General features: G+C 40.8%; 6 protein-coding genes across 10 annotated transcripts; 4 read left to right on the forward strand and 2 right to left on the reverse strand.

Moving 5' to 3' along the window:
* The first annotated feature begins 12,338 nt into the window (after positions 1-12,338).
* On the forward strand, positions 12,339-19,986 carry slc1a5 (solute carrier family 1 member 5). Its single transcript, XM_026192014.2, has 8 exons — positions 12,339-13,343; positions 16,908-16,950; positions 17,117-17,185; positions 17,316-17,482; positions 17,949-18,182; positions 18,303-18,497; positions 18,682-18,816; positions 18,942-19,986. The coding sequence occupies exons 1-8, from the start codon at positions 12,808-12,810 to the stop codon at positions 19,144-19,146; spliced, it is 1,584 nt and encodes a 527-aa protein (XP_026047799.1). The 5' UTR covers positions 12,339-12,807; the 3' UTR covers positions 19,147-19,986.
* A 1,725-nt stretch (positions 19,987-21,711) lies between these two features.
* Positions 21,712-25,058, reverse strand: fkrp (fukutin related protein). The gene is made up of 2 exons (XM_026192013.2): positions 24,669-25,058; positions 21,712-24,431 (listed from the first exon to the last, which is right to left on the reverse strand). The coding sequence occupies exon 2, from the start codon at positions 24,316-24,318 to the stop codon at positions 22,729-22,731; it is 1,590 nt and encodes a 529-aa protein (XP_026047798.1). The 5' UTR covers positions 24,319-24,431; positions 24,669-25,058; the 3' UTR covers positions 21,712-22,728.
* An 869-nt stretch (positions 25,059-25,927) lies between these two features.
* On the forward strand, positions 25,928-39,444 carry strn4 (striatin, calmodulin binding protein 4). Its single transcript, XM_026191251.2, has 18 exons — positions 25,928-26,378; positions 32,764-32,867; positions 33,041-33,117; positions 33,297-33,375; positions 33,515-33,700; positions 35,136-35,313; positions 35,405-35,561; positions 36,086-36,181; positions 36,516-36,634; positions 36,741-36,916; positions 37,018-37,065; positions 37,258-37,379; positions 37,465-37,632; positions 37,771-37,911; positions 38,019-38,117; positions 38,194-38,280; positions 38,695-38,883; positions 39,150-39,444. The coding sequence occupies exons 1-17, from the start codon at positions 26,064-26,066 to the stop codon at positions 38,862-38,864; spliced, it is 2,322 nt and encodes a 773-aa protein (XP_026047036.2). The 5' UTR covers positions 25,928-26,063; the 3' UTR covers positions 38,865-38,883; positions 39,150-39,444.
* Positions 39,445-44,983: 5,539 nt separating this feature from the next.
* On the forward strand, positions 44,984-75,926 carry prkd2 (protein kinase D2). Of its 3 annotated transcripts, XM_026191250.2 has the most exons (20): positions 44,985-45,184; positions 45,302-46,040; positions 64,955-65,093; positions 65,468-65,599; positions 65,729-65,928; positions 67,328-67,511; positions 67,617-67,688; positions 67,875-67,892; positions 68,039-68,198; positions 68,303-68,414; positions 69,094-69,171; positions 69,262-69,580; positions 69,709-69,761; positions 69,852-69,924; positions 70,597-70,703; positions 72,187-72,348; positions 72,593-72,691; positions 73,053-73,320; positions 73,740-73,825; positions 74,353-75,926. In XM_026191250.2, exons 2-20 carry the CDS (start codon positions 45,690-45,692, stop codon positions 74,575-74,577), a joined length of 2,838 nt encoding a protein of 945 aa, XP_026047035.1. In that variant the 5' UTR covers positions 44,985-45,184; positions 45,302-45,689; the 3' UTR covers positions 74,578-75,926. The 3 variants fall into 3 exon arrangements, with proteins under 3 accessions (XP_080144474.1, XP_026047035.1, XP_080144473.1); XM_080288347.1 differs by having other exon boundaries at positions 44,985-46,040; XM_080288348.1 differs by lacking the exon at positions 67,875-67,892 and having other exon boundaries at positions 44,984-46,040.
* Positions 75,927-80,983: 5,057 nt separating this feature from the next.
* On the forward strand, positions 80,984-87,373 carry gpr184 (G protein-coupled receptor 184). Of its 3 annotated transcripts, none has more exons than XM_080288349.1 (4): positions 80,996-81,311; positions 81,497-81,536; positions 81,616-81,717; positions 85,762-87,373. In XM_080288349.1, exon 4 carries the CDS (start codon positions 85,805-85,807, stop codon positions 86,849-86,851), a length of 1,047 nt encoding a protein of 348 aa, XP_080144475.1. In that variant the 5' UTR covers positions 80,996-81,311; positions 81,497-81,536; positions 81,616-81,717; positions 85,762-85,804; the 3' UTR covers positions 86,852-87,373. The 3 variants fall into 3 exon arrangements, with proteins under 3 accessions (XP_026047037.1, XP_080144475.1, XP_080144476.1); XM_080288350.1 differs by having other exon boundaries at positions 81,497-81,531; XM_026191252.2 differs by lacking the exons at positions 81,497-81,536; positions 81,616-81,717 and having other exon boundaries at positions 80,984-81,311.
* A 1,781-nt stretch (positions 87,374-89,154) lies between these two features.
* Positions 89,155-109,713, reverse strand: LOC113036346 (prolactin-releasing peptide receptor). The gene is made up of 4 exons (XM_026192643.2): positions 108,084-109,713; positions 96,994-97,472; positions 96,317-96,714; positions 89,155-95,496 (listed from the first exon to the last, which is right to left on the reverse strand). The coding sequence occupies exons 2-4, from the start codon at positions 97,454-97,456 to the stop codon at positions 95,278-95,280; spliced, it is 1,080 nt and encodes a 359-aa protein (XP_026048428.1). The 5' UTR covers positions 97,457-97,472; positions 108,084-109,713; the 3' UTR covers positions 89,155-95,277.
* Between the last annotated feature and the right edge of the window lie 14,340 nt (positions 109,714-124,053).

The raw sequence follows: 124,053 nt of genomic DNA on the forward strand, positions 1-124,053 counted from the left end.
ATTGTTCATTGGGCGCAACATTTTCTAATTATGTTTGCACAGCCAAAAACTGCTGTGTTGTTAGATTTGGCTAATTGAGTAACAGTGCATCAGCCATCTTGGTTGTGCCTATTTTTATCTGACATTTGTCAGCGTAATCATGTTCTTCGGAAGAAAGGCTAATCCATACAGGAAATTGACAAAGAAACGCTAAAGATTTCATGCAGTTTGCAACAGTACAAACTGATCTAACAAGAATGGAAACACAAGTGGGAGGATTGGTGGACAATTGAGCAAGAGGACAGATGTATCAGAATGTGGTTTTAGATGTCTGACAGTTTCCTCATCTCTCAGCTTCAGTATCTGGGATACACAGAAACAACTCTCAGCAAGAGTGAAGAGCCAAGTTGTGAATAATGATCCAGTCCAATCCAATTTTATTTATAAAGCACTTTAAAATACCCAGCACAGGAACAAAGTGCTGTACAGAAAGTTAAAACAATAGAATAACAGAAAACAGCAAACATAAATAAATAAAACACATAATACATAAAATTAAAACAGCCCTATATTGAAACAAAAACAAGATAAAACAGCATCGAATCACCTAAAAACAACTGAAATAAAAATAAAAACCAACATCTCACGTGGTGTCAAAGGCCAGGGTAAAGAGGTGGGTTTTCAAGAGTGACTTAAAAACAGATAACGAACTGGCCTGATCTCCTCTAAGTTTACGCCCAGTCCTGGGTACATTCAGGAGCAGCTGATCAGCTGAGAGAGTGGGTGGGTGTGTCAGGCTGTAGCAGCTCAGAGAGATAAGATGGGGCTAGGCCACGGAGAGCTTTAAAAGCATTTTAAGAAGAAAGAATTTTAAAATGAATCCTAAAAGAAATGGGCAGCCAGTGAAGTGAAGCTAAAACAGGGGAAATGTGCTCAAACTTTCGAGTGCCAGTTAAAAGATGAGCTGCGGCATTTTGCAACCTCTGTAGATGACTAATATATAATGTGCTTACCCCAATATAGAGTGCATTAGAGTAATCCAGCTGAGTGCTAACAAAGGCGTGAATCACAGTCTCAAAGTGCCGTGAAAGAATAGGCTTTATTTTTTCCAGCTGCCTGAGGTGAAAGAAGCTAGATTTTACCACTGCTTGATTATTAAACTTCAGATCACAGTCCACTTTGACCCCCAGATTTGTGACAGTTGGCTTAACATACTGGGCCAGGGAATCTACATACACATTGGGGGTCTCAGTGGGGCTACCAAAAACCATCACTTCTGTCTTTTTATCATTGAATTTTAAAAAGTTAACAGACATCTAAGCCTTAATGTCATTGAGACCCTGAAGTAATGGCTGTGTAAGGTATCTGCCTTTTTTCTTTAGAGGGACATAGATCTGACAGTCATCAGCATAAAAGTGGAAAGCAATGCTGTGCTTTCTCAGTACAGAACCAAGAGGAAGCAGATATAAAGAGAAGAGGAGGGGGGCTAGAACTGAGCCCTGTGGGACACCACACAAAAGGGGAGCGGAGGACGACGCATAGTCACCGAGACTGACACAAAAAGTTCGCCCCGCCAAGTAGGACCTGAACCACTCCAGTGCTGTTCCCCTAATGCCCACCCAGTCCTCCAAACGAGAGAATAAAATGGCACAATCCACAGTATCAAGCACAAAAACAACACAGTCCCCAACATCAGTCGCTAAAAATATGTCATTAAAAACTTTTAAAAGGGCTGATTCAGTGCTATGAAATGGTTTAAAACCAGATTGGAAAACCTCTAACACATTTGTGTTAGATGATCTTCTAACCAGATGAAAGAAAAAGTAAATTAGTCAATGAAACACATGGTTTCTAAGACTTCTCTTTATTCTTGGATCTGTATGATGTCAGAGGGCAGATATCCTTAATTTGGTCATGTTACCTTCTATTCAAACCTACTATTTCTAAAGTGCAGCCAGTCAAAAGAAAGCCAGCTTAAAGCGAAAAATGGATTATGAGGGAGAGAAGCTGAAACAGTTTGTTTCAGACAGCTTGATAAACTGAGGGGGCTGCACCAAAGCCCAGTATAAGATTAAAAAAAGGGGGGAACAGTGTGTGCATACAAAAATGTATGTCTATAGAACGACAGATATAGTTAAGAATGGTTGGCTGACCAAGGCAATATACTCTGATGTGTTTGCATGTCCCAAGGGATCCATGCCGTGTGATTGTTCACACGGGATGGGGTGTGCCCAAGCACCTATCTCAGGAACATCTCCAACACTGAGGGAGATTTAGCCTGTCTGACCCCTCTGTCTGACCTCTGAATGGTCTTCCACCGGGCCCCACAAACCTCCTGTCTGCTGGCGTCTGGATATAAGCCCCTGAGCAAGATTCTTTCAGGTCTGGTTTATAAAAAAGCCGTGGGAGATAGTTATGTCACATGTACACAAACCTCTGTAAGATTGCAATATTAGCCAAACAATACAGTAAAGCTATCCGAATAGTCCAAGCTAAATCCAAATGGGTGTAGTCTAAGACAGATGTAAAACACGGCTCCGCACGTCATGACCTGTAAGCTCACAATAACTCTGGGCGTGCCACATAACTGATGTTCTACCTATGAAACAAAAAGACAAAATAAACATGGTAAACATGTCCAGCTTAGCATCTGCATGTTAGCACTGTCTACAAGCTAACATTAGCATGTAGCTCAAAGCTTGGTGGTGGATTACTAAAGTCTTGCTATCATGCCTTAGACCTTTTCTTTTTTTTGGACTGCACCCTACTCATTTACCAAATTTTCTTTTTTTTCTCAGGGGGGGGCAGCTTTTCAAATCAAGCAAAAATACATTTTGTGAGGCAAGACAAGGAAATCATGTTAGTGGTAGCAGGAGCAGTTTTATTAACCCTCATGGCAGTGATTTTCATCCAGTCTACTACTGCAGCTAATAGCTCAGGCCAAGAGGCATTATCGGCTACAGTAAGGGGATTAGGCCGCCATGTTGGTTCACACACACTGAGGGGGGAGAAGGGGTAAGGAAAAGCACGAAGGGGTGGGTGAATTGCTGGTGGATCTGGAGATTGGGATTGTAGAGATTAAGAGATTTTCTTTTTCATTCATGTTTTTACATTTTACGTGCTCACACCACACAGTGAACTGCCAGCGAAAACAAGCATGGAGTGACCTCCAGCTGTGTTTTAATTTAGAGCACAATCTTTTTAATAGTGCTGACTACTGAATTTATATTAAACTGACTCTACATTTGCCATCACGAATTTACAGCCCCCCCTTTTCAATTTTGTAGGATTAAGATAGCGTTGCTCTTTATGAGAAATGTATCTCTGTGGATATACTGAAGGGTTATGAAAGAAGCAGTCAAGGATACAAAAATATTCAATTTATTAGCGTTCAGGAGGAGAGGAGCTGACGAGCCTCTACCATACCTTACCCATAGACTGTGCATTAAAGACGGCGCTAGCTTCTGGGTCTAAAAAATTATGCCAGTGTTGAAGCCCCTTGAAACTTGGTTTCAAAAAGAGGTCAATTTGTATAGACGTTTTATTAGAACGTTAACATCTTGACCTGTAACCTTAGCCCTTCCCCGATGAAATTATGCCTTAATCATCAGTTTCAGTTGTCAGTGATTAGAACATGATGCTTATTTTGTATATAATGGCCCCCATTAGCGTCAGAAAGAGTAATAAGGCAGGCCCATCCCACAGATAATGATTTGGGATGGGCCTACTTTGTGACTCACCTAATGTGTTAGTCTCAATCCGATTAACCTCTCACTGGTCACATTAGGTTTCAGAACACGAGTTACAATGAGACTTCACTAATCAGTGAGAGATGTCACCATGGCTATGTCCATCTTTTATTGCCTATGTGTTTACCAGATGCAATCCAGTCAAAGAGAACAAAACAGATTTCCAGGTTAATGTAATCAACACACCTAGCAGCCTTAGTCTTTCTGACTGTATTGAACATCTTCCTTGCCACTAGCATTTTCCCATGAGTAGATGGCATCATTATCACTGTGGAAGCACTGCTACTATTGCCCTGGGGTTAGGCAGGTCTCCAAGCAAAGGTCTTCTTTTTACTTTGTTCGTGCATTGCTAATTACATTGATTAAATCTACTGGGCTTGCACTGTCGTCAGTGTTTTTGTCTGCGAAGTATTTGAACAGTCTGTTTTTCAAGGCCGTGTGAAGGACACATACCTAGCCAAACAAGGCAGCAATCCACCCCTTGAGAAGGGAACAATAAACAAGGTGGTCAAACCTCCAACTTCCTTTCATATCTAGTGTAAACTTACTTACAGGTCTGAGTGACCTCTGCTCTGGTGCAGAGCAGTTAGAGCCAGCATGTAAACAGGACTATTAATATACACATCTTGCTTACATAATGCACTTATATATAGATAGAGAGCTTTCATACAGCACACATACATACATGTATGTCCAACAGCTGTACATTTTGCATTGTGTTGTCTAGTTTTATGTTCCCATGTTTTCTGAGTAAACTATGTGGCAACAACCTCGACAAAACTGTGATTAGATAATCACTTACTATAATATTGTGCAGAACTATTTTCCTCTGACGCAGTTAACCCTGATCTTCAGATTGATATATGTGTGTGTGTGTGTGTGTGTGTGTGTGTGTGTGTGTGTGTGTGTGTGTGTGTGTGTGTGTGTGTGTGTGTGTGTGTGTGTGTATAAGAACTGAATAGCTGAATCCTTTGATTTTGGGACAAGGTTAACAAGTTTTTTAGGCCTGTGTGAGATTTAGTGCCTTTCTATATGCAGTCTATATGCAGACATTTAAAATTAAAGTTCACCAATGATGCTAAATAACAACCCAAATAAATGTGTAGTGGTGAGATTTTCTTCTAGAAGTACAATGCATTTGCCATTCTTTATTCTTATGTGAGATTATAAACATATTTTTACCATTACACTAATATAAAAACACTCCACTTAAAATACTCCACATGGTCAGTGGAGGCGGTCTTGGGTTTCCAGAGTGTATGCTGCACATAGCGAGTGCAGAGAGCAGATATATGTGTAATAATGAAAAGAAGATGGAGAAAGCGGGATTAGAAAACAGATCAGTCACACAGCTGTTTATTCTTTAGGCCCATGTCATTATCTACACAAAAGAGCTAGTGAACAAGCATGGAGTAGGAGGTAGAAAACGAGACATGGAGAGAGGGTGGGCTGGTGAAAGAGAAAATTCTGAACGCTGTGCCATACAGTATCATATGACTTCTAAAGCAAGACTGTGCAAAGGAGCTGGGAAAGGGAGGCGTTACAAGAAGGGAGTGTTGATCTCAGCAAATCAGACCTCTCACTTGTTCAGTCTGGTTTGTACTGCCCAGACCTGGATGTTCCCTGCAACTGTCCTGTGGGAAGATTGGATTCTGCCTATGTTTTTAGTCTACAGGTTGGCTGCCCTTCTAGGACCTCGTATCTCATCCAGCTCTCTAACTTGAACCCCACTGTGACATTCTGACCAATGGTTAGAGAGACTCTGTCCCCTAAATGGAGTGCTGCAGAGGAAAATCATCTATTTATACTTGTTCTTTTTAAAAATATAAGACACAACAGACCTATTAAAGCCCTGATTTTTTAAAATGTACATAAGAAAGAAATTTGCTTATAATGGTTACATTTTAATAAGCTGTACAAGGTCAGAAATATTCTATGACATCAACCTCCAGTCAGGACATTCTAACTGGCTGATCTAAATGACTTTGTATAACCTTATGTGTCTCTAAATGAATTAACTTGACTTATTCATTTACAGACTTAGCCTTGTTTATGTATAAGAAGAATGTTCCTTCAGAGCTTTCCTGCTCATGATGTCCGGCACAGGAAAAATGATACGGGAGCTCAACTTGATCTGCTGTTTTCTGTGCCTTATTCTGATATGTGTGAGGTCTGATCCCTGGGGGTGACCTTCAGTGCTGCCATCTGTAAGGGTAAGCATTGTGTAAATAGTCTTAATGTGTCTTCATTTCTCTTTTTTCCTGTTTGAAAACATCAGAATTGTCTCTAATGAGTTCTCAGAATGATTAAAGAGTGAAAAGACTACAAGCTGTCTTTGTTGCAGTAGAGAGTGGTTCTCAAACTTTTCACAGTGAGTACCACCTCATAAAATATATGGCTCATGAAGTACCACCCTTATGTGGTATAGTAGTATTTCTTATTTGAATGTTATTTATTTTAACTGTCATAAACAGGATGTAACAAGTGATAATAATAACAACTGTACTGGCATCCAGGCGACAGTTCCCGACTCACCGACGGCATCTCTCACACCTCCACCGATTCTCCCGGGGGCCTTCGACTCATCGATGGTGGCTGGGATCAGGGCACGGCGGCACCACGGAAAAGGGCTGTGTTTTTACCATCAGTGTGACAGTGCCGTGCCACCTTTGCAGTTTTAAGGCCCAGGGAAATGAGCCCGCCAGTGCTCTGTAGCGGCGATAAGGAAAGGCTGCTCTTCATAGAGGACTCACGCTCAGGGAGCCGTTTTCTGGTTGACTCCGGTTCCCAGAAGAGCCTCGGGAACTCTCGTGTCATCTTTGCATGCTTCCATGATAGTATATAGTATAGTAGTATATTATTTAATCTTAAAAAAAATTGGAGATTTCCTGCGTACCACCAGAGAGAGCCCAAGTACTACTAGTGGTACGCGTACCACAGTTTGAGAACCACTGCAGTAGAGGAGCACTGCTGCAGTGGCAAAAACAGCTGAACTGTTCTCTGTGCGATATTGATTGATCTCAGCTCAATGTGGGTCATTTATTTAAATACTCATGGTGAAACAAACTTAAATGGGCACATTTAAGTTTGTTTTGTCAGGTGAATAAGGTGTCTTATTCACCTGACAAAAAATTTGTCAGGTGAATACTATGTACGCACATGACCTATGTAGTATAATTTGTTCTTGAACATTGGCTAAAAGGAATGTTTGTGACTGTGGGTGTGAACAAACAGCTGTGACCTTCCTCAGGTAACTCAGTGCACCTAAAGCCAACTGACAGACGCAGGGAGAGAGACAGGGCATGCAGATAGATTAGATTACCAATCTGTGAAGAGAGACAGTGCCAGAAAGCGTGCTACTGTATTCTTATCAGACGATAAAAAAGCACGCAAGTTTGAAGAAGCACAGGTTGTCCAAAGGTATTTATGTAAGCAATGGTTAACAAGAACTTGCACTAGCACAGTGTTGAAATCTCCTTGTTGGCTGCCACAATCTACAGTTTTAAAAATACATCATCAATTAACTCAGCAAAACCTGTCAGACTCAGCTAAAATACCTCACTTGCTAACAGCAATTCAAAGTCTGCTTATTCTTCAAAACAAGTCTTAGTTTATCCTGAGACTAAGGCAGGCAAAAGGGGAAAAGAGCCCAGGGAAGAGGAGTATGTGGTTAAACACTTAAAGCTAAAACACATGGAGTAAGACAACAGCTTTCCAACACATGGTGCATTTAAGTACAGCCCATGTGTGGATGCACACACTGTGTGGGTAATTAACTCAGAATGTAGCTTTATCTTATATAGAGGAACAACAAAATACAAGCACGGCTATGTAATGAAATGCAGATGTGATGAAAGAGCACCTTGGCCATTCAGCTTTGTAAAAAAAGGAAAGGTTAAAGCGAAAATCTGGTGCAGCGTATTTATTTTACAGGTGACAGAAAGTCAGACATAGTTTACTCGCTGAGGACAAACTTGATCTCTGAAACTACTAATGTTAAAAGAAAGTGATTGGACTTCTACTGTTAGAAATATTTGTTGTCCCTTTAACATCAAAGATAAGCAACTTTTCATCAATGCATCTGTGAGGACCAAAGAACTTTTAAATCATAAAAATTCCTCAGAAATTCTCGTTGGTCTGTTCTCACATTCATTTTGCAGCAGCGACAACAAATGTCTGCAGTGACCAGCTGTCCACAGAACCCCGATCACGGTGAAAGTAGAAAAGCAGCAGATTTTAATCAAACACCTTTAAATCAAAAATTCTTTATTGATAAACCAGTTAATGTTAAAATGTTAAATTATTTAACAGCACAATATTTCCAAAATTACATCAAGATAATATTTTTATGAAAGATTATTTTTGTCCCTCAGGAAATGTCATAGACTAACTGTCGGTCTAGAGCGTGACACCACAAAAGGCTAAAAAAGGAAAAAGACGAGTTCTTTATTTGATGTTAAAGAGCTGATGAGCTCTTTGAGTTCTCTTTTCATTCGTAATGACTAACTGGGTCCCTTTGTCTATGTATTGTCCTGCTACCTTTTCTTTTCTTTTTCCTTTCCCCTCACCCCCCTACTGTTCACAGCAGATGGCTGCCCCCCTTGAGCCTGGTTCTGCCGTAGGCTTCTTCCTGTAAAAGTAAGCACTTTCCCACTGTTGCGAAGTGCTTGCTCACAGGGGTCGCTTGATTGCTGAGGTTTTCTCCAAAATATAATATGGTCTTTACCTACAGTATAAAGTCGAGGCACTTTAATGACTGTCATTGTGATTTGGCAATATCGAAATAAATCCTCTCTTATGCTGAATCCATTCAACCATTCATTCATTTTCTTCAACTTATCCAACCATCCAAAGCCGAGAGGTAGGATACACCCTGAACCGTTCACCGATCTACCGCAAGGCTTTTGTCCCGAATGCTTTTCAAGTATATCATTTAGGATTAAATGTTAAGCAGTACACTCTTGTTGAATAATTGAAAGTATTTCACATTCAAATGGAAGTTCATTTGTCATACATGGAGGATGGCTCTAGGCACGGCATGTGAGTCTGACTGCGCAGCGCAAATCTGTAAATAAGTTCGGGAGGCCCCTTCTGATCACAGAAGGCTTTAAGAGATCAGATAGGCTTTAGGGGGCCCTCTCATCACTTGTGGGCTGCAGGGACAGTAGTGACAGCGAATCTACACATGGCACATGCATAAGGAGCTTTTTTGTAATGAAGTTTGCTTTGCAGTACTGTGAGGCTGGGCTTTGTGAAAGCAGTGCTTTGAGCCAAAATCTAATGTAGAACATGCACGCTGTTGAAAGTGTACAATCCTGAGAGTGACGGTCGAGATAATGTTTCACTAAAAACCACAACTTCAGTTTACTTTGACATTTGCGTATAAAATGCACACTTCACTTTTTTTTCTCACATAATACTAAATGTAGAACTGTTCAGGAGTCAGGATCAAAGTGCCATTTCAAGAGTGTTTTGTATCGCTGAGCACACACAGTGTATGATTGAACAGCACACCTCACTTATCACAAAGCAAGAAGCGTAAATGTTTGCTTCATAAACATTATGTTCTAGCAAACAGAGTTCGAGCATAATGGCCTAATGGCATGGCTTTCCCCATCTCACTCTCTTCTTGGTTCCTTTTTTCAAGTTTACCATAGTTTGCATGAGTATTATTCCTCAGCCTCTTTGAATATTCAGTCATGAAATTTCCCCTCAAGGGGTCTTAGTGGGGGAAAAAAAGATATTATTTCCAGACTTTTCCTCTGTCCAACATTCCTTCCAGATAAACATCCTGGAATATATTTTCATCATGACTCTGCACCTTATCATAACTCAGTACCGCAGTACAGCACCATGAGTCAGCACTTTGTCGATTATTTAGTTTGTGGACGACTACTCTTAATTTTGTATTTTTTTATTTATCTTGTTTGAAAAACAGCGTGGAATGAGTGGAAGTGTTTTCATACTTCACCCTGATCCTGCGCGATGACCGCAGCAGACCAGGATAAAAGATAGGGCATTGCTGCACTGGCACATTCAGGTGGAGGGGTATCAAGTTTCCTTTCAGCCTTTCTCATTTCTTTTCTCCCAGTCTCTCACTTGCTCTTCTCACGATACTTGAGACAGCAACGTTTTGTTGTTCACGTCCCCATTTCATAGGTCACATGAATTGCCCCTGTTTGTGCGCCGTGTCCTTATTCATGCTTGATTATCAAGGATCAAACTGTAGAAAAAGAGGGAACTAAACCTCCGGCCAGATGCCACGTGATGATAAATGCTAATGTTTACAGCTGAGGTGGTGCTGAATTTGCCATGTTCTCTGCCTTGGTTTAACGTGTCAGTGTTAAAGACATTTAGATTCAGCTGAGGTTTTCTGGACATATCATAACATATTTCTTCCAATTTCTTTTAAAAAATGAATAAAACCTCATCTCCAAATTAAGTCAGTTACAACTACAAAAACATAAGGGCAAAGTAAACACTCTTGGGCTCAGTGAATATAAAAAAAACCCCACTTAGTGCAATTTTAAAATGCCAAAGGAAGCCTTATCCTTATCACAAGGCTGACCGAGATCCATAAAAAAACCCTCTCCAACAAATATTTACTAACTTAAGTGCTGCCTAATAAAAGTCTTATATAAGACTTATAACAACAAGCCAAGGACACCGGTGTTATTGAACCTGTTCGAAGAACAGTACAACTTTACTGACGCACAGATGTACGACAAAATGCTACATCCACCCACCAAATTTCGGTCTTCTTTGAAGACTTTCTCTACTTTCTTTATGCGGTCAGAGCGTAGTGAGTCAGTTAAAAACTCCAACCTTCACATTTAACTAAAGTTGAACTAATAACTCTCACCCATACATGTGTTATCATAGCATTGCTGTTGTTTTTGCTCTGAAATATGTGCATTTAGAAGTCAGACACTTCAGTTTTAATATATTAAATAACAGCAGAAACTCATCTTCACAGCGTGTGCATTGTGTGTTATTATAGATGGGGCCTTCTCAGCTCTTGTGCGCTAGCTGGCTTAGCCATTGAAGTTGTCCTTTCTCACAGGGTAATGCACTTTTCACAGAATCACGGTGATTCCTTCAATCATTCACACAGTCAGGGCGAACAGGGCCTAAGCTTTAGATAACAAACTTGGCTTGTAGAGCACAGCTTCCTGCCAGTCTGAGATCTGGTCCTGTGGGCATTATTTGGTGTTGAGGTGTTTTTCCCACAAATTTCAGCCAGTGGGAGTCTTTAAAAAAAGCACCTGAATTGTAGTTTGACTGTAAGCTATCCTCAGTATGTCCTGAACACTGACACATAAATTATAAACAATCGGACTGTAGGCCACTGTGGCCCAGACAATGAGTCTGTCTCTTATTACATCTTTGTGCACACCTAGCCAATGATTGGAAGTCAGGATACTAACATTTCATGGATGTTTTAAGCCTTTATTTTCATCTGAAAGTTGCTTTCTTACTCAACGCTGTATTACTCACTTTCATTCTTAACTACTGTCAACACATTTCCAAGAAAAACACACGGCCCGTTGCTTCACAGTCATTCACTCATCACTACAACTGGGTGAGAAACAGTTTCCAAAGAACATACTGCTCCTCAGTGGCCATTCTTTGCCATCCAGACATGCCAGATGTCAGATTAATGTTATTACTGCACTTGTCGTTCCACGTGCGTTACCCTTTCATGATCTAAGAGGTTTCTTCTTCGTTGATTTGTGACTTGGGGAGAAAGCAAATAAAGCCGCAGAGGAGGGAGGGCACGTCAAAGCCCCAGTGGCTTCCTCCACAGCTGTAGAGACGAACCCTGTACCTCTCCTCCGCTAATGTGCCCTAGTTCAACTGCTGTTCAAATGAAAAGAGGTAATCTGGGAAGGGATTAAAGCTGACAGATATTCCAGTGGATCTGCATCATTTTTAAATGTGCCACACCCTTATTTAAGAGCCCCAATACAAAGTAAATGTAAATAGTTGTATTCACTGAAAGTTGGAGACTTAAAACTGTATCATCACATGTGGTTGCCAATTTCAGCCCTCAATGGAAGTGTTGTGATGTCACTGCATGATGCAATATATGTTGCTTGTTTCAATCTAGTGAACACCACACATCATAAAAGCATCTCATTATATAATATGAAAGTACTGTTAATATCTACAGACTTTCTCTGTGCTGTAACTGATGTTAAATTAACCAACTTTCCCTTTTTTAAAAGGTAAAAGGTCTAAAACGTCTCCTTACAGAAACACTTGTTTTTTTCCCAATCATCCAGCCAGAGGCTCATTCATGAGGCCCTTACCATATTCTTTCTTTCTTTTATTAATGTCATGGAACATGTCCCTGTTAAAACATGCCAAAATCTACGTCAATATAAAAAAGCAAGAACATTTTCTTTGTTGATGTGTGACTTGATGAATGCAGTAGCAGGCTCCACACCCTGTACCTCTCGTCAACTCATGTGATCTAGTTGTTTAACTGATGAAAGGTAGTAATCTAGGAAGAGATTAGAGCTGGCAAATATTCCTGTAGCACTGCATCATTTTGAGTGTACCACACCTTTAATTAAGAAACCCATTATAAAGTTAATTTCGACCTTTTTTTATTTATTTGATAAAAGTTGGACACTTTTCAAAGACTTTTCAACGTCTTTTGCACGTGGTTGTAACTTTCAGTTCAGGTGGTTAGGGGAAATTTTTATGCTGTCTTGCTTTTAACAATGCGTGACGCAACGATCGCCTCTTGTTTCAGGGTAGTGAAGATATCAAGCATAAAAGGCGTTGCTGTTACATCAGCGACATTTTTTTTAATACGTTTCCGTCCAAAAACGCTGTTTTTTTTATAATAAATGTTGCAGCCTTGGTTAGACACGCCCAGATTACTAAGAGGTGGGCGTGGAATGCTTCCCGGTAGATAAGAACCCACGCGGTCCTCAAGCGACATTCACTAATCGCAGGAGGAAATTTGTATGCAGTTGCCTTAATTTTAGAAAGGTCTCCTGCCACGTTGCTGCTAGTTTTCAGACACGTTTTCCTTCGTTAAGTTTTAGGGGAAGTTTAAACGCGCGTCATGGCCTCGACGGTAGACATGATAGAGAGCAGCAAGGAATCCAACGGTGAGGCTCACCTCGACGAGCCCATGCCCAACGGGCTGGACAGCCCCAAGAAGAGCACCCCGGAGACGTTGTCTCAGCGCGTGCTGAGGATCGTCAAGGCCAACCTGCTGGTGATTCTCACCGTGGCCGGGGTTATCGTTGGTGTTTTTATTGGACTTGGTGTGCGTAATGTAACACTAACGAGAACCCAGGTGATTTACATCGGCTTCCCAGGTGAGATTCTCATCCGGTTGCTGAAGATGATCATCATTCCTCTGGTGGTCTGCAGCCTGGTGTCCGGAGCGGCCAGCATCGACCCCAAAGCCCTGGGCAAACTCGGCGGCTTGGCTATGCTCTTTTTCCTGATCACCACCTTGATTGCGTCCTCGATTGGGGTCGTGATGGCTTTCATCATATCGCCGGGGTCTGTGTCCGTCAGCAAGCCGGCCTACTTGGAAGAAGACGTGCCTGCGCATAAAGAAATTATAGACTCCTTCTTAGATTTGATAAGGTAAGCGAAACCTTAACTCTTGCTCACACACAGTCGGTCTACATACTCTCAAAAAAGTCGTTAAACCTTCACATGTAATTAGTCCTGTATGTAATGACGCGCGTAGGACGCTCCAAAGATCTAATAATAGTAGCCAAGTTACACAGAGTAACCTGTTGTACGTGTAGCAGTACTTGTAAGAACCAGATCGGGCACATGTCTTCTTAGTTGTCCACTACAGCCGGACAATGCAGTGCTGTAATGCCAACAAACGGTTGCATCAGCTGTGTCCTCGCTGAGGGTTAACTCCCCGGCACAGTCCTGTTGTCCCTTCTTGGGCGCTTTATAAAAAAATGAAAAGATTTTATTTTGTGTTAGTGTTTTGGGTTTTTTTTGTTTTTTTTCCAGGACCACTAAACCCATACACTGACTTATTTGGTAATATTCCACGTCTTGTCCAGTGTGACGTTTTCACGTGGAATCAGAAGACGTGCGTGAAACTTGTCCCTAATCGCAACTGTGGTTCAAACACTTCCTGCTGGGGGCTCACTTGTACTGCTGCTACACGTGTTTTATCTTTAGTCTGACTCGCTTTACGCTTACGCTCACAGGTTTTCTGTTCGCAACTTTTGTCAAAGTTTACTTTGAAACACATAACACGGAACATGGCGCAATGCCGTTTAAACTTGTTGAACTTGTTAAGTAAAAATGACTTCCGTCTGTAGGTGCCCATGCGCCCCCACCCGCCCGATATTTTTATTTTTTAAATCAATGCGTCATGTTCACAGGGCATTCATGAAGCATGTGTCACCTCTATGGTGTGGGAGAGGGGACACCCGGAAGCATCTATGACCATTGTACACAAACAACTGCGTCAGAAGGAAATGTTCCACGTCATCTAAATAACTATTACATGTTCCTATTGATGTTGGTCCACTGTGCACGCTTCCCCTGTACCTGCTGTGTTTTGGTCTAACACTAATTGGGGGGTGAGGGCTTTTCTTACATGTCAACAGCAATTCAGTGAAGCTTAGTTTTTCTATTTTTTGGAATTTTTTTTTTTTTATTCTAAAGACATAACTACACAGCATGATGCAACAGCATAGTCTGAAATAAAGTACAGTGTCAGTGTTTCCCACCACAGAGGTTAAAAACATGTTTAGAGTGTAAACAAGAAGACTTTGGGTTTACTGTTTGGATCTGTAATCTGAACCACGAATCACGTTAAGCTTATTTGGTTTGCCTCAAGTAGACGAGATGGAACACAGACAGTCTTAAAACACCTCTAAGAGTCTGTTTACATCCAGTCTTAATAATGCTTGCAACTATTGCATCATTATTCCTGGTTAGTTTGACTGGTCTGTTCATGGTTTGCTCAGTCTGGCGCTCGGTGAATCACGGACTTGTGCGCTATGAAAACCAGAATATTCCACTCGCCACCCACCCCTTGCATCGTGACTTACCCTTGGCAACACATCCATAAAACAGTCCTTGTGCCCTGATGGAGATTAACATTTTTACCTGACGTTAATTGGCACGTTACATAACGTGGGGTGGGAGGCAAAGACAAGAGATGATAAATATGAAACAAGGGTAATGTTTGTCTTGTATTGGACACATGCCACCGTTCCACATGCACGCACATTATCCCAATAGAAGACCCGTGCCTCTCATTAGCGTGAGCCTGGTCAGCCGGTGTCCTGGTTACCTTTGACAACAAAGGCAGCGTGGAACTTACTGGGTGGAACTGACTGAAGAGCTGCTCATTAAAGTGCAATAATGGCCTGGTCATTGTTTGCAGACGCACACTCATACGAAACAGAGCAGGGGAAAAAAAGACAACACACCACCCACACACCACTCCTACACATCCTTGTTGACATATCTTATCAGTTGCATTTTTTTTTTTTTCCCTTTTGATCTACAAAACCTGTGGGTGATTCCGCGAAGCTAGAACATGTTTTTGTTTTTTCTTAGTAAACTTAGTTATATGAAGATCTTCTATCTTTGTCATCCTGTCCTTAGCTGTCAGGAGCTCAACAGGCCTTTGAGATGCTGGGATTCATTCCCATTCTTTAGAACCATAATCTATTTTTCAGCTTAAGTGTTTCATCCGTTTGTCCACCTTATTAAGTGCCCGAAGTTTCTGTTGTTGGGTTTGATACTAAACGTGTACCATTTTCCCAAAGCAGCTGAGGGATGGTGTAACAGGATGGTGTCAAGACGTCAGAAGATCTGAGCACAAACAATTGTCCGTTTGACATAGGAGACCCACCCGCCTAATAGGCATGTGATGGCCCATTGTTTTCATACCAACATTCCAGTTAAACAATAAAATCAAGTTTATTTACATTCAAGTCGCAAGTTCACCTCAGAGTGAACAGTTTCGAAGGAGCATGGCATCCACATGTAGACTTGAGTAGGATAAGGCTGAAAAAACGAAACATTGTGTTCTTGTTTGTTTTAAATTTAATTAGCGCTGCGGTTTGTACCTGTGCCAAGAATAAGTAAACACAGCGGAGAACAAGGAAGTGGAAGTGTACGAGTGAGCCACGCTTGTACTCGGGATTGCCATCTCTGTGCAAATGTAGTGTACGTGTACCTATAGTCAGGAGTCCTGCCTCCCATTAATACTATACAAGGATGTGATGGCATGTGAATTCTAACAATGCTTGAAGTCTGGATTCTCTTTAGATTCTACACACAGATTATTATGCTGATCACTTTTGTGCTGATGAAACATTAAATATTTAAGCCTCTTTCCTCTCGTCATCTTACTACACTCAGACTATGCCAATCCATTTGAATATCCAAATGGTGTGAAAGCTTAGCAGCCGTTTAGTCCCCTTTCACGGCTGTTTGTGACGCAGCCGGTTTTCTAGTTCTGCCACGTCATGCAGTCACATGATCCTTAAGCTTGAAGCATTGCAGCGCCAGTGGAAGTGACTGAATGACGGGAAAGCGGTTGAGGAGTTAATGCCTTATTACTCTAGATCTGTTGCAGACAGCTGAGCACAGGGGTAACGGGTGCACTTTGGGTTTTTCGTGTGTTCTTGGGAAATTTAATACACAGCTGTACCTACTCTGTGGAAGCCAGTGTGTATGCATGCACTCGTTAGCAGGTGATGGATAAGGTCACGGCAACACGGGGGGGGGGGGGGGGGGACGACCGAGATTAACAGTTAAATTCTCTGAGCTGTTTTTTACATGGCGAGCCTTGGACTCCTCTCTGTTTGAGCTGTCACTGATCATTTGAAGAGATAGCATTTGTGCTTTCTATGTCACAGGATCAGTAGCAGTATTGCTCTATAGTTAGCTGAAACTCAGTAATGAGTCACAGCAGGTCAGCCTGTAGTTTTTAAATTAAATTTCCAAGCAGCACATGTGACATTACTCAGTGTTACTATTCTGTGCTTTTTAAAAAATAAGTAAAATGTATTTTGAGAACAAACCCAAACAACCAAACCTGTTTTCTGCACTTTAGTTCCCAAACCTGTCATTTCTCTGCTCTCTATCACAGCTAGTAATCCATTTCACACTGAGCACAAGAATTTGAATGTGTTGTATTTTTTTTTTTATCCACAGAAACATCTTTCCCTCCAACCTTGTGTCTGCTGCTTTTCAGTCTGTAAGTGTTGGATTTGAATTTTTTGGGTTGTTGTGGGTTTTTTTTTTTTTTTTTTTTTTTTTTTTAAACATAGTCATTCCACTGAATTGTGTAACAGAACTATGACGATAAGCTGATTGTGTGCTAATTAGTCTACTAAACTAGCAATTTCTTGCCTCCTGTACAGTATGCGACCTCCTATAAGCTGATGAAAAAGAATGGCACAGATGGAATCACCAATTTCACGGTGGAGAATGTGAGCAGAGTGACTGGCTGGAAAATGAACTATAAATACACTCAAACTACCTGACTGTATTTTTAAACTGAGGGCTGAATAAATGTGTTTTCTTACTCAGTGTTTTGTTTTTAACATGTGTGCTTTTCAGGTGCCTTTTGGAACAGACCAGGATGGCATGAATATTCTTGGTCTCGTAGTGTTTGCCATCGTGTTTGGGGTGGCTTTGCGGAAGCTGGGAGAGGAAGGAGAGATCCTGATCAAGTTCTTTAACGCCTTCAATGAGGCCACCATGGTGCTGGTGTCCTGGATCATGTGGTAAGGACACCTGGATGCTTTTTGGGTTGGGGAAGGAATAAAAGAACAAAATGTTCACGTGTGAAGAGCAAAATATTCAACTACAGCAAAGTGTTTTTTAAAGAGGACCAAGCTGCTGTTTTGAACCTGCTATTTGAATGAATAGAAGCGTCTGCATCCTGCCACTACTGTGCATGTGCAGTTGCATAACATTGTGGCTTTATTAAAGGCTTGATTCGCAGTGTCGACAAGATCCCCGTCTCTCCTAACATTAGAGCACTCAACAATATCTTTGCTAATTATTTTTATGGATGCAGTACACCAAGACAAAATATTAAAGTTTTGCTACATTTCTGGCTTGAGTTGTGTATTTAATGGACAGATATGAGAGGAATATTGTTGTTGTTTTGTTTTTGTTTTTTTATCTTTAAGTGTGCTCTGTATCAGAAACTTAAACTACATCACTGTCTCGTCTCTTCCCTTGCAGGTATGCCCCAATCGGTATCATGTTCCTTGTAGCTGGGAAGATTGTGGAAATGGAAGATGTTGCAAGCCTGTTTGCCAGTTTGGGAAAATATATAGCCTGCTGCCTCATTGGACATGCTATCCATGGAGCACTTGTGTTGCCAGGCATCTACTTTATCATTACAAGGAAGAACCCTTACACCTTCCTCTGGGGGATATTCACGGCTCTAGCCACAGCCTTTGGAACAAGCTCCAGGTAATAAACGTGACTCTCAGGTTGTTAAATACTGAATGACTTAGATTTCTGTCTTCTAAAGCAACAGTGTATCTCTACATCCTTTCTCCACGCTCACGGCCATCATTTCTTGCTTCTTAGCTCTGCCGCGCTGCCTCTCATGATAAAGTGCGTGGAGGAAAAGAACGGCGTATCCAAGCACATCAGCCGCTTCATCCTGCCCATTGGAGCGACGGTCAACATGGACGGTGCGGCTCTCTTTCAGTGCGTGGCCGCAGTTTTCATTGCACAGCTGAACCACGTTTCCCTTAACTTCATCCAAGTCATTACCATCCTGTAAGTCCCAAAGCCACCAAAACACACCTTTAGTTAGACAGTGACATGTAATACTAAATCAATTGTACCACTGGCTTACTTATCAAACAGTTACCTAATAATAGAGGCGATTTCACAGTGTCTTTTATAATCATGACAATAGATTTGTGTCTAACTGCTACTGTCCATGCTTTCTGTACTTTAGTGTTACAGCTACAGCATCCAGCGTTGGAGCAGCGGGAATTCCTTCAGGCGGTGTTCTGACTTTAGCTATTATCCTGGAGGCAATAGGACTCCCCACCAGCGACATCTCTCTTATCCTGGCTGTTGACTGGCTTGTGTGAGTATACAAACTTTGGACGATGTTGACCGTGATGCCCTAGATTTACAATAATGTAGGGCACACAGCTAGCTGTAAATACCCTGAGATTAAAATGGCGTGCCATCTGTTTTGTCTTCCTTCAGTGATCGTACCTGCACGGTGCTCAATGTGGAAGGTGACGCTTTCGGCGCGGGGATCTTGCAGTTCTTTGTGGACAGAGATGCCAAACGAAACGGAGCAGAGCTGAGCGAGGTCCGGCTGGAGGCCGCCCCCGAGAGCTCGCCGCTCATTAGTAAACGAAGCGATGCTCAGAAATCAGGGTCTGGTGAAAAAGAGTCAAGTATGTAATGTGACTGATGACATTTTCAAGGACTCCTGGCTCAGTTCTGATACTTGTTTGATATTGTGGGGGGAGAAAAAGAAAACTGAGCATCAAGCCCCTCATTTCCGTTGTCTGCTCTGAAGAAAAGAGTATAGAGAGAGACTAGACAATGTCTCTGACTTCAACACTTTTCTGGAGGGGTAGCTGAAAACACACATGGGGCGCATTTAGCGACCTTTTCAAGATTTTTTTTTTTTTTTTAATTTTTCATTGTGGGTGAGATTGTATTGTACACTAGACTGGCTGCTTTAACTCCAGTCTGATGTTGCACTCGAGTGTGTGTGTGTGTGTGTGTGTGTGTGTGTGTGTGTGTGTGTGTGTGTGTGTGTTACTAGAGAGTAAAAAATCTGATTGGTGAGTAAGTTTGTCATGTGACCAGTGCATCCACCCACAAAAGCTGGACCAATGAACTTCAACACGTAATAGGCGGAGCTTAAGTTACATGAATGCACTGGTCTGTCACTAACGTTTTGCCCCATTTCATTTGTATTATTGAACCTGCGTCTTAGTAAATTACCGGCAAACACTCCACGGGACAACGGAGAAAGCCTCTGACTTTATAAGTAGAGGACCTCCATACTGTTCACTGCACCCACTGTGTAATTATTGGAAGTTGTCAACTTTAAACATGTTTTGGCTACTTTCATGCAGAATTCATCCAGTGATGTTTTAAACTGCAAGTACTTCGTATTTGAGTTTAAGTGCATTCGCATCTGTTAGTCTTTTAGTGTGTTTACGGTTATTATGTGAAATGACCTTCTCACAGTGAGGGGATGAAAAGGCAATAAATCTGTCCTAGAGCCTCAGTTCGTCTTCTGAAACACACCAAATGAAAACACGTCCTCAGTAATCACCCAAAGTTCAATGAAGGCCTCTTTGCTCATGGACCTGCAATATGTAATAAAATGGGCGCATGTGGAGAAAAATGCTGCGATCACCAACACATCCTCAGGTTTTGACTTTGGCTACAAGGCTTTCCTCTGCATGCGCCTTAAAATACTCCAGGACCAAAAGTTAAATAGACTCTGCAACAGAATTCTAGTCACACTCTTTGGTCTGCTTTGCTCTTGTGCAGGTACAAGTGGTTTAACACACACTATGCAACAGTGACTGTTTGATGTTATATGTCATATATGAGCAACTAACTTCCTTACACTACAAGGATGTCTCTATTTTATGAGAATGAGAGGTGTACACACCTAAATAACTTTGGTAAAGGGAGAATCTCATAATCTGTCTTGGCTATCATGGGTGTAAATGTGGAGTAATAGCCGGGTGGCCTCCACCCAACCAAGAATTTCTGGTAGGCATTTGTAAATTTATTTCTTTAAGCTCCAAAGACATTTGTAGTATTTAATTTTGTAAATGCTAGTAATTCCAAACTTTATTTTTCCAGATTCAACTTTTGGCAAGTTGTTGGATTTGGATATTTTTATTTATCAGTCTCTTCTATTTGGTGTGAGCTACAGTTTTAAATATATCTTATGAGATGCTTCTTTAAAAAAAAAGTTTATATCAGTGGGGTAGACTTTAAGGCTCTGGAGAGAAGTTGTTAGATCATCGATACTAAAGAGATACTGTCTGGGGTTGGGGTATGGTGATGTATCCAAGAGAGCAATGCAAGTCCGGCTGGCCGGGAACTGAACCTCTTCCCTAATAAACGCTTGGCTATTGAAGTACCCAGACACTTTTTAAATGGATGAAAGTAATATAGCACAATAGTATATCTTTTGCATCCATATCAATTGTTAATTAACATCTTATATAGACATGAGTTGGGCAAATACTGTTAAATCCAAAACCAGATATTTTTTAAGCCTGCTTTCTTAGCCTTCTCATTACATTAGCTTTACAGAATTTCACATGACAATCATTTAACTGCAACCTTGAGGTCTTAGCATTTCTTATGTCATAAGAAAATTCTTTATTTTTTTTTCTGTTCCTTTTGTGGTGCAAGATTACTTCCTGAACTCTTCCATTATGTGGCTTGATCATGGTTTTGTTTGTTTAAAGTGGACTATGGTTGTAAAATAACTTATTGTCTGAATGTACTGTCAGCAACCTTTCAGCAATAAATGTTTTTTTTATACATATAAATAAGAGGATGTGGCTTTTTGTGGACAAACCCTGTTTTTAACTCTTACTGCAGAGACTAATCAGAAGCACACAGTAATACAAATCAGAAAAGACACAAAATACTTTGTCTTTATGTTTAGAGACTGTAAAGCAATGCAGCCTCCCACTGATACATAAGCCTGGGCACATTAACCAGGCCATATATGAATACTAGAAGCAAAAAAACAATATAAACACACCTCTAGGGACACAATATGTAGAGCAACAACATGGGAGAGGCTTGATTGTAATGCTAGTTTGCATGACACGTTGGGTTTGTGATGAACACGTGAGCCGTGTTCCTGTAGAGTTGTATTCCTGCCTACACTCCACCCCTTTGGTCGTCACAACAACAGCACTTGGCGTTAATTAGTTGCGTTGCGCCATCTAGTGGTAACAGCTATTTACAAAATACATGAAACTTATTCTTTTATTGTAGAAGTACATGAAATCATTTGACACCCTAGTACATTAGATACAGGAAAAACTACAGGAATCATGTGGCAACCAGGGGAACTGAGTAGAATACTGAATTTCCTTTTCATAATATTTATAAATATGTAATTATTTACTTGAATTCTAAGGCATGGTAGAGCAATCGTCCATAACAGCATGAATAACACAGGTGTGCTTCTCATTTCATTAGATGGAAGTCTGCTCAGCTGCAGTTACCAGCTGGCTCTACCACAAACTAACATTCACTCATAAACTGAGACGTGCAAAACAAGGCAACAGAGTTCAAAAATCATAAAATACCTGTTAGGCTAAAGCCACTTATTTAACACACATACGTCTGTATAATACCTTAAATCCTGCTTAAGATAAAATACATTTTAGTTTTTAAAAAATCGGTTTTTTTTTTCAATTATCTACCTTTTTTTTTTAAATTTTTTTTATTACAGCAGTAGTAGTTCAATGTTTCTGTACAACACATACACACCACAGCCTTATGTCAGTACACTAGTGTATGGATTTAAACTTTTCAAGTGTGCCTTTCAAACAAAACGCTACCACTCAGGCAAATAAATAACGTGTGTTCAACATTAGACTTTACATCCGAACCACAGGAAGAACAATCTAAGCATGCAATACACAGTCTTCTGATACACATGTGGTGAAGGTAACAGTAAATGCAGTCGTTTTGGCACCATATTAAATCTCTTTTTCACACATGACCTCCAGAAAATGTTGAGATGATTAGATGTGGATGTCACACAGACAAGAGGTACTCGACCATTTACGGTCAGATAAGAATGTCGGACATTTGTGCTCTCACGTGAATCTCAGTTTGGTAATGTCTCAAAGCATTCAGGGCTGCAGTGCACGTGTGTAAAAGGCTTTACTTTCCATTATCTTTCACAGACAATTATTTGAGGCAAGATTTTCTTTGTATGTATGTAAACCTAAATGGGTCTGTAGCCCTCCGGTATGACTCATAATTTGCTTCTGTCCAGTCTCTTTTTTGCAGGGTTGGGATACTGGGGGTTCTCAATCGCCCCCTCTCCAAATTTAAGTTCCAAAAAGGCTCTGTGGTTGTTAGGGCCATAGGCAGTGATGCCAGCAAAAGGCATGGGTACCAGTGGCTGCAGGAAGTGTTCTGGGAACTCGACATCTTGTTTATGTTCAGTCCACGTATCTTTGGTCATGACGCCATTACGTGGATAGAACGGCCACAGGTCAACGTGCAGGTGGTTAGCCTCACTGTACTGGACCCTGTAAAAGTCTCCTTCCACCGCACGCTCCCACACATAGCCATTAGCATCCACCAGAGAGCCCGAGTCCAGGTTCTTTAAATGATCGCAGTTGGGTACATCCTCCAGATAGATACCAAGGTCTACATCATAGTCCCATGGGATGATATCTTGATGGCGTACGGCGCCCAACAGAGTACCTCCCTCTAGCCAGTAGCGCACACCTGAGCGCTCCAAGATATTGACGACATACTTGGTGGTTTCCCTGAGTGCTCGCAGACAGCAGGGAGGTGTCCAGCGGTCCAGATAAAGATAGTCTGGAGTGTCATCCTGCACAGTGCCAAAGCAGCGTGGTGTCTCTTTGCTGCAGCCGTACCACTGTTCCCTCCCATCAGGCAGCAGAAGACGCTTCAGACCGAAGCTCCTCATTAGCTTCCCCGTGGCCTCCTTTAGTCGAGTGTCAGCCTTCCACTGGTTGTGAGCAGAGCTGAAGAGAGGCCGATGGTTTGCAGAGAAACAGGGGCCTTCCAGGAGTTTGACCTTCCAGCCTCTCAAAGAAGTCTGGATGAAGAGTGAAGAGAAGAGAGGCCTTCCAAGAGGGACAGAGAGGTTAAAAAGATCCTCAGTCCGAATGAGTACGACTGCATCTCCCTGTAAAGCTGTACATACACTCCCACTGCTCCCTGATGCAGCTGTTGAATAGATAGCTGTCCACTCTCTGAGGTTCACCCGCAAGTGGAGACACTGCACAGCAGATCGAGCCAATACGGGTGCAGCTACTAACCTCACAGGCCCTCCACCCTCTCCTTCCAACTCTCTAATTAACCTCTCAATAGCCCTTGGTTGCTCCAGCTCCACTCCATCAGGCACTAGCAGCACAAACTCTGTTTGCACATGAAACTCAGGCCTGTGAGCTTGTGGTGGTTGGTCTGGGCTGGGGGAGAGGATAAGAAGCCGAGCACCCTCCGGAAGCACCAGTGGAGGGTACGGTGATGTGTCAGCTACAGCCAGGAATGGAAGCTCTGGCCTCTGGTGAAGGAAGGAATTAGCCACATCCCCAACATAGTTTTCAAAATGTTCAAATTCCCGAAGTAGAACAGTTACACGTGGGCCTCGACTGTGTCCCTCCACTCCAACCACTCCAGGCTCACCTCCAGCTCCTGCAAGTAACCCTCCGAGACCAGAGGCTGGTAGGGCAGCCCTTCTTGTGCCCCTGCCAAGTTCTTTCCTCTTCTCCATCATTTGCTGCTGGGCTCGGGACACATAATAGAGAATGAGGAGGTTGAGGATGATGGCAATAGTTAACAAGCCCTGACAGAAACTGATCCGCATGGCAACTAATATTTCCTTTGCAGTTTATTTCAGGAGAATAACTTAAGTTTGAATCAAGAAATCCAGTGGCTGGTCTCGGACCCCCATTAGTGTAACAGAGAGTCGCATACAACCTGTAAATGACAGAAAAATGTTGTGCTTTGGTTCCAATACCACAGGCTTACGTATAAGTATAATGTATTGATCTGCATATGAACATCACAATTTGCACACAGGATATTTAATTTAAACAAAGTAGTCAGTGAATGACCCAAGCCATAATCACATTCTTGTGGAACTAGGACATGATTGTTCCATGACAGGTTCTAGTTGCATTAGAAATTAATGAAAATAGGATAGTAGCAACTCACCTTCATCTGAATGTATCGGTTTTATTTCATATAAGACAATCGTTTGTAGGGCCATAATATCATTCAGAAGTTAAAAGAGGCTTTACCAACGTTAAGCCAATTATGCCCGTTATGCTCGCTATATGTGGATTTCATGATGATCTTTTTGAGCTGGTAGCGTAGTAGCTACCGAGGTTGAATCGGCAGCAGCAAACACAGATATTAACTTGAGTTTAGCTCATATTTGTACGGCTGTGGAAGAAATAGTCTCCAATATTTTTTGGAAGAAACTCACACCTAATGATCAAAAGAATATATCAAAAGCGCAAGGCTTAACACAATCCCAAACAAGAAACCCAGCTGCACGACTTTAGCATTAAGCTATCACATTGTTGCCCGCAGCAACAGGACAACTTCCGGTTGAAATCCTTCAGAATAAAGCTATTGTAGGGGGTGTCCAAATCTGGACCAATCTATGAATCTATTTAATGAAAGGCACATATTTTACGCAATAACCGCTTCAGAGTTATCCCAGTTACCTGGCGTCTATACCTAATCTCTTACGTTTTAAAAGAATAGAAAAGCATATTGCTATAATATAAAATATGAGATATAACTGCAAATGTTATTGCAGAGGTTATAAGGATATAAGCAATACAAAAAAATATAAATATAAATATAAAGATGATATGGGGAAAAACTATAATTCACGTTAACATGTTATATATTACAAATGTGTCCCAAAGGCTTTTGTATTGCTGTTCTTGGCTATGGCTGTCTTCGTTTCACAATTTATTTTCCAAAAATCAAAATCAAAGATAAAATCTCGACCGGAAATAGCATTGTTGATCACTGCAGCTAACTTTTTCGTTCCCGAAACCATTCCTGCTCACAAAATGGCAGGAAATTCATTCCCCTAGCGACATGTTTATTGTCTATTATAGAAAACATGGCCCTTTATTTGTCACCCGCACTGGGCATTTCACGAGGAGGAAACTGATCTGGGATCCGGGATATACAAAATAAGAGCAGCAAAAAAAAAAAAAAGGTTAACGTTTATTTTCAGGTGCATTACATTTAATAAACGCTGCCTGGTGTTACTTTATTTTGATGTTAGTTTTAAGACTGCACGTAAGCCGTTTTGTGAAAAGGGATTTGTTACGAAATCAATGGGGCCACGATGTTACACTGCGGTTAGATTGTGTTTTGCGCTGAAGGCTTGGAAGCGGAAGTGTATTATTTTACCAACAGAATAGTAATTTTTCTCTGTGCGTGTGAGAAAGGAAGAAAGGAGGGTAGCTTATAGTGAAGTGGAGCTGGGTTTGGAAAAGGGCACGGGGTACTTTTTTTATATTTATATTCGTCCATTCTGCCCGTTCCCATCTCATTATCCTGGCGAAAGGTTGAACAGTTAAAATGGAGGCGGACAGAACCGGCGGAGGATCTAACCCGAACTCCGGAGGCGGCGACGGCAGCAGTGGAACGGGGCGCAACCCAAACGGGCCTAAAGCAGGACCGGGCCAGGCGACATCAGCTGGTGGGACCGGGGCAATGGCAGCGGCCGCAGCAGCAGCCGCCGGGGCCGTCCCCGGACCGTTGCAGCAGTCACGGGAGCCGCAGGACGGGGAGTCGGGGATGACGCTTCCTGGGATCCTGCACTTCATCCAGTACGAGTGGGGACGCTTCCAGGCCGAGAAATACCGCTGGGAGGCTGAGAGAGACGAACTCAGGGTAAACATATTCATCACTAACCCCGCGTTTGTGTAGCTGTAACGCCAAGGAAAGGCCTGGAAGGATGTCACCGGAGCTCCTCCGGTGTTGCTTCGCGGATGTACACATGCCCTGCTATCGGTCAGTTAGAGGATGACAAAATGCTAATAGGGCTAGCATTACAGTTGACCAGGATGCGTTATTACTATACAGTAGATGACAATGTGGGAGCTGTTTGACCTCCAGTTGGAAGAAGAAACAGCCACCAGCACTCTTTTAAACATAAAATATTTTTTGTGTCAATAATAATAATAACAATAATATATATATATATATATATATATATATATATATATATATATATATATATATATATATATATATATATATATATGCCTTAGAAGCCTTCTGGGCTTCTAAGTCGATACAGTCAATACAGATACACACCACAAGATTAGATAATAGACTTTTATGTCTGCCCGGAATAGCAAGCAGGCTGTGGTGCAAATAAAGAGGTAGGCAAACAGTTTAGGTGTGGCTACCTTGTCTTTCCATATTATTTCGTGCAGGTACACATGGAACTCACGCTTGGGTCACACGTTATTTTAAGATTTCTGGCATTTTACTAGGATGTGTAAATACACGTTAGTTTGTAAGGAGACACTTATCTGATTCTTTTGTACCCCACACAGACAACTCAAGTGATCTGTGAGTCTGTTGTTGTGGTTAAAAAATGATAACAGTGTTAACCAGCTTTGATTTCCCTTAGCAGTTGCTGCATTCAAAATAATAAATGTGTAAGCATTCCTAAACTGCCCTTACTTAAGACAAGTCTCCCTAAAAACAGTAATTTGATGGCTGTGATATGTATTTATAAAATAATTTGCACAATTGATCAGTTTGACCTTTGAACTTAGGCGCACAACACAGAGATGAAGTTCATGAAGGGATAATGCTTTGTGATCTGTAGTACCAATGCCTCCATACCCATGGCACACACACAAATCAGCATTTTGAGCTAGGACCAGTTACACACACACACACACACACACACACACACACACACACACACACACACACACACACAGTCAGTCAGTCAGTTGTGTGGTGTATCTGTGTCTATGTATGGACTAAAGTTGTATTTTCATTAGCAATGATTAATACATGAGTATTGATGAATAACAAGTGTTAGGATGAAAATTTGTAGTAGTCTATCTGCAGCCAAACTTGTGCTTGTACTTGTGTTTGTATATATTATCTTTACTATGAATAGTGTGTGATTAGTGTAGATTGACCTTAAAAACAATGCATCTGCCTATAGGCTAGAGAAGTTGACTTTCATTCTTAAAGGTAAATGGTTTAAAGCTGTAAAATACCCGCCCTCCAAGAAAACGAATGTGAGCTTGTGACTCGGTGCCATAGGAAACCCCATGAGCAATACCTGTCACAGTTATTCAGATGCCAACAGCAAAAGACAGACGTTGTACTATTCACCTCAGCTGTATGCATAAAATTAAAAGGCAGAGAGCATTACTGGACAGATTTTTCCAGGATTAAGAAAGGTTAGGAAAACATACAAACATATTTTACCTCTGCATTTGGACAGTTCATCTTTTGTGGTTATCCCTCAAGTAACTACAGTTCTTTTTTGTAATAAGAATGAACTCTGGAGTTCATGAGTTCGACAAAACCACAGAACCCGCCCCCCCCCCCCCCCCAAAAAAAAACAAAACAAAAACATATCATTTCCCACTCCTCTGTCACTGTGCTTCTCACATTGCCCCTAACTCAAACATACATAGTTATAAATAGTGGCTTGATAAAATATGAATGAACAATAACAAATGGGCAGTGCTTGCTGCTTTTATAAAAACGAGGGAAGAGCAGGGAATAGAAAGCAGAAACAGCCAATTGCTGTGTCCGACATGCCATTAAGTGCTTGTTATGGAACTTTGTATGTGCACATTGGCTGCACATGGTCTGGCTTCACGGGTACAATTAGCACCACGCTTGTGCTGAGAGAAAGAGAAGATAACTGGAGTGCCACGCTGAAAAACTGACCTAGCTTACAGTTTAACACCCACGGGCCAAAGGCCTCTGGCTTTTGTTGCCAACATGCTCTCCTCTCACTGAGCCAGTTAGTGTGCCCCCTGGTCATAACCTGCACAGTTAACATGCTGTAAATGTTTCCATAGTGTAGTTTGCTCACATGTTGTCTGCACATGGTATTTTCCACACTTTAATTTCAAAGGCTTTACTGAGTCACATGCAAAATTAACTCACAATCATTTGAGATCTGTGTGACTTTGTGTGCAACAGAGGAGATCTCTTCATGTGTGTCTTAGCATGTCTCTGCAAGATCACGACACGTGCGCCGCTAATGTGTTGGTGTGTAAAGCCACCTGTGGCGCTGTGTCTTCACTGACAGGTGGCTGTGGCTTTTGCCTGTCTATAATTCAATTACTTAAGAATCTGCTCTGTGAAAACACACACAGTAGCAGTCTTGTTTCTAACTAGGCATTGTTTTTGCATGAGAAGAATCCTAATTAAATCTACAGGGTATTCCTCAGATAGTCATTTATTCTACAGAGAAAAGGGATGACCTCAACCTGTTCCTCTTTAAAGTGTTCTCATTTTCAGCCATTTCATTTTATTAAGGATGTTAGTAGACATGTAGAATAGATTACTGGTGACCCAAATTACATCACGTCCTGTTTGGTGTGAGTCTTGCAGTCCCTGGGTACGTATCTCTAATTAATAGCTCTGTGTACTCAGCCGTGACACACATATGATGTCCATGTGTATTGTGTTGTTTCACAGCACTGCTCTTGCATTTGCAGTCTTCAACATGCAGCGTTCATCCTTTATTTTCCTTATTTAAAAATTTCCATTCCCTTTCTTTTAAAAAAAAAAAATTATATACTGTTTGTCAGTCAAGCATGTTGTAACCTTAGTCATAAAATCCCACTAATTGGGATGTCATTATCTATCTATCTAGCTACCACTCTTGGACTGCACACACAGTGTCACTAGCACACTCCAAGCACACTGTCCCAGAAAAGTTTTTTTGCCCTACTTGTTTGCTCATGGATTCTCTCACGGGGTGCGAAGGGATAAAAAGATGGAGAATAGCCAGTGGAGGAGGAAAGCTGCCCTTGACCCTATTCTGCAGCTAGTAGAGAAGGACTGACAGAATAGGCTAAATGTGGATGCGCTCCATGCAACAGCAAACTGTGGAAAGGTCAGCGGCAGCGGGCCTCATGAAGGAAAACCCACCCACAGGAAGGCTAGATCAGATGGCGCGACAGGTTTGCTTGCCCCGTAGGCCCTTTGTACTTTAGCCTTTGTTAGTTTACCAACATATTATGAAGAAAGTAACCACAGTGTCATTGTTAGCTGGGCTATGATAAATGACACCCTAGTGGTTTTATTACTCTTTGACCTGTTTATCAGATGGAAGCAGATAGTTCTTTTGCTTTTGATATTAAAAGCAGTGATAGGTTTCTATCTGCTGCTCCACATCTGTTGTGATTGTCTCAACAGCTTCTGTTCTGACGTTAAGTGACAGTCTTGCAATAAGAGCACCTTGACTAGTGGATGAATGGACGGCCTTGTCTTAAAGCTCCTGGCCTGGATCCCTCACATGAGTGAAAACAAGAATTTGAAGCAGGCAAAGGGCAGAATGACAGAGACAAATGAAAGTGAAAAACAGTGCGGTTATTACATCCCCTTGTGTAATTACACAGTCTGCTGTAGCAGTCCCATGGTACAGCTTTTTTTTTTCTTGTTCGTGTAGAAATTTTTAGTTTTAGGACCCTATTTTACTCACAAAGTCAGACATAGAAAGCAGCATTTGTTCTATTTTTAAAGTGAAACCGTAGAAAGGAAGAGCTGTTGGTAAGTCCTGCATAAACACTTCCATATAACAATAAACCCTTTGAACCTGTGTTTTGGTTACCTTTATGTATCAGAGAAAGGTTGCTCTTGCATTGTACTTGGGGTGTGTGTGCACAAATGCAGCCTTGTCTCCAACTTCGCCAACAAGACAGTGTCAAGGCTTTGAGGCATGAACCTGTCCTTCTAGGAGCACAGGGCGAGACTGGTACACAGGGGTGTGATGGTTATCCGTGTCCAAAGGCAAGCTGTAGCTTGTCTGTGTGTGAGTAAGAGTAGAAACGTGTGTCTTTGCCCCACGAGGGTGAAGTAAACACATTGATTTAATGCCTTATTCTTTTACACAACTGATCAAATTTACGCCATTAAAAGAGTTAAGTCATTATTCAAGAAGAGATTTACTGTTACTGTGTCTGTCTACAGGAGGCTGCTGCTGATTTAAGCACTTTTGTTCACTGAAGTACAAGTCTGGCTTATAATTAAGTTCACAAAAAGCACCTTTCTGCATCTGGTGTTATCTACATAACTTTTAGTCACAGTCTTTTAGTAAGCTTTTAAGCAGGACTTGTGTCAAGGCTGTCAGTACACTAAAAAATCTGTCTGAACAACTTGTTTACATACACAAAACCTCCCTGAAAATTCCTCAAATACTGACCTCTACTTAAATCATAGTACACAGAACTGCTGATGTAAAACAATTATAGCATTTAGATTTGAAGTAGGTTTTTTTCCAAGCTCTGTGCTCAGCCATTTATAGTACACAGTATACAGTGTACATGCTGTGCCCACACCATGACATCGCCCAGCTTTGCCTATGTGGTAGTTTAGTAAGTTTATGCACATTCACATCTGATTATGTCGCTCTAAAACAAGTGTTTTTGCTTGCATGTAATGTGCAAAATACATCTTCTGCATCGTCTATTACAGAACCCAACTGCACCATTACTGCATGCATGTGTGGGAATGCAAGCCACAGAAATAGAGCAAATGAGTGAGACTGTGTCTTATGGATGGCTAAGCTAAACTGGTTTTCATTTCATCTCAGTTAATGGCTTAGATGTTATTTCAGTTAATTCATTAGTTATTCTACTTGTGAAAAGACTTTAGATAATGTACATGTACTGACCTGCTCCTCTTAGTTTAGGCCAAGAATAACCCCACAAAATCTCTGTTTTTCATGCCCCTATTAGCCCATGTCTACAGTGTTAATGTACTAGCTTTGAGAGTTCTCTCCAAAACTCTCAGATAAGCATATAAATTCACGTTGCATTAATCAGGATTACTCAGCAGCAGTAGCAGCAGTAGGAAGGTTTGCTTGGCAGATTATCCTGTGTTCCACTAGCCCTCCTAGCTGGTTACATGACTGTGTGTGTATGTGTGTCTGTGTGTGTGTGTGTGTCTGGGTATATATGTGCGCTTTTTCTCAGAGATTGACTACCCTTCCGAGCAGACCAAGTGTCTGCCCCGTGAGACGGCATTTTTAGATTGTTCTAGTTTTATAGAATTGCGTATGTGTGTGGGAGCAGACTCGTGGACACAGACAGGGGCATGCAGAGGAGAAATGGGCTGTAAAACAAGCTGTATTAATGCTTCAGCACCACTTGGCACAGAGAGAGAAAATGCCTGTTGTGCTTGCAGTCACCATCCTGGGAGTAGAGACAGGGTTAGGGCTTTTTAACCTACTTCTGACAGGGATCACTGTTTAGTTAGTTAGTTTGTTAGTTGTTTGTTTGTATTGTTTCTCCTCACTTGGGCATTTTTTTTCTCCTTCTAAAAGCAGGCAGGATATTTGTTGCCTGATGTTAAATGGGTTTTGCACAAAAGTTGCATACTGTGAGCAGGCACAGCCGGGTTGAAACCTGCATTAGCAATCTTTGTCATTAAGTCTGGCAAATATTTCACATTTTTGTCAATTCTTGCATTATGATGGCTTACTCAAGGGAAACCCTGTCTCGGTGTAGTGCTTGGAAGCCGTGTCATCACTCTGTAGTCTCTTATTACCTTTCTATCTCTCAGAACTCACTGGGGAAAAGTCAGAACAGGCAGAACATTTCTTTCCTCAAGGTAAGAATTTTATCAGCAGTGAGGAAGGAAATGGACAGGAAATGAGAGAGGAAACACAGCAAAGGATGGGTCTTGAAAGAGGGTGTTTGAATTTGGCTGCTCCATGTCTTGTTTTTCCTCCTTTGCAGATGCGCAGTGAGGCCTCGGTTAGGAAAGTTAAAATAAGAGCCCTATTCCACAACCCTCTACTTATTGCTCTTGGCTTTCAGAAGTCTTTTTTTCTTTTCTTTTTTTTGCACAGCTAGTCACATCAAACCTTTTTGTTCAGTCTCTCATTGCGATGTTTTGTTGATGTTGAATGATTTACTTTTCACCCCAAACCGAGACGGTGCATGCATTTTGTAACTAATTCTTTTCCAGGTCCCAATTTATCTTACTTTTGTTTATGCTTATATGGACAGATGTGGTGTGCGCGTTCCTCACCATGCTGTGTATATGTGTGTTTCAGGCTCAGGTTGCGTTTCTTCAGGGTGAGAGGAAAGGGCAGGAGAATATGAAACAGGACCTGGTGAGGCGAATCAAAATGCTGGAGTACGCCCTCAAACAAGAGAGGTAAAACGAATGCCTGGAAAGCCCCCCCTTTCTGTCCTAGTCTCCTTATGTCTGTTACTCTTTCAGTCTGTCCTGGGAGTTTGCATGCTCCAGGCATAATGATTCTTCTAGTGAAAGATGTATTTGTGGAAGCTCAAAACGTTGCCCTCAAGTGTTCCTTTGTTGCATTACAGGGCTAAGCACCAAAAGCTGAAGACAGGAAATGACCAGAGTCCTGGGGACAAGAAACCAGAGACAGAGGCAGATCAACGTATGTTTGACCAAGTCCTTATGTGCTCTGTAACTTGGACCCATTATGTTGTCTGCTTCTGTTACATTTAGATTCCTGTTTAGCGTTGAGCGCAGTTCGAAGTTTCTGCTTCTCTCTTTTTCTTCTTTTCTTCTCATGCCCTGCTGTTGCATCACTATTGAACAATCTATTTTCTGTAGTTCCCAATGGGCCGGCTGAGTCAGATTCAGAGCCAGCCAATCAGATGTCCTGGAAGGAGGGACGTCAGCTACTACGCAAGTAAGGCTTCATCATCATCCGTTCCTTTTTATCTCAGTGCCATATTAATGTGTTCCATCACAACTTCATCGTAGACATTACAATTCTGATCTAGGCTTAAATGATTCATTTATATGACCATGTGTGTATGTGGATGTAGATATCTCGAGGAAGTGGGTTATTCAGACACCATTCTGGACATGCGTTCTAAGCGCGTGCGCTCCCTTCTTGGGCGGAGCAGCCCTGAAGCTAACGGGCCCCCACCCAGTGAAAGCTGTCCTGAGCCTGAGCCACGAGCAGGTGGAGAGTCCTTGTTGGTCAGACAAATAGAGGAACAGATAAAAAGGTGAGACAGTGGAAACACACGCCCCTCTTTGATCTTACACCACAGAAGAGCTCCAATGTGAACATTGATGACAGAGTAAACATTTGTTTTTTGCAGCACAAAAGCCTTTTTCTTTTCTTCTTCTTCTTCTTCTTCTCCTTTTTTTAAATAGATGTACTTGATGTAAAGCTACTCCTTAAAAACTGAACTTTTCACTGCTGCTTGTGAAAGGCTGCAACTTGTAAAAATTTGTCTTTCACAGAAAGCATTTACTTGCAGTCTCGTGCCAAACTTTACAGACAAGTGCGATTTTTACATCACTTCATAATCAAACTAGTTCACTAACATGGCAGACTTGCATATGAAGCCATCCCTTAACTTTCCGACAAACACTTCTTACATTAAGTGTATCTGCATTTGACCTCATATATCAGGATTTGACCTGTCTGACTATTTTCCAGTATGGTAGTAGTTCATGGTATCCTTTTATAAACAGTGGACAATATCCAAATTATAAATCCATTTGTGTCTTAAAAATTAATTAAGCGATGGGTTGTTGTATGAGATAACTGTCACTGTATCATGAGACTGCTTAGTGAACAAGATTCGTGTGGAATCTTTCTGCACAAGCAGAAATGTGAAGACGGTGAAACAAAAGCACAGTTTAAACTCCGAAACTGGCAAAATAACACATGACAGAAGAGGTCTAAAAGTGAGGGGATTCCTCATCATGCAAGTCAGGATTTCTAATGAGCACTGGAGGTAAAATTAAGATAGATGTCACTGAAGTGTGCAGAGAGGCTCAGAAGTAAATTTTATAGCTAAATGTGGCATGTTTCATTTTTAATTCATGATAAATAGGGAGTTAAAAGGTCTGGGGTTGATTCTAAGTATTAAATTTGCATTTGATAGCTATTCATGGGACTCTCAACCTTCACTTTGAGTTAAGGAGGCCACCATTCAGCTGAAAATAAACCATACCAAATAGCAGAGATTTTAGCACTAACCAAATTAACAAACTGGTACATTCTTAAGAAAGAATGCAGCATAAAATAGCCCACTGAAAACAACTAAAGTGGGTGATTGCAGAAATATTTCCAGCCAAGTCTGTGGAGAAGGTAGTTTTCAAATCTAGAAACACCACAAAAGGGTTTACCACAAGATGCAAAGCAGTGGGAACACACAAGCACAAAAGAGCAGGCTTTGAACAGAGAAAACCAACAGAAGGAAACAACAGATCAAACGGTCTTCCGTTGAAATACTCTGATGGTGTTGTCCAGAGGCTACTGTGCTACCCATAATTCACAGGTAGCTCACAGCTGTTACAACTATGGGTTTTGAAATAATTTAAAAACAGTAAAACAATGTAAACAATAAATATATAAATAAGCAGTCCTTCTGTTGATCTTTGAGTGAAACATGCAGTCAAGATACTCAGCTGTGCATCTCTTTGTAGGAATGCGGGCAAAGAAAGCTCTAAGGAACGTGTGGGGGGTTCAGTGCTGGATAAGATCCCCTTCCTTCATGGCTGTGAGGACGATGACGAAGACGACAGTGACGAGGAAGATGAATTCCAAGGCATGGCCACCGATTGCATCGATGGCCCGCGCAAGAACAAAAAGTCTCGCGTGAAGGTACGGCAGGCTAAATAAAGAATGACCAAGAAATGTTTTCACAAAAAAATGAATAAATAAACAACAACCTTGCTTTCTGCTGTGTTCTCAGATGGGTTCGGAACCTATGACCACAGATATGGACCCTGAAGACGAAGAGGACGAGGATGACTCGGAAGACGCCCTCAATGAGTTTGACTTCCTGGGCTCAGGGGAGGATGGGGAGGGGGCGGGAGAGGCCCGGATCTCAGGGGATGGACGGGAGTTAGGTACGCTGTTGCCTTAGCAACATCATGAGCACAAGCACTGCCAGGATCACTGCCATAAATGTATCTGTCTTTATTGCCCCTATCCTTGCTCACCTTTTTTTTCCTTTACTTCTCATTGTGTCTTGACATCTCTTCTTGTCAATAAAACCAACCTCTTTTCCCAACCACCTGTCTCTCTGTCCTGTTTCACAAGCTGTCGGTCTGTGACTCCTCAGAGCTGTGTAGCTGTCATCTTTGTCTCTAGATGTACTTTCTGTGGTCCAGGGCCATTTCAGAGGTTACCACGCATGCTGCCTTTTTTTTTTATGTGTTCACATTTCATATTTAGAATCATATTTGCACTGTAGATGTGCTTTTGTAAATAAAATTGTACAAGTTTATGTTGTCATTACACGTAAAGAATGAAGTTTGCCTTTTAGCTTCTTTCTGCCTTTGTCTCTTATCTGTCCAACTGCTGACCTCCCCGGCCTTCCTCGACCTCTCCGCATGACGGTATTGTGTCTCTCTCCTCTTGCTGGGTTCAGAAAACCGCAGGAACAAGTTACAAGGAATGATGTCAGATTTCCCCCCTAAACCTACCCCGCCCCCTTCTGTATCCGGACAGGCTCGCTCCGGGGAAGGTAAGACTTCCCTACAAAATATGCCAATAAAAACATCAATTATTCTCTGCCGAGCATTGCGTTTTTAGTCTTCCCCCGTGCAGTTGTAGCTTAGTTGCTGAATCTCAAATTTAGATGTTTGCGTAGGGGTATGCTTGCAAGGTTTCTCCTGCAACTATAAATATTTCCTGTGGTACACAGTGTGGGAGTAGGGAAGTGGAATAAATGACACTGTTCTACAACTCTCTAGGACTTATCACGATATTTCAAAGTGATCTCACCATCCTTTTCTAGATCCCTGACATTTGTCAAGATGAAATCATATCTCTTGTGCTTTTCCATTTACAACCTCCAGGTGGTGCCCTGGGTTTCTCCTCTGATGTCTTCATCATGGATGCTGTTGGCGGAGGTGACATGAACCTGGGAGAGCTGGCTGATCTCACTGTTGCCAATGACAATGATCTTTCCATGGATGTAATTGCATATTTTGTTCTGATCAATACAAACTATGCAATACAAGCTACATACGTACAATGAAAACATTTGAATGTTCCCTCTTTTCAAACATGTGTCCCGTCAGTTGCAGGATAACAGAGAAGAGTTTAAAAAGACATGGAACCCCCGATTCACACTACGCAGCCACTTTGACGCCATCCGCGCTTTGACCTTTCACCCGAGCCAAGCAGTGCTGCTCACAGCCTCTGAGGATGGCACACTAAAACTCTGGAACCTCAACAAGGCAATGCACTCTAAAAAGTAAGAACCCTACTGGTGACGATGTTTTTAAATGAAGACGTGTTATTCTCTGCCACACAAATATAAACTCCAGATCTCATTTTAACGGTGTCTCTCCACAGGAATGCGGCTTTGGACGTTGAACCCATCTATACATTTAGAGCACACAGGTGAGTTCAGCCTGAGAACAATAAAAATGCTGCAATTTTTTTCTAAAAATGAATGATTAATGCAATCATTTTCAAATTAAATGCTGTGAATACAAAAAAAAAAAGGGATGAACACGAGGTTTTTGTTTTTTGTTTTCTTGGGGGGAAAGGGTGATGTCATTTATACCTGCTTCTCTTTTGGTCTTGCTCTAGTGGAGCTGTTCTTTCACTGACGATGGGTGAAGATGGAGAGTCCTGCTACAGTGGAGGTCTAGATGGATCCATCAGGTGTTGGAAGATGCCGGACCTGAATGTAGATCCCTATGATAACTATGGTGAGTCATTCTTAACTGCTAATTATATAGCAGAATCACAAAGTTTAGTTTTTCTTTTTTTTAAATTATGTGATTCTTTATCCAGATCCTGGTATTGAAAGCAGTGTACTAGCAGGCCACGAGGACAGCGTGTGGGGTCTGACTTACTCTGCAGTTCACCATCGTCTTGCCTCATGTTCAGCAGATGGCACCATTCGTATCTGGGATCCTCAGAACTCATCCCCCTGCATGTCTGTCTTCAATAAGGAGAGAGGTAGACATTTGTCTTGACTTTGTGGGTTTGCTTTGGCGCTTTTTCTATTCAGATCCCACATCCTCATCACGTTCCATTGTTTGTTTGGTTTTTTGTGTGTGTGTGTATTTCATTTATTTATTTATTTATTTTTCCTAGAGCACGGAACACCCACCTCAGTGGCGTTTGTAGCCACTGATCCCAACCAGGTGGTGGTGTCATTTGATGGCGGTGAGACCCTCCTGTATGACCTCAACACAGAGCAGAGTGTCACTATGCTAGATACACAGACCAAAGATGGTATGTTCTGGACACAGTCTCCAACATAATGTGCAAATAATAATTTGGTGAAAAATCATTAAATTCTTCTATTAGACTGAATGTCTTCCTGATGTCTTCCTTTGCAGGCAGGGAACTGATCAACCGTGTTGTCAGTCACCCTTCTGAGCCCATCTCCATCACTGCACACGAGAACCGCACCATCCGCTTCCTAGACAACAAGACAGGTATGTGCAGGAGGTGTACTGATGATTACTGAAATGTGTTTTCTCACATGCATCTGAATAAAAAATTTTTGTGCAGGTAAAGTTGTCCACTCGATGGTTGCGCACTTGGATGCGGTCACCTGTCTTACTACAGACCCTAAAGGCACTTACCTCATCTCTGGCAGTGAGTACTCGGCTTTACTGTGTGCTTACTTAGCTAAGTATCCTAGGCTTAATTTTTAAAATGCTCCTCTGTACACCGAGAAACATCTGTTTAATATCACCTGCAATCTGTATACAAGTAGCTTTTTAAATCACAAATTAATTGATAGTAATAGCAAATTTTAAACAGGGAAATTAAATGAGTTTTTTGTTTAGTTCTTTTGAAGAAATAGGAGATTATTTATGGCTTATGAGCAAAAAGTACCTTAAGAAATCCTGTAAAATCTGTAGTAACCGCAAAATATAACATATCACACTGTAGAGGCGTGTGTTAAATCTAGGTTGTAAAAGGATTCCTTTACATTGTTCTCCGCAGTCATCCCTGCCCCTCGTAACACTGCTGTCTTTGCTTCCTCCCACTCCTCACCTCTTACAGGCCACGACTGCTCGGTGCGCTTATGGATGCTGGACAACAGGACGTGCGTGCAGGAGATCACTGCCCACAGGAAGAAGCATGATGAGGCCATTCATGACGTGGCCTTCCACTCTTCCCAGCCCTTCATTGCCAGCGCCGGCGCAGATGCACTTGCCAAAATCTTTGTCTGACATCACTGTCGTCGTTCTGGTGAGATGGAGGGTGCCAGGAAAGAAGCAGTATGGGGCGAACAGGGAGCGGGTTTTTTAGGAGTTTTTTTGTGAGGAGCCATAAATAGTGAAAAACAGATGGCAATGTCCTCTTTTTATTTACTAACAAGAAAACATCCCTTTATATATTGTTGGATTTTTAAAATCCCTTTAAATACCAAATTGTGCTTCTGTTGTCCCCTTTTTTTATTGGTGTTTCGAGTAGTTCTGAAAAGCTGCTTTCTTTCCCTCCCTTTCTACTTTTAGAGTCCTACATCAATAACTGGGCCAAAAAAGACTGAAGACTACAGTGGATACATTTCACCTGCTCATACATACACACACACAATTAGTCCTGCACCCCACTGGCTGGGTCATCGCCACAGGACGTCAACCATCAACTTCCTCCCCCTCCGCTCCGAAAACTCCTCACAGTTCTCTAATGCCTCAGTGACTTCTTGTAATACTAATCACATCTTGTAATGCTTTTTTATAACTTTCAAACTCTGGCTGCTCTGTTTTCAAGTAATCATATTTGGAGTAACACTTTTCTACACTACAATATTCTGTTCTTTTTTTTCCTTTCCTTTTCACAAAGTACTATGTGTGTACGCTTGTGCGCTTCAAGTGCTTGCACAATGCTTGCATTTCACTGAGAGCCGAGGGGGAAACACTTGATTTTAAATTGTTTATTTTTTTTTTTAACAGTTGAAACATTGCTTGTGGCTAACACACATACGTAGGCTTGACTTAAAGGAATAACAGTTCTCGGCATTGACGGAAAACACCTGACCTAACCTCTGCATTGGGAATCAATGTGTTGCATTCCAAAGACTCGGTGAGGAGGATGTGTGTGTGGTGTTGGAGGATGTTTGAGTTAGTCGTGTGTGCTGTGAGGAGGCACTAGAAAGCTGAATAGTGTTGATTGAACAACCTAGTTTCATTGTATGTCTGATTGCTATAGCGTCCCCATGATTCTGCCTCTACGTATGTGTGTGTGTGTGTGTGTGCGTGAGATTAGATGTCACTTAGATAACTCTCACAAACTTATTTCTACAGATGTACAGTGCGTATAGAGTCTCTCACACCGCATGAACCAGCTTAGGATGGATATGACTGAGCATAGTTAAAGTCTGTAGACTAGAGAGGTGCGAGGCTGGTCTGGTGCTTTTTACTGTACAGAGGAGTGTATGTGAGTGTGTGTGTATGTTTGTATATGCACTAGTTCAACCACGGTGCTATGAAAGACTTCATCAGTCTTGAGTCAGAATCAGGGACATGTTTTGTGAGTGTTTCTCTCTCACTGGTCCACACGTGTACGTTCAGTAAAATCATCATTCGTGTGACATTTCGCTGTTGGATCATTTCATTAATTGTGGTCAAATTTCAGAATTGACAGTCCATCCTAGTTATGTTTTTCATTAGAGGGATGTGCATATGGTCGGCTTTGAGTGTCTCCGGCTCGAGCAGTGCATCGAGCTGGTAATTATTTTACAGTGGAGGAGCTCGGATGAGAGATTGTCTCTTTGAAGTCGGTGCCAGTTTTTTTTTGCAGGCTGCTCGCGTCTCGTGATTGTTTTTATTTATTCGGGCTTTCACAAAAGGCTGACATCACCTTTACTCGAGTGATGAGGTGAGGATTTCTTCTTCTTGAATGATGAACACAGGGAGCACATTAGCCGCAGAACTAATCTAGTGAAGCGTGTGTCCTCTTCCTGAAGAGGGATGCTGGACGGGTTTAAAAAAAATAAACAAATACTCCATTTTAAATTCAGCCATACAAAAAAAGTGTTGATTTAAGACGTCTGACTCAGTTTAGGAGGTAAACTGTCAACTTTTGGCTCAGCTGGAAGCATCATTATTTTGAGACCCATGTTTGTTGATGTCCTGCATTTGTGCTGTTGACTACAGGACAGTTTGTTTGCTTTAAGTTGCCTCTTCACAGCTGACCTCGTCCCAGATTATTTTTTCATTACCTTTAGAAAACCTCTAAAATCTGCACTCGGTTAGGCGTCAGCTCTTCAAGATTACACACTGTGTGTCACACTGGTGGTCAGATGACAGCTTAACTCTTTACCCCTTGAAAGCCTACTAGAGGTAACCCTTGAAGCGCTTTCCTGACTGAGCGGCCTGCTTATAGAACAAAATGACTGAGTTTGCATCAGAAGTTTATGAGGGTGGTCTCTGCCTATTCAGCTACCCTTGGAAAAACCCAGAACTATTCTAAAGGTCATCAAACCACACCTGCATCCATATGTACTGAGGCGGCAAAGCTTCTTATTAAGAATACAGGGGAGGTCATCAGATGTTGTCTTTATGGGGGAAAGAGTTAAAGTTGGCTGGAGCTAAACACTTTTAATCACTGGTGACACTAGCATTCATAGTTCATTTATATATATATGTAGTGAGAGATTTTTTTTTCTCTCCAAACAGAGTGGAAGACTGTTGTGTGAAATTAGACAAGATGTCACACTGCTGTTCCTTTGACACAAGTCTGTCAAAGACAACAACACGGGGCAACTACATTATTATACTGCTGCTGGGCATGACGTCCTATTATCACGTATTAACTATTTGACCCCTTGTTGCACTATATCTAAAAGTGAATGCTTTACATTACAAGAGGATAGACAGGGTGCAGAAACGATGTATTCGATCTGAAGCGAATACTACAAACGTGGAACTGTTGCCGTTCACGGTTATATGACAGCGGGCGTTACTGACACTTTCTTCTCGCTCTGAGCTACTATGTCCCCTGTCTGAGGATGACGACAAATCAGTGTGACTCATCAATAAGAGGAAAACAAGAGGAACTCGAAGCAGAGGTTGTAAATGATGGTTAGAGTTGCCATTATGTGCTGTAAATGTCCATCATTTCTTTGTTTTCTTTCATTTTTTTCTCTCTCCTTTGGTTATGAATATGATTATTAAGATGTAAGAATACTGTAGTATCATAAGTGAATCATTCTTCCTTGCTAGGCATAGAACTTGCTTGTGATTGATAATGGCAATGTAAAACTTGTAAAAAAGCAAAACGATTAAAAAACACGAAAAACAGACGAAAAGAAGATTTAAAAAAAACAAAATCTGTTACCAGTCGGAGGCCAAGGTAAAGAACTCTCATTTCTTTGTGTTTTTTATTTTTTTATTAGCAATTTATCACTGTGTGATATTTTGTACATCATATTAAGCTGTATTCAAACAATTTCCTCCAACTACAAGGGATAAGAGACCTGCTTTTTATTAATTTTGTTTTATTATATATTTTTGAACTGCATTTTAGCTTGTATCAAATGACTTTTCTCTTTTTGTTTACGGGTCCCCTGTTGTATGTCATTAAGGAAGAAAAGACAAAAAAATGAAAATTTTGTACAGTGAATTGAGAGTTGAGTTTTTTCTTGTCTGTCTGTCTTTCTTTCTACTAAAGGATGCCGTACTTGGAAATACATGAAGATACATGAAGGTGTGATCACTTACACTGTAATCCTTACTTATGATGATCCGGTATAGAAGTAGGGTGATGAATTACTAGGAATTTATTTTCCAGCTTTCACACAGTAAAGTTAAAGATTGGTCTGAAGATTTACATCAGAGACTTTCCTGACTTTCAGGCCTTATGTATACAAACTCCACATGTCCTATAACATGGCTTGATGTCGTCTGTCATGGACTCTCTGTGTCTGGTAAATTTCATGACAGTCTTTTGATGTCAAACTCTGCATACATTGTTCATACAGTGTAACCTCATAATGACTTAACTATTCTTGAAACTAGTGTATAAAAGAAGTTAGGTTTTAGTCGTCAAATCTTGCAGTTACAAATGCACTAATTTTCACTGAGTGAGTGTGTTCATTATTACATGTTCAACTGCATAGTAACACAAATAGCTAAGCAGCCAATCACGTGGCAGCAATTTACAGCATTTAGGTATACAAACATGGTGAAGATGGCCTCGTGTCAGCAGAAGGGGGGAATAAAAGGGCTTTAAGTGACTTTGAACATTAAGTATTTCACAGATCACTGATCTGCTGGGACTTTCCAACATAACCACACAACAGGATATACACACTCACCACTTCATTAGATGCACCTCGCTAGCGCTGGGTTGGACCCCAGAACGACCTTAATTCATCATGACACAGATTCAACAAGGTGCTGGAAGTATTCCTCAGATATTTTGGTTCATATTGACATGATAGCAAAACACAGTTGCTGCACATCCATGATGTGGCTAGCAACAATACTCAGCTAGACTGTGGTGTTTAAAAGAATAATCATTTGATACTAAGGGGCCCAAGGTGTGCCAAGAAAATGTCCTCCACACAAGGCAGGATGGACCCAAGCTTTCATATTGTTCTCACTAAATCCTGACCCTACTATTTGAATGTTCTTTTGTCCAGTTTTAGTGAACCCCTGCACGTTGTAGGCTCAGTTGTCAGCTGACAGCAGCAATACCCAGTGTGCTGCTCTGCTGCTGTAGCCCATCTTCTTCAAGTTATGATCGCGTTTAGCATTCAGAGATGCTCTTCTGGTTGTTACAAGTGATTATTTGTGTCACTGCCTTCCTATCAGCTTGAAGCAGCCTGGCCATTGTCCTTTGACCTCTGGCAAAAGCTTTTTAACATAGGGAACTGCCACTCTCTGGATATTTTCTCTTTTTCTCTTTGGACCATTATCTGTAAACCATAGAGATGGTTGTGTGGAAAAATCCCAGCAATGATGCCACTTCAAAGTCACTTAAATCGCTTTTCTTCCCCAATCCGATGCTTAGATTGAACTTGTCTTGATGTTAACCATAACCCTAAGTGTACTGAGTTGTTGTCTTGTGATTTTGCTGGTTATTTGCTTAAAAGTATTTGAGCAGGTGTGTATGTATGTAATGAAGTGGATGGTGTGTATAAAATAAATAGTAAGTATTTATTGTTTGGCTAACATGCAAACATGCAAACATGCACATATGTATTTAACGCATACTCATTGTGGGCTATAGCATGTTCTGGTACATGGTGGTTTAGTTTCATGCCTTCATTCAGTGGTTCTAAAACTTCTTCTCGCAGTTCACACTTCCTGTCCCATATGTTTAAAAGAATCCTTTTAGAAAGTGAAAAAAAGAGGATTTAAACAACATCACAGTTCCCCCTCATCAGAGAGGAGGTGGCAATTCACTGGGGAGCAATTGCCTTTTAAGGAACATCCTTTAACATCATCAAACACCTGATTATCAATTTCCCACCATGTCCCCATGTCATTTATAACCTAAGATGTAACCTGCAGCTTAACTAATGCTTGGGAATCAAACATTTTATATCCAAATCACACAGGGTCTGTAAGATCCGATTTTATCCAACACTGCCCCCTTGTGGTGGCAAATCGAATCAATTCAAGCGTTTTGTTTTCTGTCTTGTTTCATTCAAGTCTAACTCGCCTTATTTAATTTGTATGAAATGAACATCGGGAGATGCCTTCACAGATATAAGCGCGACAGTGGCACTGAGATAAACTGCACACACTGTTTTTTTGCTTAACCAATCAGAGCGGTTTATTAGAACTTCAACTAGGAAACCACAAATTTCACAAGCATTCTTACTGTGTTAAATGATTAGATTACCAGTGAGGAGTCACAGTCACGCTGATGACTGCATTAACCAAACGTTTTTTTTCCTTTTAATCTGCTGCATACAGAGTGTCATTGTCCAAACCCACCCAAGTCACCACTCTCAGTCCATGAAACTTCTCAATTTTCATGAAACCTGGAGCATGGAAAGAACCTTCCATAGGTGCGGTCCTTTTTCTGCAGTTTATGAGAGGCGTGTCTCCCCCCCAAAAACAAAATACAGAGGAAAAATAAGGCAATTTTAGGAAAGACAGAAGGTGGCTTGTGAACTTAAAGGAAGGACGAGGAAGCGGTGGGAGGGGTTTTATGCGTGAAGCAGCGCCCTGGGCCATGTATCTATGCTGTCTCCGGCTACAGGAGGGACCAAACAAGACAAATGTCCCTAAACTAAGGAAGGGAGCCAGAAGAGGAAAGGGAGGAGGGGGAGGTTTGGGAGTCAGGACTTTCTGAATGCCTATTGGCTTCAAGATGTGTCCGTCATTTCACTTCCTCCTTGTTTAGCGTAAGATGCGAAGGCAGGAGGGAGGGTAGAGGGAGGTACCCTCAGACAGCGCTTTTCGCTCTCTTCTTTTTCACAAAAAAGACCGAACAGGGGTTGAAACTGAAACAGGGCAAGGTCTCGTAAAAAGGAGTGCGGTCTCTAGCTCCCCTTCATTCTCACTGTTTCCTGTTTAAAGGAGGCCATTTTGTAAGTGAGCCTGGAGAAGAGCACAACAAAGTTTGGGCATTGTTGTTGTTTTCTTTCTCTCTCTCTCTGCCCGCGGCGGAGAGTTTCACAACCAAGTTTGGACTTTCTCCTCTGCAGAGCAGCGCCTTTTGGATGCGAGAAGTGAAGGAGGGGTGGAGGAGAGAAGGCTGGAGGTGTCGTGTTCTCAGACTCTTTACTTTGTGAGTGTTTCTCTCTCTCACACACACACAGGCACACACCGCTCACGCCTGCCATGCCTGAACAATAAGCGAAGCCTGGAGAAAAGAAGTGCTCCTTCCTGGATAAAGATTTTCTTCCTTGAGCTGCTGGAAGGAAGCGGGTTTGACGCGGGACTCGGAGGAAAGCGGAGCCGTCCACTCAGCGTGCGTGCGCGTGTGTGTGTGTATCCATGTTTCAGCGTGTGTAGCCCTCCGCTTGAATGAGTGTTGCTTTTCCGAAAACTTCAGACTGCACCTGCGTGTTTGTGAGAGCCAGCGGACTCTGAATGGCTAATGCTAGCCCTTGTATGCCCTCGGGGGCGGCGATGGCTCAGGTCTTCTTCCCCCCAGGTGGCACCTTACCATCAAGCTCAGCTTTGATCCAGCAGGGGACCCCCATCGCCATACACTCTTTGCCCACACCGGGTGGCTTTCCTGTGATGGAGCTGACTCCAGGGCATGGTGGTGGTGCTGGGGCTGTGATGCCCGTGATCCCCGTAATGCCCACGATGCCCCAAACTCCAGCAGGGGTGTCCTTCATCATCCAGATTGGTCTGACCAGAGAATCTGTCCTCATGCCCCAGGCTGCTGACCTGGCCTATGTGAAACAAATGGCCTGCTCCATTGTTGACACCAAGGTAAGAAGCGGGTGGGTGTTTGTGTTTTCTCCAGATGGAAACCGTTTTAGGTGCAAGCCCTTCGTGGCATGTGTAGTTTTCATACCTGTCAGGTGAACAGTTTTTGTTACACCTTTCACTTTCAGCCTGTGTGTGTGCTGATCTTGCAACAAACTCTTTGCGCGCACTCCATTGTTATCAAATTGTAATGAAAGTGGCAGAAGTTTCTAGAATAAACAGGTCCGAGGACAGCGATTAGCATTTTTCCCTGTTTCCCTTTCCCTGTTTTCCCTGTTTAGTCTTCCCTTATTCAGCGTGTATGCGAATACAAAGAGGTTGATATTTGTCACTTTTATCAATTAGTTTCTTTCCCATTGCGTAAAAAGGCTGATTTAGTGCAGGTTAGTGGCATCTACATTTATACATATATAATTAGACGAGCTTCGCCCATTTACTGTGACCTAGGGTTGTAATGGTCAACGTTGCTTTCACTTCTCCATGGCGCAGCATCGGAAGTTTTGCATGTCATGGCATACGAACACATTTGGCCAATTTTAGTTCTGTGCCGTACGCTTCAGTGATCTTTTTTATCTTCTGCTGTCAGTGATCATCAACACTTGTTTTTGTCTTACTTTGCACGCACTGTTTTCACCTTAATGACCTTAATGTGTGTTTTTTTTTAAAGCACATCTTTTAAAGGACTTGTAGCCTTCTCAGGTTTTACATGTTCAGTAGGAAAATTGTAGATTTCTTGCACAAAACCCCCAAAACACCCTTTTAACTGAAAGAGAAAACCTCAAAAAACACACGTGCAGAGAAATGACTTTTTTTGGGGGGGAGGGCAGTGACATCCTCTTTATAACAGGAAGCAACAAGTGTTATGGGAGATATTACATCTTTTTTAAAAAATTGAGAACTGTGCTGAATTGTGCTGATTTATTCAACCGTATAGTGTAGTTCCAGAGAACGGTTTTCATTTTAGTGTGTATCCACACGCATACAGGAAATAACATTATCCATTCACTTAAGGTGGCAATTTGAGCAGTTTATGTGTTTTTTATTTGCCAGCTAGGCTGTTGGGTGATTAGCAGATTTCCACAGCCTGCTCAGAGCCGTTCTGTAAAACTCTCCATTACTGAAAATGTTCCAGGAAGCAGTGGTAACTCTCTCCAGCCAGTTTACCCTCTTTGCTAATCTGTTCCTGTGCACAACAGTCTTTGTTCTCCTTGGTCATATGAGTGGCTCACCGCCATGCTCTTGGTATAATTCGGAGACACAGATAATTCAGCAGTGCATCTGCATCTGATGCTTTATTTGTATCAGACACAGTGTTAGTCCAACTAAAGAGCCATTTGATGGCAAAAGATGTGTTGAGTAATGTAAAGAGAGGCTGTTTCCTTTACTCTGCTATTTGCTGTTTTCACACTCAGTGTAGCCCTCAGGTATTTCTTCTTCTTTGTCCTGCTTTTTCCAATTTCCAAACTGTTTCCAGGTTCCGTAATTTTAAAACCCCCCTGCAGCTGTTTCACGGTACATCTTTCCTTGGAGTCATTAACAGTTTTCTGTTGTTAAAACTGTTTAGTTGCTCCTCTAGCTAATTAGTCAGTTGCACAGATTATCTTGGTGTAGGACAGTTAAAATGAGTTCAGAACAGAATGCCAGTAAAAGAACGTACTGCAAGCAAACGATTATTTTGATAGTCGACTAGTCACCGATTATTTTTGCGATTAGTCGACTAATCAGATCATCATCCATTGGACGTACAGAGTACAGCTTATTGCACCAGCAGCATCTGGTCTTATATAACTATCATTAGCTTACAGCTTGAAGTGTTTGTGCTAACTAAAAATAAAGACAAGATGGTAGTTTATTAATTTTTAATGAAATTTGCAGATTGTTTCGGTGAAGTTTAATAAACTCCTTGCTTTCTAAAATATAACAGGACACTGGAGTATATTCTCCAGCGTCTCACACTTCTGATAATCAGCTGTCTGCTTGACAGTTTTAGCTGTGCAAAAACTATAACTTTAATCTCAGCCAAACCGATTTACTCAGGAACAAATAAAATACTAAAGAAAGCCAAACAATAACATTTTTAAGTTATCTAAGTGACTTATATATATGTTTAACCTGACTAGCGAAAGACGGAGGTGGGTTTGAAAACGATTTGCCGGGAGTCCGGTGTTCTCACGGCTCTAGTTAGCCTTGCCCCCGCCTAGCTAACGAGCTAGTGGGTAACAGACGTCTCCGAAAACGTCGGAGCGCTTTTGAAAATATGTGGTGTCTTGATAAACTGAGCAGATATTTGAGGTTTACACAGCTACATTCTCGCCTGAAAATATGTTAAACGTTTATTTTGTGACCCAGAAAGAATAATAAGAGTAAAGTTAAAACTAACTAGCTGCCGCCATTGTTGACAGCTGCGCTATGAATTCTGGGACACAGCTTCTTCTTCTTCGGGGTTTAACGGCAGCTAGCATCCTTGTACATGCAGTGCTGCCATCTTCTGTTTCAGTCCGTTATTACACTCTTAAATCCTACTACTCATTCCTGCGTCCTTTGTGATCTTACAAAGCTTCAAACGATGCGTCGACTATTAAATCAGTCGTCGACGATTTTAATAGTCGACATAATCGTGACTAGTCGACTAATCGTGGCAGCCCTACTGCAAGCTGAGAGTTTGTCATTTCAAGCGTGCTTGTAGCAAGGCTGAAACATCATTTATTTTTCTGTGTGAACTAGGTGGCACCTGTGTCCATTTCTATGGGATTCTTCATGCGTGTTTCCCCTTGCATGTACTTTTTCTCTAACTCCACAATGACAAGCTGGGGAAGCAGCCAGATGTGAGACAGGAAGTAGTGAGGTGGGAGTCACGAGCATAATTTGCTTATGTGGTATATTTGGTTGATTAAGTTAATTGCCCTTAACTGAGCCTGGTTCTGCTGGAGGTTTCTTCCTGTTAAAAGGGAGCTTTTTCCATCCCACTGTCACCCAGTCCTCGTTCCAAGGGGGTTTGATTGTTGGGCTTTTCTCCGTATTATTGTAGGGCCTTGACCTTACAATATAAAGCGCTTTGAGGTGACTGCTGTTGTGATTTGGTGCTACATAAATAAAATTGAATTACTGAAGAGGCTAGCAAGGCAGAGGAGCTGCAAATGAGGTGTTCTGCAGGGCCTGTGTGAAATAAATAAATTATGAAAATAATTTATCAGAGCTACATTTCCAGAGAGCTTTTCTAATATGGCGACTGGCAACAAGGAATCGTGTCTGCTTTTTCTGACAGAGAGAGGAATGTTGTTTCCACAGCAGAATGATAAATACACATTTTGGGTACCACTTTGTGGTTCTTGCGCCACAGCATAAACTTTAGAAAAAAAAAAAGAAACAGCTTGGCTTTATTTTTTGCTTTGCTTCAGTCTTGTTGTTTTCAACATCTTTGGTCAGGCTGTCTTGGCTGAAAGATGCCAAATGTTGGGAAGATGCATAAGCTTCCAAGCATCCTCCAAATGATTTGGTAAAAAGGTGCAGCCCTAGAAGGTGTTATACTTTAAATATTTTCCCTGCTGTAAATGGGACATATAATTCTTTCAGCAGGGCATTGGTTGATTTCGAGCTTATTACCCAAGCTTGATAAGCATGGTTTGCTTTATTTACATATGGTAGTGATGTGTCATGTCAATTGTAATATAACTGCACCTCTGCTTAGTTTGTCCTGCGTGGGGCTTTCCTGCGTTTCGGCTGGATTGTCCATTTCTTCCTCAGTTTACTCCTTAAAAGATAAAAGGTAATGCATGAGGATGTTCCCGCCTTTCTTTTTGACCAAGGCTCCAACCTCAGCAAGCTGCTCCTTTCTTGTAAAAGTTGTAAAGATGTAGTAGTCGTGAAAGAAACTCTGCTGTTCAAATGTCAGCGTAAGGGACAGCGTGTTGTACAGTAACTGCTGGTGTTTCAGCCTCAAGTTTATATGAAAATCAACACAAATCTCTGATCGAGGGGGATTAGATGGTGTGTGCATTGTAATGTGTTATTTCTCGTCTGTGCGTGATGTTTACTGTTTATTTTTATATAAAAGAGAGGGAAAAATGTGCAAATGTAACCGAAACAAAAGGGTCATGTAGCCTTGTCAGACCTTATTAGTTGAGTCTTTCTCTCTCTTACATGCACACGCACACGCATGCGCACACGATTAGAAATCCCTGAAATCCCCTAAGCAAAAAAATTCCTGTCCCGTTTGGAGCTGCAGCTTTAGGTGGGAAAGTTGGACAATGGGTGGTTTGTCTTGGCTTGGCCAACACCACCACTGCAAGACATGAGGTGGACTGCATGAATGCCTACAGTGGTGTGATTTGGGAGGTAGTGAAGGTAGTTTGGTATCCACACCGCCACCCCCACCTACGGTCATCTCTCCCATCCCAGAAAGGGTGAGTCATAGACTCTGTTTATTCACAGGATCCCTCCTTGTGTTCCATTGACACATTTTTCCATTCACTTCTGACTGGAGAAGCATGCTGCGCTTCCAACACAACACCCCATCTTAATTACAATTCTGTTGCTTTTTCGAGTCTCCAGATCGGAGCATTAACCTCAGCCAGCAACACAATGCTGCCTTTAGTCACAAGCACTATGTTGTTTCTAAACTTTTCCAAACAGTGCTATGAATCTAAGATCCTATGTAGTGCAACCCCTCTACTCCTGATGGAGGACGACCTGATAATGTGGCCTGGAAATCAGAAGTCTGTCTTCATTCAGCCATATGCTGTGGCGGCACTCATGCATTTGGTCTTGTTGGACAGGCCTCAACCACTTTCCTTTCTGATCTTTCATGATTTACTTTCCCTTTTCCGTGCAGGTTTCTGCCATCTTTTTAAAATTATAGACAGAACTCCTTTCCTTTTGTAACAACAGCTGTTTCTGCTAACTGTCTTCAGGGTACCAACCTCCTGGACTTCTTCCCTCTTTGCCTTTTGATCTTGTATTTCCTCTCTTATCCACTCATCTTCACTCCCTGCCTTATCTTCAGCCTCCTCCTTCCCACTGCATCCCATCCACCATTCATTCACTGTAATCTCTTTGGTTCTACCTTCTGCCACTACCTCTTCCTGCAGGCTGATCTTTGTATCAGCGTTTTTGTTTTGTCATGTTTTTTTGTTTTGTTTTTATTTGTTTTCTCTGTTGCAGACGAAACATTCTGCTTTGTCTGCAATAAGAGAATAGTGGTTTGAACATTAATACTTTCTAGGAAATAAGTCAAATGTCCTTGTTACCCCCCCCCCCCCCCCCCATGGCGGCCTCATTCAGCTAGTTTGACAAAAGGCGTGCCGCAGTAGTTAAACGTGTCTTTTCTTCCAACGAAGACAATCTGTTGAATTTCGTCATTAAGTAGATGCAGTACAATCTGGCTTGACGTCACTGGGTGTGTAACAGTGTGTGAGAGTCAGCATGCGAACACAAGCGAGAACCTGTCGAGCCCCGTCAGCGTCAACTGTGTCACATTACTGGATTGTTAAACACGTCTGTGATCTAATCCGCGGTGACACACTTAACACGCACTGAACAATGTGGGATCCAGCAGTGTTTGCAAGGAGTCGCGCTGCTGTGAAATCTTTTAGATTTGTTGGAATTACTGTTAAAGTGCTATATATAAAAGCAGTGCATGAATGTGTTTGAGATTGGTTGAACAAACCTTGTAGTAGAAATGGCTTTGAGTGCTTAAACTGAGTAGAAAACTGCCATTGAAGTACCAGTCCATTCCTTAAAAACAGAAGTATATGGAGCCACACACATGCACGCTTTGTGTGTCACACACAAAAAAATATACACGCATACAGCTGCGACTGAGAGCCCCAGCCCTGGCCATTGTTTCCATCTCCGTTTTGGAAGGGGCTGCTGCTTTATCTCCCTCCCTGGAGAAGAAGTTTGGCCCTGGGAATGGGATCGTACACACCACCTCCTGTTTACCTCACTTACTTATACAAGTATAACACACAGAGACGCACACACCAGTGTAAAGTAACTCAACAGCTGGCCCTGATTTTCCAGATAAAGGCCCAGTGTGACAAACAAGGCCATAATACTCATATGAAATGGCACAGTTCCTTGTTGAGCGTTGTTGAAGGTGAAAGCAGTGGCCACCCTACAGTTACACTTTCATTCACTGTAGTGATCTAATGTTGTGTGGGTTTTAGCTTGCTGCTTAGATTATTAAAAAGCCTCCCGTATGTGTCTGAGCTCCTGGGCAAATACACTCTGCTTATCAGAACAAACCTTTGTTGGTCTGTGAATAAATGCCTGTCAATTAGCAAGACACTGGCAGGTGGACGTGCAGGTGAAAGAACAAACCCTGCCTTACGACATTTAATGATTGAGTGAAAATAATGCAGCAGCTCACCAGTTTAAGCAGCCTTAGCCAAATGCTCTGATCTCACTGTGACCAACGTCAGCTAAACCTTTATTACTATAAAGGAGCTAGTGTTTTCAAAGGGGTTTACCTGCACATACACATGTGTATGTGTGTGTATATGTGTATGTATGTGTATATATATTCACCTTACCCAAACCCATCGCTCTCACCCCCCTTGATTTGCGTAATAGCGGAACAGCTTTGCATGACTGACTGTGCCTGGTGTCTCCTAGCTGTTGCTGGTGTAGGGGAAGCTTAGCCTGCACAGGAGCATTTGATTATTCAAAGCACACGCTTCTGCCTGCAGTGCAGTGAGGAGGATAGTTATCAGAGAGAGAAGATGAGAGGTGGGATGAAAGAAGGAGATTTTTTTTTTTTTCTTTCGTGTGTTTGAAACCTGATTTGCTGTTGAGATTGTTCACATGAAAGAATAGATAATGGCCAAATCAAATCCCTTGAATCTCTTGGACGGGGGGGAGGGGAAACTATTTCAGATGTGTTGGTGTGATTGTGAGTGCAAATGGTTTTCTGTCTCTCTGATGTTAGCCCTCGGTCAGATTAGGGACCTGTCCAGGGTGATGGACACCAGCACCCCTACAACCCTCTTAAGAATAAGGGAAACAATTTTCTGATTATTAGGAATATAGTTTCTTTTTGTTCTCAGTAATGAGCCCTGTCTCTAAAAGTAAATAAAATGCATTTGTATAAAAATCACAAAGTGCTTCACAATAAAACATAAGATGATATATAAAAGGTTAACATATCATGTCATTGTAAAGCAATAAAACACAACAAAGTTCTACTGCCAGTGCTGTTTCAAAAGAAAACTTCCTGTCTACTGGAACATGAATTTGTGAAGTTTCACAAACACATGTTCTTCCTTTTCTGTTGTAATTCAATTTCAGGTAATAAATCATATATTAAATGGCCTTCTGGTAACCCTGAAAATGAAAGAAGCCTTTAACATGGTTTACTTTATGGAAGAGTCTAAATTAACCCAACCATGATGTTTGGGTTAAGTCCTGCCTCAGTAGGTAAACACATGACATCAGTACTGACGGGAATTTGGGGTTAGTGTCAGTGTAAGAAGCACACAGCTCTCAACATGAGATATATAGAGAATATATACACCAAATGCTTTATCTGTGCCTTGTATAATGATCACACCTCAATCATTAAATGGATATTTTACCGATCGTAGCAAACATTAACGATCAGTTACAGGCCTTTGTCCTTTTCATGCACACACGAGTACTATAGTGGTATAAGAACTGTTTGAAATAATAATAATCAGGATAATCATAGATTTATGAATTTGTGTATCATAGATGTCATTGCAGTCGTGTAGGATGCAGAATAGCTCACTGACCCATTGCACGTGTCATGTGACAAGAGTGTGCATACAGGCATGTGGGCAGAGCAAATAAGGTTTACCGTATTTCCTGGACTACAAAGCGCACCTGAATATTAGCCGCACAAGCTAAAATCAGGGGAAGATCCTGTTTTGTACATACATTAGCCGCACCTGACCAAAAGCCGCAGGTGTTTCAATATTGACTTATCATATGTAAGAGAATATGCACAAAGCGAATTGTCAGGAAAGAGATGGCTGTTTGGAGACACACCCCTTTTATTAATATTTTGAAAAACAAGTTATGGGTACATATTTGCACATGTGCTGTGCTTCATAAATGAGTAACAAATGTAGTACATAACAGTAACCTACAGCACACCAGAAAAATAGATTCAGACTACCTTTTAGGCTCAGGTGCAGTGACACGGCTTTAACAACAAGAAAAGTCAGTCATTCACCACCATCTTCCTGCGCACTAAAACCACCAAACTCCTCTTCTCCAGTGTCGGAAACGAACAGGCTCAGGATGGCTACGTCATCCACTCTCAGCTTCTTTCCTTCGTTGTCACTTTCAAAACCAAAGAAATCCTCATTGTCAGTGTCGGAGTCGAACACCCTCTGAAGGGCCGTGGCGGTGTCCTCCTCTTCATCATGCAGCAGTCCAGCCCTTCGAAATCCGTTGGTGATCGTGGATGTTTTCACACTTTTCCACGCTGTCAGAATCCACTGGTGGTGTTGAGCATAACTTGCTTTTCACAAGTTTATTGCCGCTGGTCATCCACGACTCCCGCTGAACGCGTAGCGCTACTTTGAAGTTTGTTTTTCGCGCTACTTGTACGGCACTATGTTGCCTGGCGGATGGACATGTGACCAACATACCACTCTTGAACCCCGATCCTTCCACCAGGCAACGTAGTGCCGTACAACAGCGGAACAAACAAAACAAATCGTCTTACGATATCACAAAAATCATGGACAATCCATAGAAAAGCCGCACCTGACTAAAAGCCGCAGGGTTCAAAGCTTGTGCAAAAAGTAGCGGCTTATAGCCCGACAATTACGGTAGTATGTTTAAGCGGATTCTTGATTTGTTTTATTCATTTTCTATGAAAAACAGGCTTTGTAAGAGCAGAAGCAACATCAACTCATTTCTATAAATGTGTGGCCACACTTTTATCATATGACTGGAGTTCAGTGTTTAGCCCCTGGCTTTTTCTTTCTTCTGCTCTTTCACTTCAGTGCTAAAGCCAGGCAACACATGGGGAGAGGAAAATGGGGAAAAGAAGAGAGGAGAGGGGACAGACAAAAAAAGAGGAGGGGGATGACTCAGAGCGCAGTAATGTGGCCCATTGTGGCCCTCAGCATGCAGCTTTGTGTGTTTGTGTCCCCATGGCACTCTTGGCACATGGGGAATGTACAAACAGTCCTCACACGGGCCATTGCATGTGTGCTTTTTCTCTGGAGAACTTCTTATGGTGTATTCAGAGCAAGTTGAGTAATGATGATTAGGGAAACTGATTGTAAAGAGGAAAGAAAAGGAGAATAGAGAATCGCTGGTGTATCAAGGACAGGCACAAGGTGGTGTTCTGCATCAGTTCTGTGGGTCTCATTCCCGACATAGGGATGGTTGTAAAGGACCCCTAGCATATAGGGTTAGTGATGCAAAGGGGCTGGTTAAACCCAAACCACAATCTTTTTCTTAACCTAACCAAGTAGTTTTTGGTGCTTAAACCTAACGAGAAATGAAAGTAAAAAGGGTGACAGAAAAAAAAACAAGTCGGTGAGTGTAAAATAAATTAAACACAGGTCCAAGCATTGATTATGAAACTTATGACTTATTATACCGCTACGGCTATAATCTCCAAATGCGGACTTTGACCCACATTAAATATGAACTGTTACGTCTCGCTGTCCAGCGCTGCTACAGCCATTGTGACAAAGCAAAAAGCAAAAGAAACCCAACCCACCTTGTGCGTGTCTCAGTGACGGTTCTGTTTGACACACTGGAGGGAGAATGCATCGTTTCTGTCAATTATGAGTCGCACGTTTGCTGTTGGTGTCATGTTAGAGTTGGATTTAAAGGAGTTATCTTTTCCAGAACTTTGGGGGATTGTAGCACGCAGCGAGATCCTGGAACGTCACACTGTAATTCAGAAGCAGTCATGCAGAGAAATTCCCAGCTTTCCTCCTATTCCGACATGATCATCACTGTGAATGAGTCATTTCTGTCAGTTATGTGGAGACAATATGTTACTTAAGGTATATACAAGAGCTAGCTAAGCTAGTTTTTCATGATGCAATCAGAAAGGAATCTTCAGCTCCGTCTACTTTCAGTCCAGTGATCTTCATCAGCATGTAGTTAAAATACAAACAAACATTTGTTTGTATTTTCATTTTTATTTATTTATCTATTTTGAAACATATTTTTTGGGGCTCTTCCTTAATGAGTTACAATTGGCTATTTGAGTCAGATGAAGCCCTGTTCCCCCCCCGCCGGCTTCTTGTCATGAATCAGTAAGTTGCACGCAGAGTGGATTGGGTCCGGTGTTTCAGTCGGCTTACCTTCCCAGACCTGTGCCAAGGAAAGGGAGAGGAGGAGGAGAAGGGTGGTGGTTGATGCAGACAGGAGCTGCTACCAACAAAAGACTGGTTCAGAAAGAGTAGTGTGCGCCTCCTTTATCCCCAGACCCCTCTCTCATGCCTGGTTACGGCTCTCAAATTACCTCTCCATCCTCCGTGATGCTTGGAACAGAATGAGATGCTTTGTCCCTGCGCTCCTGTACACACACACAGACACACACATTACACATAACCTTTTACCATTTTCGTTTATTTTAGCTTGATCTATGTGCTGCATGCACTTTTAATATCATGCACAAGAGTGCCTAACAACAGTTTTTGTGCGTCATTAGCTTAATGATTTTTTTTGTGATGATCTTTATGATTAAGTGTTTTCCAACTTTATTGCGTGTATGTTATAATCTATGTGCTTGATGTGTGAATGTGATGATTCGCACTCCCTCCCCTTCCAGTTTCTCTGGTTTACACAGAAATCTGTGGTATTTAGAAACCAGCACGCCGGGAATGTAAACTTGATGGCTTTGCTTTCCAGGACTACATGGGTACACAAGAACACTTTACCAGAAACGCATGAGTCAGGCAGTACCACCGAAGCTGTACTAATTCAGAGGCTTACATTAAGTTTTTGTTCAAAATCCATGCTGGGAATCAGCATCTAACCAATCACCAGTAATTTTACAATTAATCAGCAGTAAGTCATAGCTGACCAAAAAGACTGTGTGAAGACTACTACTGACTACTGTAGAAATCTCACAGATGACTTAGTTTTCTTAGTTTTTAAAAGTTAATCCAGTAAAAGTAAGAAAAGTATATGGGCATCTGTGCAGAGCATGTTACTTGGAAGAGATTTCCTCAATCATTTGTTTGGCAAATCTCGCCCTACTTGTTTAAGCAGCCACTCAGACTGGCACAGATTCACTGCATTTTGCTTGTCTTCAATGTTCAGGCTCATGCAATAAATAAAGCAACCTTTGTTTGCCAGTAGATGTTTATTCATATTAGGTTACTCGATGCTCAAAATGCTTTCCTAGTATCACGTTTCAAACAGGAAGCTCATCAAATCCAGGAAGAAAGAAGCTTTTGCATCTGACCTTCAGTGTGCCTTTTGCAGAGATCATGATAGTAAAACGATTTTCATTATTTCCACTGATAATCTTGATGCAAAATCTCTTGACTTGCTTTGAATCTTTTACGACATGTGTGTATGCAGTCACATTCACACTTTAACAGTTAAACAGATGAGACTTTCTAGAAGAAGCCGGAAATTTCAGACAATTCCCCACTGTTCACAAGTGATTTACTTGGACGTAATTCTAGTGACAGCATGAGGGCATAGTTTACTTTACTGCGTTATTTACATTTCATTTGTGCTTCTTTTACTCATCCTTGTTTTGCTTTCTTTCTTTATGTCTGCCAAGCCCAGCGGTTAGCTGACGTCATGGGTTTTGCTTAATTCCTTGTAGTCCTGGCACAGAGCTGTCAGTCACTCCTGCAATTTATTATGTGACATTTGTGTTTCAGAGACCACAGCTTTCTTTTCTTTAAATCCAGCATGGTGCACTGTAAAGAGCAGGGATGATTATCATATTTATTTTTTTTTTTTGTGGACTCCATCTTTTCACCAGCATGTGACCTCACTGGGGTTAAAAATAGAACAACCAGCACAGTAACGCGTTTGTTCCATCACGAACGCTGTCAGCACAAAAGGAAAAATTCCTGCGCTACACCAACTTGTTGTTAGGATCTAATGAGGGCAGAAACGTTGACGTCTTTACGTGCCCGTTGCCATGGCAGCCCCTCATTAAACACCTCATCATTTTCAAAAAGATGGGGTCCTTACAGAGTCCCGTGCCTGACATGTTAACAAGGATGGTGGGATTTATGGTGCAGCCTCAGGGGTGTGTCTGACTGAGATAAAAAAGCAGAAAGTGAAGTACAGGTGTACCTCCACCCATTATCACCCTCATTCTCAAGAGTGTGGCGTCCGCGCACACGTGCACTTTTTGGGGGGAGGGTTACACAGCAAGATGTGGATGCTCAAACAATGTGTGTTGTTTGAAGGGATACAACATGTTTCCTGTCTGCTATAAAACGCCTGGATCGGGTTCCTGTTGTGATAGCCAGCTTCTGCTGCAGAAACACATCACTGTGGAGGACCATGTAAGGCTATGGAGGTCACACTGTTTACAGAGCATGCGGTGTACACAGCGACGCTGACGTCCAAGTTCTTGTCACTGGAGATTGGCCCAGCTGATTCTGAAGAGCTGCGGTGTTTTGGGTTTTTTTATGTTGTGTGTGTTGCTCTTAATGCTGTTTTGAAAATTATTCAGCCGTGTTGCCAAAAGGTCACAACTGGTGTTCTTTGCATACGCAGCTAGGGAAATTCAGTGGCTTTTGTCTAAACTACATGGTTAGTTTTTTAAATAAAATTGGAAACTTTTTTTTTGTCTTTGACTTAACACTTTCATTTGTGTGTGTGTGCATGTGTCTGTGCTTGTGTATTCAGTGACAATTCTAAGTGCCTTATTTGAACATGTCTTACTCTCCTTCCTCAGGCCCATATTTTATGTTTATACATCCTTTACACCTTCAAAAAGCTATAAACCATATGCTCATGCCAAGTTTGCAATTTCCTGTTGTGGCGATAACAACAAATTGAAATAAAAGGATAATATTTCTCTTATTAGTCCTAAAACATGGCCGCCTCTAATTCATTTAATCCACCAAGTTAAGTTGAGTTAATAAAAATCTACAATAGTAATGTAAAATGATTGATGCAGAGCTTCCTGCCGTAAGGTAGTCAGAATAGTTTTTTTTTTTCTTTGTTTGTTTGTCTGAGGTTTTGCAGTTTCCCTGTATTGTCTGAAACAAAATTAACAATCATCATTTCTCGCGAAGCATCATGCACATTCAGTGAATTCACAACATCTAAGCTTTGTCAAATGCAGTAAAAGTGAGGAGGATAAAGATCGAAATTTGCTGTTTGTAAGCTGCATAGCTATGGCTAGCTGGCACCGAAGAAGCAGCTGCATTCATTGTGCATACCCGAGCATACATTCTTGCGTGGCTTGGTGGTCGATGATGGCTGGTGCAGAGCTTCAGGAGGGGAAGTGATGGGGAAGATGAAAAGCAGAAGCAACTAGCGAACTCAGCAGGACATAAAAGTCTCTGTTCTTCACACATGCAGTGCCTTTTATATAAAGAGGGTCTATATTTAGAAGCACTGTTCTGTAGCTGTTTGACATAACCTCAACTTTGAAATGGCGCTGACTGAACTGGACATCAGTGGTAATGCTTTACACGTATGCAGTAATGCTTTGGTTAGATTGTAATGACCTGTAGCCGATGTGCTTACTCAAATAAAACATGAAATAAAATCTACGTGCTGCTGCTCCTGCTGCTGTTTTAGTAGAATTAATTTTGGCTCGTCTTTCATTCATTCCTCAGAACAACTCATCATTAGAGGAGGCGAAAGTAGCCGATGTGTACAAGGGGTATTAAGTTAAGCAAAATAAAGTTTTTCGTCCCTTCTAGAGTTTGAAAAACTTGTAGAATATTTGAAAAAATGATCTAAACTGCCTGCACTTGTTTGATGTCAGATAAAAATCGCTCTCTTTACCACTGTGCATGTGACCTGCTTTATATGACCAAAACCTGAGGTGATTGACAAGGAAATAAAGTAAGAGAGGAAATGGCAAGCATTGATGTGACCTCAAGTGTGCATGTGTCTGGGTTTTGTTTTTGTTTGTTTCTTTTTTTTTTCTCTCCAAGCTAAAATTTCCCAAAAGCCAATACTTTGATAGTATCTGTGTGAGGGCACAAACTGAGATGCTTTGTGTATAAAGAGCACATCACTTATTATGTTTGAATCATTTTGTGTGTGAGTCTGTGTTCCTGTGTAATGTGGTTTAAAAATAAATTAAAAAAAAAAAAAAAAAATATATATATATATATATATATATATATATATATATATATATATATATATATATATATATATATATATATATATATATATATATATATATATATATATATATATATATATATATATATATATATATATATATATAAATAAAAATCATCTCTTGCTCTCATTAAAGTTGAAAGTTGCAACAGCACACAAAGGCCCACATCAACAAAAAAGTTGATGTGGCATTGTTTAGGGTGACAATGGTCACCTTTGCTTGGGTTATGAATTTAGATACATGGCTGTTCACGATTGCCTTCTGAAACTACTTGAACAGCTTCCTGTCAACCACATCTGTTCATGTAATGCCACCGCTTACATGAGAGCAGCAATTGATCCGTGTGAGGCTGCTCGCTGTGAGTTAGTCTTTGATTGAAAAAATTAAAACAGTTTGTTTCTTAAGACACTATTTGTTATTACAGGTTGTTATAGCAATCTACAGATGTGTATCAGTAGCATGTTTTAGATGTTTTCAGTCAGTGACAGTGTTGGACTGCAAGGCAGCTTAGCACCAGACTTACCACGAAGCCATGTGTTTTGTTTTTTTTGTTTTTTTTTCCCAAACATGCAGAATATGATTTGGCATTGTCTTGCAGAAAGAAACCGCTGTCGTGACACCGTTTAGTACTCAATAGTCCTTGTTGCTCATTATTAATGGTGCCTCCATAGGGTTGAGATATGATCTAATATGTGATTTTATTAAATTTTTTTTGTTGTTTATTTCAGGTTGTTTTTACTAACTTTTAAGACCTGTTAAGGTCCAGATTATTTTTTATTGTGTCCATAAAATCTTAGTATCGAAAATTTATTTATTTTTTTACCGTAACTGTGTGCTATCATATAGCCTGTTATTTAATAATGTCCCGATTAGATCACGAATCAAACCTTCTGAACAAAGTGTGTTAGTCAAGTCAGTGATGAAGTGAGAGATCTATCTTCCAACTTTACCGTGACATCACCTTGAGTGAGAGGGTGTGAACCACACTAAAGAAAATGTCGGCCTTTATTAGTTTACTTTATAAGGCAGTTGCTGTCCTGTTTCTCATCAGTGTGTAGACAGAAAAAAAGGAGGAAGGAAGACTAATCAATAAAAGAGGCCATTAAAGGACAGTTAGTATTGAAGAGGAAATTAAAGGTGACGGGAAAACAAAGGCAGGGGACATAAAGAAATCCTAGTTCATAATTCATTTCACTCATAATGGCTTCATTGACCTGAATAGTAGAGGGAACACTAGGCAACCTGATCCCTGGTACCTCAGAGAAAGCAGCTACAGATCCACTCCTTCTGCAGCCAAACCTCATCACACTATACTACATCTAACTATATACTACAATACCATCAGGTGTTTGTGCACACAAGGTACACAAACAGATATATTCAGACTCCACATCTTGTAAGAATATAGCTTTTAACCTCACAGCAAAATATACAGTGTATGATTGTAAGGCAAATGTTTAAATTTCTCAGCATGCTGACATAGATGAAAATTATTTGTGGTACTTTATTCTTATTCCACCATTACAAAAAAAAGAAAATGAGTTTTTTTTCTTTTGAGGTAGCAGTGGTTTTACGGAGCTTGGATTTTGTGCTTTTCAGCCTATCTGTAAAGGCTTGTGGTGTGCAGAGACGTGGCAGCTGCAGTTATGATTATTGCATTGTGTATGTTTTGGACGGTACAATGTGCAGAATAATATGACTAGCTGCCTTGATTTGCCTGCTAAGAGGCGAGCTGTGACATCAACAGCGTGAGGTTAATCGCAGAGAGGCTGGCATCAAATAGCGTCACGGGGCTCATAGAAGACGGCTGTCTGTGGATTTGGAAAGAGCTTGGAGTCTCCTCTGATCTGGGCTCTGTGGGTGTTTTGTAATTACTAATGGCTGCAGTTGGTCTTAGTTGTGGCAATCCCTGGTACCGATGCATGTAGCTATTACATGATTCACTCCCATCAGACATCAATCTGTGTGTGATTGCGGGTTTTTAAGTCTGTACTTAGGGAAAGGTTGGAGCCTCTGCTCATTTGTATCTGCAACGTCGGCTTGACTCAAAGCCAAAAACTGCTGTGCCAGAGTGTTGGGAATAAAGGGTCATTTAAGTCAAATTAGAAAACTGAACAAACAAAAACCGAACCATAAAAACATTAAGAACATTAAGATGGTTTCAATTACAACAATTGCAATTGAATTGCAATTGTTGTAATTGAAACCGTCAAATTGCAACATTTCGTTTGTAATCTGCACGATTAGTAGAAGTGTTTTCACAGCAACTAATATTCAAGACTGCGTCTCCACTGTTTTTCTTTCTCATAGTAACTAAACAGACATGAGATGTAGTAGTGATAATGAGAATGCTATGCCTCACTCTTTTTACTGAACCTCACATAAAGCTATGCAGAAAGCTTCCTGCTTTCACCACTATTGTTGTTCAAATAGGGTCCCACCCTCACGCCAGCATCCACTTGGTTAGTTGACTAAAAAGAAGGACCTTTAATACGGTCCCTGGTAAAGCTACATTTGTGAGTGACGAAGCCGCTTCACTGCCTGTGAAACCCGTCTCCTGGGGTGGACATCTCTCAAAATTCTGGTGTAGGTATTTTTTTTTTTTTTTTTAATCCACCGTTTCAGTGTATACATCAACACTGAAACTTTAGAAAAGGATGCCCCATAAAAACCAAAACGACAGCCATGTGAATTTTTTATTTTATTTTTCTGCATCCACTCCATTGTTTCAAGCTTTATAATACTTTGGTATCAGAGAAGTTCACGGTCTGCAAGCTGTCCAGATCCTTTGGCTGCAAAACAAGCCAAAATCATCACTCTCCCACCTCCGTGCTCAACAGTTGTTTGTGCGGATATGCCGTGTTTGGTGGCACACGTGCATCACGGCAACACAGCTCCACTTTGGTCTCATCTATCCAGGGGACATTGCTCTGGAAGGTTCAGATGCACCTTTGCAAAGCTAAGCTGTGCTGCCTTGTTCTTAATAGAGAGAAGATGTTTTCTGATTGGTAACCCTTCAAAAAAAGCCATACTTGTTCAGTCTTGTTCTAACTGTACTATCTTGAACTTTATTCTGTATTTAAGGCTTGTGGCTTTTTTGTTTTAGTTCACTCTCACCACTCTTATCACAAACAAAATCTTAAAAGCTCCTTGCCCAACATAAAAAGCCAGACAGAATTACCAACTATGGTTTTTTTTGTTTTTAAATCAAGGGTGTGTGTTCATGTCTAATGTTCAAGCCCTTATACCTGTGACTTTTCTGGTTGCAGTGGATGCTGGAGACCTTTAAGTAAATGCCACTATATGTGCTTTTTGTGACTTTTTGTTGACTGTGTGGTCAGTAGCAGCAGGCCAATGTCGGGGCGTGGTGAACTCACTGTGTAGCTTGGCAGCAGTACAGGCCAGGCCTGGATTTCAGATGTGGTGATGTGGAGTGGCTGTTGGGGAAACAGAGGCAGACTGTCTATGTGCAGAGGAGGGGAAAAAAAGGGAAATGAGGGGGGAGAAGAGAGGGTGTGTCTGGTGGTGGTTGTGTGTGTGTGTCATTGTGTTGTTTCAAGTTGGAGACCTGGGTTCCCTTTTCTGTAAGCGATTAGAACTTAGCCAGAAGCGGCAAAGAGTGTGTCTGTGTGTTCATCTTTCTGGTTTCATTTATGCTTACTTAAAAAAACAAATTATTATAAAAGCACACAAAGGTCCTGCTCCCTCTCTTTCTTTGGTGTCCTGTGTGGCGTGGCCACTGAAGTGAGCCAGACTGCATTAACTATTCAAGAGAGCAGGGTTTCCCTATGACAGTCTCTCTCGCTCTGCTGACTTCTGATTGACACGCTCATCCCTCATATCTCTGAAAGAACTTCATGGAAACACCTATGCGCGCTTGTGTGTGCCATTGTGCGACTGACAGGAAAAGGGGATAAAGTTTCTCCTTTGTCCTGCCTTCCATGTCGACCGACTTGCTTGATTTGTGGAAATCAGCTTGTGTTTCTTGTTTAACAGCGATAGCATCAGCATGTGTTTGCGTGTTGGCAGTTATATATCCCTGCAGCGTTACATAGCAGAGCATGCTAGAATTAGTTGGAGACATACAGTAGAAGTTAAGCTTGAGAACATGCATAGACATGTTCACACTTTATAATAGCGGGAGAATCTTATAACAGATCTTGTTACTGTTAATGGCAAATGGAATGAGGTGACTTAAGTTGTAGCTTTAAGTACATAATGGACTAAATTTGCATTGCTAGCAGAAACTCTAACAGCCAACCCTTAGATACTTTATTTAGTAGCATTAAAAATAGGCTGGTGTGTTGAGTGGTCTGTGTTGGCAACAATGAGGCCTTGCTTGAAATTCAGTCGTCTGTCTTTAAAGGGGATCAAAGTGGACACAATGTTCAAGATTTGTTTTCCTTGAAGGGTCATAAAAATGCTATCCTTGTATATTATATTTAAAATTAAAAAAACGGAATGACTAAATAAAGTTTGTCTTGTCCTACAGCAAATGTCCATTCACCATCTTTCTAGTTTCAGGAGCTGAGTCATTTATTTGTCATTCATTATTTTGAATGAAATATGACTTAATCAGGGTTCTGCCTTGGCTGCAGTTGATTCTCCTAACCTCTGTTTTTGTATTTTCTAGTTCCCAGAGTGCGGCTTTTATGGCATTTATGACAAGATATTGCTGTTCAAGCATGACACATCTACCAACAACATACTACAACTAGTTAAAGCTGCCAGCGAAATCCAGGAGGGAGATCTGGTGGAGGTAGTGCTCTCTGGTAAGCTCTTCTCTTCTCTTCTCTTCTCTTCTCTTCTCTTCTCTTCTCTTCTCTTCTCTTCTCTTCTCTTCTCTTCTCCTCATTCCATAAGATAACCATATCAAAAACAAAATCATCTTTCCATTTGTCTTATCTATCTTTAATTACTTCATTGTTTTCATCCTTATCTGCTTATTTTACTACAGGTCCTACTTTACACTACCCTAATCTGTTCTTTCATTGTTTCAAGCTGTAATTTCCCTCGTGTCCACAGTCAGAAACTTGATCTATTTTTCCATCCCGCTTGTATCTCATTCATCTAATCGTTTTCCATTTTGCTCCCTTACAATACCGTGATTGTATCTTGTCCTAATGTGACGTGTTATCTATTTTAGCGGCAGCTACGTTTGAAGATTTCCAGATTCGGCCCCACGCGCTCAATGTGCACTCGTACCGGGCCCCGGCTTTCTGTGATCACTGTGGAGAAATGCTGTTTGGGCTGGTTAGACAAGGACTGAAATGTGATGGTGAGGGAAATAATGAGAAGAAGTGTGAATAGCACTAGACGCTCATATGGTGAAACAAATTTGAACACTCAGTAAATATGGTCCATCTCTTTGCTCCCCCCGTTCTTGGATGCATGCTGCCCCCTGCAGGTTGCGGGCTAAACTACCACAAACGCTGTGCATTCAGCATCCCGAACAACTGTAGTGGGGCTCGCAAACGGCGTCTGTCCACCACGTCGCTGAGCAGCAGCCAGTCCCTGCGCCTTTCGACCACTGAGTCGGTGTACAGCGTTGGGACAGCCTCCACCTGCGCAGAAGAAGCGAGTCTTATTCGCTCACACACTCAAATGGTACTGCCTCATTTATCCACATAATGCTGAAGTCACTTTTAGAATTCTTTCAAGTGCCACATTTTCTGAAACACTGAGTAGATTCCTCAGACATTCCTAATTCCCAAACACTTTTCATTAAACTTCATTAAGCAATATTTTTTTCCTTCTCTGTGTACGCTTTTGAGATATTCATCTGAAACTCTTCCTGTCTGACTGCATTCCGCTAAAGGGGCATTGCACTGCAATATCAGTGAACTTTAAGTAAATAGATTAGGTCCGTTGAGGCTATAATACTTACTGCTGCTGATTTCCTCTGTTCAGCAACTCTATTTGCAAAGAAGATGTAGAAAAACATTTAATTAGATGGGCAGTAACACTTATTACTGACTGATTTCCCCTGGTTATTGGCTCCCAATTTAAAAAGAAGTAGGAAAGGCGTCTAATTGGAGAGACCACACACGCACATGCTGGCACGGACACGCATATATATGATGTACCAGATAAAATCATAAACGTATGACGAGTTAATTATCACCCAAAACTGCAGCCTCCTGTGTTTTTTAAGCCATTTTCAGCTGGAAATTTAGTTACAATAGGAAGATGTTTTCAGAGAAGGAACTGAAGACAGTGTAAACACTCCGTCCAACAACAAAGAACAGACAGATACACAGCGACTCGAGGGTGAACAAAGTTTCGCATTCAACAGCTAAGGAGTCACATATTTCCCTTGGGTGTTGTTTGAAAACAAAAACGGAGCAAAAAGAAACTCATTATAAGGGACTTTTGTGAATAGGGAGATCTCAAAAAACATAACAGTGTGGCTCTGTAATTTCTAGATGTGAGTAGCTGGGTCATTCCATATACACCTGCAGCATCTGCTGATTTATTTTCTTTTTGGGGTTGTTTTTTTTTCTTTTTCATTAAATTAGTGATTACAGGTCCTCAAAGTAATTAGTGGTGGCCTGACATTTGGCACTTGTTAAGTTGCCTTCCCCCCCCCCCCCCCCCCCCCCCCCCCCCCCTAGCTATCTATATGAAATGACTGAAAGCTCATTGAGGACCTCTTAAAACTGCAAACAAATCCGTTTTACAGCACAGCTTCAAGTGTCCAAATCTAGTAACCCTAACACACATTTTACTTCATGGCCACTTTAATACTGCTTCTACTGTTTACATAAATAATGAGGGCTGTAGGAGGGTAGATGGGAAGCACTTGCTGATGTTCCATAGAGTCACTCAGCTGTTTGCTGACAAATTCACTGATCAAATCAACAGTTATTAAGGTTCGGAGGCTATAAGCAAAAGTGAAGTAATTAATTACTTTGGCTACAGGCTGAATAGCTTCCAAAGGTTTTGATTTAAGCACCTCAACAATTGTGACTGTCGCTAAAAATTTGTTTCCTATTTATTCTGCCAGCCACGGACAGCTAGCGACGCCCGGCGTTTTTACACGGGGCGACCAGTTCATCTCGACAAGATGCTGATGAGCAAGGTAAAGGTGCCCCACACGTTCGCTGTTCACTCATACACTCGACCGACGGTGTGCCAGTACTGCAAGAGGCTTCTTAGAGGACTTTTCCGACAAGGGCTACAGTGCAAAGGTGAGCGCAGCTGAACAGAGTGTCTTCTTTGTATGGCCTTCAGTGGGATGCAGAATGCTCACTGGTCTTTCTGGTTTACCTAAACTGTTTCTGCAATCTTCTCAGATTGTAAGTTCAACTGCCACAAACGATGTGCATACAAAGTTCCTAATGACTGCCTTGGCGAGACCATTGGAGGTGAGTAAAGATGAATGTATTAGCTTTTGTGGTGTGTGTGTGTGTGTGTGTGTGTGTGTATTACTCTGTTAACCCTGCATGGATTTGATAGCATGTGTTTCCATTGTCAGAATTAGATTACTTGAGAGTATAACACTTTATCTAACAGCTCTGAAACTCACTATACTAATCTTTTTATCTTCTCAGAAAACAGAAGTAACTCTGGTAAGTATTCTTGGTGTTGGTTTGCAACAAAGTGAACTAGCTTCTGTAGCATTTTAGAATTAGACGAATGGTAATAGCATTTGTTTCATAGTATATTTAAGGCTAAGCTGCACTTAAACCCTTCTCTTGTTTGTTTTTTGGCTCAGACATGTTGAGTCCCACTGCGGACCCCGAGGTTCCAATGGACTTTAGCAGCGAGTATGACGGCTCTGACAAGTCTTCAATAGATGACTCGGACGAGGCCTGCAGCATCCCTGGTTCCTTTTCACCTGACAACAATCAGGACGGAACTAATGGAGATCAAAGGTGTGAGATGTTTTGGATAAGAATATTATAGACAGACTGATAGAAATGTAATTAAACTCATATTTTACCTGCTGACTACCTTAATGCTGTCCTTTTCCTTCTAGTGTTTACATCCCTTTAATGAGGGTGGTACAGTCTGTGAGACAAACAACCCGTCGATCCAGCACAGCTATAAAGGAAGGGTGGATGGTTCACTACAGCAATAAAGACACACTGGTAAAAACACTACCCATGATTCCTGTACTGCCTTCTTTCTAAAAACTATACATGAACCACTCTGAAATTCTGCTAGTAGTGGAACACTTGGAGACTTAAATTAATTTATTGTAGATGCATGAACTCACTTTCTTCACTTTCTCTTCTATGATTTATGGCAGTAAATTCCTTCTAGACATCTATTTTTTCTGTCTAGCAGCTTGTTGTGCAGCCATTTCCACCTTGATGAGGTGCCCGCTTTCATGCACTTTATTGCTTTCTTTTCTGTAATATTTCTGTGTATGAGGCTGAAGCACTCAGCAGATATAATAATTTCAACCTAAAATCCATTTCCTGCCTTCTTTCTCTTAAGATCTAAAATCTATATTTGACTTTCTAGGGCAATTTATTTACCTTTTCATTACTTGTTTTGTTTTGTTTTTTCCTTGTTTTTTTTCCCCCTCACTGGCTGAACTAACACTCTTCGTTCACTTTTTCTTTCTCTCGATTCCCACCTGTTCATCTGGTAGCTTAAATTCCTTTTCATCCTTCTTCTCCTTTGGCATTTGGTGACATCCCCTTTCATTCCTGAAATTTACCCCCCCGCTCCATGCCCCATCCTTTATACTCTGTCCTCGCCACACCACGCTCATTTTTGTTGTCCCATCCCAACATCTCACCCTACTCCAACCCCCAACAGAGAAAGAGGCACTACTGGCGTCTGGACTGTAAGTGCATCATCCTTTTCCAGAATAACACCTCCAACAAATACTACAAGGTAACGACAGCTTTTGTCTTAACAAGCTAAGATTCATTTAAAGTCTGCAGCCCTTTTCTTTTGCTAACCCGTTCATTCATCCACCTGCAGGAGATCCCTCTTTCTGAGATCCTGGAGTTGCGTCCTGCTTCTAACTTCAGTCTCGTCTCCCAAGGCACCAATCCCCACTGCTTTGAGCTTATCACAGCCACTATGTGCTACTTTGTAGGGGAGGATCCCAACACCCTCCCCTCTGTGACCCAAAGCCACCCCCAGACTGTCCCACAGACACCTCCCTCCCCAAGCCAGGTGGCGCCCAACAGTGGCATTGGACGTGAGGTGGCAAAAGCATGGGAGAGCGCCATTCGACAGGCCCTTATGCCAGTCATCTTTCAGGACGCACCGCCAGCTGCGGGGAACATGCCTCACAGTAAGTTGAGAAACAGGTTGATGAAATTGTTTTGTGGAAGATTGTATTGCCAAGATGAAAAGACATAATTTAGAACTATTACACTGCATAACCTATGCTTTGTTCCTATCACTGTTTTTCTTTTCCAGGACAAGCTTCTGTCAGCATATCTGTGTCCAACAGTCAAATCCAAGAGAATGTGGTATGACTTGTGGTCTAATTAAGTAACTTCTGTCAATATTGACATCAATTATACATTAAGCATTATGCATGAAATATTGCATCCCTACAGGATATTGGCACAGTGTACCAGATTTTTGCTGATGAAGTGCTTGGATCTGGGCAATTTGGAGTAGTGTATGGAGGTATGGAGACCTACATCCGACAATGGAATTGATCAGTCCATTGATTTGATGGTTAAAGTGCTTTGCTGAAAGCAGCGGTGTCTAAAGTTTGAAGCTAACAAGAAGCAAGATTGTATTTCACAACCTCTGTGTATCATGCACTGTGCTAAAATGTGTTTTTAGAGTTGACCTGATTTGACACATAATAGGCTGTTTACAGGTTTTAAGGAGTGTTTTAGTCAGTTTTCACAAGTGATGTTTCTCATGCCAGCATTAGTCCAGAGTAAGTGTTAGAAAATGGAATAAAAATCTGGGTGTGTAGAGATAGATGTATATGTATCACAAGTTAGCATTTTAATTGTTAAAGTTCATATCAATATAGTTAGAAAAGACTGAACAAGTATGATGTGCTAGGAAGGGATGCCAGGGTAAAACTGTATAAAAAAAGAACAAAGCACCGCCGCTTAGGTTTGCAAAGTTGCATCTAAGCAAACCACAAGAAATCTGGAACAATGTCCATTAGACGGACAAAGCCAAAGAGAAGATGTTTGGCCATAATACTCAGCACCATGTTTGGCGATAACCAAACACGGCAACAAATTGCCACAATGATGTGCATGGAGTATATATGTATGTATATTCAGTTTACTGTCACAATGTAAACAATCTGTTACTTGCACAAACTCCCTTCAGGAAAGCACAGGAAGACGGGGAGAGACGTGGCCGTCAAAGTCATCGACAAGCTTCGTTTTCCAACCAAGCAAGAGAGCCAACTGAGGAATGAGGTGGCCATCCTGCAGGTAAACGCACGCATTTCACTGGACTTTCTCTCAGAAGAAATTATGTTAATGATTACGTCTAAAAGTGTCTGTGCAGGTTCTTAATCGTTCAGATCATGGTCGTCTAAGAAGCTTGAAAAGAAAGCGACTGCACTTCTCATCCAAGAAGCATTTTGTGCTAAAACCATTATTAATCATGTGAGTCATTAAATGAGCCAAGGTGTGGAAAAAAAGGCAGAGGTCATTGCTAGCAGAGGTTTCGGGTAAACCCACTGTGAGACCTTGCCAAGAGGTCATATGTCCTATTGAGGTCACAGTCAGCCACCTAAAATACAGTCTTGACATTCTTTCCCAAGCACCTCAGCCCGCACTCACAACCTGCGTTAGGTGATCTCAACAGGTCACGTGATACTGTGGTTTTACCTGAAACATCTGGTGGAAATGACCCATGCCTTTTTTACTTTATCTTTTTTTACACCTTGGCTAATGTGATGACTCACACGATTAAAAGTGGGTCAAAGACTCTTAAGAGACGACCCCCACTAGGGTTTAAATACCTGGGACTCTCCACCGTTTGGTTTTAGAACTAAAGAAGCATTTTGGATGAAATGTGAAAAGTCTCCACAAAACTTAATCCAAATGCTTTCTTTCCAAGCTCATTATGCCTGAAAGAAAGTAAAAAACCATTTGTAATATTAAAAACTACCATTAAACACAGTGAGACAGTAATAATGTAATAGTAATCTGTGCTTTGTAGTATCACAATAACCAGATTTTAATCTACACTATTAAAAAAGCTCAGTTTTGCTTATTTAAATGATTAATTTCTAATTATTTTACCTCGCAGTCATTGACAGTATTTAAATAAGTAGTACTGTTTCTCCTTTCCTTATGTGATTGCAACTTCTGAAACGAGCAAAAATGAAAGTTTGCATATAGAATTCAACTAAATGACACGACTGTATAAAACCATTTAACATTTTCATTCATGCCAAATATGTGACAGGGAAAGACTTCACATTAACAACGTCTGTTTAAAATATATATTTTTGAAAAATAACAACGTATGTTTGATTTCACCTTCTTGGGCGTCAGACTTTTTTCCCCAGCAGATGGAGGTAGTGGTGCACTAGTCAGTCTGAACTTCCCCCTGCAGCTCGGCATTTTACACAAATGCAGTTATGCAGTCATTATTATTTATGGAACATATGTCATATGTGTGACTTCTGCGGAATACTTATATTGTTTGCCAAAACAGAGTTTATAAATTTTCTGTTCTCTGCTTCCTTCTCCTGTGGTTTACTGTCTGGTTGTCACGGTCTGGTCCTTTCTGTTTATCCCCTCCTGTGATGTTCTTCCTGTATTGCCCAATTTATATTTGCTTCTTAGATTCACACTCTATCACAGTTTATTTCTGGTATTTCATCTTTTTACACACAACATATTTTTTCTTATCGTCGGCCTTCTCCCCACACTCCCCTCACCCTTCTGTTGTTTCTCTCAGAGTTTACGTCATCTGGGCATTGTAAACCTGGAGTGTATGTTTGAAACCCCAGAGAAAGTGTTTGTGGTCATGGAGAAACTACACGGTGACATGCTGGAGATGATTCTCTCCAGCGAAAAAGGCAGATTGCCCGAGAGGCTCACAAAGTTCCTCATCACGCAGGTGTGTATGCATTTTCAAATAAGTCCCATAGCGGTAGAGAGTGGGTAGTAGAGACCCACAAGACTAAAATGGCATTCTGATGCTGCAGTGTTTCGCTGCATGCTTCCTCTGCTGTCATCATGAACATTTACTGAACCTTACATTTCTGCATATTCTAAAACCAAGCTTTGCTGTGTTTGATTTTGTTTCGGATCATCTTGCTCCCGTGGTTTTGGGTATGCACATGACGTCGGTGTGCATGCAGATTCTTGCAGCTCTGAGGCACCTGCACTTTAAGAACATTGTTCACTGTGACCTAAAACCTGAAAATGTGCTACTTGCCTCTGCCGATCCCTCCCCACAGGTAAAAACACACACACACACACACACACACACACACAGATGGATTTCCCAAATCTGAGCTGAGGAAAGTAACAGACACTTGCTAATGGCGTTTTGGTTACATGATTCCTGTTTCTGTTTCTTTCTCTTAACATTCTTTCTCATAACCGTTCAGCTATCTTAGTGAGGACCTTCATTGACATAATGGTTTCCCTAGCACAAAGATAGCTAGACAGGAACACGCACACACGCACTTGCCCAACCAGCTCGTTTGCAACACATGTGGTTTCTGCACTTGCTCATATACATTTCCTGCCATTTTGTTATTTTACCAGATGCCTCGCAGTCATGTGTCTCTGTTCTTGACTGTTTTCTTCTCTCAGGTGAAGTTGTGTGATTTTGGCTTTGCCCGTATCATTGGAGAGAAGTCATTCCGCCGTTCAGTGGTTGGCACACCTGCCTATCTGGCTCCAGAAGTTCTGTTAAACCAGGGCTATAACCGCTCACTAGACATGTGGTCAGTCGGCGTCATTATGTACGTCAGCCTCAGCGGGACATTCCCATTCAATGAAGATGAAGATATCAATGACCAGATCCACAACGCAGCCTTTATGTATCCTCCTAATCCCTGGAAGCAGATCTCCAGTGATGGTAATCTCAGAGAGGGAATCAGCTAGAGGAGATTTCTCCTGTTAAACACAACCGTGAGATGGACGTTGATGTACACTTACAATACCTGCAAAAGCTATTGGATTGGTTTTTGTAATCAATATATAAAATTGTTATTTAACATCACCTTTGCCTAGTAGTGGAGAAAAAAATAAAACGTATGAGTGCATATGAGAAAGGGCAGCAAAGAGTGACTAGTACTGAATGTTGTTTTCAGAATGCAACCAATCTGATCTGTGATAAGTTGTACTTCAGTTTTACCACAACTAAAGTCGGGTTTAGTGTCTAGACAAATAAGGTATGATAAAGAGATGACAACTCTGATGGTTTCTGTGTGCTTGCGTGTGTGTGAGTGAGAGGTGGTTTGATTTTTATTGAAAAACATGTGTTTGTGTTTCCAGCTATTGACCTGATCAACAACCTGCTGCAAGTTAAGATGAGGAAACGCTACAGTGTAGATAAAAGTCTCAGCCACGCATACTTACAGGTACTATATTAATGAACTGCTCACAGGCACACATTAGAATGAATGTTCCACTCTATCGTTCCTACAATTTTTTTTTTATCCGTTATTATTTGCTATTAAACATACAAGAAAAAGCCCCCTTTTCTGTGGTAAATGCTAGTAACTGTAGTTTCTGAGCAGCAATTTAAGTCCTTAAAATTGCTTCAATAAAATTTGTTGCTTTTAAAGAAAATTGCAACAATAAAGCCGAGGTCTATGCACACAAATCCGAGCGTTGAAATGTCAGCTCAAGGCCGGAGGTTTTTAACTTTATTGAAAACATAACAGAAAGGGGATTAGTTAAAGAAATTGTGTTTTCTTTGACTGCACAGCTCTTAAATGCCTGCTTCAAAACAAAATGTTTAGCGGTGGAAAAGCAGGCTGCTATTGCTGTTGTTTTTGCTGTTGCCCCCGCAAACAAATGCATTGGCACATGTATCGATCAAATCTTTGCGATTCCCGACACTCAGATTTCATCACCGTGTTTATTCCTGTTTGTCATTTCCCAGGACTATCAGACGTGGCTCGACCTGCGGGAACTGGAGACTAAGCTTGGGGAACGTTACATTACCCACGAGAGCGATGACAGCCGCTGGCAAATGTATGCCCGTGAACACACTCTGCCATACCCTGCTCACTTTGTGCCGCCTCCTCTGGCGCAGGCTTCCGATGACGAGGACGGCGGGGAGGATGCAGATATGCAAGGTCTCACAGAGAGGGTCAGCATACTCTGACCACAGAGAGGTGGAGGACTCACGCTCATTTAGGAAGGATGAAAGAAGCGGGGAGAAGGGGATGGTGGCCTTGTACTCTAAAAAGACACACTTGCAAAGAATCATGTGGTTTTTATAAAATAAAGTGTCTGACTGATTAGAGCTGCGTGAGAGCACTCGGTTTTACAGCTATAAATCCAATTTCTCTCCTCCAGCCCGAAGAAAACCTTTAAAGCATTTACTCTGCTTGTCTTGGTCCTCTTTCATCTTTTGAATTGTTGAATTTCTTTTATGATAAAGACTGCTCAACTCTATTTCACATTCCCTGTTCATCTGTTCAGGGTGCCTTTACAGATAAAAGGTGCGGAGTGAACCGTAAATCCGAATTTGTCAGAGGAATGAAAAACAGCATGTTCTTTCCCCCTGTCAGTGTAGTGTGCATCAGAGCAAACAAGGAAATGGCATTTTACCACAGGTGCAGATAAGAATCAAAGAATCAAACATTTTGCTATACAAACAGTAGTAAAACCCAGCCGAAACGTTACGAAATTAAAAGCAACGCGATGCTTCTTTTTTTTCTTTAATATATTATTTTAATGGGACTGACTGGAATTACAGAAAATTCAGTTCAATCTCTTTTCAGTGATGGAGCTCTTTACAGCAACAAAAGACTTCCTCTGTGCTGGTAATTACTGAAGTGAGTCCACTGAGAGAAGCCATCTATATTCACAAATGCATTCCCATAAATTCGTGTTCTATAGTGAAAACCAAAGGTATCGATCTGGCGACAGCAAATCCTCCAGTAATTACTGCAGGTTTGTGGCCACAATGGCCTTTTAGAAAATTATATGTAATTAAAGATGCCATTATGAGTTTAAATGAACTAGCGTGCGGGCAGTGTAATACTTCCACTCACCGGACAATTTTCAGTCGTGAGATTTCGTATATCGGTGACAGCTCTCTGTAGCTGCTGCTGAAAATTGCTTTTTATTGTGTTATCATTCGTTGTGAGCCATCTGAGGTCAAGCAGGTCACTGAAATGATTTGTACCGTTAATAATGAGAAGATAAATGAACGTATCTTTCAGCAAAAGCAGACATTCCCCTGTGATGTAAGTGTATGGGTGGACAGTGTGGGTCACTAAACTAGTTTGGACAACTTATCTTGTACAAGTATTGACTACCTTTCATGTCGATGTGTTACATGTTTCTGTGAAGTAGCATTATCTAGATTCATCATTGAACATACTGTAGTTACTGTTTTATGAATGTATAACCTGAAGCTTATATAGCTGTCAAATATGTGTAGACTGTGTATAACTTGTTTGAAGGATGATCCTGGCTTTTAGATAATACAAACCTCCTACAGCATTGTATTTGTCTTGGAAGTTTTATTTAACGTGACGTCCGTGCATGCTTAACTGGAACCTGCTCATTTTCACCTGCTTCCTGAGAAATTGCACACAGGCCTGAGCAGATACGGATTTAGTCCTAAAATATTTGTCAGCCATATACAGATTATTTGCTTTTTCCCTATAAATATATTTATAAAACAAGGGCCATTACTGTGCCTTAGATTGTCTATGGAAAAAGACGTGCTTCATTTAAAGCATAACAAAAGAATAAGGACGACTTGTTCTGCACCACTAGTTTTCTACTCACAGGCTGACAGGCTGTTATTTCTTTTACTCTCAAAAGAAGAGGAGATTTTTTCCCCTCCAAATATGCTGCTGGGTACTTTGGTACAGACGTAGGCAACATGGACTAAAGAATTATGATGGAATTGGAACCAGAGACACACAAAAAAGTACTCCCAGCTCTCAAAGCACAGACAGTCGGGTGTTTTTTAACACCCCACAGTCTTGAGTGGCACTCAAGAGGACCCTGTGGCAATGGAGGCAAAGACGCTGAATTTTTTCCCATTGTGAAATGAGTACTCTTCACTCAGTTATACTGGTAGAAGTGCACCCTTGTTGCTCCTACCCTACACCCGTCGTCATTCTCAAACAATGCCAGATGATAGACTCTTCCTTTTTCCTCCCCTCCTTTTATTTCTTTCAAGTGTCAGTAACTTTCGTTTTATCTCATCAGCTTCAATCTTCCAGCCCATTGTTTTTGCACTGTCATGTAGAGCCCTCCACTTAGTAAGCAAAAGAGACAGGCCCAAACCTCCAGAGAGACGTACCTGGCACCAGAAATTACATTTCTATTGAGTTTTATCTGCGACAAGCAATATCAGTCTAGTTTGTTAGAGTAGGTGGAAGACAGCTTAAAAATATTTCTGTTTTCACTCAACGTTTCCACTGAAAGCAAAAAAGCAGTCGGGCATCCAGATTAATGACCTTGTGCTTCTTAAATGAAAGTGTTCTTTTCACCTGCAAGCACTAGGTTTAGCAGTCTACACACACACACACACACACACACACACACACACACACACACACAGAGGAATAATTGATTGGCTTATTATTTAACAGAGTTAATAATCAGATGGCAGCAATCCAGTGCATTTTGGCCCATAGGACAACCTGTCAAAAGGAACATAAAAATGGGAAAGAATGTGACATAGTTGCTGGTCTGAAAGCGAGAACATATTCAGTGAGTGTCAGTTCTCTGCGTGAAAATACCTTGTTGACGTCACAGGAGCATTGTCAATACAGTAACTCATATGACTGCTCGTTGTAGAAAAGGTATGCCGAACAGAATCTGACATGCACCTTAAATGCACCTTATGAAACTTAAAACTTAAAACTTAAACAGAAGACCACACAGAGTACCACTCCTATTAGCTAAGAACAGTAAACTGATGCTACAATTCACACTTCTTACCAAAACTGAATAATATAAGATTGGAAAATGTGCCTGCTTATGAGACTTTCTGCAGCAACATTCAAATGGTAGGGTCAGAATTGGGTATAAATGGCATGAAAGCATGGATCCAGCCCTCCTTTTATAAATTGGTCAGATTGCTGGTGGTGGTGAGGATATTTTCTTTGCTCACTTTAGGTCCCTCAGTACCAAATTCACATTTTTTTTAAACTACCTGAGTGCTATTGTCCACCATGCTTATTCATATATGACCACAGTGTATCATTTAGGAATGTATATTTCCCACCAACTGATGGCTGCCTCCAGCAGGATAACATACTGTCATAAAACTCAAATAATCTCAAACTGGGTTCTCATGATGGGTTCTCTGTACTCAAATGGCCTCTACAATCACCAGATTTGCATCCAGCAGAGCATCTTTGGAATGCGGTGGAACAGGAGATTCACATCATTGTTTGATGCTATCATGTCTGTATGGCTCGGAATTTCGGAGGAAAAATTCTAGCACCGTGTTAAATCTTTTATGGGGGCTTTGAAGGCAAAAGGGAGGCCAGTGCAGTGCTAGAAAATGTACCTAATAAGCTCAATGAGGGTATGTGACTGTTGTAAACAGTACATTCAGGGTTTTTTTTTTTCTGCTGTAGATTAATATAACACAAAATTGTCTGTCCATGTTTTGGTTGTGAATTAACGTGTAATCTTGTTCTCATTAGTGTGCTCTTTTGTCTTTACCACAGACAGTTTTCTTGAGAATTAGTTTGTGGTGCGATAGAGACGCGGAGGGTCCAGAGAGTGGCGTAATAAAGAAGCCATTTTAAATACACACTCATCACACCACAACTCTTCTCTACCCCTGCTTCCCCGTGTTTTTAAACACGGTGGGCGTGATTGCGGATGCCGTGCCGGTGCTTCCGCCTGGCACCGCCGACCACGCCTCACCACATAGTTCTTTTTGATTTTGTTTTTTTTAAACTAAGAAATATATTAACAATAATCGCAACTTGATACTTTATTAACGTACTCAGAAGTGTAATGTGATCTTTGAACTTGTATTATATTAGTGTCGCTTCCATACGGAAAGAGCTACTGATTACTTATTTCCATAGCACGTTTTGTCATCTAAACCTCTGAGACCTCCCAGTGCTCATTTCTTGTCAGCTTTAGTGGAGTCTGTTTTGTTCTGCAGCTCTGCTTGGGGTGCATGCACATGCATGCCAATTGATTTTAGCCAGTGGGTGCAATTCCATTTTCTCTCAGGCTTGTTCAGAAGTTATCTGTATTAATGAAGTCTGTGGGAGAAAGTGCTGTTTTTCCACAAGAGGCAATTGGCTGTGTGCTCAAAAGGTTACCAGGAGTGTTCATAACTCAGAGAGTGTCATCTTATTTGAACTGCAACTACTCCTAGAACAATTGCAATTTGCACTCTCAGTTTATAGCTGCACCTCATCTGGAAAACACATCAGCTTTTCATTAAATACAAAAGAAAGTAGTGCACGCATGCGGAATTTCGAGATAATGCTACCCAATCAAAATAAGAACTGAACTCCAGAGTTTTCAGTCATTTCCACTTTCTTGTTATTTCATGCTTCTCGAGATAACGATCTGTGTAAACACTGAACACAAAGCCCACAAACCATCATTAGCTCTGGAAATGTTTTGTTTGTGATTGTGTAACATGATCACAAATTCTGATTGCACTTTCCTCCACTTGGTATGACTGCACAACCGATGACCTCCAGCTTGGCCATCAAGTACATTAAACGGCTATACCAGCTGCTGAGTTTGCCCCTGCACTTAGGCGTAATGCATTTTGAAAGGCAATAGATCAACTGTGTAGAGCAATTTGCAAAATTACAGAAAATTGCAGCGCATTTCCGGTTGTCATGTAGATGCATGACCAAAAAGGTACTAAATCTCTTTCTATATCACACCACTGTGTGATGCAACAAAAGCTAAACCCTAAGCTTAAAAACCACTGGGAGGTGTGAAATACTTGCAATCCTACCATTATCATAAAATGTCAATATCTGTATTTATATTACATACAAGACTGTTTTTCTAAAATGACATTTCCATAAATAATCTTTTAAATAGTTTTTATGGAAAATTTATGATGGCAAAATTCACTGTATGCCTACTGCTCTGTCTCATTAGTGCCCTCTGACTCTGCTTCATGTGACCGCAAGTTGGATGCTTGTTACCAAAAAACAGGCAGGTAAACCAACAAAATGATTTATTTTAAGGTGATAGAGGTGAAGCACACTATCATGTGAGGAAACAGTTACAAGAAACTGAAATGCACCAAACATATGCCCACTGCCTTGTCTTGTTCTCTTTTGCCAAAATAGCAAAGAATTTTCCATATATCAGTGTCATACTAAGGAATGAAAAAGGGAAGTTGACAAATTTAATATCCACATGCACAACTTTTAAAAAATATTCTCAGCACTTAAACTTTTTGGCATCACATTATTGGCACCTTGAGGTAGTCGTTAAAAAAGTGTAAAAGCCACAGCAGAAGTGACAGATAAACTTGTTCTGTATTTGAGTTTAAGAAAAAATAGGTTAGTAGCATAGGTAGGTAAAATAATACATCACCAACATGGCCTTAAATAGTATTTAGACACAATTAATGTGGTTGCTAAGTGATGTAAGCTCTGTAAGACTACATTACAGACAAAAAGCTGGATCTGTTAGAAATGACAGACAATAAAAGCCTGAATTCAACAGGAAAATGTACACATTCATGTAATGTTATTTAATCATTTGTTTATTAGAGAAGAAAAAAATTAAAAGAAAGAATACCAATAAAAAGAAAATTACTCATTCTTACTCATATTCTGCTGAAATGCAGTGACAAAAAGCTGAACTTATTGAACATGTGTGTGACATCAAAGCATTACAAAGGAAAGAAGAAACAATGCTTCAGGTGGTGGAAAATCAGAGTATCTGGAAATTCCCCTTTTGAGTATTTTATTTCCATACATTTATCGTTTCCGTTTCAATAATCGTCTACTTTCCTTTCCTTTTTCTTAACGTCATGTAAGGAATGTGTTCTTGCTGTCAACATTCACATCTGTACACTGATGGTCACTCAACGCATAACCAGAGCAACCTCAAGGTTTCGTCACAGACTCCATTTATAAACATGTGAATACCCAGTGTTCACATCATCTGAAACAGAGCAACGTTCTTTATCTTCTTCGTGTTTTACAGTGACGTGATTGACACATTTTGGTTTTCTCGTACTGAACCAGACTGAAAGTGATCAGCCAAACTGAAAAAGACATTTAGACCAAAAAAAGGAGTGAATGACCCACTCATTAAGAACTACAACTACAATGATGCTATTTAAACAGTCACTGTGATGTAAAAGGGGAAGACAGGAGCTATGCAGCTCCCGACCCATAAGTTACAAATTTCCCTTAAATCCGAGAGGAGGGGGAGGGGACTTTTTTCTGGTCTCATAAGAGCATTAACGCATGATTCATATCTTTTCTATAACCGTTTAATTTTTGCCCAGCCCTGAACACTTCCTGCACGCACGTGTGCAGAAGCAAACCTCCCTCCTCCTACGCGTGTCTTCCCCTTTCTGTACTTCGCCCTTCCACACTTCTTACTGACATTTCAGCTGTGGCTGTCAACGGGAACTAGCAACGAGAGCAAACTACACAGTACAGAGAAAAACAACCTCTTGCATCTGTAGCTATTGAACATGCTGTTAATGATCTGGTTCATTTGAGATTATGAGGAACTGCAGTGGCTTGGCTGCATGTCAGCAGCTCTGAAAAGTCTCTTCTGAAGCTTTTTTTCTGATCTTCCTGGACTGAACTCTGCTGAACCTGAAGCAGGTCTGGAATGCGTCTAACACTCTTCACCCACTGGACAGCTTTCTACAAGATACAACTTTCTATCAACAAACAACAGGTGAGGTCATTCATTACTGACTGGAGTTCTGGAAACCAGATGAGGGAATTTATGTAAAACTTTTTATAAACTGCCCTAGAAAAGGACAAGTTCAAAGGTAACTTTTATTATGTTTGCCAAGTTCTTAAATGTAGTAATTTATTTTGAAACCGCACTTCATATGCTGGGCTTCTTTTTGTACCCAGTGGACTGTTGTCAAGGGAAAGATGGAATGCTTGAGGTGATGTGAGTAACCACTGCAAAAATAATTAGGTTTGAAATGTTGATTCTCTGGAGGGTTGAATGTTTTCTGTGATTCTCCCAGCGGTGGTCACCACAGCACGCTGGAGAGGGCAACAGAAAACTGCTCTGGAAGAAGAAACTGTGGACTGCTTTACCTTTGAAACACCACTTTGGTATGAGGGAGGCAAGTTAAAACGCATATTTCTTCTTTTTGTTTTAAAAGGGGGGCATCTGGCAATCACCACATCCCCCCTCTTTAGAGATAAGGCTAAAATGCTGCTCTCTTAACAATTCATAATGACAACCAGATTTACTTCAGCACATAATGCTAACAAACACATAGTTGGCTCAGATGGAAAAAACGAGTGAATCAAGCCCTGGCCAGCTGTGCAAAGTAGTCGTTTGTTTGGATTTGAAATGTACTGATAGAGACAGCAAAAGAACAAAAAGATGTATGCAAGAGGAAAAAAGAAAAAAAATATTGTTTTTAAGAAGGACCTGAACAGGACAAATGAACCATTACAGGCATTAGAGGTAAACTCTATCTTTGTAATAGGGGAATACCTGTTTGTCATTAGTCATAGTATCCTAAGTGGTGACTAACAACTGAAATATTTTAGAAAAGTTTTGATTTATGAGGAAAACTTTCCTATAATGCAGTCATGATAAGTCTCCCATTTTTTTTTTTTTAAATTTTATGAATAATCCATTAAATCAAACCCATTTCAAACACACCTGCACACAGGCACGTGCAGACACACATTATCGTTCTCTGAAGACGATCTGTCTCCAAATGGCTTCTCTATTATTGAGTTTTCTGGACGTTAATAGCATTAGATGCTTCCTGAGCCTATAAACACACCAGGGTCAAGCCTGGAAGAGAGAGAGGGAACAAAACAAAGAGAGGAAACAAATATCAGCAAAAGCCACAGAAATAACGAGCAAAGTTTGATCTCCTAATGCTTAAATTTTATACAGCAAATGGAAAGAATAAAATATCTGTACAAAAATATTTTAGTCTTGTGGTCTACATTAAGAAGAGTGTGTTAACCATTGGTTCCCATTACCTGGTAAAATAATTAATGTGGATTTTCTTTCCAGTGGAACACAAACTAAACATTAACCCCTTAATCGTCACAATGAATGGGTGTATACGATTGTACTGATGGTGTAAATATGAATAAATACTTCGGTTATTAACTGAAACCAGAGGACATTTTCAAAAAATTCTGTTGTGATAAACTAAAATTTTAAAAAATGTTCAAGGCTGATGACACAGTTTCACAGACCAATAGAAAGCCTATAAACAGTCTGAAAGGAAAACCATAACACAACCAGTTGAACTTTGTAACAGTTCCTCTGAAACAACATTCCTAATTATGTAGTATTCATGTGTGAGTTCTTTTGTACAATCAGGTTCTGGCCTTAGTTAGCCTGTCATAGTTTCGTTGAATTATTTTTGAACCAAGCTGAACTCATGCTCGGTCTGCCCAGAAATATCCTTCTCAGTCAGCATCTTAACATGTCTGTTTAACCGCACTGTTAGCATCTGTAGTCAAAACATGGCCATGCTGTAGGAAATCCAAATTTACCCCGAATAAACCACTAAACTGTTTTAACTGTGCAGCATCTTTTGTATTTTTAATGCATTAGTCGTCAATTATGATTATATATTCCAAACCATTTTTAGGTTTCATATTATTTATGAATGTGTCAGAATTTAAAACATTAACAAGAACGCGCGAATAGCCTCCTTCTGTAACAGTTAAGCATGTCACTCTTTAACTTTTACATTAAACAGAGTAGATTAAAACAGGGGGACAAAAAGCCTAAAGCTGTGCATTACTAGAAAACAATTAGGTCTGTTATGTTAAGAGATGGTCATGTCCCATATGAAATGTGTAGGATTTCATTGAAAACAACTGGACTTTAAAAAGTGAAAGTTTAGTGAACTCTATTTATTTGTACTTTGATGAGATGTATAATTGAGTAAAACATATAAAAATATTTATCATTTATTAATGTGTTGCAAGCCCTATGATGTAAGTCATTTTCTGTTAAGCCTGCAACGTGCTGCACAAAATTCATGCGACACGCCTGTAATGTAACTGATCGTTATGCCTGCACGATAATATGTATGGGATATATAAACGTCATAAAGAATTAACTTTATTAAATGTTAATAATAATGTTTTGCTAAGTTATGCACTTTTATGGACACTACCTAATTTTTCAAACAAAGTTGACAACTTCATACATCACATATTGACATGAAGAAAGACAATTAGTGTCATGTGATCATCTACATGTGTGCTCCAAATAATTTTTTTTTTTTTAAATCTAGAAAATCTGTATTTCAAAAAAGTCCTCCTGCCGTTCAAAAGGCATTGTTTGTACCCCTTACTTGTCTTAGTCTGCAAAATAGGTATATTTTGTTATCTTTTCTGGACATAAAAAACTGAAAGAGCAGGAAATGCAAATGTGATCCATCATCATTTCAATTATATTTTCAGTCATAGAGCCTTTTATTTTTTTCCCCCAGGAGGTAGCTTACATGGCCTTCAGTAAGAACTGGAATCTGTTCATGGCCTTTGCATTGAATTATACTTCTTCTCTACCAAGCTAGTTAGTGAGCCAGCATTACCATTATAATAACAACAACAACAACAACAACAACAATACATTTTATTTAGGAAAGTGCCTTTCAAAACACTCAAGGACACTGTACACAGCAGAATAGAGACAAGCAATAACAACAACAAACATAACAACTTACAAATTTACAAGGATAAAACATAAAGCAAATAAATAAAAGAGATTATGTGATAATGCATATTATGGGAAATAAAATGCAGCTCACATGTTACAAGTCACAGTAAGCTACAACAGATTGTTTGCAGTTATGCTAGCTTGGCCAAAAAACCTCACTCATCAGTGTATTACAAAGAATACCCAACAAAGAGCGCAGAGGTTCTCTCAGATGCCTTGCCCACTGACCTTGTCATTATACCACAAATCTCTCACCTTTTAAATGTCCAAGTTCAGTCGAATAGTTTCGTATCCTCTCTGAAACTGCACTGCTAGCTTTACTCTCATGGAAAAGAAGACTTCTTCAAAGAGGAAAGGTTCATGTCAAAATAACAAAATCAGTCTCACAGCAGATTATTTGACCTGCTCTTTGTCTTTTATCTTTTTGAAACAGAAAGTATTACTGGATTATTATTAAATTCATTTTGAAATTCTTGTCTCTGCTGGGTTACGCTAATCTTTAAGATGTATCTGGTGTGAATTACACTCAGAGCTCTGTGATGGACCAGGTGTGATGGTTCAAATCAGGGAGAGAATTAATTGATTCATTTATAGAGTGCATGAGTTTCACATTACTCATTCTTGAAGCTGCAGTAAACAACTACCTTCGTCACATCTGCATCTGTTTGTAACGTCACATTTTCCACGTGTGGGACTAATAAAGGTTATCTTATCTTATCTTTAAATTGGAAATAACTGGTCCAACTCACTATATGACTGCCAACTTTTTTGTCCCCCAGAATGCAATTCTGTGGGAGCCTGCAAGGCTCTTATTGTGCTGAGAAACAAAAAGTAACCTGTAATCTGTGATTACTGTAAAATGCAAATAATCAGTTTGCCTGTACATTCTGTGCGATCCTCGCCTGCAACTTAGACCACGCAGGAGAATAAATGCAGCAATTTATAGATAATTTAATAAAAAGTAGCATTAACAACAAGTAATGTTGATCGAGTGCTCAGGTGATCGAGTGCAGAAGATTCTACATCAAGTTAATCTAAAAGGTATCAGTTCCTTAATGCTGTCTGTTTCCACAACAACGACAGCTTACCTTATGACATGTGTTCTCCATACAGTGCAGCTGAGGCAATTTCACTTTCTATTAAAACCGTGGGTGCAAACTGTTATCATCAAGCAGCATGACTAAACCCATACTAGGAAGCGGAGGACTCCCATCGACACTATGCCTGAACACCATATAGTGTGCAGAATCAAACTATCTCACATTGAGAAACATCAGGACAACCAAATTATTTTTTTTATCTCTTGAGCTCAGTCAACCATGAAATAGAATAGGGGATACAAAATATCTAAGCTATATTATATGTTTTTAAAGTATTACGGTGAAGTCGTGTTACCATACAAATTGTTACTGTATTTATTTTAATTTCATGGATTTAATGATGTATTTTTGTCTTGCAGGTGATTTTTTTAACCAGGGGAGTTACAGCTAACTAAAGGAACCATGAACTCCACTTTTAAACCAGAAACAGGCAACAACTCAACATGCGTTAACATTGGAGAGAGTGTTGTCAGTAACTTGCTGATGTCTGTTTACATACTGGCCTTTGTTTTTGGTTTGATCTTCAATGTACTGACCCTGGGCCCCATCATTCAACAAGTGAGGCAAAAAAATGTCCTGGGAATCTTCCTGCTCAACCTGTCTATCTCTGACTTCCTTTTCATCATCACTATGCCCCTTTGGATAAATTATTACCGGTTTAACCACCGCTGGATGCTAGGTTCTGGGTCCTGCAGTGTAGCTGGCTTTGTCTACTACTCTAATATGTATATCAGCATCTACCTGCTTTGCTGTATCTCTGTAGACCGCTGTCTGGTGGTCAGCTACCCACTCCGCTTCAAGACACACCGAACTTCTTGCTACGCCTGGATGCAGTGTATCGTAGTTTATGTGGTAGTGGTGGTGATACACATCATAATGCTGGTCTATGATAATCTCACAGACGCCCATGATGAGAACAACAATAATGACCGTTGTTATGAGACCTACCCCATGGAGAAGCCTATTGCTCTATTCAACTTGCTCAGAGTAGGCTTGGGCTTCCTGCTACCCCTGCTAGTGCTGGCAGTGAGCTACTGGAGGGTGTTAGCCACTGTGGGCCGAAGTCCCGGCCTGAGCGCCCAGGTTAAGAGGAAGGTCCGTCTTCTCTCCTTTGGAGTCATTGGGATCTTCTCAGTTTGCTTTGCTCCATATCATATTCTTTTGCTCATACGCTCACTAGTATTTTATAATAACAATTTTGATAAGAGTCACAATGGGAGTTACTGCAAGTTTGAAGAACAAATGCACTTCTTCTTCTCCTGTACGCTTGCACTGTCCAGTTTGAATGCTGTGGTGGACCCAGTGCTGTATGTGTTGGTGAGTAATGGAGTCTGGGAGCAGATGAAACTAACCTGGAGATGCCGCAGACGGACTGAACAAGAAGACTGTGCACTAACTGCTTACAAAGGAGGAAAAGCTGCCACTACTGCCACTACTAATTTAATATGAATAATAAGCTATATGTGATAGACATGTGTACAATTGTATGTGTGTGAGTGTGTATTGAGATATTATAGGATTTTGCATGGCAGCTTTTTCAAGTAAAGTCTTCCTCTCATGAGTTAAGTAACGGGATTATTTCCATCCCACTTGTGTATGTTATTTTGTGTATGTATAAAAGGCAATCTTTGTTGTTACATTTGTATGTTATATCGAGCACAGTGTAAGGAGGAAGCTGAATAATGTATGCATCTGAGTCCTGGTTAATGTGATATTAGTCTCGGGTTCTGCTCTCCCACGAGTTCTTCAGTGTAAGCCACTTCTGGTTTTGTTGTTAGACACTGTTGCCGCAACTGAAGAGCCATTGTATTTTTTTTTGTCCAATCTATGCAATCATAGCGTGACTGAGCAACCCTGATATATTTAAATATGCATTACCTCCAATGCATGCCATACAAAGCCTTTGTTAGCATAACTTTGTGTGCCCAGTGTCTGACATATTTAACAAGAAATAAATCAGTATTATGTCCAGGTGCTCAGAGTTTTTTTTCACGCAGACAGTATGCAACAATTAACCCATACACCCAGTCTCTTAGTCTTCGCCATTAAACATATAGATAATTATAAATGCAACATAGCTGTGTGCTTCACAAGTGTCAAGTTGAAAAGGAAGGCAATAATGATGGATGTATATAAGTGTGTGTCAGGGGTGTGAGACAGAAATGGAGAAAAAGAATAATAAAGTGAAAGAAAGACAGCAAAAAGACTGAAAGAGGAAGCGTTTGAATCAACATTATGTCTGTTACTTGGTTCATAATTTATACAGCAGCTTCCTCATGCGTCAGCAGAGCTTTTTTTAGTAAACATCATTACAATCTAAGATGAACATTGACTGCATAGTATAAACCCTGAATAAAACCAGTTTTGTTTAATTAAAGGTCTATACTGCTGATTTCCTGAATTGTACAATCATGTATATCCTTCCATAAGAAGCAGTTTTGGAGGTTTGCTACTCTGGAGAATTCTGGTATCTGTTCATATGATGCCATGATCTTCCCATCAAATTCACCCTACCATGGAGCTATGCTCATAGAAACTACAAAAACCCCAAGAGCAACATTTCAGACAGGTCTCAGTTAACCTATGACAAATTGGCCAAAAAGGGGAAGGACACAAGTGTTACAATAGCCCAATGTCCAGACCTCAAGTCAACTGAAATGCTGCGACAGGAACACAAATAGCTGTGCATAAAAGAATGGCCGCAAACCTCAATCAACTTAGTCAATTTTATAGAGAAGAGTTCACCAAAATTCTTCCACAATAATGTCAGAGAATAATAAATGAATACAGAATGACTCCTTTAGATATCGCTGCTTTGGGTCTAGCAAAGTGTTTTGTTTTTTTAAAATAAAAGGATAAAGATAAAGCCAGGCTTTTTTCCTCTGAAGTACAGAAATGTTCTGGTTTCTAAACCTTACTTTATTTTTAAACCCTCAGATACATCATGTTTAGATGCTTGAAAAGCTCTGTTGGCAAAAAAAAGAAAGCATGTATCTATTTTTGAATGGAAGTCATAACTGGTGATGCTGAAGCTGCCCCATTAACTTCTTTTCAGATGGAAAAGAAAGAAAAACCCATGTTATTTTCACCACAATTTTAAAGCTTGCAGCATTTTGAAGAAGCGTTAGTAAACGAATCAGGTTTAAAGAAATTAATGTTGCAGTCAATCATCTTGTGGCATTAGCTCCAACATCTTAAAGATCCATTTTCTCCAGACTCAGCTTTTAATGAGCTAACTCAGGTTGTAGCCAGACTCATAGGAAAATCAATGCGACTCCATTGATTAGCTGTTATGACTCATAGCATTGTAATGCAGGCTTGGTCTTAATGGACTATACCAACAAGCTATACTTAGATCTTATTTTAAGCATTTGGAGTCTTTGGACATATATAACGGAGCACTCAATAGAATGAAGTTTTTAATTTCCTTTTACCCTAATGAGCTGATTAATAATTAATATTTCTACTGAAACGCAGCAGACGTTCTGCTAATTATGTTTTGTATTTCATAAGAAAGAAGCTCTCATAATGAAACTCTTTTTTTTTTTTTTACAGTGTACTGTCTTTGTGTTTTTGTTTTATTTTTTAAAAACTATTTCTGCTTATTAAAGAGTGGACCTTAAAGAAAAAAGATAATTGAAATATTTTAGAAAAGGAAGACAGCAAAGTTATTAATTGTACAATAAAGAGTTTGCGATTTACTTGTGCTGCATCACATCCACTGAAGCATATTAAATTGAATGACACTTAGGAGGGTTTGTCTCATCAGAGACTTGTTCATGTATATTTGTGTGAAGCCATTGTCCATATCTTAACTGTAACAACAAGGGTCCGAAAAATTGAAGCACAGCCAGAGATCATACAGGAAATCAGATAAAAGCCAAGCATCCAAACTTTTACATGCAAGCAAAAACATCTTACATGAGTATTAGTCAGAGGAGCAATTTACACAAGAGAAGAGGCAAAAATGCCCACAAAGGCTAGTTATACATAACAGTGTACAACACCGGCATCATTTTATACACAAGGAACAAGGAAAAGTTTGGAAGTTGAGTGGAAGAATCTGAAAACACAGCCCTGCCAGAAGCTGTCTGGGCATACCACTGAAGATGATCTTTAAGGGCTCATTCGAAGAACTTTTTGGTCACACATTGTATACACAGCAGACTGACACTGGTTAATAAGACACAATTAACAGAACAAAAGCAGTTAAAAGATCCTACATACATATGTTCCCAGTCACACAGGCCTAGAAACGGTGTGTTACCACAGTTGCAATGGAAAAATGTGAATTTCCTGACCTGTTGGCAAATGGTTGCTAATGGTTGTCACTAGATAAAATTAATCGCAAAGAGGTACAGGATACTGCAACAAAAAAGTCCTTGAAATTGTTTGGTTTCTAGTGGGTTGCCATAAAATCCCTGTAATTGCATGGAAGATACGTCAACTTCTCACTGAGCAGTAGTGAAACAATAGCATTTTTCTTTTTTTAAATGTTGAGGCGAGCAACCTCGTTTTACAGTTTAAACCACACGTTTCAGTTTCACTAATGTTCAGAGAGAAGCTGGCAAGAGCTTGCAGATAAGTTGGCCTCTTCCATGCAAACTATGTGCTGCTAACAACAAAAGCAATCACAAGAAGGATTTACTGCACTTCCTTCTTGGCAACCAGTTTAACAAGGTGACCAGCTGGTTGGGGACTACACAGTTAGAATCAGAATTACCCTACAACTTCTCTTTACCCTGTGTGACTGCGGCCTACGGTAAATGATTTACAAAAACAAAACATAACAGATGACTACATAGATGAGGAAGATGAAAGTCGTGCTGCGAAAAGTGAGAGGTGGAAAGAATTCTTCTTTGACACCAGGAGGCAGTTGTAGGGTTAGTCACATGTGAGTGTGCACAAGAGAGTTTCTCTGGCTTAATACAGTCACATAAATAATGTCCACTTGGCTGCCTGGGAGCTGGGTCTCTTGACACAGTAGATATATTCCAGACTCCTCAGACCAAAAAAGGTTGCCTTGCACCCTCCAGTGCTTTCAATCTTCCAAAGCCAGCACGATAGCTAACAGCTTCCATTTCCTAAAGTCACAGTTACTCTCTGTGGGTGCCAGTTTTCTGCAAATAAAGGCTAACAGATTAATCTTGTTGTCAGCATTAAAACACTGGGGTAGCACTACCCCAACCCACACATTCAAGCATCGACCATGTTGCGTAATTGCTTAGGAAGATTTGAGGATGACAGAAGGGCAAAATCCATGTTTAATAATCTTAAACACATGCTCTGTGGCTTTTGTCCAGTCTAAACAGTACAGCAGAGCAACGCAACAGAGCAGGTGATGTATAAGTTAACTGTAGCTGTATACTTTAGCAAAGCCCAGTAACGGTTTTTAGTGCACTAACACTATGTGCACTATGTTGTAGCCAATTAGGATGTGCATTGAGCTTAGAATTACCTATGCCTCATGAAACAGAAAGACCGAAAAGAGGAACTGTGAATTATTTAACTACAATTTATCTGTTTGTCTAATCTACTGATTAACTAATGTGACACAGATGTTACGAGACAGTGATGAGAAAAATAGCCCAAATCAGCAAGTCAACAACTGTGGATACATGGCGTAAGAGATGTATAAGTAAAAGAGGAAACAACAGCAAAGTCTAAGTGGCAGTGCGGTAATGGAGAAACATTAGAACTCAGTGAAAGTCTCAAGTGTCCAATTGTCATTCTGAAGGAAAAGGGACTTTCTCTAAATCACATCATGGCTAGACTGAAAGTTTCCCAAGTGTCACTACACGGCATGCTAAAATGTTTTGCAGAAACTGGATTAATTATGTCCAACCACAGTGACGCACAACAAAAATGACCATACCAAGATCAATACACAAAGCTTTGTTCACTGAGACACAGAAAAACAACTTGGTCACATACAGAGAACTTACGAAAGAAAACAATACGTGATGTCAATTAGCAAAAGTATTCACAAAAGAACACTCTATTAGCAGTGTCAGTGGATGAAAAGACAAAAAGTAGAAATTTGTGTAAAGGTAGAGTACATGGCAGAGGTCTAGGACTGGTGCCCATGAGCTTGTTGTATGTGTACCTAAGAAAACATCAAGCGTGTACGATCATGTGAAAAAGGGACAGGAAAAAGCACATGCAAATTTAAGAAATTTATTAAACTTCACTTCAAGTTGCTGCAAATGAGGTTCTGCAAGATATTGAATCATGGGATATACTTAGTTTTTCACAGGAGTCTTTTGCAGTAAGTATAAAAATAGTCATACAAAAAATGCAAATTTTTTAATGACTAACTATACTTACTAAAAAATACACACTTTTACCATATTTTCCGCACTGTAAGGCGCTCTTAAAATCCTTTAATTTTCTCAAAAATTGATACTGTGTCTTATAAACTGGAACACCTTATGTATGAATTCTGGTTGTGCTTATTGACCTCGAACCAATTTTATGTGGTACACGGGCTCAAAAATCTGTCAAAAAATGTTTTAGTACAACTTTGGTAAGCTATGAAGCCGCACCGCTTAATGGATTCTTGGAGCATTACGGCTGCAGTAGTCAGGAGCCTCGCGGAGTAACCTGGGTCCAAAACTCCGTCCTTTTCAGGTCCCAAAGTCAAACGAACAGTGCGGCATCACTGAGAGTTACAAACTGTCTAAATTCTTTCATCTTTAATAAAATGATTAGTGTAGCTGCTTTACCAGGTGTAACAATTACGTTTAACATCCAGGCCTTCATGAAAACAGATTTTTTTAAATTTAACGGAGTTAGAAGTTAGCAGGAAGTTAGCTCGCTAGTTTCCACCTAAACATGATATGCCTTGTTCTGACTGAGAGATTTCTGAAAAAATTAAAACGTACAGCTCTACTATCACTTCCAACATAAATGAATACAGAAAACTAAACAGCAGTGACTTTTTTAGGGTTACTGAAGTTGGGTTAACTGGTACATAATGATGTGCTACGTGATCAATAGCGACACAGCTATGTTAGCATAACATAAACAGTGAAACTGGAAGATGAACGCTAACTTTTTTCCACTCGATAAAAGTTAACGTGAGGGTTCCCGATGGTTATGGAAAAATGCAATCTCATGGGAGGATGCTGTAATCGGACCAAATTTCAGTCAGGAGAACAACTGAGATAATCCATCCACAGTACGAGGTTAGTCATTAATATACTGCAACAACATAGGAATAGAGCAGCTGCGAGAGAATTCAACATTAATGAATTAATGGTACGGAAGTGGAGGAAACAAGAAGAATAAGTTGAGTAAAGTTTGACTTATCTGACTGTTTTGTTTCGCTTAATGCGCCTTATAACTCGGTGCGCCTTAGGGTCTGAAAACTATGGTCAAATGTGTGTGTGTGTGTGTGTGTGTGTGTGTGTGTGTCTTCTTAAACACAAATTAATATTACTGTCAGTTCTAATGTATTGATTCTATGAACAAACAAACATCATCCAATGAGTCTTACCATAGTTCACTTCACCGCATTTCAGGCTGTTATTTTATAATGTACAACATGTTGAAGTACATAGTTGTGAGAAATGGCACAGAAATTGTCATTTTTTAAAAATTCAACAATAGCAAAACACAACAACCAAAACATGGAATTTTTGAAATTGGCTTAAATACATAAGACCTGGTTTTGCACCCATTACTCTGCTTGCACATGCATGGTTGTTCAGTAAATGAAATGAACATATAAAGCCACAGTTCAGTGTCTTTTTTTCTTCATTGACTTAGTCACAGATAAATAAAGTGGAAATGTTAGCAGCTTTTGCACACTCATAGCTTACCAGCATAATTTACAGTTTACAAGAGAATACTTGAAATGACTCATACTATTCACACTTTCACACTGGTACGTCATGAAGGTATCTTTATGGTTGGCAAGGGTATATTTTTTAATATTCTTTTGTTGTGGAACACTCATTAAAATAATAGATTTTTAGTGGGGAAACCCATGTCCACATCTGATGAAGTACTGTCTTATCATCTATATAACCAAAGTTTACATTGACAATGACATAAATACATTCAGGTAAGGAACATTGCTGCCATCAACACACAGAGTGGGGGTGGGATCTGCAAGTGTCTATTATGTGTAGCAATAGGGCATTTGGCGGAAAGAGATGAAATTCAGTTAAAAAAAATACAAACAAGCAAACAAACAAACAAAATCACTTTTAACAACAATAACTATTTTAAACCCTTTCAGAAAAAAGCATCAGGACAAAAATCCAATTGAGTAGGGGTGAATGCAGTCTCAAGGTTTACTTAGAGAGAAAAGCCAACCAAGCTGCCAAGCAACAGACAGCAAAGTAATTTGATTGTTAAAAGGTGACAGTTGGCATCAGCGAGCATTAGCTGGGGAGCGGTGGCTCATTAGTTTGCACTAAAGGTTCACTGGATATGTTTGAGCAAATGGTGTTTGCTATTTTTGAATGGGCTGATTAGATTTGTTGATGGACATTTTACCCTGCATTATTGCATTTGATGCACTCTATCTATCTATCTATCTATCTATCTATCTATCTATCTATCTATCTATCTATCTATCTATCTATCTATCTATCTATCTATCTATCTATCTATCTATCTATCTATCTATCTATCTATCTATTCATTCATTCATTCATTCATTCATTCATTCATTTATCTGTCCAAATAGAGAGCTCTAGGCAGTTCTACATAGACAGAAATTAGCATCAATGAAAATTTTAGCTTTCTAATTAACCGAATGAAAAAAATTAATTCTGCTTGCTTGCAATTTAGAGCACATTAGCATGTCCTCTGGTGAGTCTTCATACCCAGCCTATGAAAGCATTACTCATACTTGATGGCAAGTCAATGAGAACGGCATCAGCAGAGTAATGCTTTACAGTTATTGTTTTTGTCTGTGCTTTAATTATCTAATAATTAATTATTGTGCCAGTCTCTTTTGTCAGGTAGAGCCAGAGCACTTAACATTTAACTATGAGCTCTCACTCAAGTAAATCCTTTATTAATTTGGTATTGATAAGATGTAATTGAAGACGATTTCCAATACTGCTGCAAGGTGTCATATACAGTAAGATGCATTTTTATCATTATTGCATATACTGTGGTTTTGACCTGCAGAAAATGAAGAGACTGCATACAGCATGTATGCAAAAACACAAATATATATTTATTTACACATACAACACACTTAGACTGTACCACCTAATTACGTTTAATAAACCTAAAAATAGCCAGCAATTTGTTATCCAATAATATATGTAAATAATTGAATGACATTCAGTTCTGTGGACAACATAAAACCATCATTAGTATTTTCCTGATCCACGTCTGGTTTGAGGAGTTCACTGTACGGTCAGCTCCCTGAAGTCAAGTGTTTAATGTTTAAGCAAACCGGTCCATGTAACCAGAGTTAACACCCATGATCTCAAGCTCAAGCATAAGTCTGCTACAGCTGAATACTGTTTATACCCCCGCTGGCCTTTTCAAAGCTGCAGCGTCTGCGTAGCCTCTGCAGCACTGCCATCTAAGCACAACACAGGGATCCCAGTGGACTCTTCACTGGTCTTCTTTTTCTTTACCATCATTGGATTTCTTTGTAAGCAGTGTTTTTTTTAGTTGTTTTTTTTTAGCTACTACCTTTGGAGATGCTACAAGAAAGGACTAAATGCCATGACGTCACAACATGCTGGTAAAGCATGAAGAAAATGGTTTAAATAAATTTTGAACAGCCTCATTGTATTCTCCTGGATGTCTCAGACATTAACGCTCATGCTGGGGTGCAGGTGCTAGCTTGCGGATAAGAATGGGCTCTGCATATCAAGAGCTGCTACAGTCGCATTGTGGGTTCAACTGGATCTCTCCACCATCCTTCTCTGGTGGTTATGGCAAGGACAGAGATAACCTTTGAGGTGCATTCGCACCTTGCTGTGCAGTGAGGCATAAATGAAAGGGTTGTAACATGCAGAACTCATAGCCACTAAGTGGCAACATACTTGTAAGACATTTATGTAGCGCTTGCCCATAATATGGAAGTCCGGGTCCAAGTCCAGCAACAGGTTCAGCACCTACAAAACACAATGGAAAAAGTTGTTATTGCATCGAATCAGCACTGACTTCTTAAACTATTAGGAACATTTTTGAAAAAGTCTGACCAAGCTGCTCCTCTCTTTCTGCCTAGAAAATCACAAATTAGAAGGCAGCTTGAACTGTGGTAATGGATTTCAGAAATGTGAAATTTGCCAGCATAATTAGATTTGGTTGAACGCTAATACTAAATCATTCCACGTCACAAGTTAAGTTTCGGTGTTTAGCAGCAGGATTTGCAACATGCCAACTGCAATTTATAAAACCAGATCATTTCACTTTTGACTCATTTGGACACGTTTCACTAGCCATGACAAATACCCTTCTCCTAAGTCATGAAGGAGCCTTGCAGAAGCCACGAATTTATCAATTTGCATGCAACATTGACTTTAGAAATGCGACTCTACCAACACTTACGATCTGCATTTAAGCAGTGCACGCAAAGTGCTTTTAGTGAAACAAGGCTCTGAGTGTTTGCAGCCATATTGCAGTGTCAACTTTTCCTTCCATTTCAATAATGTGACAATGAAATCCTAATCTGTTAGCCTTTTACATGGCTCATTGTGGACATAATATTGGCTTTGTGGACACAAATATCTGATGTTGGGTTTCCATAGTTAATGATGCATAAAATTGAATCATCCTAATAGTAGTTAAACCTGCAGTTTTGCATCATTTTGCTGCTATTGAGGTTATGAGTTTCGAACAGATACATATAGAAAAATGTTACTTTCTTTGTCTAATGCCTATAGATAAGGATTAATGGAGTAATGGTTAGAATTCATCAATGTCTTGAATCACCTGGAGAGGCAGCCAACACAGGGCAAAGGCCAGCACTGAGGCCACCAGCAGAGAGAACGTCTTCTTCCTCCTTTGGCTCCAGCGCTGCTGACTGTTTGATGGCTCCCCAGGCACTGAATAGCGCTTCAAACTGATAGTAATGGCACAGTAGGATACGCTAACTGACAGCAGTGGGATCATATACGAGGTTATTAAAATGAAGCAAGAGTAGAGAAGCCGCAGATTGCCACTATTTGGCCAGAATTCTTCACACACTACCAGGTCAATGCCCGTGGGCCGCAGGTCCAGGTAGTCTGTGTAGTACGATGGAGGTGCGGCCAGGGCCAAAGATAAAAGCCAGACACCCAAAGTCACTGCACCGCAACCCCACACAGAAATCCTCCTCCGTACTGGATGAGCTGAGACAAGGAAAAAATACAGATATAGTATATATTAGGTAAAAACAATAAGGATGTTATTTCATACCGAAATTAAAGTGGCCATGTATAGAAGTGTGTAAAAATTAGAGAAGTCTCTAATTATTTTAGCTTGGTCATCTCAGTATCAGGAGACTAAATCTGTGTGTGGTCAATTTGCATTTCGCATTACAGAAAACACATTTTGGAATATAGTAAGGTTAACTTTTGAACGTACAGTAAATTACTGCTAATCAGTAATGGTAATGTCAAGTCCCTTACCTACAACAATATAGCGGTCCACAGCAATAGCAGTAAGTGAAAGCACTGATGCAAAGACTGTGGCACACTGCAGCAAGGGAACCAAATGGCAGAAAGGTCTTCCAAAAGCCCAGCCATGGCTGTCGAAGGCGTAAGACACTGTCAGCGGAACACAAGTCAAACACATCAACAGGTCACCTGCTGCTAAGTTACCGATGAAAAAGTTGGTGGCATTGTGGAGTTTCTTGTCAGCCAGGATGCAAGCCAAAAGGAAGGAGTTTCCAACAACAGCTACTACCACTACAAGGCAGTACAGAGGCAGGAAGAGAGGCTTGTATCGCTGAAGGAGCTCTATGCCTATGAACATGTCCAAGGGGTCGCTGTGGTTGAGTCCTTGGTCTTTGTTTCCTTCTATTCTTGCTCGTGATGTTTCATGACTTGTGTTGCCAGTCATACTGAAATCCTTGTCCATGAAGACATCCATGTCTCTGCACGCCAGCCTTAAAAAAGACACCATCAACAGTTATCCAATAAATACTGCATGGAAAATCAGCCATTGATTTTTGTAGTCTTCAGGGATCCAGTAGACTGACAACATAATAACGCTGAAGTGACAGAATTCAATTATAGTGGGTAAAAATTCATTAACCTAAATAACTTTATGTTTGCAGCAAATTTATAGGAACAATTTCTCCAGTGGTGAAGTATGTGTAATATAAATAGTGTTCATAGAGAGTTTTTTCAATGCAGGTTTTCAAGGTTGCTAGCTGCATATGTAAAATGCAACTTCCCATTCTGATAATGGCACATTAACTCAATTATGTTTGGAAAGTTGACTAAAACCATAACAAACGTTGGTTCCTTTATAACTTTACAGTACAACCACAGCTCTGTTGTATCACTCTCTTCCTTGAAAGTATATTGAGGCTGAAAAAAGGCACCAGGACTCCTTTACATTTGTGAAGATGTTTCACTTCTCATCCAAGAGGTTTGTTCAGTTCTAAAAACAAATCGTGGAGAATCCCACGTAACCCTGAACACAGAATGTAGATATCTGTACTCTGCATGTTAGTAAGCTAGATGACCTTGTTGCATACTGAGTCTTTAATGTGAATGAGCTATGTCTTGTGGCTTTTCAGCTTCTCATTTCACCACATTGACTAATATGTTGTTTTGATCCAAAAGTCACCTGTTAGTGATGGATCTTGATCTAATGTGTACTCCTGTATATTATCTCTTAGTTCTAAGTGCCACGAAGGTGCTTATCTGTGACAGCAGTTAAAAATGGTGGATCTGATTCACCTTAGCAAATATGTCATCAGACTCATAGTTCATGATCTTCATGCCAGTGCAGAGGTTTGATTTATTTTGTGCATGAATCAGGATACTAAAAACTCACCTGCATAATTCTTCTGAAACTGTTATAGGAAGAAATGAATAATGTCTAAGTTACTTTCTTGTGTATGAGGTTTGAGAATAAATGGCTTCTTTTGAGAAATGATTTAAAAGATTTACTGAGTTATCCAGTGATCCACTTTTTTTTCCATCACCTTGGATTTTTTTTCAATGTAATGTATCATGCACTAGAATATTATACGCCTTCCTTTCCCTTAGAATAACTGACAACTCCCAGTTCTAGGCACCGCTAGCCCAAATGCAGTCATTAGAAGCGGATTATCCACAGACCAAAAAGATCATAAAGAAGAAATGACTATGTACACCTCTAAAACTTTATTTTGCATGAATTTTATGTCTTAGATAAATCATTAATCTGTGATTGTTATGGATAGATGAGTGGTAATATGGGGGTGTTTTTAATCTAATAACAATTTACTACACAACAGGGTGCACGGACATGCCCAGACATCTCGGGACTGGTTTCAGGAATATGTCACTCAAGGTATGATCATCATTCAGGGTAATAATAACATATATAATACTGGGTATTACAACTGTGCTTAACGGTCTTTTCACCTTGGGATTCTGTGTATGTGTGTATGCATTCATGACAAATCTTAACATCCTAGGACCAGGTGTCCACATATGTGGACATCACATTTTGGGATGTCTAGACCAAAATAATAAATTCTGCTCTACAAGGGAGGGATATCCACTTACAAGGACATCATGCTGCCACCGTTCTATCGAAATTTTAAACATATGTCCTCATATGTGGATCAAATTTTTCTCAGAAACAAAAAACAGGTAAAAAAAACCAAATCTGGAAATTTTTTGTTTTTACATTCATCAGGTCCCAACATGCCCAAATATCAAAGAGAAATTAAAAATGCATGCCATGGAAGAGTTCGGGTCTTAGGAGGTTAATCGTGGAGATAATTACTGGAGTGAATGCTAGCAAGTGTTTTTTTTTTTTTTTTATGTCTGACAGTTTACTCAACACAGTAGTGTCACATTGTTGCTAACTAATTTTAGACCCGACCTTGCCTTGGGGCTTGCATTTTCCTAAGAATGAGGAAGTACATGAATGGACAGTACTGTGCAAAAGTCTTCCCTTATTTCTTTATATTTTGCTTCCAAGCAACCTGAAACTCTTGTATTTTTTAAAAAATGGTCTTGATCAGTTGTTTTCCAAGATTTCTGAAGGTCTTTCAGCAATTTGTTTTTTTCTGTTTTTGTTTTTTTTGTTTTTACATTGGCTATTTTTTTCTCAGTCCAGTTCTTATACCTGTTCATTTATAGAGGAATGTTTTTTTGTGTGTGTTAAGCCACTTAACACTGATCTTTGAATGATTCAAACATTACATAAAAAAGGCCTAACCAAACAAGGGAACTAGTGTTGTCTCTACACATAATGAAAACTTATCAATCAATCAATCAATCAATCAATCAATCAATCAATCAATCAATCAGTCTTTATTTATAAAGCACTTTTCATACAAAAAAATGTAGCACAAAGTGCTTTACATAGTTAAAAGCAGCCAACCCCACCCTCCAACTCACTCCCCACACTCTCATTAACATAAATGATGTGAATACACACATATACCCCCCCCCCCCCCCCACACACACACACACACACGCGCACACTTAAAGAGTAAAAATTGGGCTGGGTTCGCATGAGCCAATTTTTAATTATATCTTTACGCCCTTTGTTACTGCTAAAACACAATTTGTTTCAGTTTCTTTTTGTTTCTTTGATTTTATAAATAAAAACACAGTTTGACATGTGTAAAAGAATATTATTGCACAAACAAGGAGACTGCCAAAGAGCAAATGAACAGTAAATTAAATTTATTTCATGAAGAAACTGGAAAAATCCATCAAAGAATCTAACACAGGACTTGAGACATGCATCTAGCCTTTTAATTGAGCCATCTACTGTTCACCAAAGCCTCATCAGAAATGGTCTCAGAGCACCTGTGGCTTTTAAGAAGCCATTCTTGAAGAAGGGAAACAGGGAGAAAAGGCTGAAGTATACGAAATTTAAAAAGAATTAGAGTGAAAGTCAGTGGTAACAGGTCTTATAGGTTGAATACAAATTTAAAATTATTGGTTCAGATTGTTTTTGGTATGCAGGAAGGAGGTCAGGGGAGGTCAACAGTGAGTGTCTACAGCCATCTGTAAAGCATGATACCCGATCAGAGGCCTCCTCCTTTATAATAATAGCTCTTTCTTTGTACAGCGAGGAAGAGAGCAAATATTGCCAGAGACCTACAAAATGACCTCCAGTAGGCTGCTCTTGTGGATGCTTCTTACCAAAATTAGACTCCGTTAGGGTGGCATGAAGGCCCATCATCCTTTAGTGTGATAGTCCAGCACCATACAGTCTGAATGGCAGAGCCATTTGCCAGAGAACACCAGAACTGGCACCTCTGATGCCCCACAGATGGGAGCAGGTCCACACTGAACACAGCTATAAAAGAATCTGGAGACACCGTGGTAAACCTTACACCACATGTGTGGCAACTGTAAAGTGTGCTTTCTTTTACGCCCAAATATCTGCCAATGTACTTTTTCGTATAAAGCTTTATTTGTTTATTTATTATTCTGTTTACACATTATTTTAGTTGCCGTGAGGGGCCAAAATAAGCTGTCAACGACACATTACTGCCAATTCTGCAGAAGAAGCGAGTGAAGTAGACAGAGCAAGGTGTGGGAGTTAAAGAGAGTCTGTGCAGCTTTACCGACAGCGCAGATGGCAACAACTGACTAATGTGTGCATGGACCAAGTAAGTAGTGTAACGACTTAGTTCAAAGCCAGGACCTCCACTCCATCACGGCAAGCTTGTCAAATGATGATGTCAGGGCTGAGATGAGGGTGGAGCTGCAGAATGAGAGCAGTAGTGCTGGATTACTGTTGCTTTGTACAATGAAAGTGAGAGGGCTCTAAAGATTAAAGCCACATACAAAGAACTACGTACAGAGCAAGTTTGAAAATATGGCACAGAGTAAAAAGAAAATAATTTTCTAATGAAACCTGTTTAGATAACTAACTAAATAAAACTGGGTATTTACAAAAAAGAGGAAGGTAATATTGCAGTCAGGGAGTTTACAGATCACTGTTGCAAATATCCAGTGTGAGAGAAAATCCAAAGAAAACTAAGGTGCCTTTAAGGAGGTCTGTCAGCAGGAACAAATTGATCATATTTGGTGGTGATGTACACTAGGTAAAAAGGTGCAGAGAAGGATACAGAACCTGCCGGGTAGCTGAAAGACTTTATGAATAAGGGACATGTCATGACCTCAAAAAAAAAAGCAAAAAAGTCCCAAAATGACCCAAAACCAAAGCTTAGCTCCCCCAGCACTCATGTAAGTCCCCACAAAGTGAGAGAAGGAGTATTAAAAAATCCCCAGTCACAAAACAAAGGGAACGACTGTCTAAATCATACAAGCCTTACACGAAACACAAATGGTAGAGCTGAAAATGCCTTGTTTGTAAAGAAGAGTTGCTGGATATGAAAGCTGCCAGTGGGTGAGAAATCCCCTTATCAGTGTGTATCAAGACTAACCTTAAACTTTATGATCCAAAGGCTAAAATAATAGGGCTGATGAGATTCCAGTTCCAGTAATAGTGAGTATGTACATAGTACAAAGACCACTATTAGTGTCTATGAGGAGATATTGAATGAAACAGAAAAATGACTCGTGATTTTGAAGGCTTAGCCAAAGAACTAGTGGACAATGCTACGGCTAATTCTCCCATTTGTAACATTGAATGACCAAAATTTACAAAATCAATTATATTTTTATTCAGTGTGAAAAGAAAAACAGACTAAGACTATGAATTTGGCGGCAGCGCAATTACAGAGGTCAAGAAAGGAGGCTATTTTCCCTTGAACTTGTATAGGACCAGCAGCCTTTTTTCCATTACAGCTATTGCCATCTGGTATTTCTAGCACTCACATGGGCCGTTACAGACAGTTTAGAGGCAGTGATAATAACTCTGTCACTTATGTGTTGAGCACAGCTAAACTGAAGTCACAGGGCATCACTGGTTGACCGAGCTGTGTGATTTTAACAGAACTCTGACATTCTGTACAGATGCAGACTTCCTGTCCTGTAAATCTGTGAGTATGGGCTGTCCATGTAAAGAACAGTGCTCCCCTGAAGTATTAGGTTCCATACTTAGTGCAGTTTAGACTCAAAAGCACTTGGACTTGATCTCAGCTATTACAGCTATTAGCCTACACATTCAAGAGATAACTGCACAAAGCGAGCCAGATATAAAAATAACACAGACTGAGTTCTTGCAAGTGCAGTTTCAGGACCCTGCCATATCCCATGTCCCCCACCTGAAGATGTCTGGGTGGAAACCATACAAGGATTTATAATTGATATGTTCTCCCTTTTTTCTTTATCCTTTGGCTTTCCTGCTAAAAAAAAGACTAGATGGTGAAGAATTTGAGAACCAGCTATTCGGGCAGGTGCAGAAAGATTAAAGCATTGCAAATTAACAAACAACTTCTTTTCACTCAGAGTGGAACGCAACAGAAAGATTTAATTGGATCTTGCTATCAATGCCCTGGACTTTTTATAAGGAAAAAAGGGAAATTGCAGTGGCTATGTAAACAAAGTCGTACACACCCATAACTGCACAACCAGTGAAGCGCCTGAGTACTCTCCCTTTTATTTGCTTTATGATACAAATCACCATCTGCCAGTTGATCTTATTTTTTGCGATTAATGATGCGGAAGAGTGTAACTCTCAACTGCAATATCCTCTAAAGTGGCAACAACAAATGAAAGCAGATTATGACATTGCATCCAAAAATATCCAAAGGTCTACAGCAAGAGTAAAACTTACATACTGTGATCAAAGGAGCTAGAGTACAGTTCTTTCACCTTTTGACATAGTCCTCATGTCAGAGCATTGTGGGTTTGGCAAAAGGCACTTGTACTGGGGAGATCTAATGCATATTGTGATCTTGCGAATGGGAGAAAATGTGCAGTAAAGGCTTAACATAGCAGAGAGAGAATCTGAGGCCTCCATTGCAACATGAGCTTTTGAGGAACAATTACAGAGTACTATGTACTATGTTGATCAAAAGAAAGCACATTATGCCAAATTAAATTAAATACCAGAGGACCCAGCGAGCTCAGATGAAACGAAACATTACTAAGCAGAGGATCAGAGGTTTGGTGTTAGCTTTTTTGGGCTGATTTTGAATCTTGCTCTCAAAAGGTTGATGATTTTGTATTTCCAGTGACATCTTATTGCTCTCAATAAATTACATTGTCTTTTATCAGTAAAGATTTTCAACTTGACTATTTCTTTCTTTAAAATGTGACATATGAGTCAATTGTTCCCTTAAGTTTTTTTTTAAGCAGATCATGACTTGTAATAGACTGGTCTTCATCTACTAACAAAAACAACATGCCCAGTTCCAACTTAATTGTTTGCTGTGGATACTGAGTGCAAAGTGTTCCAGGAGACAATGCACACCAGTCAGGACAGAGCTTTCACAGAGGAACAAAAACAAAGCCTCAGCCTCCTTCTGTGTACAGGGAAACACATTACCATTCAGAACACTAACCCAAATATTTATGTGTCATACATTTTATTTGTTTTCCAGGAAGGTGCCTGGATAAACTTAAGGTTTTCCCTGAACAAGACGGAAGTTTAAACATCTGGTAGCTGAATTCTACTCAGTAATCTATGAATAATGCATTTTTCAGTTTTTTATTCTTACTGTAGTCTGCAGCAACTGCATTTAAACAGTATATATGGGGGTAAAACATTTAGCATTTAGCATACTTTTATCTATTGCTCCTTTCCTAACTCTGTGTTCACACATAACGTAATGCAAATTTGTGAGGCATGTTATGGACTTGCACTTAAAGAACACTTAAGACTTGCTGACCACTCACAGCGAGATGAGTGAGTGAGAAAGTGAATGGAGCAATGCAATCAGGAGCAACTTAAAAATAGAATTCACTTCATCCACCGAAAGACATTCATCTCAAGTTCAGTGGCAGCCCATCCAATAGTTTTGGAGAGACTTCCTAAACATGATGGTGACACAAAAGGAAAATTTAAAATTGGAGTACAAAATTCATGGCAATCCAGACTAGTAGCACTGACATCCCCAGAAGCAAACATATCAAATGCTAGTTTTTGCAGTGCAGTTTGTGCAGCTGAATGGGTTGATGCTTTCCAGTCAGTAGGTGTCAGACCAATTCAATATGAGCAGAAGATTATAGGCTGACATGTGTGACCTTTCCAGAGCATGTATTACTTGTACCAGCTTTAAAAATTTTTGCAAAAATTCTTATTTCTGCAGTGCACACACATCAATAAGTAAAAGATTCACCATCACAGCCAAAAGAAATCACAATTTATGAGTCACTTTTAGCCACTGATATTAAATCCTGTCTGACAATTTTTCAAAGGGTCATGATCCCAGTCAGGCTGAAATTAAGCCCATGGCGAAGCTGCTGTAGAATGCTAAGATCCTCAAGATGGAATCTGCCTCTCAGGCTTTTGTATAAAGAATAAAGAACACAATAAAATATCAGTATTTTAATTAAGGCCGAGCTCTGAAAGGTTGGAGCATATCTGAGCTATCTGTCCCTTCGCACAGAGAACAAATGTTTCAGACTGTTGATACAATCGTTAGTAGAAAGATCCACTCTAGTGAATCAGTCAGCTCACTCAGCATGTTTGACAATTTTCCATGTTAAATTCAGAACCTGTTAGTACCATCACTTGCTTAGCAGCATTCGCCACTTTGGAGCTTGCTAGACTCGCTGGCAGACCGCTCTGTGTTACATTTACAAATTTGTTCTGCACGTGCCAATAATCAAGAGCAGGAATATGTTTTCTCATCCCATCTGGCCTCACTCTATCTACCTTATCTGACAGCTTGAAAGAAATCTACCCTTGCCTAGTAACACTGTTGCCATGGCCTTTGTGGAAGCCATCCAGACCCTGCAGCTAATTTGTGAAGCGTGATGGGAATTGAGAACCCTCAAAATGCAAAACAGGAAGAGCAACTCCTTTAGACTCTCTCGCACCCCAGTTTGTCTGCTGTCTTGTCCTTATTTTTCTTTACGTTGACCTTTTTGTGGCCTCTCTGACTCTACTGACATTTCCTAACCCAAAACTGATAAAACTCTTGTATTTCTGTCATTCTGAGGCTGCTGAGGCATCCTGAGAGAAAAAGAGGCAGAGGTTGGACAAATATGAGACACAAATGTGGTCAAGGTTCAGTCTATGAAATTCTGATGAGGTAGCTTAATGGTGTCCCTCATTATTTGAATTAAGAATGTAGGCTTGCTCCTGGACGACATTATTGCCTGTTGATGATTCCAGTGCAGACCCCTCAGCGACTGCTGGCCTAACAACTTTGGATGGCATATTTTTGTCTCTACACACAAGACGCTCTGTGTGAACTGGTGCTGTTGCGAAAGTCTAAGCTAGATCCTATCTTAAAACATCCTCAAGACAGTAACAGTGGAATTATAAACAGCAGCATTACTGTCTTTCTTAGTCTGCAGGGCTAATGATTGACTCCTAAATGTTTATGACCTTCTGACCCTTTAATTAAGAGAGGTCAGAGCCTGCCTAATAGTATTGGCTCTGTCTAGGAACAACTTAAGACTTGTCCAGACACACACATATAAACATTCAGTGATTGCAAGGGGCAGAAAAATTTACACTTACCTATGGGTATGATGAATTAAAACTAAAAGACGTAACCATTTCTTTCCAGTTAAGAAGATCTTTTTAGAAGAAAGCATTTAGAGCATGTTATAGCCAACAAAACAGATTCTCCCTATCTGGCTATTCTATTGCCACATCCATGCAAGGACTTTCAGCAGTTTAATTTCCCAATTTTGTGGTCTTGTTTGCGATCACGTAGTAGTGTTCAACTCAGCATTTTTTATTTTTCCAAAATCCACACATTGTGAAATTCTTTATCCAGGCTCATATTGGCTGTTTCCACATTCACGCAAGAAGAATTTTAGTTCTTGATTTTGTGGTCTTGTTTGCGATCGTGTGTGTGCGCACATGCGTGTGTTTTAACCTAAAAATCTAATACTGTTCAGTATTTGGCTAGGTAATTGTGGCAGTGTGCACCAACCACTCTGCATCTCTATTCAATTAGACATGCACAGAGATGCAAAGTGCTGCAGATGCCATGGAGTACCAGATTTTTTTCCCCACAGATTGTGAATTTATGTGCCTACGCTCATGTTTAGAGAACGCCAGTGCTGATGATGGTTTTTTTTTCATCTAATTTTTTATTATTTCATTCGTTTTTTTGTTGCAAAAAATTAATTCCTCTGTTTTGCTCTGGATACATACGAGCATTATGCAAACTTGAATGAATACAAATTCAGTAGTGTGAGCTGGATTCCCAAAACAAGCAACACAAAAATGAAGTCACATCACTGAAAAATTCAGTACAGTACATTTTTTACCTCTTCACCCACGACGATGACACTTGCTGCACAGCAATCAGCATGTATTGGAAGATGTCGATGTTTGGTAAGTGGGTGCATCTCTAATTTAATACCTTCAGTTTTTTACTTTGATTGACCATAAATGACATATCTTGTATTCTATTGTTAAAGATATACACATACCTATTTTTTGTGTGTTTTATCCAGAAAGTTTGTAATTGTATTTCTGCAAGTTATCATCATCGTAAATTTGTCATGCCCAAGAGAAATGAGTTTGATTCCGTAGCAGTTCAAAATTATAGTTGGCTCTAAATCTTTATTGGTGTTTTGCACGAGTACATTCAATATGAGACCCTGGACTGTGTGTTTTTGTGTTATGTGGATAATTTCTATCTTTGTTTTGTAAAAATCCCTTGATGTAAAATCAATAAGTAATAATAACCTCATAAGTAAATTCATAGAAATGTCATCAAAACTCCTGTATTTTATAAAATGGAAACATTTCTAGTTTGCACCTGAACACCCTTAAATGATTACTAAATAGAGCACAGACACGTTGTTCTAACATGTGTATGCAGTCAGAAGTATGAAATACACCAAGTACCCCACAGCCTGCAGAAATAGTGCGCGTGATGAAAAATATACCAGATTATACAATAATGATTCAGATTTGATGGCTGGCTTTCAGGACTAATAAGCACTGATGCGCCTTGTCACAGATGCCTTCCCTCTATGCTTTTTAATTTGCCTCATTCTCCCCTATAAACACTGTTTGCCAGACTTCGTTCAAACCTGACCAATGGTCTTAATTGCCGATCATCCTAAAGGAACCCACTTTAATGACAGCGTTATTAAGTGAATACGTTAGTACAGCATTTGAGCCCCTTTTCACAGAGAGTTCCTATGACTTTGTCCAGTATGTTCCCTCTGTGATGACTGATTCATGAAGATATTTATAAAATATATATGCTAATAAAATCTAAAAAAAAATTAAATGACAGCAAACAACTATTAGAATTAGAAGTTCTGATTTTTAGCAAATAAGACTAAGACACATTATATTTATACGCACTCCTTAATTAAAAACAATCAAAAATAAATATAATAAAAAATAAACATTTCTATAAACATTAGTAAAAAAAAAAAACACTATATGTTTTTGTCTGTTTCTTTACTTGTGTGAATCTGTATTTGTAAATGTCAGTGCATGCAACAAGAGAGAGGATAGAGATAAAACATCTTACCTGTGCAAATTGGAGGCACTTAGAAAATCCCTGTGTGGTATCTCTTCACTTGAGCAAATTAGGTTATTTTCTAGCTATCACCGTTACCCTTTTCCCCCCCCTGCTTCACGCCTTTTCTTTCTTGCCACAGCTCTTAAATCTCTAGTAACAAATGTCGTATTGCAACCTACACAGAAGCCCACACTGGTATGAAGAGTCAGGCAGAGAGATGGTGTTTCTCACTCAGTCTGAGTGAGAGTGACAGAAAGAGGGAGAGAGTAAAAGGGACCTACATAACCTATCTCCCTCAAATCCTTAGAAGAAGAAGTGCCCCCTCCCATGTATTTTCCTTTATTGTGTCTGGCTCCACACTCACTTCGCATGTGCACACTTTGCACGCACAAATGTATCCCTTGCAACATGCTGTGAAGACGTGTGTAGCAAGTTTTTATTTAGCCTCAGGGGTGAGGACAGCCTATTCTTTCTGCTTTATGTGCTCTATAAAAGCCTTGATTGCTGACAGAAACTCCGACACCTAAAAGGGAACAAGAAAGAAAATTAGCACCAGTGTAAAAAAAAAAAAAAAAAGGGGGGGGGGGGGGGCGCGATATTTACTGTTTGGTCTTCAGGGAAATGAAGAAGACTCGGTGTCCAGCTGCAATTCTATATATTCAGTATAACCAGATAAGCAACTGAGTTTGATGTAAGCTCACATATACTTGCTGCTTCTGCACAGTTTGCCAAACAATCATAAATTCATCCGTCTATTGTTTTTTATGCCAAATTGACCCTAAACAAAATTAAAAGATTAAAAGTATTAATACTTCTAAAGTCATGTGCTGTCACTCAATTACCAATTCATCTTGCTTTTGCCTTTTGTGATGCAATGTCACCTCAGAGAACTACCTGCTGACACATCAACATAAAAAACATCAAGTAATCATTTGCTGCCTTTTCTCTTCCTTCATTTCCTGCTCTCTCTCACTCTTAAACACGCTCACTCTATATTTCTCTTTTAAAAGCAGCTCTTTATCGCTATTGTTGGGTGTGTGATGAGTATCTAACATTGAGTACTGACCATTTCTCACTACATCAATTGAGGGCATCAATTCAATACCAGATGGGGCACTCAGTAGAACAAACTATTCTGACAAACCTATTGAGAGGTCTCACTATAAAAGATAAAAAAAAATAGCAGAGTAAAAGGAGACATATAAGGGAAAGCCGTAGATATGGATTGCTATATTTCAGAGGGACTTTATGCAACAGGTCTTTTTGAAGGTGTTGGTAAGAAACAATCCCTGCTTGTTTGGTCTGAGCCACAGCTCTGAAAGCTTGCAAAGAAACAGAAAGGGGAAAAATAAACATAGAGCATCACAAAAAGATAAATGCAAGTTTGGCTGATAAAATGCCAAACATTTAGTTCTTAAAAAGTTTGACAGTTTTGGTTTGCCAGCTCCTAAACGTAACATCTTTCATATGTGGTCATGCATGGCTTTATAATATACTGCTCTGGTTCCTTAGACTAAGTAATTATAGATGCTTCTGTTCTCCACTGATATATGAATAAGCTTTCAGCATTCAGGCTCTGAGGACATAAGCACACATTTATTTAACCTTGTTATCGGTGTGTCCCAGCCGTCTGTGTAATTGAAAGATTGCCTGTGTGTGAAATTACTTTGTTGTAGAGCCATATTGATGTGTCAAGGATTGTATACACATGTAAAATTCATTGTGTGTATACAGTAAACTTTGCTAGCCTATATAACAAGTTTAGCTTTAGGACATGTGGATTTGTCTAATTATAATAATGTTTTCTGCTTCTCAGCTCTGTGAAAAAAGATAGACAATGTTGTTAATTTTAAATGTTGTTAATTGATTTGTTCAAAGTAATTCAGTCACTTTGCCGTAAATGAAGTAGATGGAGATGGTTGAGCACGTGATCCATTGATGACCTGCCTATGGTGTAACCTGCCTATAGTGCAATGTCAGGTGGCTTATGTGCCAGTCTAGTCCAACCTTGTATTGGCTGAGAGGTTAAGAAAATGAATAGATGAATAATATTAATACAACAATTCACGCATCGGTAAAATAAGTGTCATGTATTTGCTCAAGTATGTCCACTGTCTTTATTCCTTTAGCAGAGATTTATTCATTTATTCATCGAGGTTTATTCTCGATGAAGTTGTCCTTGCACTTCCCTACAAAAAGGTCAAGTATGTGACATTGGCGGGCTGATGAATGCATTGACTCAGCATGCTTGCGCAGTGGTCAGGAAGAAAGAAAATGGGAGTGCAATTACAGTAGGAAAGCAATAATCATTATTTTTCTTTTATGGCTCAAAATGGTTTTATTTTGGAAGTTAACTACACAGAAATGGCAAAAGAAAATACTTAAATCACTATCCCAATATGAATGTAGTTGAAGTATCAGTATACTGAACACCAGTTAAGATATTGCTGAATCAATCATATATTAACAAGATTTAACCTTGCAATAGTAAGTAGGGGAAAGTACTCAGATTGCACTGTATAGCCTAGAAAAGTGTAAGTGAGAAAATGTACATCTAAACTTTCTTAAATACAAGCTGTAATATAATCCCGGGATTTGCAATTTGTATAAAATTGAAATGTAGTTATTGCCCTGAACAGTATACTCTTAATATGAATGCATCTGTTAATGTTACATCTGTAGTGACACTGGAACAGATTTGAACTTCTCAAAGTAAAGTCTTCTTTTCAGTAGGAACTGTGGAGGAACTCTGACATTATTTAGGAGAAAGAAAGCACAGAAAACACGACAACAAAACAAAATAGCATTACTTCAGGTAACCTAATGGATAAAAAAAAATACAAAAGTGAAAGCACAACAAGGGCGAAGGGAAAAAAAGACTTAAATGCACTCAAATATAAAACTGAACATTTTTCCTAACATGACGCTGCGCTTTGCAGAAATAAAGAGGACATATTCCTGTGATTGGACAGGCTGATGTCACTTCCCGTTGTTTTCATTTGTGTATCATATAAGCTAATTATGAGAGGATGAAAGAAAAGAATGTGCTAACCATTCTGCCCTATTTTCAACGTAAGACACTAAAAAACGTTCCTTTAGTTTAAGAGGAAGTCAGCCGAGTACTGTGCATATGCGACTGTGGGATTGTGTCATGAGACAGGAAGTGGTCGTTCACCACTGAGAACTTTTCAAAAGTTGTTTTTTTTTGTTGTTATGTTTTGTGTTCTTGTGGTATAACAATTTTTTTTTTTTTTTGGGGGGGGGGGGTATGTTTCTTTGAATTGCTGCTGTGTTTTGTTAAATACTGTGGTGGTTTTCTTGTAGTTGTTTTGTCTGATGGGTTTATGTTTAGCACTTTGTACTCCCTGTACTTTACTCATGACAAAGTGTGCTACAGGGAGACACTAAATTGACACCAAATTGTCCCCACCAGGAAGTGTGTGTGCCTCGCATGACAACTTGGTTGATAATGGTGTCTGTGTGAAATGTGTGTGTGCTGAAAGAGAAAGACATTGTGAAGCTCTTTGTGGAAGTTTAAAAAGTGCTGTTGAACTGCAGTGTGTTAGACTGGGCTTCACGCAATTATTTAAATAAAGCCACTTGGGAAGATTGATGGTGAAATCACTTTTCAATTAAACTTCCTTCTCAAACATTTGAAATGTGACAGTGGTCCCCGAGTATAAAAGCTGACCATGGTTGAGAATCTCTTTTAATGTGTTGTTTTACATAATTTGTAGGTGTATTTTTAAACTAAATATCATGATTTTGGAAAATTTGTTGAAACGTGGGAAACACATAGGTAAAGCAGCATTTCATAGAAAAATGAGATCCCTGCTCAAGAGATAAATGCTGATTTTCACATTTACAGCTACCTTGCCGCTGAAGTACGATGTTTCGAGGGTGTAGCAGTGAAGCATGTCTGCCTTGCTAAATGTCACGGACAGTCTAATTTCGATTCAGTTCCCCTTGAGGACACGTTTTGTAACAAACAGTCATGGCAGATAAAATTGTCTTTCATGACCTGTCTCGGTTCTGAACTCTGTATGTCTGTATTCACACTCCACTGAAGAAGCACTACAGATATGCATCAGGGAAAGAGATTTTAACACATAACTCTTGTGGTTTGTTAGACTGCACCAAATAGGACTGTTTGCTCATCATTATTATTACTGATAGCCCACTGCCTATAAATTAATGTTGCCTCCTGCTGATTTTGTCTTAAAACAAGTCAATGCTGGAGGCTTGGGGACAGAATGAGCAGTGACCTGCAAGGACAAATGAGAATATCATAGTTGGATTGTGTTTGAGAACTGTTGCTTTTGTTAGCTCAGGCACTATTTGCTGCTGTTTACTCTTATCTGGGATGGCAGTAGCTGGATGGGACCTCTCATTTACAAGGACACAAAGCTAATGCCTTATCACACTGGCCATTTTTGACTGACGCTGGAACTGCCTTGTAGTGCCTTATTGCTTTGTAAGTGCAACAAGCTGGCCATCATTATTGCATTTAAAATAATGTGAGACTGCAGATATTTTAATTGTGCTTTGACCTTCGTTTGACCTTTAGAACATGCACAAATTTTGGATGCTTCGGAGTATTCAGAGTGTTTGTGTTTTGCTGTCATTTTATATTATTATGGTTTATGTTTTAGTTTCATTAGCAGTCTTTAGGTTAGTCTGTCTTGAGTTTCTCTGTGTGTTCTTGTGTCTTGTTTCCCTTTTCTGTTCCCATGTTCCCTTCCTTGTACCATGTTTATCCATGTTTCCCCAGCCCATCATGTCTGTCATGTGCTCCCTCTCTTGTCTGCCTTTCTTCCACTCCTGTGTCAAGTGCATGTATCAGCTTTGTGTTCCATATTTTTCCTGTTTTATTGTGAAAGTCTTATGTTCCATGTTCAGTGTGTTTAGTTCTACTTCCCCTGTCAAGTCTGTCTAATTTGTCTCAGCTGTGTTGCCTGTGTACTTCCTGTTCCCTCATCATTCCTTGGCTGTATCCCAATTCAGGGTCTGCAGCCTTAAAGTACGCAGCCTCAACGGTCCTCAAGGGCCGCATACTCAAAGACCGCTAAGGCCGGAAGTGTGAGGCTTGTGAAATGGGACGGTCTAGCCTCCGTTGCACTGCCCAGGTTGCCTAGCAACCATGATAGCTGGAAACGTGTGGTTGACAGAAATGAAGGAGAACATGTTTTGTTCATTTGTTTGTTTGTTTCTACACGAGCTTTGTGTGATTTAATAAGTATCTGAGGCTGTGACCACAGGACTGTAAAACATGATTGTTGGGCTTCATATCTGTACTGAACAGTCATTTAAGATTAGCTAGTAAAAAACAAATAGTTAATGTTGTTCATGAGACTAAAGTCAGTGTAAATATGAGATGGCCAATATTATAGTTATTATATTAATCATTATTAGTTATTACCAGAGATGGGCAGTAACGCGTTACTTGTAACGTTCATACTTTTATTCCACAATCAGAGAGAAAGAAACAGAGAGAGAGTGCAGGACAGACAGACAGACAGGTGACAGTCTCAGGTGTATACACTGCTACAAAACAGGAGGATTTAGTGTTTGTGTTATTACGAGTGCTAAACAAGAAGAGTTCCCAGATGGTGCAGTGGACACATTCGTGACTCCTGCGATTAAAGCATCTTTCTTTCAGCTTAATGAGTGAACCATCAGCTCGTTCAAACGCACGTTAAAGTCCGTTTGGCTCGACACCACCGGACAGAGGCAGCAATATAACATAGCTAACATTAACAGTGCAGTGAATCCTGCTTGTGCCGTGATATTCAGGACTACAAACTGAGCAGCATCACTGACTTTCAGCTTGTTGTGTTTGTGGATATATGACTGACTTTAATTATCCACAAAATCATCACATTCGCTGTAAGATTAAGGTCGACTATTGTATTATTATATTTTAAAGGCTTTGAAAGCAAGTAAAAGCTGAACGTACAAACATCGCTAATAGCAAATAAGTTTGCCGACATGTGGCCAACAGTAATGTTTTAATGTTCCTCATTATTAAACATTTGCACATAAATAAGTGACATAATATTTAGTACTTACTTTTCACAGTTTACTCTTCGGCCGCTCCGCTTCTGCCGTCTGCGGCAAAATTATCCACACCGACTGCCGCGCTATGAATTGTGGGATATGTTGGGCCACGAAGTCTACACTGCCACAGCCTTAAAATTCAGGGAAATGAAGGACGCATTTGAGGGCCGCATTTCGAGCAGCCTTTGAATTGGGACAGCCTTCGGCGTGCCACTGTGACGTAATCGGCCTTAAAATGCGGCCTTTAAGGCTGTAGACCCTGAATTGGGATACAGCCCTTGTGTATTCAAGGCCTCTGTTTCCCTTTGTCCAGTGTTGTGATCTCCCTCATGGCTGTGTGTTTAGTTTCCTGTAAGTTCCAGTTTAGCTTGTAATTTCTCTGTTCCATCACTAAGGCTGAGTTTGAATTTATTTTTACCAGTGAAACCCTGTTTAGGTCCTATCCTTCTTGCTTTACATGGCTATCCATGACAGAAATACACAGATTCGGCATACTGCTACAATGCTTTGTGTAATGGCGGTGACAATTTTTCAGGCCACATTTGTTTTCATTTATTTTCAGTTTAGTGTAAAAAATCAGCTGGCTGCTACTTTTGTCATTGCTATTCTCAGGTTGGTAGACACTGTTCTGTCATCAGTTAGTCTGTTCACTGTTGACTAAAAAGGTTAAAACCTGTGTGTCACAGGCAGTTTGCGGTCACAGTTGTCAGACAGCTATTTGCAACAAAGTCAAGGGTGAAAATCTGTCAGCCCCATCAACACCATGAGAGGCCTCATATCGATGTCACTTCTTAACCTATTTGAGGTGTCAGTGTGGCAATTGAGATAACTCTAAGTTCCACATCAAAGCTTTTGCAAGTGTTAACAAGAACAACAGTATTGTTAATAAGCCCTAGATTATGCACCTTGCTACTAGCCATTATACTTTAAAAGCATATAACACAAATGACTTAACAGGTAGTTTGTAAGAATTAAGTGAAACAGCATTACACAACCTTATTCCTTTAACACAAATAAATTGCAGATTGGAAAATAAGATGGGTTGCTTTGTAGTCCTTAGTGTATGCTCAGTTTTCACTCCATCATCTCTGGATGTTTGTGTGTACCTCCCTTTTCCTGTTTATGTGTGTATGTGTAAACAGGGATTTAAAATGGCTAAAGCAAGCTTCCACTAAGAATTTTCAGCACTGTTTGGATGATGTAAGATATAAATCTGTAAGCCACAATGAGGTCTGCTTTCTCTCTCTCTCTTCAAACTCGCCCTCGCTGCAGATCTGTATTGCTGAAATATATATGGAGAAAAAAAAAGCTTCACACACAACTCCACCCCCACCAAATTATTTGCAATTCCCTCGGGCTTGTTACCATTTACTATATGTGCCTAATTATTTATGTGTCTGATTTGGATTCTCCTTTATTACCTTTTCTATTATCTCAGCCTCCTCAGATGTTGTCCCTTTATCCATTTGGATCATGCTAGATAAGGCACATCTAGGGGAAATTTTAAATCCTGGTTTTGTTTAGTTCCTTCTGGGTTTGACAAGACACCAAACAGAAGGCTTAATCGATCTGGCAGGTAGAACAGAAAAAAAAAAGTTCTCCTGCTGGTCTACAAATGTGCTGCGTTTGGCATGCAGCTGAGTATAAAGCTTTGTTTTCTCCATCTGGCTGCAAGGCAGATCAGACCATACTGTGATTATTCATCAAACAGGCACAGCTGGAGGAGGTCATTCACTGGCAAAAATAAACCATGATGGCAGTTGGATGTTTATATGTCTGCTGTAAATAATTTGCATGAAAAGAGAGTTTAGATTATGGTCCCTTGCTAGGTATCTGTGTGTATTATAAATCCACACAGAGTTGGCTTTTTATGAAAATCCATTAATTGATGCCATAACTGAGAATATTGTTCATGCTGTTGCATGTGGGTGTTTGTCATGGTCCTGCGACCATGACTCAGTGACTTTATGTTTATGTACTTATTGTTATTACTTTCATTATTATTCATGGCTGTTTTGGGATGGTTTGTGTTTGGGATTTTAGACACTGGGTTCTGGGTTTGTGCTCCCTCTGTTGGTCCCTGGTGTTAGTGTTCCCCTGTCTCGTCAGGTTAATCAGGTCCAGCTGTTTCCCCCATCTGTGTGTGATTTCCCAGTGTCTCTTTGTGTATTTATAGCGTGTGATTTCCTCTGCTCCTCGTCGCGTCGTCTGTGTTCCTACCTGTGTTCATCCTCTGTGTTACCCTGCGTACTCTGCATCTACCCTGTGAAATCCTCTGCGTGCTCTCCCTGCTGTTCTCCCTTCGTGTTCAGGTTTGCCACTCCTTTGTGTAGTTTCACCCAGTTTAGTTCATCCGTAGTTCTGTTTTGCCATCTCCTCTTTATGTTTGTTATTATCAATAAATCACCCTCGCACCTGAATGAGTGCTGCGCTTTGAGTCCTCCTTCCACTCTCCACACGGCCGCTGCCCCGGACCGTGACAGTACGACGCGACCACAACATGGACCCAGCAGCGCTTAATCCATCCAGGGAACTACGGGAAAATCTCATCGATGCCACACAGGAGCTGATCGACCTGTGGCTGGAAAGCCCGGGTGGCACGTCCCAGCGCGCTGTAGAGAGGCGGCTACAGCGTCTGGTGACTGGTCTCCCATGGCTTCTGGGCTCGCTTTGTTCGTGGGAGCGGGAGTTCCTCCTTCTGGACCTCGGTCTTCACCCCCCGTCTGCTTTTACTTCCGAGCAGTCCGAGGCGGTGAGCGAGCGACATGTTCTGGCTTCCCCAGATTCCGAGACTCTGTTTTCTGGGGCTATCCAGAGCGGGATGGGAGACTGTTCGGATCGCTTACCCACCTTCGTGGTAACGGACCCTTCGCAAGTGGGCGTGTACAGACCCTCTGTGAAACCGAGAGACTGTTTCTCTGCTGCTCCTTCTGAGCCAGGACTCTATCACCATTCTCCGGCTCAGTTCTGTGTCCAGCCACAAGCTTCCCAGTCTGTAGCTCAACCATTAGCCTCCCTTAAGCCACAATTTTCACACTGTTTTTCCACCGCCGTTTCTGAGCAGGGAGACAAACTGTTACATTACGGACCTGTTCCTCAACAGCTGGCAACATTAGTGACTGTTACTCACTCCGGGGCTTCCCCAGAGGCGGGGTTGCTGCCCTCAGCTTACTCTGGACCCCTGGTGGCCAAGATGCCAGCTGTGAACTGCACCGGGCTGTCACTGCCTGAGCAGGGTCAGTGCTCTGCGCAGCTGCAGCCCTCCGTATGTGTGCCAGAGGCCCACGTGCCTACTGGTTTTGTTTCACATGTGCCAGAGGCCCACGTGCCTACTGGTTTTGTTTCACGTGTGCCAGAGGCCCACGTGCCTACTGGTTTTGTTTCACGTGTGCCAGAGGCCCACGTGCCTGCTGGTTTTGTTTCATGTGTGCCAGAGGCCCACGTGCCTGCTGGTTTTGTTTCATGTGTGCCAGAGGCCCACGTGCCTACTGGCTTTGTTTCATGTGTGCCGGGGGCCCCGGTGCCCACTGGTTCTGCGGCTGTTTTCGCTGGGGGGCCCGAGGAGCCCGTCCAGTCTCCCGCTTCACCTGCTGGGGGGCCCGAGGAGCCCGTCCAGCCTCCTGCTTCGCCTGCTGGGGGGCCCGAGGAGCCCGTCCAGCCTCCTGCTTCGCCTGCTGGGGGGCCCGAGGATCCCGTCCAGCCACCTGTGGCTGCTTCTCCACCTGTGGCTGCTTCTCCACCTGTGGCTGCTTCTCCACCTGTGGCTGCAGCGCCGCCTCCTGCAGTATCATCACCTGCAGCGCTACCACCTGCTACTGCCACACCTCAGCCTGAAGCTTCAGCCTCGCCTGGTTCTGGTCCAGCTTCATCCTCACCTGGCCCAGCTTCAGCTTCAGCGTCTGCTTCGCCTAGCCCAGCTTCAGCTACAGCTTCATCCACGCCTGGCCCGGTTTCATCTTCGCCTGGCCCGGTTTCATCTTCATCTTCGCCTGGCCCGGTTTCATCTTCATCTTCGCCTGGCCCGGTTTCATCTTCGCCTGGTCCAGCTTCATCTTCGTCTGGTCCGGCTTCATCTTCATCTTCGTCTGGTCCGACTTCATCTTCGTCTGGTCCAGCTTCAGCATCATCAGCATCGTCTGGTCCATCATCAGCATCATCAGCATCGTCTGGTCCAGCCTCCGTGTCTGCACCCTCGCCTGGTCCAGCCTCCGTGTCTGCACCCTCGCCTGGTCCAGCCTCCGTGTCTGCACCCTCGCCTGGTCCAGCCTTCGTGTCTGCACCCTCGCCTGGTCCACCCTTCGTGTCTGCATCATCATCTCCGCCTGCTGCGGTCCCGGCTTCCGTGCCCTCAGCCTCGCCTGGCCCAGCCTCGTTTGGGTCTGGAGCTAAACGGCCGTTTTCTGGACCGCTGGCTAGGCTACTGGCCGAGCGCCGTCGCCTGACTGGCCGCCGCTGCCTTCCGCACGGCCGGCCCCCGGACCGCCATCGCCTGTGTGGCCGCCGCTGCCTTCCGCACGGCCGGCCTCCTGAACTCTTTACGCCCCGCCGTTGCCTTCCGCACGGCCGGCCTCCTGAACTCTTTACGCGCCGCCTCTGCCTTCTTCGTGGACGGCCTCCTGAACTGTGCTTTGGACTCTGCTCCCCTGTGGGTTTTGTGTTCATCTTTGTTTTGGGACTCTGGGGCCTCCGTCCGTGGTCGTGGTCCGGTCCCTCCGTCCTGGGCCCCCTGCCGCCCGCCCGGATCTGGTGGTGTGTTTCTGTGGCTGTCGGGGGCCAGCCCTTGAGGGGGGGGTACTGTCATGGTCCTGCGACCATGACTCAGTGACTTTATGTTTATGTACTTATTGTTATTACTTTCATTATTATTCATGGCTGTTTTGGGATGGTTTGTGTTTGGGATTTTAGACACTGGGTTCTGGGTTTGTGCTCCCTCTGTTGGTCCCTGGTGTTAGTGTTCCCCTGTCTCGTCAGGTTAATCAGGTCCAGCTGTTTCCCCCATCTGTGTGTGATTTCCCAGTGTCTCTTTGTGTATTTATAGCGTGTGATTTCCTCTGCTCCTCGTCGCGTCGTCTGTGTTCCTACCTGTGTTCATCCTCTGTGTTACCCTGCGTACTCTGCATCTACCCTGTGAAATCCTCTGCGTGCTCTCCCTCCTGTTCTCCCTTCGTGTTCAGGTTTGCCACTCCTTTGTGTAGTTTCACCCAGTTTAGTTCATCCGTAGTTCTGTTTTGCCATCTCCTCTTTATGTTTGTTATTATCAATAAATCACCCTCGCACCTGAATGAGTGCTGCGCTTTGAGTCCTCCTTCCACTCTCCACACGGCCGCTGCCCCGGACCGTGACAGTGTTATGATATTTGTATATGCTAAGTGTGAGTGAAAAAAATCAGCTGTGTTTTTATTCAAGGATGAAACAATTTTGACATTTAAAGAAGTTGGGGAATAATTAGTGAAATGTGAAAATTACTTCATCTGTGCTACACCTAAATGTATATAGATGTACAGCATATGGAAAAAGAAACCTTTTCCTGTATCAGCTAATCTGTTTCTAACAGGGTTCTGATGCGCTCGTCTTTACAGTGTCGTTTCAGAGGTTTGCAGGCAGCACATCACAGGGTTGTGGTCTGCTCTTTGAATGGACCATTGCAACCATTTAATCAACATTATTGTCCCGTGGCTAGACAATGATTGTTGATTAATTTTAACCAAGGTTTAGCTCTCAGACAGATGAGACCATCTGACATCTGCCTAACTCGAGAACACTTTGGTATCTGCAAGGTGTCCTTGAGTCCTGCGGCATTAAAATGGGCCCAAATAATCATCCCTCCACCAACGTGCTTGACAGTTTGGACAGTTTGTGGTTGTGCTGTTATTCTGTGTTTGGTTTTGTCAAACCTGTTTGTTAGAGCCAGACATCTCCACTTTGGTCTCATCTGTCCAAAGGTTCAAGGTTCTTTATTTGTCACATGCAAAGGAGATCCATTAGATGTTGGATGGCTGGAAACTTTCTTCAACTAAATGAGGAGAAGACTGAAGTTCTTGTTTGTGCTCCTAAAACTTTTGTACCTAGTGTTATGGAAAACTTGGGTCCACTTGCTACATTTGCAAAACCGTCTATCAGGAGCCTTGGTGTTAGTCTTGACTCAGCTCTGACTTCGGATGCCCATGTAAAATCTTTGGTTCGCTCCTGTTTTTATCATTTGAGAAACATTGCTAAGCTGAGTCCCATTGTATCGCGCTCCGAATTAGAAATTGTCATTCATGCATTTGTTTCACCTCGTCTGGACTACTGTAATTCTTTGTTTACTTGTTTATGTAAAGCCTCTTTGGATCGTCTGCAAGTTGTTCAGAATGCTGCTGCAAAGCTTCTGACCAAGTCCTCCAAGTTTTCCCATGTCACACCCCCGCTGATTCAGCTGCACTGGCTCCCCGTTAAATTCAGGATCCAGTTTAAGGTTTTGACCTTGACTTTCAGGGCCCTGCATGTGTTACACCCTGAAAAGGGGCTGAAAAGGGGATAAGTCAATGACGACGCTCAGACACGATGCTTCTCTTTCAGCAGCTTCATTGCGAATGATTCAGAAATATAAACATACATACAAAAGTATTAAACATCCTAACAACGATGTACAGTCTCTGTTAGTTGTAAGACAATATACCTCAAGACTGTTTTCTTTCCTTTTCTATAAGTTACAGATTAAATTGAATGTAAGAATTTACAAAAACAGGTTATGAATCAATAGACAAACTTAGATCATTAAACTGAAATGTACAGAAAATAAACAAAATATTCATATAAAAACACTAATAGGCATTTGTCTCTTCATACAAAATAAACATGTTCTTCGTCCAGATCAAATGCAAAATGCACACAATGTATGTTTCATACACAGTCTGGCACGATAATGCTTCATGCTAGCCACCAACAGAGCGCTTAGCTTAGCTTGCTGCTTATAGCTTATCCTAACATCACAGTTAACACAGGTCATCTAAGTATTCCTAGTAACCTCTTGGTACATTTGGAAACACGGTCAGTACAACTCAACATACATATTTGTAAAGTCCAACAGCAGAATTGCACAATTATTACCTGAAAAGGGGATAAGTCAATGACGACGCTCAGACACGATGCTTCTCTTTCAGCAGCTTCATTGCGAATGAGGCATCGTGGCCAGAGCTCCCCCTTCCGGCAACAGCAGGCATAACTAATCAATCATGATCACTAAATCACATGGATTATTTCCCAGGCTCGACAAGTAGATCACAGATTGAATGTTACACAGGTTGTAGTCACATTAAGGATTATTATCCGGTTGAACATAGTCATGAACTCTTTTAACTATTTTAGCCTGTGTTACATTACGTCTCTTAATGGGACTTCTTTTACCCTTGTTTATACATTTACATATTTGAAATAAATTGAATAATATATTGGGTAACTTTTAACCACAACTTTTTACTCCATTATGGACTTCAACAAATAATCAATCTATCACACACTCCCCCACAAAATTAGATGTCGTCCCGACATCACAACTCTTATGAACTAAAACTTAACAAAATGTCACAAAATCCAGTTGTTTTTAATCTTAGTTTCCTCTTTTGTACTGAGTCTTAAGTCTGTTCTTTGTTCAGTATCCTTGCATGAATAGTGGCTGACAAATTTGGAATGAATTAGGCCACATGGTTATTGGTTGAATGTCTCTGTGTTGTATGGGCTGATACTGGTAGGGCATTTCGTTTGTACACACTGTACTGCAGCATGTTGGAGTACCCAGCTGATCATAGGTGAAAACCTTAGGGGCTCGTCTCTCCCTCCTTGGCAAACTATAGGTCCCTCCTTTGTTGCTTTCAGGCAAGCATGGGCGTGGAGATGCTAGAGTGTCATCCATTACCTCTCCACCTACTTGTCCATCTTCCTCTTGATGGTCTTCTTCCTGTGGCCTATTTCCGTCCTGTGTCGCAGGCTCCTCTGTGTACGACATGAGCCTTTCTTCACCCAGTGGTCCATTACCACCGGCCTCTGGTTTCTCCTGGTCATCACCATGCTCTGTGACCCTCTCTGTACTGGGCACTTGAGTCTGTGTTACGGGCCCATAATAGTACCCCCACTCCTCCTCGTCATCTTCTACTTCCTGGTTCACCTGTTCTGCGTCTTTTTCCCTCACTCTTCTTTTCTTTTGCTTCGGTGATACTTCTGGTGGCCTTTCCAGGGGTAAGTAATCACATGGCAGCAGCAGGTTGCGGTGCATGATTCTTGACCTTCCCCTCCCTTGCTCTGGTTTCACCTCATACACGGGGAGGCCTTCTGCAACTTGACGGATGACAACATTGATGTCCTGTTCCCAGTGATTTCGAAGCTTCCCCGTTCCTCCTCTAGGGGTCAGATTTCGGACAAGAACACGATCGCCAGGGTATAACACAGAGCTTCTCACTTTCCCATCATAATGTTTTTTACTCCTGTCTGCTGACTTCTTTGCATTCTCCCGTGCTATGTCATATGCCTCTTGCATTTCTCGTGTCCATTTCTCCATGTAGGTTCGGTGGTCTGTTTTCCCTGTCTCAGAGGTAAGACCAAACAGCAGATCAATAGGTAACCTTGGGGACCTCCCAAAGAGAAGGTAGAAAGGAGAAAACCCAGTTACCTCACTTCGTGTGCAGTTATAGGCGTAGATAAGCTTGTTCAAGGACTCTTTCCAACTTGTCTTCTGCCTATCAGTAAGTGTCCTCAACATTTGTAGTAACGTCCGGTTGAACCGTTCAACTTGTCCATTCCCTTGTGGGTGGTATGGTGTAGTTCGGGATCCCAATATGCCACAGTTCTTTTTCAGCTGGGCAAAGAGCTGGTTCTCAAATTCGCCACCTTGGTCATGGTGTATCCGTGCTGGCAGTCCAAACTTCAAGGCGTAGTCATTAAAGATGCGATCAGCAACCGTTTTGCCAGACTTGGAGGTGGTGGCATAAGCCTGTGCAAAACGAGTAAAGTGGTCAACAATCACCAAAATATACTCGTAACCACCCTTACACTTGTCCAAGTGGAGAAAATCTATTGACACCAGTTCAAACGGCTGTGTGGTAACAATACTGGTGAGCGGTGCCCTCGCTTCTTTACATGGTATCTTTTGTTTCAGGCAAGTGCAGGTGTTTGTCACATAATGTTCAATGTCTCGTTGCATGTAAGGCCAAAAGAATCTATCTCTGATCAATGATGTTGTTCGATCAGTGCCCTGATGACCCATCTCATCATGCAATTCTCTCAGTACAGTTTCTTTGTACTTTTCAGGCAACACAAGCTGTCTCTTGGTTGTGGTTTTTCTGCAAAGAATACCATCTTCATCAATATGGAGTCTTTCCCATTCACGCAGGAGACACTTGCTTTGGGCACTTAGTGTATTAAGTTCATGCCTTGTTGGCTTTTCATTCCTCATTTTGCACTGCATTATTGGGCCAATATTTCCATCATCTTGCTGTGCTTGTTTGACCTCTGTAACCGAAAATTGGTTGTGTGGTTCTTCACTCACTGATGTACACTGGAGACGGGTGAGTATGGGGCAGACCATTGGTGAGTTGAAATCTGGAGTCTCCACAACTTGGGTTATTGCTGCCACACAATCTGAACCCATTTCCTCTGTACACTGTTCCATCATTTCCTCTATCTCAAAAGGCATTCTTGAAAGACTGTCAGCATCCACATTCTCTCTACCTGGGCGATATCGGATGGTGAAATGGAAGTCTGCAAGCTCTGCCACCCATCTATATCCAGTTGCATTTAGCTTGGCACTTGAAAGGATGTAGGTGAGGGGGTTATTGTCAGTGAACACAGTGAAAGTAGGCGCATAATAAAGATAATCTCTGAATTTCTCTGTGACGGCCCACTTCATTGCGAGAAACTCCAGTTTTCCTGAGTGAAGATGATAGTTTCG

Source organism: Astatotilapia calliptera, chromosome 14, assembly GCF_964374335.1.
Source record: "Astatotilapia calliptera chromosome 14, fAstCal68.1, whole genome shotgun sequence".
Classification (NCBI taxonomy): Eukaryota; Metazoa; Chordata; class Actinopteri; order Cichliformes; family Cichlidae; genus Astatotilapia; species Astatotilapia calliptera.

Excerpts from the sequence above, each read along its gene's own strand:
- slc1a5 (XM_026192014.2), top strand. The coding sequence starts at position 12,808 with ATGGCCTCGACGGTAGACATGATAGAGAGCAGCAAGGAATCCAACGGT. Across the intron at positions 17,483-17,948 it reads CTGGTGTCCTGGATCATGTG|GTATGCCCCAATCGGTATCA; the intron begins GTAAGGACACCT and ends CTTCCCTTGCAG. Across the intron at positions 18,183-18,302 it reads GCCTTTGGAACAAGCTCCAG|CTCTGCCGCGCTGCCTCTCA; the intron begins GTAATAAACGTG and ends CTTGCTTCTTAG.
- LOC113036346 (XM_026192643.2), bottom strand. The coding sequence starts at position 97,456 with ATGGATGTCTTCATGGACAAGGATTTCAGTATGACTGGCAACACAAGT. Across the intron at positions 96,715-96,993 it reads GGACCGCTATATTGTTGTAG|CTCATCCAGTACGGAGGAGG; the intron begins GTAAGGGACTTG and ends TCCTTGTCTCAG. Across the intron at positions 95,497-96,316 it reads TGTGTTGGCTGCCTCTCCAG|GTGCTGAACCTGTTGCTGGA; the intron begins GTGATTCAAGAC and ends TGTGTTTTGTAG.
- gpr184 (XM_026191252.2), top strand. The coding sequence starts at position 85,805 with ATGAACTCCACTTTTAAACCAGAAACAGGCAACAACTCAACATGCGTT.
- fkrp (XM_026192013.2), bottom strand. The coding sequence starts at position 24,318 with ATGCGGATCAGTTTCTGTCAGGGCTTGTTAACTATTGCCATCATCCTC.
- prkd2 (XM_080288347.1), top strand. The coding sequence starts at position 45,690 with ATGGCTAATGCTAGCCCTTGTATGCCCTCGGGGGCGGCGATGGCTCAG. Across the intron at positions 68,199-68,302 it reads GGAACTAATGGAGATCAAAG|TGTTTACATCCCTTTAATGA; the intron begins GTGTGAGATGTT and ends TTTTCCTTCTAG. Across the intron at positions 69,581-69,708 it reads TGCGGGGAACATGCCTCACA|GACAAGCTTCTGTCAGCATA; the intron begins GTAAGTTGAGAA and ends TTTCTTTTCCAG.
- strn4 (XM_026191251.2), top strand. The coding sequence starts at position 26,064 with ATGGAGGCGGACAGAACCGGCGGAGGATCTAACCCGAACTCCGGAGGC. Across the intron at positions 36,635-36,740 it reads ACAATGATCTTTCCATGGAT|TTGCAGGATAACAGAGAAGA; the intron begins GTAATTGCATAT and ends GTGTCCCGTCAG. Across the intron at positions 37,380-37,464 it reads AGATCCCTATGATAACTATG|ATCCTGGTATTGAAAGCAGT; the intron begins GTGAGTCATTCT and ends TTCTTTATCCAG.